Source organism: Pezoporus flaviventris, unplaced genomic scaffold (assembly GCF_033815535.1).
Source record: "Pezoporus flaviventris isolate CSIRO_AGI_PZ_B2104156 unplaced genomic scaffold, CSIRO_AGI_Pfla_v1 ptg000037l, whole genome shotgun sequence".
NCBI classification, from domain to species: domain Eukaryota; kingdom Metazoa; phylum Chordata; class Aves; order Psittaciformes; family Psittacidae; genus Pezoporus; species Pezoporus flaviventris.
Window position 1 is genome coordinate 24,082,900 of NW_026892585.1, and position 119,085 is coordinate 24,201,984.

The window sequence follows — 119,085 nt, forward strand, 5'->3', positions numbered from 1 at the left end:
GAAAGACAGGAAGGTTACGCCAACTTTTGAGGTAGAGCTGGTGTGTGTGGATGACATGGTAAGCCAAGCAGAGTGGTGGGGCATTACTCCCCATAAGGGTGAATATCCCCAAGCCTAACGACTACTACTAATGTAGAGTTATTGCTAAATTAAGTATGTCTGAACCACTTTTACTTACATGTTTGCACTTGTGCAAGCAGCCCTTTTGCCATAGGAGGAATTGTAGCAATACTAGAAACCTTGGGAAAGAAACCCAACACAAGTGTAGACTGAGAGGCACCTAACCCTTAGGCAGACAGGGACAGATGAGGAGATTGGAGACAGCACTCATCCTGCACCTATTTTTACAGCCCAAACCATTCTCCCTGGGAAAAGCACAGTGTGTCTTGGAGATTATTTACATGGGACTAACCTTAATATCCAGCCCTTCTCCCTTGTGTGTTCAGAGAAAGAGGAGAGCAAGAGTGAATCACAGCAGCAGTGACTCAAGAGTGCAGGAGTTACCCTTCACCTCTGATTCACCCTCTAGATGTGCCTCTTCCTCCATCAGCCAGTCTGTGTTGGCCTCCCAGCTAGAATATCTCAGGATAAGGCTGAGGAGATGCCCCTTTTCCTCTCCCACGTGGAGCTGGGACAACAACCCACCTCTTAATTTCAACACTTGTCTCTCAGCATTTAACAGAACTAATGGGATAGGTGGGTGGCTGGGAGGAGACCAGCCTAGGCGTTATATATAACTACAGAGCCTGTAGCTAGCCAAAATCATCCCTTTGGAACTTCCTTTTATTACATCTATTAGCTAGTTGTGAGGGCAGGGATGATTTTCTCCCCTTCCCTCAGTACAGCCCTGCCAACACACACAATTACAGTAAGAGAACTTGCTTTTCTTGAGATTACTGGGGATTATATGAGATATACCAGTGCTGGTGGCTTTGTACCACCCCAAGTATGAATCACAGCTCTGCTGGTATAATTCCTTTTAAATCAAAGTGGTTTGTCCATCTAGCACAGGTTGCTGTTATTTCTACATCTGTAAATCACTCTTAACATAAAACTTAATGATCTGCATCCCCCTTTTTCATGAACCTGAGCCAAACAAGAACGCAATGCTGCAGCTGTAGCTATTAAGCTATGGTGGCAGCAAAGCACTCCATTAATACCTCATGCTCAGCAGTTTGTGATGCATGACAGATGAATAATTATGTCCTTGTTACCCTCAAGTAAGAGGCACAATTGCTAGAAACAAGCATTTACAATTAAAAAAAAAAAAAGTACCTGCATCAAGTAAAGGACAACAAATGTTCATTCATAAAACAAGCCATTCTGAGCAAGAGGACTTTGAGGCAGAAAACAGGCTTATGTGAACGAGACAGTTGTTTCTAGAGCTGTATTGTACCCCCTAATATAGACCTTCATAGACACTTTATCCCAGATGTTGAAGAAACTAGCAGCAAGAGCTTCGGCTAAAGCTCTGTCTATGGATTGCACTGATAGGGAGGTTCAGTTTAGATTTGAAGGACAGGAATGGGAAGCGGAGCTTTAACAATGTAACAATAACCACTGCTCTGCACCCTTTGAAACAGAGCAGACAGGCACAGGAGAACGAAAATGGTGTTAACAATAGAACACAAGCGATGAGGGCCTGTCAGGGTGCCTTCTTGCTCACACCAGGGTAGCAGCTCCACCTCTTTAGTTAGTGGCGTGCAGAGACCATGGAACAATTAAGTGACTGTTCCTTCTTTACCCACAGCTCAACATGTACAGGGATTTTGAAATTGTGTCTGCACTGGTATTTTTGGTAGGGTGACAGCTGGTGCAAAGGAAGCTATTAAAAGGAGGCCGTAGTGCAGACAGCATTATTTTCAGCAACATTCTACCACTATCTATGCAAGGGTAGGGCATATGGCAGTCAAAAAGTTGCCATGGTTTTTGTCTTTCCAATATTATGCTTTCAGTATGTACAAATACAGACTAAAGAGAGAGTTCTGATGTACACCCCAGACTTGGAACTGCAGAAAATGACATGCTGTCATGCCACACATCTAGGAACAGACATCCGACAGGACAGTTGTTTTCACCAGGCAGCCCAGGAGTCAGAAGAATGTGCTTACGCTGTCACCTCCTTGCATAGCCCTGACTCTCACCTCAGGAGTTGCCAACTTCAAAACAGCCAAGTCTGGTTTATTTTCCCAGTGCTGTTCTAATATTCAGACATAATGGATTGTGAGAAACAAACTGTGTGAGTGATCAGGACACACAGTCTGGTCAAAGCACGTTTCACTGGGGTGCCTGCAAAGGACGGGAATGGCAAGAAGCCCTGTGGGGCATGCTTTACAGCTATCCCTGCCAGCAGTGCTGCTTGTGGACCCTAATTTTTTTTCCAGCATGCATAATCTGCATTTTTGAATAATAAACTTCTCTCAGTTATGTTCCTGAGAGTCCAGGAAATGCTGAGGCACTCCCTATTCCTCTGTTCTCCCACACATGATCCATAGACCTTTCACTGAAAACCACAGCACAGCAGACCACAGACACCTCCAAAGCTGCAGTGCAATGTTATAGGTGGAGGTGCAGTCATGCAGCTGAAGCTTGACGTGAATTCTTAAAAACATCCCTTGACAGGTTACAGAACAAAAGGAATAAACCCCTTTCAAATTGACCAAAGTATCTCCTTGAGACAATATTCATCTAACTGTATTACCAAAACCTCTCAGATTACATTTTCAGAAATAATCTAAGACTGGAAACAGTATCACTAAAATGCACAGTTTAATTTATAGACACATTGACAAAAAAGGGCAAGGGGGCTTCAGCTCCGCTGAAAATGCAGGGAGGAAGAGTGTGAAGTCCCCTAGGCCGAGTAATTTCAATCACAGGACCATCTTTGCCCTCTTGTGGGCAAACTTCTCTCCTGCAGCTTCTCAGCATATTTCTGTTCAGAGCGCACTGTGTGAAGGGTGGGAAAAGAACGAAAAGCCATCGTTGGCCTTTCCTGTGCTTCCCTTAGCACACAAAGAATAGCTATTCTGAATCCAAAGAGAGGTCAAGCACCAAACCCCGCCAAGTAGTCAACATTGCTCGGTTCCTACGGGACAGCACGGTGGCTGGTAAGGAGAAAACCCCCCTGAAAACAAGGAAACACAGACGTGTGGTGAACAACAGATGCACAGACAGCAGCAACCACGTGGTGCCTGTGCATTCACAAAGGAAAGCTGCAGTCCACCAGCCTACCTTCTGCCCTGCTGCACTGTTCTGATCAGTTACAGTATGCTAACTTAGGTTATGCTCCTGAGGAAGAAGTTGTCACAACCTGAGCAGTAACACACCTTGAACTGTGTGGTCATACTCTGAATTAGTAAATTGTTACTAATCTTTCTTAGGACTTCTGAGTTTATTTCTCATGCTGTGAGCATCCCCTTTTTCCCTTAGGAATCCTTATGGTTATACTCATCTCTGGCAACTTCAAAGAGACAATTTTGCAATAAAGAAAAACATACAGTGGCACTCCAATTTCAGTGCCAATAATGAAGGAAGTGCTGCTTCTCCTCCTGTTTACAAGATGAGCACCAGGTAATAAGCAATGTGTAGGACTACGAAACAAAAAAGCTACCCTACCAGAAAGCAAGCAGGTTTTTCTTTTCCTCTCCCCCTACCACTGACACACAAACACTTTATGAAGTATCAGCAGCTCCCCCTCAACCAAGTAACCTGGTCACCTGAATTTTTCTACACCAGCAGAAATGGTTTGCCTTTCACATCTTTTCCTAGTTTGTGCTCCTTCCTTTAACAAGTCTGCCACTTTATTTTTTTTTCAGTTCCATGTAACCAAGACAATAGGATAGCAGCACTCAAATAATGCTTCCAGAGTCACCTACAGACCATGACAGGTGTAAAGGCTATTGCAAACTAGTTTGGTTGGACCCTGTGGTAAAAGGGAATACTGACCTTATCAGATCTTTCCTCCTGGAAATTTCCAGTGAGAATATCCACCTTTGCAAGTCCGACCCTCTTCCCCAGTAACAGGCAAACACAATGCAAGCTCCTTCCTCCAAACCAGGAACAAAGAATGATGTTATTTCCTATGGCTCTGGGAGAACTACAAAGTAACACCAAATCACAGCAGCAGAAATGAGGAACAGAAGTTATTTACTAATATTTTATTAAAAAAAAAATACTAAAATATTTTAGAAAGTTCTGAAGATCACAAAAAGTGCAACACATTTAAAAAGGTTTAGAATGGAAAAATACACATTTTGAAGTTATTTTTTTATGGAAATTCAAGACAACAAGACTGTATAAAATTTTTATTTTATATATATAAACCCACTATATTATCATCCTGATTTCATCATCATTAAAAAGTCACTTAAATTCGCTAAGGTAATAAAAGTGATAGTTCTGAACAGCATAAAATTTAATATCTAGAGAACTGCTTACGTTTACAGCAATAAACTAAAACAAAGATGAATTTCTATCTTAAAGGCACTTCCAATACCTTGATTCATTACAATTTGATATAACCTCTCAAAAAATAATACTTTTTTCCCTTCAGCTTAGAAAGCTTGGTATTTTTATTGCACAAATGTGAACAAGGATCACCATGGTGGCCATTATGCAAAAACATCTTGTGCACAGCTCTGAGAAATGTTTGAGAGAACTCATGGCTTTTTCAAGTTAGCGGGTACAAAGGTAAAACTCAATTGTAACAGACCACAGCCCTTCCCTGCTATTTTTAGGCATGGAGTGCAAGCACTAAGGCACAATTCCTTCACATGTTCAGAACTCAAAGGACACTGGTAGAATTGTGATTTTCATGTGGGCTAAATGCCACGCACAAAATTTAACATTCACAATCTGTACAATACCTGTACAGATTTTCAGAGCAGAAACTCACAGTCCAGCCACTTAACAAGTCCTCACGTGTCCTGGAGAAACTTCTTCACCGATTTTCAAGGCACTGAAAACAAAGCCTGAAAGTGGCTACAGAGCCTTTGAATACTTTTGTATGGGCTCAGCTGGAAAAGAAGAAAGCTCTTAATGCGACTGAGCAAGCTCACAACACCAGTGCCAGGCACAGTGTTGTAGAAGACAATCACCACACAGATGTACTGGCCCAGTTGCTTCTTCCCACAGGTTTTACTACCAGTTAAGATTGTGCAGAGATGTTTACTTTGCAAATAGAAGAAAAAAATTGGACAGCTGCTTGTAATAGCACTTCTGCCAGAGCTCCCACCACTCTACTGAGCAACCCCTAATCCACTTTGGCCAAAACCAGCTACCTTACCATAAGCAATTAAAATAAAACAGGCTGATTTCATCAGAAGCAGGCTTGGAAACCAACTGACCACTTCGCTGACAGAGCACAGGAGAGGTAAGAGCCATCCACAGTGCAACATGCATAGAGCTCCTGATGTTTAATCCAGCTCCAACACCATTCTCTGGTATCAGGCCAATTACAAGATATGCTCAAAGCCTGGATCTGACGCCAGATGCATCAAAGGGGACATGGCAATACTGCAGGAGACCCATCTGCTCAGCCACTACAGCAAGGAAGTCTCTCCCCCACCTAGCTGGGAGGGCAGAGAAGCCAGGAAAGACACACACTTGCCGCTTTATCTTAGGAAGCTGATAATGCAGTTAAAAAAATGACCTCACATGAAGCAGAGAGCAGCATACACATTGGCAAATCTGCCTCACAACTATTTTGAAACAGATCATGAAGAATTTAAGAATCACTTTGTACTTAAAAGCCTAAAATTAATAGTACCACTGTGCAGAAACTAGTTAACCAACTAGTTTGTAAACCACAATATTGCAATTTCCTTAAAACCTGTAACCAATATATGACTTCCTTGTAGTATTTAACTACTATGTGACAGGCTGTATCTGGAGTGGAGCAATATGTATTGGTGTAAAGAACAGCAGGGCTCTTCCTGTCTGTAAGCTCCTGTGCCATAAGGAAAAACAACTAATCAGTTTCTCAAAGACTGCTGTTTGTTGTTTTCATTAGACAATAGCAACACTTACATCCTTTCAGTCAGAGAAGGACTCTAATCCTCAAATCTCATGGATCAGCCAGTTGGTGAGAGAATGTGTATAGACTACCTGCTTGAACAGCTGAAAATGAAAACAAAACACATGCCAAACTCCCCTCATTCTAAAAACATGCCATGGATGCCAGCATACATGTAGCAGAAGAATCCATCAAACCATTCTGCAAAGGTTGGCAGTATTTGTTTCAAAAGGCCTAATAGTCAGATTACAGGGGTCAGGAGATCTGAGAGTCACTTCTGACACCAGCTCCTTGTGGCACCTTTTAATAAAAATAACTTGCTTTGTATTTCAGTTTCTCCTTGAAGTATCAGCAGAGATATCATAGACAGGGAGGCCAAGGCAGAAAGGTGACTCTACAGATCCCTTACGGTACCAGTATCTCCAATTCAGGAACAGATACAGGTAACAAAGGTGACCTGAGGTAACAAAGCACTCAGGAGGGGAAGAGTCCACAGAAAGGCAACCACAACCCAGAGCTCTATTCACAGCCTTTCAAACTGAGAAAAAACATGGGAAAAATTATCTCAAAAGTCCTGTCATTGTGCTGTACTGCTTAATAAACGTCAGCAGCACAGTATTATTAATACTGTATTTACAGCTTTTAATTACAGATCAAGATTTAGAGACTCCAGACATTTTGATGTGGAAACAAATTCAGTAGAAACCTGGTCAGTAACAAAAAAAAAAAGGAAAAACACCACCATCTTAGAATGTTAATTGTAGATATGGACACAGTCCACAGAGTAAGACACTGCAAATCACAGCACAGACATCATGGCAAGTTTCGTATCACCAGTAACACTGCTTGCAAAAGTCTCTAATCTACCCAGTTTACTCAGGTGAGGCTGCGCCTCAAATCCTGTGTTCAGTTCTGGGCCCCTCACTACAAGAGAGACACTGAGGTGCTGAAGTGGAGCCAGAGAAGGGCAATGGAGCTGGTGAAGGGCCTGGAGCACAAGTGTGATGAGGAATGGCTGAGGGAACTGCAGGGTTTAGTCTGGAGAAGAGAAGGCTCAGGGGAACCTTACTGCTCCCTACAACTAACTGACAGGAGGTTGCAGTGAGGTGGGGTCCATCTCTTCTCCCAGGTAACAAGCACTAGGACAAGAGGGAATGGCCTCAAGTTGCACCAGGGGAGGTTTACGTTGGCTATTAGGAAAAATTTCTTCACAGAGAGGGTGCTCAGGCATTGGAACAGGTTGCCCAGGGCAGCAGTGGAATCACCGTCCCTGGAAGTGTTCAAACACCGTGTAGATGAGGCCCTCAGTGACATGGGTTAGTGGTGGTCTTGGCAGCCCTGGGGTAATGGTTGAACTTGATGATCTTAAAGGTCTTTTCCAACCCAGTTGATTCTATGATTCAGAGGCAGCTACAGCAAGCTCTGTACACCCAGAATGAGATCACGCTTTAGGGCAAATGGACAACAAAATAAAAATAAATTAAAAGGCCTGCCAAAAGAATTTTTCTTCACAAAGCAAGAAATTCTATGAAGTAAAGTCTGTCTTTTATGCACGGCTCTGAAACCAAACTACAGCTAAAACTTGATGCTTCACACCACTTGCTAAAATTTTACATCCTCCAAGCAAAGTGCAGTGTTAGGTTTAAGTCTCAGACCATAGAGAGAGAACATCACAAATTCACGTGCATCAGAAAGTGGCAGCACTGGAAAAAAACTCTGACCTTCTTCTGCAGTCCTTTGTCTTACAACAGCTTCCTCAACCTTTTCCAAATACAGCTTGCTCAGACAATTTCTGGAGGGCTTAGTCTCAATCCTGCCACAGTAGGTTACAGGAGAATAAATTTGTCAGACTAGGGTATTGATGAAATGGAGTTACTGCCTGGAAGACATGGCAAATGTTACAAGCACTCAAACAAGAATTGTTTTTGCATAATTGCCCTTTTCTCAGTTACTTTGGTATTTTAGAACATCTCCTGGCTTACAGAAACTTGCTCAACTTTTGAAGAGCTTTCCTCTTAAGTGAAGTCTAGCAGTCTTGCTTCTATCTTACATGTGAGAAATACCTTTTCATCACTGCATTTCCTTTGCAGCCATCAACATGTGGCCCAACACGTCCGTCACTTGCCTGACACGTTGTATCAGTAGTGTTTTCTTGCAGTCACTTTTAAGACAAATCAAAGGTACAATGCTTATTTCCTTGTTTACCACCTGAGCTTATCAGTAGCAAAAAGTCTCAAGCTAGTGCCATATTTATAACCTAAGAAAATGATGGGGTCCATAGCCATCCTGGCAGAACTTACCATTATCTATGCATGAAAAAGGTGCATATGGTATTAACCTGGGAAGTAATAGTCACCACTATCAATGTACAACAATATTCCCACTGATGTTCAGATCGTTGCTTTGGGGTTAGTTTGTGAAAATACTTATTCTTCACCTTTTCCTCTCACAGCTGACTTTTCAAGCTTCTTCCTGCAACTTATATAGCTTTTGAAAGAATCTGAAAGAAGATTCTGGCACACAAGTGCAAACTTTGACAATAATAGGGTGCAAAATTGCCTCCTTAATACACCATTACATTTCCCTCCCCATAAAAACCCTATAGTTGCTGTTCCATTGAACTGATCTCCACAGACTTAACTAAGATGTAGGAATAGTATAAACAAAAGCCCTCATTTAAGGACAAGCATTGCTATAAGGCTCCAGTCAGGTATCTGTTTTCTTTCACAGTTTGACCAGTAAGTATAAAAATTAATTCTGCCATACTAATTTATAACTCTCAACAGAAATATCTGGTCCATTTATAGAGAAAAATATCTTTAGGATATAACTCAGAATTTACGCATCACACATTAACACACATTAGTCTCCTCTGTCAAAACCAGATTAGCAAATCGTCCTTAAGCTACTCTATTTAGACATGAGTGGTTTTAGTCTATGTCACCTGCACAGGCAGCAGGACCAGTTACCTTAGAACATGATGCTCAGGATGCCATTACTTGACCTAAAGATCTATCAAGATTTGTGATGACCAATGCATACAAAATAGACTGGAATGAAGACAGAGAAGTTGTTACCTACAGCACACTGAAAGTTCATTTTAGTTTGCCCCAGTCCAAAAAAAAAAAACAACAACAAACAAAACCAGAAAAGAATGAATTCCAGAAAGTTAGCTTTGCTGATTTAATGGCTGATTTTCTGTGGCACCCGGAGTGTGGGCAGGATCTGCAGAGTGTCCATCGACGTGTTGTTTCCGACAGTGAAAGTAGTCTGTAATACTTTCAGCTAAAAATACAGTACTTGCAAGAAATCCAAATACCTGTGAAAGCAAAGGGAATAGATTATTCTAAAATATGTAAACATTAACAGTATTCTAACATTGTTCGGAGAGATTTGCTGGACTACTTCCGTACGTTCATAATGCTTATATAAGAAGATTACAGTCCTCCTTAAATCAGGAGTTTCAGATTAGAAATCATAATTCTAGCACACTTAATGCAAAAGCTTTTTAAGTTCTCATTTTCTTAATCAAGTGTGAAACTTACAATATGTTCTAAACAGCCCTTAATAGTAAAAGTATATTAATTTTATTGCAAAAAATTAGTTATTAAAGCAGCATGGCACTGGTGGTAGAGTTATCGCCAAGAGATTGCTGCTGATTAAAGGGATTATGTAAAGAAGAGTACCACATGGAAAGTGAGGGGCCATCAGATCTGCAGAGCCTAAGCAAATCCTTACTGGGTTAGCAAGGGGCGGATAGAATGACATTCTGTTAATGATATTTCATTATTAGACATGGCAAGATAGGGGTAAGGAGAAGGCTGGTTTTACCAGCTTCTTTCAAACAAGGAAAGAAACATATACATTATTCTAATTTTACATGCCTGGTTTGCCCAAAAGCAATTTGACACCAGTAAGTCTTAAATCACAATAGTCTTTGTTTTCCCAGCTCCAGAAAAAAAGTAACCACAAAACCAGAACACAATCCTAAAAGACTTTATACTCAAACCATTAGGGGCGAATGTATCAACATCACAGAAGATGACTGCACAAAAATGAGTATCTCTAATAGCTCCTTCTGCCTGTACACAGAATTATTCTGTATTATGCTTTCTTTTCTAACTCATTTTTTCTCATTCAAGAAGAATACTCAAAATTTGATCTTTTAATCTCACACATTCTCAATTCCAAGGTTATGCAACAGAAGTGCCAAATGAGTGAGGAACTGACATCCACAGCATCCCAAAGCCTCTTCAGTGCCTTGCCCTGAGCTTCTTCAGTGTTCCCTCGGAGATGCATGCCCTGTTGTTCTTCCATTTCTGGCACTGAGGAAACTGCTGCTCTTACTGCAGCCTTTGCATGTCAGCATTCTCCACATACACTTTATAACACCTGGCAAAAGACATGGTTTCTTGCTGACTTTGTGAGGGGTGGAATTATGAAGAACAATTGAGGGAAAAGTAGGCATTTCAGAAATGGGATGTGAGAACTGAGTAAGCTGTGAGAGATGCCAACATCAAAATACTGATGGAGCCAAGGCAGTGAGATCTGAGGAAGCCAGAAGCAAGCTGCAAATGCTGAGGACCTGCAAGTGGATGCAGAGCTTTCCAGAAATCCTGAGAAATGCCTGCTGTTTGGATTTCCTATGGTAAGTTTCTGGAAGGTCTGAAATAGCTAATTCCTCCTGAAAAATCATACTTTGCTGAGTTCTGTTCCCTGCCCAGTTTCTTCCCTGAAAATTGAGTAAAGTTTAGAGGGCAGAGAAATTCACATACAAGATAAATACAAGGTAAATCATGCAATTTGAAGACTTACACATGCAGCTTTTCCAGCAGCAGAATCAGAGCTGGTCACACTAAGTGCTGTTGCTGCTATCAGAAAACAGACACCTATGGCTGACACAAGCCAAATGTTCTGCAAATATAAAAAGATGAGTGTTACAGAATTGTTGATATTCTACCTGAAAAAAAGAACAAGCATCATAACAGCAGCTGAGTTAATCCCACCAGTGAATTTATGCTTTGAAACTCTCAAGCTTCAGAAAAATACATCTTACAACTACATCCCAAAAACCATTCAATATTAACAACTAATTAAAAGAGCCTGCATTAGATACGCCCCTGGTTTTGTCTTCTGCAAGAACTCCATTCATTTGATCTAACTTTTTTCACAATCAAACTCAAGCTCAGGTCAACCATTATTTCCCTATGTAAAACATCTGGGAAATCAGAAACCTGTAAATGTGCTCATTCAAATCTCTTACTACACTCCCTTATCTGTATCTTCACATAAAAAAGCCTACTGTTTGCTCTGAAGACAAATAGGAAGGGACACTCGTAGAACAGTACAATATTCTCACTGACATTACAATGCACCTTTGTGCCACTGTTGGGTCTTCTGAAATACAAAAGAGCATAAACTGTAATGAGTATGACTATTCTAAAAAGGAGCTAGGCTACACCAATTATGAAAATAGATAAACAGGCAAGTTACAAGTATCATGCTGGCAGTAAACTGTGCTCCATATACGTGCATAGATGTGACTACTATGCAGTAGTATTAGTCTGTGTGAGAAACTTCCACACGGGTCCTAAAATCCTGCAGTTAACCACCACGACAATTTGGAAAAGTCAATATAAAAGGGACTCTCAAAGTTGATTCAATCTTTAAAAATAATCTACTTTAATCTATCCTTTAAATAGAGAATAAAAGGAGATCCATTCTGCATAGCCTTTTTACTCCAGAGTAGTCTTTCAGCACTTATAAGATTTGTTAAAAAAAAATAAATTAAATCCTTACCACATTTCCTACTTTATCTTTCCCAAATACTTCATATGCATTAGTGCAATACACACACAGGATCAGAAGGCTCAAAAGAAAGGCAGCGCAGCTTATGAACTCAAAGAAGTAAAGTCCACCACAGTTGACACAATTCTCCACCATTTCTTCACAAATAACAGCCAGAAGAGAGAGAATCTGCAAATGAATAACATGCTTGACTTGGATCAAGTTTCCAATATCTTACACAAACATTAATATGATATGAATATCAATAAAGGCAGCTGTAAGGAAAATCCTCCATGTACAAAAGAACCCAGTAAAATTCTGCACTATTTTCTTACAGGCAGGAAATAATTATTTCATAGGATCATAGCATGGTTTGGGTTGGAAAGGACTTCAAGATCACACAGTTCCAAGCCCCCTGCCATTGGCAGGGACACCTCACACCACACCAGGTTGCCCAGGGCTCTGTGCAATCTCGCCTTGAACACTGCCAGGGATGGAGTATTTACCACTTCCTTGGCAACCTGTGCCTGTGCCTCACCACCCTTACAGTAAAGAACTTCTCCTGTTTAAGTTTAAACCAATTAACCCTTGTCCTATTGCTACAGTCCCTGATGAAGAGTCCCTCTCCGGCATCCTTACAGGCCCCCTTCAGATACTGGAAGGCTGCTATGAGGTCTCCATGCAGCTTCTCTTCTCCAGGCTGAACAGCCCCAACTTTCTCAGCCTGTCTGCATGGTTTATACTTGCTCTTAAAGTTGGTCAGTAAACTACATTCAGAGGAGCTGAGCACACATCACCTAATACAGGCTTTTTGATTAGACTGTCAAGATTCACGATTTGTGGGTTTGTGCAACTGTCAGTTGGAGGCAGATGAGGAAGGCAGTGTGAAGGCACACATCCTGCTCTGAACAGGCTCAAATGCTACTGCTCACTACTTACAACTGCATTTAATTTTAAATGCATTTGGGTCCAGGGCTGAGGGGGAAACTGGACAGTACTGACCCAGTCAGCTCCCTCCCCCGAGTTTACAGCTGAAGTTACCACCCTTGCTAACACTTCAAAGAAAGCATATGTACCTAATAACTCAGTAACAACAGCAGCTCAGCTGTACTTGCAGGAACCAAAACTTTATGTTTAAACTATGCTGGACAGTGTTTAAGCTATGCAGAAGCTTATGTTCACCTTCGTGCTACTGTGTGTTTTGAGGAAATAATGCAAGTTCATTCCTATACAGTCACCATTCATCTGCTGCTGAATTTTCTACTATTTTAGCATACAGGAATACTGCTTTATTTAAACGTTCTCTGATTTTGGCCACTTCTTGCTTTTCCTTGATCCCATAGAGTTGTCACAGCATTATAGTAAGGAGTTCACAAAATTAAAACAAGTAGTAGTAGTAGGAATCAGACTCTGTCATAAAATTGAGACTGATACAAGGATGATGATCATACTTTTAATAAAAGTATATTTTAATAAGAGTATAAGAACATATTTTTAGTAGGAGTATATAGGCAATGATGAAGCTGATGGGTTTTCTTAAATAATCAAATTCTAAAATTCAGAATTGTTCTTGAAAATAACCACCAGCCTTGGGTTTCAGTTTTCTGACAACAAAAATAACAACAGTTTAGCATGTGGGAATTGTAAACTTCCCCAGCTAAGCCAGACCATGCAAAACACTTCAAAGCATCATGTTTTCAAAATGCTGATCATAAAGTAAACAGGATCTCAGAAAGGGGAAGAACCTGAGCTGGGAAACTGCAATATTACTATCAGGCCTCCACATACTTCCCTTCTGTCCCACAGCAGCTGGCAAAGCAAACTCTTCAGCAGCTCTCACACCTAAGCCAGTGACTACAGTGGGTGAGGAATATGTTGAACTCTGAATTTTCAATCTTTAAGTGTTATTTTTATTTCAAAAGATTTGCTTTCAGCTGTGTCCAATGACTTTCCCTTTCACATTTTCCACAAGGTCAGCTGAAGTGAGAGATACGCTTTCAGGTATAGTTCTAGCTCTTTTTATTAACACTGAAAACTGAATGCCATTCCCTTCACCTAGGATGCAACAGTACAGAAAGGAAATAAACCTCCCCTTAAAAGAATTTATAAGCCCAGATAACCATAATATGAACTAAATAACTGAAAAAAAAACCTTCTCCACTGAGTGTACAAAGTAGAAAAAAAGACTCACTCAGAGAAAAGCTATAAAGGGTTCAGTATAAAATACATGAGATTTAGCAAGTGGAGTCCTATGTGGGACTTGTCCAAGTCAATATTCATTTTGTATTGATAAGCTGAATAACAAAAGAGAGTACATACTTAAAAAGCTTTGGCTTCAAGAAATTTGATTAAAGTAGTGTATCAGCAGTACATTTATAAGCTGCCAGAGAGCTCTGCTTGCATTTCTTAACTTGCTTCTTGATACCAGTATGAGAAACAAAAGGGATTACTGTTTTTCTACTACAACAAAAGAATAGTTTCAAATACCACTAAAAGAATAGTTCCTAACTTCAATTTATATGCTTACAGCTCTATAATATAGCAAGAAGTTTTTACTAGTATTAGCCAGAAGATTATGTCTCTAGTACTCATCTGCATTTTAGTTACATCCTGCTATTAGATATACTGCTGCTTTAACCAAGCCAGAAGTTTCCACATTTTATTCAGTTTCCCAAGAACTGTTCTGCCAGTGATCCAACTCTGTCCATCAGCATTAGTCCTGGGATGAGTGCAGGCCTCTACAGGCTTACATGAAGCAGCCAAAGCTCCTTCTGTTGTTTTTTTTTTTTATCTGCCTTCTCCACACCAATCCCATAGAGAAGCCCTAACAGGCAATGCCCAAATATCACTACTGCTTCTGCCAATAAAGAGTGAAAAGGGGCAGGTCAGCGACTCCTCATTTTCTTGAGAGCAAAACCTGGGCAGAGTTTCTTTCACCCTGAAGCCCAGGGCAAGACCTGAAGACAAGACCTGACAGCTGCCACCTTCCTTCCCTCTTGCCCAGAGCCCTGCACTACCAGCATTGGTGGGCAGGCAGAGCTTACCCAGCACATGGGTCAGGGCACAGTTCAGAGCCTGCCCAGGCTGCAGGGTGGAGACACAGTTTTTAGTCCTACCTGTCAATATGTATACCAGAAATCAACCATCTTTATCTGCCCCCTACCAGCAAGAAGTTATTCATTAATACTGACATTAATGTTGGAAGTTTCTACACAAGTGTCAAGTTTCTAAAGTAGATTTAGCAAGTGAAAGACTATAAATGAGTGCTATGGAAATAAAGCATATCAATGAACTTTCCAGCAGGCCTGTGAAAATGCTCAGCAGTGCTATTCCCAGTACAGAATCGTCTCATTCAGATGGGTGCACATACTAATCCTGTAAGTCTCCACAATCAGGACTTCCTACTATAGGAAGAGAATAACTTAGAAAAAGAGATGTTTAAGACTGAATTACAATTTTCCTTTCCAGTTAGGGCATTTTAGGTGAAGTCAAACAATAGTTGATGACAAGGATTTCTGCTTTAGGTAAGAGTTTGTTTCTACCTCAATCTTGGCACAATATGTGCTGTGCCATTTACCTTTATGCACAATCTGAACCAGACATGGATTAACAAAAACATTTCACCTATTTAAAAAAAAAAAAGAAGAAGAAAACAATATAGAAAACATGGGTTTGGTCACATCTATAACGAGGACCACTGATTTTCTGAGTGCAATGCCCTGTTCCACAGTCCACATGAGTGATTATGAGTGCATAATCACAATAACTGCCACTATTCTTGTGACACAAGGCTAATAGACGTTAATGACCAGCATCGTTGCTGGCATTTCCAAAAATTATCACTTTCCCAAAACAGTAACATTTTTCTGACTGCAGATACGGAGGCTTCCACCTTTAGGAATTTCTGAGGATGTTTAAAGTGTTTTGACCAAGAACTCCAAGATCTGTGCATTTTGATAGAGGGATACAAAAAAGGAGGGGGAAAATGTTGGAAATTAAGAGGTGAATGACTATAACTCCATTTTCATTTTCCTCTCATTGAAGCATAGGTATAGGCCATAAAGTGCTATTCCTAATTCTTTAGAAGCATTATCAAGCACCTATTCATCCTATTTAGGATAACCATATTTTTCCTTTTTTTCCTACCCAGAAAGCTTTTTAGGTAATGCCTCTGTTCAGGTAAACAGTTTAAGACTTTAGTACACCAGTACATTTGTGTAAGTGATAGTTTTAGTTGGTAAGCCTACTTACATAAATGCTCTGAGAGCAACAGATCTATCTAGCTGCAGATCTTACCTTATGGATCTCCAGTACCTGATGTAAAGTTTATGTCCTATTTTATTTACATATTTAAATCATTCTCAAATGTGATTTCTTTTTATTATCTCAGACAACATTTTCTTGGCAGTGTTACTGTTACTTTTACAAGGATTTAAGAATACTACGTTTCTGGTTGAGGCCTCTGACTGTGTGTGAGACAAAGTTTAAAAACCAAACATCCCCTTTTCTGCAATGCTGCAGTAATGAGAAAGGGTTGGAAATCACCTACGATTCCCCTAAACATGAGACATCTGACTAAAAAGCCACTTTGCTGCTTAAAAAATGTATCCTAACAGATAACTTAGGGTCAACTGCACTTTCTTTCCTGCTGTAGGTTTCACTGCCTCCCCCCCAGTACTCAAGAATGATGCTACTTGTGTTCCTATCAGCAGTCACACTGGCCCACCGCTGAGCACCGAACAGACAGCAGTCTGAATCATGCGCCCAGCTGCTGAATCCATTCAGGAATAACATTCCTGAGCAAAACGCAAGCAGGATGCAAGTCTTCTATTTCCTAGTGGGCACAGGACCATCCAACATGAAGTGAGGCACTGCAAAGTCTCATGCAATAGGCCACCATCAACATTGCACGTTTCTAGAGCAATTTTCTACCACGAATCATGGCAGAAATGGGTGCTCTGATTTTAGCAGGGCTAGCACAGCATGAAAAGCTTATAAATGGGGTGCTGGAGCAGCAAGAAAGGGAGGTTAGGATCTGACGACTCAGCAAGCTCTTCCTAGCTTTACTGTCCTACCCTGAGATTCAATCAAACGCTTCTGTCTCCTGTTTTGAATCCAACATGGCCCCAAGAAGAAAATACAAAGTTTCCTGAGAGGTTTCTCTCTCATTTAAACCATTATGACAGCAGGCAGCTGCACCGCAGCTTGTGCAAATAACCATCAAATGTCATGAACCTTAGTCAACCGACCATCAGATGTCAGCACCTGCTCTGGTAGCTAGAACATGAAACAGGAACAAGCCCATTACTTCACCACCATAACCTAATCTGAACCTGTAGAGATGACGGCACTGTAAGAGACCACATCTGCTTTCCATCTAAGTTACAAGTCTGTTCAGCTTTACTGACCAACAACAACGGCAGGCTTTGCTTCTGCAACGCCTGAAGTCAGGTTTCCTGGTGGAGCGAGCCCTTTCCTGACGGACACACATAACCAACTAACAACCTGAAGTTACGTCCACCTTTACCGGCCTGCACTTTGCCAGGGCAGAGTTTCACTTGTAAGCGGCGGGAGATTGCACTGAAGCCGGAGGTCTCCGCAACTCACTCGTTCCTGTCCCAGCGCTACCCTGTGGGCAAGCAGGGAGACCTGCAGAGCAGGCGGGTGGGAGCGATGATACGGCGGGAGCGAGCCCAGCCGGCAGAGCGGAACCGCGCCCTCTGCTCACCCCAACCGCACCCCGCCGCCGCCCAGCCCCGCGCACCCCTTTGAGGCTCTCGGCCTCTCCCCGCCTTCCCGGCAGCCATTCTGACAGTGGGTGCTCGCTGCGCGCAAGGTCCCGGCACGACCCCAGCCACCGCCTGTGGAAGCGCGCGGGCAGCCCGTCCGCAACCGCCACGCTGGCCTCGCTCCCTCCGGGCTGAGGAGAGCAGGGCAGCGGAGTGGAGCGGGGCGACTCACCGCTTGCAGCGCTTTGGCCGGCAGCCGCCATCCCCACAGGTGCTGCAGGGTACATCCGAAGCAACGGGAGGGCTTGGCCTGCGGCTCGGTGGTCTCGTTGTAGACGTTGCCATTGTCCATGGCCGCGCCGCCGCCGGCTGCCAGTTGCGGGAAAGAGAAAGCAAAAGAGCGGCGGCAGCAGAGGAGGAGGAGGAGGTGGTAGAGAAGGCGGTGTCCCGCGGGGCCAAAGGCGCTCTCGCGCCCCCCGGTGGCCGGTGGGAGCGAGGGCTGCGTGAGGCGGGCAAGCAGGGCCGGGCCAAGGGCAGCGGAGCAAGGTCCCCTCAAGCCTGAAGCTGCTCCCAGCTTCGTAAGGGAGCTTATTAAGAAATTTACAAGATTATACCCTCCTGTTGCCACACGAGATTAGGGTATGGGGAGGGTTTTTTAAACCAAAGCTTTCTCTGCTGTCAGTCAGATAAAGCAGTAGCATCCCTTAGTCTCTACTAATATTCTTCCATTACCTTGCCTAGATGAGTTTTTAAAAGAAGCTACAGCTTTTGGTGCCTGCAAAAGAGCAGATTGAGCCCACTCTATGCAAACAAAAGGTGTGTTAAGTTCTCTTTTATATTATTCATGTTTTATCCACAGAACTATTATGGTCCTCTATAGGCAAGTTCAGTTATACTTCACTTACTTAAATCCAGTCAGATACAATCTACTGACCAAAAAGATGGCAATTTGCTTTCTTAACCATAGCTGTATACACGCTGAGGTGACAGAGCAGGCTGTTCAGGCACTGTCTTCATTTCAGAACCACACAGTGAATGGAAGGATGTGTGACTTGTGAGGTAGGTGCTATTTTTAACTCCACCAAGGGCCACTGTTAACTGCACAGATGGGACAGTACGGGCCAGATAAAAGCAGTCAGGCCATGCTGTGTGCTGAACAAGTACCAGCAGGCTGTGTGCATCACCTCTCCCAGTAAGACGTGTAGGGTCTCCAGGCAGGATGGTGCAGAATTATCTATGCCATAAACAATGTTTGCCTGCAGGAACTGGCTTGAGAGGCAAATGGGCAGGGCAGGTTCTGTAATTCCCAAGGCATGGGAGTTTTCACTAAAATAAGTAAGGCATCACCATGGGTGTGCCCTACCTTCTGCCCATTGGGGTCCTGCAGGACCGAGCAGGTAGTCATTTACTGTTACCACCTATGAGTCCCCAGTGCCTTCAGTACCTTTTCTTTGTATTAGTACATTATAAATAAGATTACATTACATGGCTGGCATCTCTCTTCTGACAGAAATTACTTTTTTGCTTTGTTTTCTTCCTTGATAATATCTCAAAACTGGATGAATAGCTCTAATGCCAAAAAATGTGTGTTTAGGCTATGCAGTGGTTTGAGGGAGACAGCACTTAATGACAGGACAAGACAGGAGATAGAAGCAAGATAGTTCTTTTAAGGTGTTTGGTAGCATCTAAGGCTATTTAGTAGTTGTTTCCTTTTGAATCATTACCAGTGTCTTAATGCAAAATTGCTAGATCATGAACATAGATGTTAGTATTCAACACTGCTCTTCAAGGAGTCATAGAAGCACAATTGCTGAGGTGAGTAGCCCGAGAGAGGACGCCTTCAACACCGGAGCAGGGGGGGGGAGATCAGCGTCCAGGAGCCTCAACTCAGAGCGACAAGAGCCTCCCACCGAGGGAGCCTCAAGTCCTCGCCAGGCCCTGCCCAGGAGCCGGCAGCTCAGCTGACGAGAGCGAGCAGCTGACTCACAGGGAGCGGAGCCAGGAGCAGCGGCACCAGCCCTGAGTGGGTGAAAACCTGCCCCAGGGAGCGCGGCGAACAGAGCGGGCGAAGAGGGCGGGTTGGGGCCGTTCGCGCGGGCAGGCGGGCGGGACGGTGAGCACTCGGCGTATGAGCAGGGCTCGGTGCGGGAGCTCTGCTCTGGCTGCCCCGGCGGTGGCAGCGTAGGCACCCAGACAGAGCCGGTGAGAGGGGAGGCTGCAGCGCAGAGCTCGGGGTGTAGAGAGTGCCTGCACTGGTCTGGTGAGGGGAGGGGGCACAATGGGCAGGGCTGCACTCGGTGCGCCCTGGTGGAGGTCCTCCTGCAGCAGGGGTTGAGCTGCGGGATGCTGTTAATAGGCTGCGAGATGTCAGGGAAGCTGAGAGGAAGCAGCGCTGCTTGCTCCTGGCCCAAACTGTGCAGGGGCCTCGAGCTTCCCCTCTAGCTCATGGAGGAAAGAAGGAGGCCGTTGACCCGGGAAGCTGGGAAATAGTGACCCAAAAACAAAAAAAAGCCAACAAAAAAAAGGAGGAAAAGGACAATTAAAAGCAAGGGGCTTCCTCCTAAATCTGTTGTCCCCACGCAGAACTGCTTTGCTGTCCTGCAGGAGGCTAATGAGGAAACGCACTCGAGCCAGAAACAGCTGGCTGATGCCCTGGTAAAGAAGATCTCTACTGGTGCTGCCAGGAAAAAGCAGCGGGTCATAGTAGTAGGGGACTCTACTTCAAAAGGGACAGAAGCACTCGTCTGTGGGCCTGACCTGATCTCAAGGGAGGCGTGTTGCCTACCAGGGGCACGGATCAGGGATGTTGCAGAGAGGCTGCCTGCTCTAGTAAGTCCCACAGACTATTACCCGCTTCTAGTGATATATGTGGGTGCTAGGGATATAGATAGTAGTAGCCTGGGGAACATAAAGACTACAGAGCTCTGGGAGAGGTGGTTAGGGGCTCTGGAGCTCAGACTGTCTTTTCTTCAATTCTCCAGGATACAGGGGAGGACCTAAAAAAAGCTAGGAGGATTGGCCAGGTTAATAAATGGTTAAAAGGGTGGTGTCATAGTCAGGGGTTTGGGTGTCTTGAACATGGGACCCAAGTTTGTAGGCCAGGTCTAGTGGGGGCTGGTGGAGCTGGTCTAAAAGAAGGGGAAGAGCAGTTTTGGTAGGAGGCTTGCCAGGCTGGTCGAGGAGGCTTTAAACTAGATGTGCTGGGGGACGGGGGCATCATTCCACCTCAACACACCCAGTCAGTTGCCAGAACCTATAATAAATGCTTGGAGCAATGTAGAGATATCCCAGCCGCTCCAGCCAATGAGCCGGCTTCAGTTGGAGCTCGGCTCAGATGCCTCTATACAAATGCCCGTAGCATGGGGAACAAACAAGAGGAATTAGGGACGTGTGCACATACAGGGGTATGATATAATAGGCATCACAGAAACATGGTGGGATGGCTCCTATGACTGGAGTGTTGGAATGGAAGGTTACAGGCTCTTTAGAAAAGACAGGCCCGGCAGGCGGGGAGGGGGAGTTGCCCTTTATGTTAGGGATAGGCTGGAGAGTATGGAACTCTGTCTGGGGACAGGTGAGCAGTTAACAGAGAGTTTGTGGGTGAAGGTTAAAGGGAAAACAGCTATGGGAGACATTACTGTGGGGATCTGTTACAGACCGCCTGATCAAGAGGACTGTGCGGATGCACTCCATAGACAGATAGGAAAAGCCTCACGCGCACAGGCCCTTGTTCTCATGGGTGACTTCAACCACCCTGACATCTGTTGGAAGGACAGTACGGCCCGGCACAAGAAATCCAGGAGGTTCCTCGATTGTGTAGAAGACAACTTCCTTCTGCAAGTAATAGAGGAGCCGACAAGGAGAGGTGCCATGCTTGACCTCGTGCTCACCAACAGGGAAGGGCTCGTTGGAAATGTGACTCTCCAGGGCAGCCTTGGATGCAGCGATCAGGAGATGCTCGAATTTTAGATCCTCACGACAGTGAGAAGAGCGTGCAGCAAGCTCACTGCCCTGGACTTCAAGAGAGCAGACTTTGGCCTCTTCAGGAACCTGCTTAGTAAGGTTCCATGGGATACAGCCCTAGAGGGCAGAGGGGCCCAAGGCTGTTGGTTGATATTCAAGGATCACCTGCTACAAGCTCAGGAGTGTTGCATCCCAACCAGAAGGAAGTGCAGCAGGAGGGCCAGGAGACATCCTTGGATGGATAAGGAGCTCCTGAGGAAAATTCAATTGAAAAAAAAGGCATTATAATAAGTAGAAGCAAGGACAGGTGGCATGGGAAGAGTACAGGGATGTTGTTTGGGAAGCTAGGGACCAGGTTAGGAAAGCTAAGGCCCAGTTAGAATTAAACTTAGCTAGAGGTATTAAAGATAACAGGAAGGGATTCTACAAGTACATAGCAAATAAAAAACAGACTAGGGAGAATCTAGGCCCCCTCAGGAAGCCCTCAGGAGAACTGGCTACACAGGATTTGGAGAAGGCTGAGGTTCTGAATGACTTCTTTGCCTCAGTCTTCACTGCAAATGCTCTGACCAAACCACCCAAGTCTTGGAAGGCAGATGCAGGGACTGTGAGAATGAAGACCTTGGGCCCACTGTAGGAGAGGAACTGGTTCGAGACCATCTTAAACTGAATGTGCACAAGTCCATGGGTCCTGATGAGATCCATCTGCAGGTCCTGAAGGAGCTGGCAAATGAAGTTGCAAAGCCGCTGGCCATCATATTTGAGAAATTGTGGCAGTCAGGTGAAGTTCCTGATGACTGGAAAAAGGGAAATATAACCCCCATTTTCAAGAAGGGGAAAATGGATGACCTGGGGAATTACAGACCAGTCAGTCTCACCTCTGTGCCTGGCAAAATCTTGGAGCAGATTCTCCTGGAAGGCATGCTAAGGCACATGAAAATCAACAAGGTGCTTGGTGACAGCCAGCATGGCTTCACTAAGGGGAAATCCTGCCTGACCAATTTGGTGGCCTTCTATGATGGGGCTATAGGACTGATGGACAGGGGTAGAGCAGTTGATGTCATCTGCCTGGACTCGTCAAAAATGTTTGACACTGTCTCACATGACATCCTTGTCTCTAAATTGGAGAGACATCAATTTGATGGATGGACCACTTGGTGGATAAAGAACTGGCTGGATGGCCGCAAGCAAACAGTTGTGGTCAATGACTCAATGTCCAGCTGGAGACCAGTAACAAGTGGTGTCCCTCAGAGATCGGTGTTGGGACTGGTGTTGTTCAACATCTTTGTCGCTGACATGGACAGTGGGATTGAGTGCGCCCTCAGCAAGTTTGCCAATGACACCAAGCTGTGTGGTTCGGTTGATACACTGGAGAGAAGGAATGCCATCCAGAGGGACCTCGACACGCTTGTGAGGTGGGCTGATGCCAGCCTTATGAAGTTTAACCATGCCAAGTGCAAGGTCCTACACCTGGGTTGGAGCAATCCCAAGCACAGCTACAGGTTGGGCAAAGATGAGATTCAGAGCAGCCCTGCGGAGAAGGACTTGGAGGTGTTGGTTGATGAGAAAATGAACATGAGCCAAGAGTGTGCACTTGCAGCCCAGAAAGCCAACCGTATCCTGGGCTGCATCCAAAGGAGCGTGACCAGCAGGTCGAAGGAGGTGATCCTGCCCCTCTACTCTGCTCTTGTGAGACCTCACCTGGAGTATTGTGTGCAGTTCTGGTGTCCTCAACATAAAAAGGACATGGAACTCTTGGAACAAGTCCAGAGAAGAGCCACGAGGATGATCAGGGGACTGGAGCACCTCCCGTATGAAGATAGGCTGAGAAAGTTGGGGCTGTTCAGCCTGGAGAAGAGAAGGCTGCATGGAGACCTCATAGCAGCCTTCCAGTATCTGAAGGGGGCCTATAGGGATGCTGGAGAGGGACTCTTCATTAGGAACTGCAGTGATAGGACAAGAGGTAACGGGTTAAAACTTAAACAGGGGAAGTTTAGGTTGGATATAAGGAGGAAATTCTTTCCTGTGAGGGTGGTGAGGCACTGGAACGGGTTGCCCAGGGAGGTTGTGAAAGCTCCATCCCTGGCAGTGTTCAAGACCAGGTTGGACAAGGCCTTGGGTGATATGATTTAGCGTTAGGTGTCCCTGCCCACAGCAGGGGGGTTGGAACTAGATGATCTTAAGGTCCTTTCCAATTCTAACTATTCTATGATTCTAAGACCAGCCTACAAAAGATGAAATATATGGCAACATTTTCTAGTTACTGCTGTCTTTAAGAGTTGTTTTTTCCTGTTCAGGCCTTCTCCAGGAAATAAATATCAATGATGTATGAATTATAAAGGCCAGCTTGCCATTTCAAGCCTAACTTATTAGGTCATTTCATTTATTTATAAGGAGTCGGAGATTTTCCAAAAACAACAGCAAAGCTACAGGAAATGTAAGATCATGTGACAGAGAAGGAATGAAAATTGGACAGCAACACAGGACCTGGTAGCTTAAAAATACTTCAAGCATTATGTTAAAACATACAAATACTGCTATTCAAACAAACTGCAGTGGTTCTTCACCCTTTTCATCAGCCCTGCCTTGAAAGTGTAAAATTCTGTAAGGAGGAAATGCAAATCACAACATCAGTTGCGATAAATAACAAGCCTTCTTAATGCAAGTAACTGCAATTAGCTATCTGTGATGTAGTGGAAATCACATTCCAGATGTACATCTATGCATTTCCTTTTGTTTATGTGCTGCAATTCACAGAGTTTTCCAGAAATTTAGGTCTTTCTTACCCTTCCACAGCCTCTGCTGGAATGGCAGGATCAGAGCTAAAGACAAGACACAGTGGCAGGGAAGCAGGCCTGGAGTTAGATCATGAGCTACAGTAACATGCCCAGGCAGAGAGTGGGAGATCAGTGGAAGCAGGTTTATGACAGGTGACCTACTTTTCTAAGGCCCATCCAACCTGGCCTTGAACGCTGCCAAGGATGGATCAGCCACAAATTCTCTGGACAACCTATGCCAGTCTGTCACTACCCTGCTAGTGAACATTTTTTTTCCCTAATATCTAATCTAAATCTACCCTCTTTCAGTTTAAAGGCTGTAAGGTTTTCCAAGGCTAGTTTATAATGTGGATACAGGCTAGACTGCATCACTGTTTCCAACAAGCGATGCCCTGTTGGCTCGCTGGCACTAGCATGCTGTGGTACAGGATGACGCCAGAGCTTAAGTCCCTCACACTCAGAACTGGCAGCAGGGCTCCACTGACCTCATGAATGAACAGTCTCCTTTTCCCATGTTCCTAAATGCAGTTATGGGATTTTTTTGCTTGTTTTCTCAGAGGGCAAGTGAAGAATGAAGTAGAGGAATGGGAAAGCAACTGCAAAGCCCAAACCACTGAAGGAGCCAGACCCAGTTTCTTTAGAAGGGTGGCGAGGTTTTATGGTACTGCACAACCTGGGGAGCTCCACTGAAGTTAGCCAGTCAGAGGCGCAGCTTTCTCCCTGGCCTTGGGTCTGGTGCTCCCACACAGGCACTTCAAGAGCCTTTGTTCATGACTGTTGCCCTGTGTGTTACATGAAGTAAATACAGGATGACTAAATGGAATATTCCAAGTACTGTAACAACAGTTCAGAAAAAGACTTGAATGTGTTGCATCTGCTGAAGCATCTTCAACTCTGGAGGCTCTATTTTTGGGCTCAGTATTTTAACTAAACTTCGCAAGCCCCGATCACCATACTAACATGCTAGAATGTGTGATTTTTAAACAGCTGAAGATGAAGAACTGGCATTTTTAACAGCTATTTCCAAGTATCCCTTATGGCACAAGAGAAGAAAACCTCTTGATTCCCCACATTTCCCAAAAGCAGGGTTAGGCTCACTCTTGTCAATGGTTTGCTGCATATGTCTGCATGGCACGGAGCACAAAGCTGTGAGATTCAATAGGCAGCAGTTCTGCAGCTGCATGTGTCTTACTGCAAATTAAGTTTCCTCCCTAAGAAGAGACTTCAGCCCAACAGATACTTGCACTTCAGATGTATTGCTAGAAATTTAAGGTTAGTGTAGTATGGTGGTTAGTCCATTTAACCTAGAAGTCACCTGCACATTTTGGAGACTTCTATTTTCAAATGAAAAATATGAACTGTCTGGAAATGAAGTGGCCTTTTACTTGGAATTTTCCATCTTAAAATCCATAGAACAGCTTTATTACAATCAGTATACTCAAAGAACTGATACAGGAACATGTAAGAGAGAAGGAGGAAGAAGATATTTGTGAAATTCCCCTAAATCAGTTTAGTTTGAAGCGAATCAGCTTTGTCTACACAGAACTAGCTCTGAAAGTGTAAAGGAATTTATTTAGTTTATTCATGTTGCAGTGTTTTTGCAGTATTCACAATGCAAAGCACTTAAAAAGTGTTAATTGCTCTTTATCAAAAAATCATCCCCTGCAGTTCTTGTATTACCCCTTTGCTTTCTGCATCTTGTGTGGTAGACTGAAACTGTACCAAGTAACACCAAGTATTAAACGCACACGAGAGTGATCAGAAGGAAAATCATTTATACCATTACTCTTTTTAAAATTGCGGTCATCACAAACCTAACCCATACCCAGCTTGGGTGGTGAAATGACAGTAAGGATCCCTGACAAATTAGCTTTATTCAATTTATTTCTTACTTGCCTGACTTGTGAAGGAGGGAAACCGGGGAGAAGGATGGACTGGTACTTCACATCTTGTGAAAAGGGCCTCCTGTCACAGACACTCATTTTACATTATAGTTCTGGTAAAACCCCCCTTAGTTGCCTACTCTCATCAAAGCAGAAGGCAACTTAAGAGAGCAAAGCAACCAGCTCAGTAGTCTTGGTCTTACCAGAGAGAAACAAGCCAATGCCATCAAGTTACACAGAAACACATTCTCCGACGTTTCCCTTTTGTGATAAAGGTACCCTGAAGTCTTTTTTTTTTTCCTCCCAACAGCATGAGCAGGCTGCAGAGAGAGTAAGCAGTGGTAAGAGAATTTGAACTTGACATTTTGGAGGGAAGCAGGCTGCTTTAGTCTTGTAGAATGAAAAGGCATGTTAGGGACACAGCCTCTTTGTAGTGATAGGACAAGGGGTAATGGGTTAAAACTTAGGGGAAGTTTAGCTTGGATATAAGGAGGAAATTCTTTCCTGTTAGGGTGGTGAGGCACTGGAAATGGGTTGCCCAAGGAGGCTGTGAATGCTCCATCCCTGGCAGTGTTCAAGACCAGGTTGAATGAGGCCTTGGGTGACATGGTTTAGTGTGAGGTGTCCCTGCCCATGGCAGGGGGGTTGGAACTAGATGATCTTAAGGTCCTTTCTGACCCTAACTATTCTATGAAATAACAAAACAAAACCAAAAGGAACAAAAGAGCCATCAGGGTTTAGGTAAGACATAATCTTAGAAGCTTTAAATATGCAGAAGTAAAATTTTGCCAACCTTATTTTGAGAAGTGAAATTATGAGTCATAAGTAAGGCTTTCCCCTGTCCCAGCCTCCACAAAAAAAGGGCACACAATGCAATAATTCTTCAGATATTGCATGTCTAGTTTTCTAGCTTTGTTAAGGTGTTGTGCTTTGAGAGATGCTCAAATGAACTCAATAAAAGATTGCAGAAGCTAAAGTTTCCATTCAAAAACTTGGAGAGTACCAACTAGTTTAAGATGTTGCCCTCAAATCCAGTTTCACCCTACCACCAGATACCACTGCAGCTGTAGGGGGAAGGGTGGTGGTGATGATTCAGGCAGGACTCATTCTTTCAAGCACCTTTCAAATTCTGTATCAAGTTCCCATACAGAATCTAGAGAAGTGCTCTGATGCTGGTGTAGGCCATGCATCCATGATTGGAAGCTTTACTTTTTTTCCTTCAAGACATAATTTATCCTATACAGTTGTTCATCAGCAGGTCATGCATTGCCCCATGTGCTACCCTTACTGAATCGTTGCAAAGCAAAAGTTTATTAGGACTCCATTTTGAGTAACTGATCCATAGTTAATCTCTACTGAAACTTTTCAGTTCACAGTTCCATCCTCAGAGTCAATTTTAACAAGTATGTTTAAATTTAGAGAGTTCAGTGGACAAAAGAATGTGTTGTTCTTGAGTAAACTTAGGAAGAAAATATAGAAGTAATTCACTAAACCCACTACATAGTGCAGGAACTGGAGGAGAAGAGCACCACCATATGCAGGATAAAGACGATTTGCCCTCTCCTCTTCAGACTTTTCAGAAGTTTTCTAAATAATCAGAGAAATTAACGTAAGACTTGGCAATTTAAAAAACTAGAAAGCTGAGCTCATTAAACTCTCTTAGCTTGGTCACTTGGACAGGATAAGCTTTTCAGGCTTCCTATTCACTGGCTGTCAGTAAAAATCGACCACAAATTTCACACTGGACAGCAAAGTGATGCTTGACATTTGTGTACTGAAAGCTTAGATCAAGTCCTAACCTCAGTCGACTACCTCTCAGACAATATACTGGAGTCATCAGCAGGATCCTCGGTGGAAGTAGTGTGCTTCTAACACGCAGCACAGCAGAAACCACCGAACTTGGATAAGCCAGTTTTACATCACTTACTTACCTACTTCCTCCCAGAAACAATGTTTAAGGAAGTTTAAATATCTACCAGTGGTATTATTCACTGAGAGGTAAAATATAAAAAGCATGTTTTTATAAATATATTTATATTTATATATATATTTATATAATATTTATATAAATATAAATAAAATAAAAATATAAAAAGCATGGCATTTTATACCACATCCTTATGTTTCACTGTAAATAAGAAAAGGAACACCATGGCTTCAACAAAAGTTAGTTAAATTTGAATGCAGAGAATACTTTATTAACTGATTACAGTTTTGATGACCAATTTTTAACCATAACTAATGTGGGAGACATAGTGGGGGACATTAAGGCTGAGCCATATATATATATATAGACAAATCTGGATACTGATAATCTGTACATTTAACCTCTGCTTTTTCTTTATACATCTGTTATTCAGTGTTTGAAATTAATCAAAAAAAAAAAAAAGACTCCGGCCACTAATTTAGTCTTATATCTGAATCAGCTTTTGAATGCAGTATAAATCTCAGTTGAGATCACAGAGATTTTTTTAAGCCATACTCCAAATCGTGTTCAAGTATAACTGGAATGCGTTGTTACAGCTTCGTGCAGTTATTTTTCTCTTCCAAAACCCAGTAGTTGTTCTCTCATGTAGAGGTTAAGCTATTTAAGGTAGTCTTAAACTTGCCTAAGAGTTTGGGAAATGAACATAAATTAAAGTGTCTGTGGTGTGCATGGGTTTTCCTGCTCTAAGCAGACCCTATCACTTAGGTGGAGATACTTGCAATTTTACAGAATTACGCTTACTTTTCAACAAAACCCAGAAGAAAATCATGTTGCTATTCTTGCCCTGTGGACAGTACTCCTACATGATGTCATAACCGTTTCCCAGCTGTACAGCTCCCTTTTGTAAAGTTGGGCAACACGTATGAAAGACAGACAGACATCAGCTGTGTTTAGAAAGATATTTCAGTTCCTTAGTTCCAGTCACTGAAGGAAGAGGCAGAGGCAAGTTTGAATTATCCCAGAAAACTCAACAATTGGTTTTATTAGGTGTCTTCAAGATGTTTCACCTTCTGTGGGAGACGTAGGTGTTGTAGGAGAGACCATTTCAGGTTTTCGTGAAATTCTGTCCAATTCTGCCTGAACATCTGTTAAAACTGGCTTCTGACCTACAGGATAAATGCACATCATCCAGTCATGTTTATGAAACAGTTCTGGGAAAGCCTATAGTATCTTTAATTGTCAAATTGGGCAAATCCTAATTATTGTTACTGCATATTTTCAGTGCAGAGTAAAGGCATAAGGCCAAAACCCAAAAGAAATAAAGGAAACAGTAGAGAGAAAGTCTCACCCTTTTGTATTTTCGATTTCTCAAAGAAACTTCCACAATTATATATTAATTATCAGTATATGAAGAGTTAAAGTATAAAATACAGAAGAATACTAAGGTGAGCACTCCTACACAATTTTCTGCACCATATGCGTTTTAAATAATTCTGAATGTAAATCAGGATTTCACCACAGACCAGTGAAATCAGTTCAGCACATGCGGTCAGTACAGACCTGACACTGCTGCTCATAGGTGCACACAGACCTGCAGGTGGCAAATCCCTTTCTCTCCCCACCCACTTCCTTCCCCCCTAACTTGGAATGGCACAGACATCTCTGCAGTCACACTTAGACCTGATCCAAACTTAACACACACCATTTCCCCCTCGCCCCCCACCATTTTAACTCTTATTCTCCAGTTTAGGTTTTTATCCTGCCAGGTTCTACCACAAGAATGAAGAAGAAAATATGGAAAAAGGCAGTGCAGAATATTAAGAGTCTAATGCCATAATGTGTGCTCAAGCTGTGCATATCTCAAGCTGTGAAGGAAAATTCTGACCCACATGGAGTTTCAGCAGGGTCCCAGCATACTTTCTGAAGATGCAAATTAGCAGAAACTGTTAATGTACTATGCTGCTCTTCAAATCCTTTAATGAAAGCTAATACTGTATCAGAATAAAAGCAGCTAATATTCCAGCAGAGGATTTTCCCATAGCTGCTGAGGGGAAAAGTAATTCTCAAATCCCAAACTACTGTCTTAACAGCCAGTTTCCAGATTTGAAGAGTGAGTGGCATGGATGACACTAATCACAAGACAGCACATACTACGGCAGGCAAAGAGGCTACATCTAAGCCAAACTTACAGCAATTCCTTGAAAACCTAATCCTTTGTGACATAAACTGGCTATACCCTAACCCTTAATTTGCTGCATGTTAGGAAATGTCTGAGAACGTTTGCTCCTTAACAGTTTAATTCTGCTCCTGAAGTTCCTGCCAAGGCTCTGAACACAGTATGTTTCTGGAGTGCTGCCTCCACCTGCACTGACTCTGCAGTGGAGCTCTCTGCGTCAGCAGCACTTGTGTGAACAATCTCCATGTGCGGTTCAGACCAGCACTGTGGACTTGGCCTGCAGCAGGCTCAGGAGTGCTCAAACTTTACCCAGCCAACTTAACTTCACGTTTAAAAAAGGGAAGTGCACACACGTAAACAAAATAATCAGTCTACACAAAATGTTAGTGGGAAGTGTTTTCTCTTACTACATCAAAGTAAGCACTAACGCCAAGTACCAATGGAACACCAGTGTTCTCACCTAGGTGCTGCACTGCTACCCTCTGGGGAAGTCAGTAGGGAAGGTGTCAGTATAGGTATGTTCTTAAGTAATACAGAAACATTTTAATCTGGAATAGCAAGAAGCACCAGAGTAGTCTTGCATCTAGCGTTGGAGCACTCACCATTAGGCATTTTTTGATTAATTCAAATCAATAATCACATCATGTAAAAAAGGCTCCAATGAGCCAAAAGGCTCTTTAAAAATACGTATTTTTAAAGACTATCAACAAACTGAAAGCCTTCATCACATCAGAGCTAGATCACTCCATGAAAATTTAAAATTATTTTAATGCTTACTGTGTTGTTAACAAAAATCAACTTGAATTTCAGTTGCAGTATATCTGAATAATATTAAAAGTGGCTTATAGCATAACCCATACAATTGGAATAGTAGGGATCAAAGGCAAAATGAAGAACTTGTGTGGACTCAATTCATGCTTAAAGAGCCATATGAAGTTCTTCCTGACTCTCAAGAGTGCCATAAAAAGGCAACACCAAACTGCTGTGAAATCAAAACCAAATCCTATAGCCCGTAAAACATTCAGTTAAATAGTGTTTATACTTCTGAGAAACTATACTAATAGGGATGATCCACCACTCTCAATTTAGATTGAGTTAATCTTCTATCATCAATCATACCTGACTTTTTTGCTGATGGTGTCAAGTTGCTGCCAGCGCCTCCAGTACCACCTCCTCCTGGACTGCCACTAACACCACCAGGGCCACCAGGGGAACCAGTTTTCTTGCTTAGGAGACTATTGAAGAAGTTGGCCAGGACTCCTTCACTAGTAGCTCCAGCTACAAGGGGAGGGAGGAAAAAACCAAACACAAGACAAAACAGATTTTCTAAGCAAACACTGATTTAGCGTATTAATCTAAATGAGCACATTAAAGAGCAGGCAAAGCACCTATTTTACTTCCCCACTACATTTATGCCCTCATAAGAAAAGGTACCTTTCATATTAGGATCAATTTTTTTTGACCCAGTAGGGATAGGTGTAACACTGGCAACGTTTGATGTTACAGATCTGTTTGGTGTCCTAGGAGATCCACCAGGGACTCTTGGAGAGGCATCCTATGCAAAAAAATAAACATTTCCAAAGGTCAATCTGCTACAGAATTAAACCATGCAGTGTAAGTGTACATTAAATGAAGTCTTCGGTTATTTCTCAGTTCCTAATCTTTTTTGTTTTAATAATATAGTATCTCATGCACCTGGAAGGACACAGGATTCCATTTTGCTGATTGTGTATGAGCTTTCACGCTTGTGTAACATTCTTAAAAATATTAACTTCAGTGCAACTAAAGCACTAGTGAAGCTTTTTATTTTATCCCAATGAGAAACTTGAACCCCTATCTGTTACTCAGTAGTGCCTCTGATCATAATGACAATGGCACTAATTAGATCATAGATGAACTACACCAAATTTCTTGGGACGTCACCACATACCACCAATACTCTGGGAAGGACTAAACGCAGCCCAGGAGAAAAATCATTACTTCAAGGACAACAAGTCATGTTTGCAGTTCAGCTAAAAAAATGAAGCTACTTTTGTAAGATCACATGCTCCCCATTAAACTTGTCTTGCTTTTTAGTTATTTTGCTTGTATTTTAAATGTAGATGATATAGTTTTCATTTGACCTTAATATTTATGCTAGAGTCTTAATATTCCTAGAGAGACAGTGGGAGTTAACTAACTGCTTAGATGCATTCTAACATGAAAAGTAAAGCCACGACATGTCAATACAAGCTGTCATGACTAGCTGTGAAGCATTATTTTAGAGCAGTATACAATGTAGACTTTAAATACCAAGTAGTTAAAAAAAATTAGACTGAAGAATATTTGACAGTGCAATTAAAACAAGCAACCCTCTGTATATATGAAAGTGATTCATGTTCATGTGATAATATTTAAGTTTTGTTACTAACCACTGGCCTTCCTGCAGCAGTAGGTGGTTGTTTCGCCAACTGTGACTGCAAAAAACCAAGCAAAGCCATGTAGTGTTAGGCATTATCGTGACTAAAAATACAACCCAAAATTTCTATTGAGAACATTGTTAAGTGACACACTGCATACTTGTTTTATAGACAAAAAGTTACCTGCTGCTTCATAAGAAACACTTGGTCATCTTCAGCTACAATTTCTTTTTCATGAACAAACTGCAATACAAAAACATTAACATCATTTTGACTGAAAGAAAGACAATTATTTCCTTTGATACCCCTTGCTGAATACAATCAAGGCCTTCAATAACGAAGTGTGTGAAATACATTTACTGCAGACCACATTTTCTGTACTTAAGACTGCTACCTCATGATTTCATTTAAGCTCAGTTAACTAGGAGCAAATAGAAGTATCATTAACAACTCTGACCTGGCAGGCTTAAGTCTCCAGGTGTACTTGTAGAAAGGACCATTAAAAAGTTCATTAAATTGTTCAGTGAAAGAAGAACAAAGTGGTTACAAGGCACATTCAAGGGTCTTGGGATCAATAAGAAACACTGACAGATCCCACTCTTCATATACCAGTCTAATGCAATGCAGGTAAATTGGACAAAGACATCTCAGATCCCATTTGTAAGCATCAAATCACAAGCACTCTCCCTACAAATAAGCTCACCACAAAACAAGCACAGGAAATATCAATATCAAAGTTTATAATCCAGGCCCGAAGTGTATAAACATTCAAAGAAACCTTGTCGGTTATATTTTCCTTGGACACTTCTTTAACACAATACTATGTATGTCCTGACTCTTCCCCTGAAGATTGCAGAAAATACACAGTATTTTTTTTTTTCTCAGCTAAAATAATTCACACTTGGAAATATGACTAGTCCCAAATCCTTAGCTTTGTTAGAAAAAGCACAGAAATAGTTGCCTTCAGTAACTTTTGTATGCCTGAGGTCCACTTCTGCTGGCATTTTATTCAACCACCTCACATGTGTTTTCAGGTAGTTCTGCCAAAGCCTTTTGTTAAATAGTATGAGACAGAAAATATACTGAACAGGTAGAACCTGTTTTCTCATGTTTATTTTTCATTTTACACTGCCTCAAGATTTTTTATTTTAAATACTCCAACAGAAAGCATTATGAAGTTATGGGCAATTTGGAGCAAAATGTAGTGTACTTAAAAAATACTAACTCAACCTGACCAAGTTAAATGACACTGTTCAATACAAAATATGTATTAAAAGCAAAACAGACATATTTGTAGTCTTGAACAATGGAACAGTGGCAGAAAAAAACAAAACCAACACAACAGTGTAAGGTGGAGAAGAGCTATACAGAACAAGAATAAAGGATTTTTTGATGATGAAAGAAAATTAAGAAATAAAGACAAAATAAGGACCCCCCTCATTTCACACACACACACACCAGTTCATCACACTCTTATGATAAACTGGAAGCAAAATCCCAGAGAAACAGTCAAAAAACTGACAGGTAAATAAACAGACAAGAAGTTGAATGCCAAAACATTTCAATTTACCTTTCTGACCGGTGGTTTTGTTATGATATCCTCAAAATTGTCGTCTGCTTTTAGTGTCTGAAAGTTCTCGTGCAATATTCCTATCTTCTTGTCATTATCCCAACCTGAAGGACTAGATGAAGGATTATTCAGCTTTAAATTCTGTTACTTCAGGTTGATCTTGGATGCAATCCTGAAGTGTACAGAATTCAAAGCCAGAGAAGTTCTCATAGCTCCTGCTCTCCTGTGAGGACTAATATTCGTCTGTACAGATAGTCAGGGACTGGTTCACCATAACAGATAGGAGCAAACTCTCTGGGTTAACATTTCTCTCTGGGGCAGCAAATATTTGTAACCTCAATCCACTGGTGCTCACCAAACTCCAGTTCATGAGAATGTTACAGAACTTTAGAAAGCAGAAAGAGTTCTAAATGGTTCTAAATTACAAAAATACATTCCATACTCATATAAACATAATAATGCAGGTAACTTACATAAATACCGCATCTTTTTCCACAACAACAGCTGGAACATTGAAAGGAAATCCATACAGCTTCTGGACTATGTATTTATACACTAAATCAATGTTTTTGTTCTCCTTTACAGAAGTGTAAATAAGTGCTGCCCCATCTGAATAAACTTGTTAAAGAAAACTCAGTTTAGTGGCTAATAAGAGATACTAAAGTGACTTTCTTTCTGCTAGTTTAAAGGTTATTTACTTTGTAGAATTTAGAGGGGGAATACAAGATCAAATAAGTCAAACAACTCCTGACACTTAGATTTTTTTACATAGGCAACTTAGTAATTTAAATCTTTTGCATTTGTTCTAGGTCAACTCAGCCATCACTTTTAGAGTAAAGCACAGGCTCTTCTCAAAGCCCATAATACCAACAGTTTCACTACAATACTTTCAAAACTGTCTTCTGCTTTTAGTGAAGAAAGATGTTCATGCCATAGCCTTATATCTTGTCATTAGCCCACCCTGCAACGGGGACACTACAGCATTAATGAAGCATTAATACAGCTTCAGAAATGCCAAAGATCTTCCACTTCCCCACCTGGGTTTTTAAATTAGGGGAGGACCTGCTTTCAAACAAAATGAAGGCAAACAAATTGTAATGTATATCAATTACTAAAAGACCAAAGGAGTGCTTATATTCCAACATGGTTCAGTGTCAAATTAACACAGTTTGTGCACAGGATTAATAAAAGCAGCCAGGGAAGTTTTGAGTTATTTTTACTTTGGGATTATAAAAATGCCACCCCCCCTAATGTATTTCTACATGCATTTAATTCAAATTCTAGAATAAAGTTATATAGTGGGATCTGATTCCCATTCAGTGACATTTAGAATAGAACTCCCAAGTTCTACATGGTATATACCATTACAGAGACTAATTCCTACTAGCATTCTGCATTCTTCATATACAAGACCTATCACAATTATCCCTAATACCAGTTTGAAAAATTAGGTCTTTGAAGCCCATTGAAGGAAGTGCTATCTTAGTGCTCAACTGAGTCCTCAGGTTCTTGAACTAATGTGTCCATCTATTAAGTGTGGTTTAAGCATTTAAACTTCCCTTTACCACAGCACAAATTATTATGACACGATGTATGTGTGTTCCCGGCATCTACAAATCTAGATCTCAGCATGTCTTGCTGACTAAACACTCAACAGAATTTTCTAAATTTTGTTTAAAGAAGTTTAAAAGCCATTGTGGTGCTATTACTGTTTATGTACATTGTCTCTGTAGCAACACAGAGAAGCCAGTGGATCTTTCCTACAGCAATCCACACTTCTTCCCTTCCCTTATCACCTTATCTTGTGCAATTACTGAACCCTGAAGAGACTGCATATTTAGGTTGAAAAGAATAACATGCCTTATTTGCATCTGAAGCAAGATCATACTTAAATTAATTATCTTTTGTTATTTGAGGGAACTTGGCAGCAAGATGTGGTGATTTGCAAACTGACTCCCAAACATGAAAAGTAAACATGGCAAGTAAAGAAATTCCTGGTAAGGGGACACACCAGACTCTTGCAGCTCTTTAAAAAAAACCACCAAACCAACATTAAAAAAAAAAACAGAAAAGTTGAATTCAACATTGCTTGCAGGTGTAACTAAAGCAGACTGCCATCTACAGTAAAGAAGTTGCATTCTACTTTGGTCCAGGTGCAAATATTCTTTTAAGCTTGTCATAATTAACTCATTATCATCTTTAAGATGTGATAAAGGATACACTGTAAGCAAAACCGTCTGATATGTGACTGAATGAAGTCGAAGTGTTCATCTCTGTAGTCATGTTCTTTTTCCAGAACGCTGATGGCATCACACTATCAAAACACACAACATGAACACACCACTTCCATTTACCTGTGGAAATAGCAGTGCTACTACACATCCAAGTTCACAGCTGGACAAGGGGGATGGACTGGGGTGGGTGGTGCAGAAAACCCAGAACCTGCTAAGATAGTTTAAAAGCATAATTTAAAACTTTTTTTTTTTAAATAATATATAATATATATGTGATCAGCCCTAACTTGGGAGTTCAAGGGATTGCCATTTTTCATTCACTCCCTCATAAAGCAGCAACTCAAAAGTCTCTGTTGAAAGACTGACCCACTGAGTGATACCATCATTTTCTTCCAAATGTATTTTTTACACACTGTGGTAGTACAGGACATAGCGGTTTTTTTTATCCAGTTACTAATCAGCCCTTTGGCAAAGGGAGGCAAAAATCAAGAAATGTGGAAGCACAAAAAAAAAAAAAAGTAAATGAACTAGCAGATGAGAAAAAGACAAATGAGAAGGTTTGCATTCCAGTGAAGGAACAATATATTCCTCAAAAGGTTTATTCTCTCACTGTGGGCCAGCAGAGGCTGCAGATGCAGTATGCTTAATGCCAGTGAGAACTGGGGTGGGAAAAACAACAAACCAACAAACAATCTAAAGGTATGGCTAAGAATATAGTTACATATCTAACAAAAAGCAAAAGAGATCACAGAAACATCCCAAGAACTGAGGAAAGTTAACAGAGCAGCACTTAACTAACTAGAGCCCTCAAATATATTAATCTTCAGAAAAAGATCTGAAATATTAAAAAAAAAAACTACCAAACCACTATCTGCAGAATCACAAGGACTGTGGAGATGAAGGGGAATCCTAGCTGTTGACTGACCAGCTCACTTCTGTGAGCAAAACTAGATCTGATGTGTTTCTCAATTCCTTTAAAACTGGTAAACGAAAAAGTAATCCCAAAATGACACGCAATGGGGGCTTCCTGAAGATAACCACCCTTCAGCATTACACATTTTTAAATAATTCTTATGCAAGGTATTCAGAGTGAAAAATAACCAAGCGCTTTCCACCCATAATTGGCAAAGTTGCTTAAATAAAATACGCAAAAACACTGAAATGTGGAACAAACCTTTGTACAAACTACTACTACTGGAATGCCTAAGTTACATGTTAGTGTGTCTGCACCAAGGGGTAAAATCACACTGTCATCTTTGTCTTCCTGTAATGAAGTATTTCTTCTCTGTGGAGAAGCTGGAAAATCCTCGCCTGGTTCTATATATTCCTGGAAGTCTCTTACCACTGAAAGTAAAAAAAGTTATATTAACAGATCAGCTACTTGATTATTCAACAATGATTTTCACTGCCATTGAGCTCTAGCACTGTTGATCGTATAATACTCCTGCTTCTTTATGTTAAAAGGTTGAGCATGCACCAAGTACTATTTGTTTACTCTGTGCAGCACAAGAGAGCACAAGACTAGTAAGTCTGAAATCTGCTTGACGGGCAGCTAGAGGAACACGACCAGGTAAGACCACCCATAAGGACAGCATTGAACCATTTTTATTTTACCACTGTGGAACCACTTGGCAGTTGCTATTAACTATTACTGCTTGATATATTTCGTTCCATTTTTCTTGGCAAAATTAATGGAATGGTTTGTTAGAACTAACAGAATTAAGAGTTACACAGCAGCTTAGCTGCTTCTCTATGAGATTTTACCTAAAATCCCTTCACTTCCCTCTCTCTGTACAGAGAGCCTACAGTAGTAATAAGTAAAAAGAATAGAATACACAAACATGAATTATTAACTAGCTTTAGAATTACTTACTACCATATGAAATATTTTGTATGCTTTTACAATAGATCAGACACTACTTAAAATTTAGCAAGGAGGGCAAGTCAGAGTATAACAAGAATTAGAAAAAACAAGATGAAGTTAACAAGTGTGGCTAACTTTTTCCTGTCAGGTTCCAGTACATACATCCAAAACACTATAATCACATGGTCACTTTCTATTCCTATAGTCAGGGATGCAGTATTAGGCATAGAACATCTGTGCGTTTCACACCAACTGTCCTGTTTCACCTAACAGAAACAGCATTCTACCAAACCCCACTACTGATTACTTTTTCCACAAGTAGCACATCCCAATTCAGCCAAAAAAAAAAAAAAAAAATCAGGCATTAAGACAATTCAGCTGCATTGTGCCCACTAGCAGCTAAGTACTCCAGTACATTCTCACTGCTTTCCTCTGATTTACATTATCCACTGCTACACCTTCACTAAACTGATTGAAACCCTCCAAGTTCATACCTAGCAAAGCGTTAGTTGAATTACCACAGCAAGACTTACTTCAGCACCTTAGAGAAAAAGATGTATTACGCCGAGATTATTCAAGTTTTCCACAGATTTTCTTTGAGTTTACAATAACAAAAAGTGCATGCACTGATGATCATTTCTACTTGAACAGACAACTTAGGCTCTTATTCAGGGAATGCTGCTACTTCAGTCTGGCCTCAGAGTTCCAAGAGGCTCCCAAATTAACCCTGTTTTAAATGCAGAGCTCTTACCATGATACGCCAGCCACTCTAGGGAGCCTTTCCTACACAGCATCCTGTCTGCTTTGGGAAAACTACATGCCTAAGATAAAAGTCACACTACTGCAGTGCTAGAAGCTTTCTTCACAATTAAAGTGAACAGGCTACAAGGCGTCGTTAGGCTCCAAAGAATTTCGTAACAGGAAGAGCTATTCCAATCCTTCACACACAGCTGGTATGTATCCCCTAATGCCTTCTCATACCAGTCCTGGTCCTCACAGGGTCTGTTTATAAGTGGAATGAAGTTGCTAGAACAGGAAAACAGCAGTACACCTCCAGAAAACTACACACACAAACCCTCAGTAGATTTCAGTCCTGTCAGCATGTTAAGTCAGTTCACAGGAGCTTCTCAGGAGCACTGAGCCTGGCACAAGAATTAAGTAGGACCATACAGCCAGAAGTCAGGCAAGCAAGATTCCTCCCTCCTCCTCTTGGCAACATCAGGCTGCTGCCCACCTAGCAATGCATGAAGCCACATTACAAGAGTTCAAAACAAAAGCAGCTTCCAGTCATATCTGGATTGTGTTCAGGGCTTCTGCTACACCCAAGTCGCATACTATCAGTATCTGCAAGAATTAGAGCAGATGACAGAAGAACAACAGAGCAGACAAAACTTTCAGTGAGTAGCTGTTTTTCTTGACTCAATCACATTTTCTGGATTTTATAGAGTTTCACTGTTCTGCTCACTCCATGAGTAAAGAAGCAAAACTCTCAGCTACACATTTTTGATAACAGATGCTGCATCCTTACTACTTTCATCCAATAAAATCCTATCCTGAAACTGCGTGGGAGGTGTTCAATATGCACACACTTACACCACCCCCAGAAAACACATCCAGAATTTCTCAGCTCTTCCCTCCTACACAAGTTCTTCTTGCAGAAAATATGATTCTCAAGGATGATACTTCCCTTAGAAGAATCTCTCTCTCAAAAGAATAAACAAACTCCCCCCAGAGTATCTACAACTGCCACCTCATGGACTACTTTATCACAGCAGAGCTACAACTTCCACTGCTGAAAAAGCTGTTCAGCAAACTGACAGTCAACTGCTTAAGAACACAGAGTTCCAGAGAGCAACTTCAGACTTACACACAAAGTTTATCATGCTATTTGATCTTAACACATGGCTGTCTCAAACACTCATCCTTGTAGTGATTCACCGAGAGATGAACAGCAAGGACTCATGGTTTAGTACCCTCAGGGAAACACAGAGGCTGCCCAGAAGTAATATGGAATTATGATAGTGAATTCAGTCACATAGCTTAAGGAATCCTGCAAAATCTTTGTGTTCTGCATGTTTAAAACTAGAGGACAAAGAGTTATATCGTATCCATGCCAAAACAAAATTACAGCTGCATTACTGTCAATAATAATGATGATAAAACTCTTCAAATAGAAAGGGCCCAGACATTATGGTAATGTCATGAATCCTCCCAACAATTACACTTTTGGTAGGCAGAGAACAGGTCTCAGTTTCTCTAGACTGACTAATTACAGGAACAATTAAGAAGCTGATGCAGTGATTTGCCTTTAAAATAAATACATAAATAATTGAAAGCTAAGAAGCTTTTTTTTTCCTTCGAGAATCTTACCTAGAAAAAGCTGTAAGATGCAAGAATGTACAATCAGCTGTGTTCATTCTGAAAGCTTCCACCCCTAAATTCCACCCCTACTTCTGTTAGAAAGAAATATCAGTATCATTCACGTATTGAGACTTATCTGAAGCTTGACTTGCTTGATAACTCCTAATTTTAAGTAACATTTCCAAAGCATGAAAACTGTACAACTGTAATGGAGAGATTAAATGCTGCAGAAAGCATTAAGCATATTTGATTAAATGGATTCCTACATATTTGCAGAATACTCACACTTCTGTTCCATTTCTTTCATTTCTTCAGGAGGAATTTTTAACTTGTCAATATGTTCTCTTATAACACTCGCCCATTTTTGTAAAGAATCCAGTGCAGTCCAAGGCCTAGACATGTCTACTACCAACATAATTAGAGTGTCCTTTAGAGAGCTTGCTTCCATTGCAAATTTAAGAAGACCTTTGTGATACAAGTCACCATCTAAAATCCATACATTACATCTTGTTTGGTCTACAAAGGAAAAACATTTTATGAGACTTACTGGAAACAGTCCACTACATAACAGAGCTATTAAATCTTCTTCAGACATATAAGGACGAAAGCAGCTGACTTGTTTTATCAGTCAATTAAAATGCATAGCAACAGAGCAAACTACAGCTTTTGGGGACAAGCTCCTTGTCTTCCAGACCCTGATGTTTAACGGCTGGTAACTGAAGATCTTAAATTCATTATTTGTAAGTGAGAATTCAGAGACAGCATTCAGCATTTCCAAAATTCATGTTCAGTTTTAGAGAGGGAAAAAGTTTTCTTCAAGATGCAACTTAGAAGGGGAGAATTGGGTGAATTAAGCCACCCTTTCTCAGCCCTTGGCCTGATCAGTTCAAGGACTGCCATCTCCCCTTCAAAACTCCAATGTGATATGCCTATAGATTTTTTGAAGTACACAATGTACCTTGGCCCTTCGGAAAACTGGAGCAGAACTGCAAATTTTTCATTATTTAGATGGACTTTATGGATAAAGTTATTTTTTTCAGATTTGCAAAAGGCCAATCACCATACAGTCAGACCATCCCACTGCTTTTTTCTCTCCAAACAGCAAACAATATTCAGAAACACTTCTGCAGTAAATGAGGAGCTGCTGATTCAAAATTGGAGAGCTTAATATAATTACATTTTGACTTCAGGTAAGTTTTTGGTACTGGTTACAGAAGTTCTGAGGAAAACATTTAGATCAAACACCAAATCCTCTTAACCCTGGTCAAATCATCTTGGAGACCAACAGCCAGACATGGGAATCAGGAAAGGTCCAACTTCTTTTGGTTCTGCTTCTCCTTCTATCTGTATTTGGTCATAGAGTTTAGACATTTTTCCCCACAGCTCCCAGTATGTCCTTATGCACAGCCCACTAAGTATTGCCATCTAGATAATTCACTGTACCTCTACAGAACCTGGTCATACTCCTTCCCTTATTTCCCCATATATAAGCAGTAAATATCCATCCCATAACTGCAGGTATATTGGGGCTGGATCTTAAACATCTTTTTTACCTTCTAGCCATAAGCAAACTCAAGCCAGTTGAAATACATCTTTTACTTATTTCTCCTTCCTCCAAATGTTTGTGTTGGTGGTTTGGGGGTCTTTTGTTGTTTGTTTTTTAAATCTCCTTTAGCACTGTGCATATTTTCCTACCTATCAATTTATGATACATAATCTTGCAGATTCTCATACCACCAAGACAAAACCTTCTCTGTATATTCAAAAACAGAAAAATACTTGCTACAGTATTTGAGATGCAAGGTAAGAGCACCTTTTCCTCTAGGGCTGAGGAATACGTATCTATCCAGAACACTGCAGCTAAGACTGCTTCCCTGCTCTTATTTTTTTCCCCAGCCTTTTCTTTTGACTGCTTCATGGCATATACTAAAGGAATTACACTAAGAAACTTCCTCAGGATACAAATTACTTGTGACCTAAGATGGACTCCTGCAACTTATAAAGAAAGAAAAACATCCCACTGTCATTCCAAGTATTACACTCCTGATTTTTCTTTCAAATTGGTTTAAGATATTATTAGAAATAAAAACTTACCATCTCGATCTTCATCATGCACATTTAAGTACAAATACTCCATTCCTCTTCCTTTTTTGTATTCCTCTATTCCTTGAATTTTTCCTATTAAGCTAGTTTTACCTGCTCCATCTTCACCTGGAGAGACAGAAGTTAGATACCACTCAATCTTTACTCACAGTTACATATTGAAAACCACCTCGGGCAAGAAGGAAACCATATACTAAGAGGGTAACTGAGCTCATTAAAGCTTTGAAATATGGCTTTGCCCAACTCAGCTATCTGCTCAGAGCACATGACTAAGCTTCAAATCTTCTAAATACAATTTTATCACTAACTATCGTACCTGAATTAGGCTCTTATACGTATATTTAAACAGATACCTTAAGGAGTAGTTAAATACCACAAACAATCACAGTCTTTCAATTGCAACCAAAGTGGTAACAAAGTCTTTCTAAAGTAGAGTTGATGCCACAGTAAGCTCATCTTGCAATCAGAAAAGTATTATTTGGAACTCCCTCCTATCAAACAGGACATACCATCAGGCTCAGCAAGGCAAATCTGTTTCCTTAGCTTTTATGGGTTGATTTCTTTGAATCTTTTCCCTGTTACAGGTCTAAAGAAATCTTACAAAGTAGTGACAAACAGTAAGCCTCTTGCCTTACAGTACATGTGTGATTAGGTCCACACATAGTGACAAGCCTGCAATCTGAGTCCATTCACTCCTCCAATGGGAACTGGGATAACCATTAAACCTTACAGCACGTGCATAGTGTGAACACCTCAGCTACTGCCAGAGACTCTTCTTGAAAAACTTCTATTTCTAACTTTGCATGCAGTTTTTACAGTTTGAAAGAGTAACCAAGCTGAATTTGGACATTAAGAGGGGCACTGCTACTTGAATTTGGCAGTATGATGGGTACATAACAGTTAGACATTAGAAAATCCTTGGAACTCATACCCAAGTTAGAAGCACCTTATCAGTTTTATGCCAAACAGAATATTTTTTCCTCAAGTCTCTCCTGCCCAGGGGAGTATAAACACTTGCTTTTAACTACATAACAAAGAGAAGAGTTCAAGGACAGTAATTTCTACTGCTAACTGTAATGAAGGTTTCCCTTTAAAGAAAACTGATCGTGATCTTGTAGACAACATTATGTCTATGTTAAAAAGACTACAGACAAAAGCCCAGAAGAGAGCAGAATAATGATACGGTCATGGACTGATTTTGAATTTACTCAACATATCATTCCCAAGATTACCACGTGAAGTCTTCAGTTTAGAGTTCAGCCTTATTTGCAGATTTCACTAATAGTGTAGAAGCTGCCAGAAAGTATAAGACCATTTACTGTGTAGCCCAGAGAATTTTACTCAATGGAATGAAAAGGGGCTTTTTGCCCCTCCCATTTTTTTAAAAATTAATAAATAAATTAAAAATAATAAAAAAGAGAAAGAAAAACAAGACCAGAACTGAAGGTTACAATCTGGTTAAGTATAGAGAACTTAAGTGAAAAATGAAGTTGTATCAGTCTACCTTTTTCAACATTTAAGAGTTTGTTTGGTAGTTCCTTAACTATACTAAATCAACACGCACTTAAGTAAACAGCTATAGCTATTTTAAAATAAGCTTTGGAAAGCACAGCTATTTTCTACTTGTACATCAAACTCTTCTTCTTGTGATAATATTCTCTTAAATAACAATTCTCCCCAAGCAGTGAAGAGTTCAAGCTTCATCACATGAGATGAATTACAATTCTTCCTCTGCCCTCACCCCAGTACTTATTCAAGCTTCTTAAATTTGCCATCTATGAGTAACTGGGAGACCTTATTAAGAGCTGCTACACTGACAGGTTGTGCTGCTGAAGCTGCCATTACTTTTGCCAACAATTTCTGTGCGATTCATTGTGTTATTTTACCTCTTTAAGCAGACAGCTTCAGTTAATTTATGCCAGCAGAAAGCTCAAAAGGTAAGACAAAACTAAATTTGTTACTCCTTTTAAAGAGGGACTGCACTTAACAGCTTTCCTAGTTTCTCAGAACAGCTGACTTCTTTTGCATATCAGTCTGTTTCACATAGGTGGCAATAAAGATTACAACTGTTTGTGATGGGAAAGGTTAGCATCTTCTGTGAAGTACATCTGCCAGTTCTTTACAAAAGTGGTACAACTTGGGGGTTTAAGAAACATCTGTGGCTATGAAAAGTCACAAACATGACAAAAGATACACTTCAGCAGTCTAAATCAAACTTAATCATACTTAAAATAATGCTAATATATATGAAACTTGATTGTTTGGAAGTGTTCATGCTAAGATCCCATAAGGCCCTTACTTATCATGCTTGTGTAGTGTGATTTCCTCCCCAGCCCAGCATTTCTAAATGCCTGAAGTGAACTGAAGTTCAATACTGTTAAGTTAATGTCTTATGGTAAATTGAGAGCTGGAATTTTATTTTCCCTCCTCAAGTTTTCAAGTAATTATGTTCAGACCCTACAAAGAAAGAAGTTATCAATACGGCGTAAGACAAGTTGATATGACATAGAATTAGTACCTTTGGACACATGCACACACAGTAGTCGTTTCAGACACACATCACAGAATTACTTACATTTCATCTGTTCTGTGAAGATTTGTTTCTGCCTTCTCCTTAGCAAATATCCACCCATTTCAATACCCACCAAGAACAGGTAGGTGGATCACTGACAGACATAACTGTCAGTTAATACAAGTTACTGCATGTCAAAAACAATACTCATCATTCACTAGAAAGCCAGAATGACACATCACTGATGTTCAAAAGGATTGGTACTACTTTCATTAATTAGTCAGGTATAGGAGAATAATAGTGTGGCTTGTAGACGATGTAAGATAAACCAAGAGATCTGTGGAGAAAAGGGTCAGAAGCAATACCAACAAGTGGTCCAAAACAAATTAGCAATACATAAATCAGCTAATATACAAATAGAACAGCTCACTTTCACCGGTGCAAGACAGCTGCCTAACCAAACATGCCCCGTTCCACAGATCCAGAGTTCTCAACAAATGTAAGCCATGTTAGAGTCAATATTCTGGAAAAAACTGTCAGAAAGTAAAACCAGGACCATCCTACACAACATAAGGATTTCCTCCTTTTTGCCCACACAATTCTCAAAATATTAGGAAAAGATGACTGCCTTGGCAGAGAGAACTTGCAAAGACTTGAGGTTCCATCCACCTCTACTTTCCATTTTTAGTGTATTGCAGATAGCATTTGAAATTGTGATAGCTGCAGATGTACTGTTATCCTTGTTACAGCTAATACACCTGAAGGCTGTGCCATTCAGGAGGACATTGATAGGCTGGAGAACTGGGCAGAGAGAAACCTAATGAGATTCAACAAGGGCGAGTGTAGGGTACTGCACCTAGGGACGACAGAACCCCAAGTACCAGTACAGGTTAGGGGCTGACCTACTAGAGAGCAGTTCAGCTGAGAAGGAGCTGGGAGTATTGGTTAATGGCAAGTTGACTATGAGTTGGCAGTGTGCCCCTGCTCTGGGTGGCCCTGCCTTGGCAGGGGGGTTGGACTAGATGATCTCCAGAGATCTCTTCTAACCCTAACGATTCTGTGATTCATATTCCCCAGATTTGAACATCATTGCATGTTAAAATTATGGAATAGATTTTTTTTTAAGTGCTACTGAAGCAATATGTAACAGAGCCTCATGCACCTTCAGAAAGAGTCATCCTCCTCCTCTTTCCTCCAAAACTAAGATGGAAAATCCTTTATCTGCTTCTTTATTTCTAACTGTGTGACAATCACATTAACAACTGACTTCTGTACATAAGCTTACAGAGCAAACCATTTCTTACACATGGTTTTAAATATAGAATAGCAAAGTAGAATAAAAATCAAGTAGATTGATGCACAATTAAGATCCTGAATACTTCCTTTGCAAGTAACATACAAGGTTCTCCTCTTCAAGAGTAAATCCTAAAGAACTAAAATTCCTCATTACATTAAATTGCACTCACAAATTAATACTACAGCGAGGAAGCAGATGTGTAGCACTGCTTGCTACAAGTATCACAACAAAGCTGAAGACAAGTAAAAGAGGGACAACAGATTAAATTTTGCAGAAAAGCCAGGCTAGGAACCAGCTGAAACAAAGCCAAACCAATCTGCTTACACACAGTATTTCACCATCTTGTTAACAAAATGGAAAGTCTTATACTTGACTGAAAAAAAGCTGTTTCATTGTTATCCTCATGCTGCTACACTTCACCTCCCTGAGGAGGTCAAGTTTGGGGCAGTGGTTGGCAAAGCTTCTCTGTCCAAGGTGCTGCTCTGCCTACAAAACAGAGTTTGATGACATCCTTCTTGTTGCTGCCCTCAAAGATATCTGAAGCCATAATACAAAAGCCTGCCCAGCCTCTTCCCTTCTCACTACTCCAGGCAAAAAAAGTATGTTTATTGAGCCAGAAAATGGAGTATCACTGAATGTTCTGCTACAATACCGAATCTAGCAAAACAGGCGCCCATAGATGGGAAGGTGCAATGAGGCAAGCAGGCCCTTATCTGTGAACTGCTACTTGAACTGTTCAACCATAAATTATTACATTAGAGAGAAGTTAGGCTCTCTGTTACAGAAATTTGCTAAACTTCCAACTGAACATTTTAAAATTAAGAATATTTACCACTCATGCTATTTCCATATTTCTTTCAGTTTAGAAAATGAAAACAAGTAGATTTTCACTTGTCTTAAACCAAGACATTTCTTACTTCTCAGAGAAGTCTGTATATGAAAGTACTCATTGTGTTACCTCCAGGACAGACATGATTCTGCCTTCTCAGAATCACAGAGCAGTCTCTATTCTGCACCATGTGGAATGCCTGAATCCTAACGCAGTAGAGTGGAAATGTAACAGCCTTCTTCCTACCAGAACCAAATGCATATGTACTACAGTTATTTTCAATATAAAATACTTCTTAAAAGTTAATAACTCTGATTAATAAGAAGTTAATAACTTGTGAGAAGTTAATAACCCTCTACTCAGCCACACGTTAGTGGAAGAGACTTGTTTACACATACTATACTAATTGAAGACTGCCTTTTGCAGAACAAAGCCCAAATAATCAGGGTAAGCCAAATTAAGTTTGCTTTCAGAGAATTGAAGAATAAAATTAACTATGCTGATGTGATCCTTCTCCAGAATCCCTCCAAACAACATGGAAGTTCACAACGAGGAGGTCATATTAAATCCTCAAATAACTTGTCATTAAATTATGATTTACTCATTGGACAAAAAAACTTCTCCTCTAAGTTTGTTTTACTCCACCAGATTAGTCTTTGCCCTCACATGTGATTTATCTGGTATCTTTGTGGCACTGAAAGATGAAATAACATTTCCGAAGAGCACCTTAATGCCCTTCTGCATTACAACATGATAGAAAGCAGACTGAAAACAACTGTTCCAGCATGCCTTTTGTCAAGTCCTGCACCACAAGAATACACAGTCTGACTGTGAAAACAGGTACAGGAGTAACAGTGTTACTTATGCTTGGAGAAACCCACAGACAGTGAAAACCAAATGTTGCAGTGAATATGAACAGCATACATCTCTTTCCTTTCACACAGCAGTAAATGATCCACTGTATTTTGTCCATGTTTGCTACCAAAACAGAATAGTCCTGTGTTGCTATTAAAGGGACATCCTTATCGGTACTTCTGCCAATAACCTGACTGGAAAACACAGAAGCATAATTCCTTTCACTACTCCTCACCTTTGGAGATATTTCAGAGAAATACCCAGTAATCGGCAGCACCTCTGTCAAAGCAGAGGCAAATTAAAGTAACTGCAATTCAATAACTGTTCTAAGTAAGTTTTACTAGACAACATCCATGCAACTCTGGCTTTTTGGAAAGGTATTCCAGCAGGAAGGATATTATGAAAAAGCACTAGTTAGTTCTAAACAAACATAACTGCAAAACAAGCAATTAGAATTTTATCTAGGTCAATGCATCAAAACAATTGAGTTTCGCAGCATAACTCTGCTGACTGAAACAGAATTTGGCTATATTTGGAAGCCTTTCTTAGCCTGTAAAAGGTGAAGAAGTAGCAAGAAGAGGAAAAGAATCCATCTGACCAACTTCTGCAGCACTAGAGAATTAAGGAACATTTGGGATGAACAATATGGACAGTATCAACAGACTGTAATTTGGGATGAACAATATGGACACTATCATCAGCTGTAATGACTAAATGATCACAGCAAAACTTTCAGCTATATGAATTGGAAAAAATAAAGAGGAAAATTACTTTTCCTAGTGTTGAGTACAAATTTTAGCAAGCAGCTTTTATATTGATTGTATATACTCTCATGATGTATCAGAACTTAATTTTGAAGTTCACTATATTGCATGTATCCACTAAAAGAAAGCAGCAAGCTAAAACTGCTCTTCAAGATGAACCATTTTCTACAGTAACAACCATTCCCAATACATGTACACATAGAAAAGTGTGTCTGTAAATTAGCTGTAGATTGTGGAAACTTCTTCTCAGGCATCCTAACAGTCACTGGACAGGAGCAGAGCGCAAAGATACAAACAAACAGGCCTGGCCCTGAAGACTGAGATGTCTGGGGTAAAGAGAAAACACGGACACAAGGCAGTTGAATGCTCACTGCCCTCTAAACTCAAAGCCTTTGTCATCAAGTGTGGTAAAATGCATGAATAAAACCAAAATGGTGGTGATTCAGTAGAAGCGTAAGTGTGCAATACAGTCACTTGCAGTCAGGTATACATGTGTCACCATGTTTAACATCATTAGAACTGCAGGCCAAGAATCTACTGTGCTTCAGAGAGCGGAGTGGATGAAATACAGAGCCAGACAGAAAGCAACTCTCAGTTCACATGCACGCTGGGAACCTGTTTTCTTGTGCAGCCTGGAATGACTTCGACCATCACTGCTTGAACGCATGCTGCAGTTTACTGCATAAATGACTAGCTTGAAGCTCTGCATCCAAGCCTCCAAACATGATGGATTCCATCCATAACCTGCAATGATGACTTTTTATCTGCTCCCTCTATTCTACTTGCTGGTTCAGATACATCAGCAAGGAAATGAACAAGAAAGGTTCCTGTTACAAGCATCAGTTTTCTCATGAAGCTCAGCAAAAAGCATCTCCTCTGCTCAGCTACCTTTGTTACACAAGTGAGAAGGGGAGACAGTCCAGGAGAGAAAAAAAGAGAAAACCAAACCCCACCCAGCAACAAGAAGAAAGCCACACTCCTCTGGCTATCTGTAAAAAACAGCTAGAAATGTTACTGAGAGCACCTAATTTCCTTAAGAAAGTGGGGACATCTTACATTTTCTGCTGGAATAGCTTACTAAATGAGGTAGCTATGGTCACTATGAAGAGCTACCCAGGAATCAGAGCATCCCTGCCTTACAGAAAAGTTAGGAAAGCTTGCATTTCTATTATCTGTTCATACAAGAACAGAAAAATCCTTTTATGCTACACATGGTGCCAAAGTTTAAAGTCTTCATACGAAAATAGTATTGAAGAAATATCTATAAGTGAAACAATTTGGAGAAGTAGAACTGTAAGTTAATTAATTTGGGGAGGCTGATTTTGAGCAGAGAATTGCCATTAGACATTAACCTTCACTTCACAAAACTATGTGCCATATCTAGAGATTAACATTTGGCATTCCAGTTTCCTTCAGTTATTTCTGTGATGCCTTGAATTGCTTTCCAGGTATCCTGGGTTCAGCTCTCTGGGGAGTGGGGGGAGGGGAGTGAGCGAGGAGCTGCGTGGTTCTGAGTTACGGGCTGGGCTTAAACCACAACACCAGGTTCTTAAAAATGCGATGTTAACATAGCTAAAAAATAAAGACTGAATTAGCATGCCAGACACAGCCAGGTTCCCGAACAACTGGGCATACGAGTACATGAAGGGTTTGAAAAATATAAATTCTGTAGGCAAATTAGAAAACTTGTCCTAGCAAACAAAAGAACTACAAGTGATGGGTTTTTCTGGTCTTTCTGTGGGGTTTGATTTTGGGCAGGGCCTGTGGTGAGGTGTGTTGAAGGCCTAGATGATTTTCTTTGTTTAATGCAGTTTATATTGAAAATAAGCACTCATTTATCACTACATCTCATGTTTCAGCTGGGAAGTTTGACCAATATAACTGTTTATATTGCAAATGTTTGCCTACCACAAAACCAGTGAAAACCATCAAGACCCTGGCCAGCTTTACACCTCCTGCTTAAAAGTATTCCAAGAACAACAAAACTAAAAATAGTCATGGCAAGAAGTGATCTATGTTAACAACAAAAGCCAGCACAAAACTAAAGGAATAGGGCTTAGAAACAGCAGAAACGTGAGGTAACAAAAGTTGCAAACACACAGCTCAAGAGCCTGAAGAGACAGAACTTCACATACTGAATCTGTCCAACACAGAACACGTAAGAGCTCTCATCTTCCTGTCCCAGTGTGCTTCAGGAGCAGCACCAGGATTTGCAAGTGAGCAGCAAAGTGTAACACATGGATTAGGTATCTTCACAAAGAACATGGCCATGGTCCTTACTGGCCAGTCCTCATATCTGATGATTTCTCCCTTGGAGACAAACTTTTTTCTCCCTTGGACTGTGGCCTTCTAAAAAACATGATTTCTGAGAAAGAAACAGAATTTCTTCTACAAATCTGCCAGTCTTTTTAAAAAATGCATCAGTCAAAAAAGAAAACAAAAAGCATTAAAGGAAATAATTCTATAAGCTGTTTATATAAACAGGTAAAAAGAATTTTTCTATAGAACAAATTAAACATCACAAACTAAATAAGCATTTAGAAGTATTCTATGGTCTGTGCCCCCTCTAGTTCTGAAGGAAGCATGGTCTTAAGTTACTGAGTACTAAGGACTGCCTGACTACAGAGAGAGAAAGAAAAAAGAGTGTAATCTTCTTGTCAAGGTTCGCAGTTTTAAGAATCTTCCAACTTCAACAAGGACAATCATCCAAGTTAATTTCAAAACATCACATAAAAGCTGTCAATGATTATGACATCTTTCCTTTCTTTAACACCAACAGAACTTCCAATCTCAATATCCTACTTAATCATGTAACATAAAGGCCAACAAATTAAAGGCTAGCAAGTCCTGTAACAGATTCACTAAACCATCCCACCACCCTTGTACAGTCTTCTTCATCATGGTCAGTTTTAAGTCACTCAGCTTATCAAAACTGGATGAAAAGAGTCACAGTGATTGCTTTAGGATTATGGAGGAAAAACTTCAACTTGAAAAACCTCAAAAGGGTATAAACCACATGACTACACAGAATCATAGTCTGCATAGTGCCCACATGAATATCTTTACTGGGTTTTAACCAGGTTTCCAAATACTAACAATTCATAACTCTTGCTGGGGACAGGGAGGTTGTCAAAGGAGGGAAGATGCAGCTAGCTGACAAATTCACTTGGATTCATTGAATTGTCTACTGGTAGTATTGTTTACTAGTCTTTCAGACATATATATATCATAGTAATTAACACACATACACTTGGGAGCATCCATTTCTCCCCTTTCTCCACAAAGTTTTTGATTTTGCTTGACATAATCATTTCTTCTCTTTCCCTCTCAACACTGAAAAATAGCTGTGTCTCTCATTATTGCCATATCAAAGTCCCATTCTGTTACTCCTAACTCTGCCAAACGCGAGGTCGCACTAACGCACTGGGTGGAAATAAGAGAACACAATAAAAGCCAGCAGCCAAACGCTGCTGCTGCCGTCGCACAACTTGCTGATGATATTGCTGCTGACAAGCTCGGTGCGTGTGGGCAGGACACAGCCAACACGCCCATATACAGCCTACTCCGCCCTCCGGCCAACAGGCAGCATCCGTCATTGACACCGCTGGGGCCACGGAAGCGATTTTTGTGTCTGCATGACACACCATAAGGACCAGCAGGCAGCACTGGCTGCACGAAGGGGGGAGGTCTCGTAACAGGTCCCCGAACTCAACACTCATCAGGGGAGAAAGACAATAGAAACCAGCCTTCCAAGCCATGTCTACCTAAGGAGCTAGGGTGGGGGAGGACAGTAAGGGTATTATGGCGAGGCACCTACGACGAAGGTGCTAAAGCATCTCTGGATGCTGGATATTCAAAATGAAGGAAAATACAAGGGAAGAAGCGAGAGGGTTAAGCCAGCACCTTTCCCACCATCACAGCCCCGACACCACCCTCCTTCGAGCACTAAAAAGGAGAAGCCCCAGACGCTCAAGAGCGGGTGAAGGAGCAAGCCAGCGTGCGGCAGGGAAGGGATCAGGATGCTTTCCTCACCAAGCAGGAGGACGTTCTTCCCCGAAGGTAGCTTAGAGCGGGACCGCGTGGACACCTCACTGAGGATGCACGACCTGGCGCAGAAAGAAGACAACGCTTAGGAGGGCGCTGCCGGGGGTTCCCATCCCACCACCTGCGGGGTGGGCACAGGAGAAGGGGGGGGGGGGGGGCACAGCAGGAGCTGCCACCACCAAGGGGAGGAGCCCCTCCTGCCCCTCAGCTCAGAGACTGAGAGGGGCCGAGCGCCAGCAGGGGGGATTAACCACCCCACCTCCCACCTCCCCCGGAGGGCAAGGAGTCGCGCCGACGGCGGTAAAGCCAGCTGCCCAACCACGGGGCGGGCGGTTACCAGAGGTTCTGCCCATCGTCCTCATCGCAGCCTGCCCGCAGCTCCGCGTTGTTGTTGTTGGTCGTGGCCGTAGTGGCTGACGAAGAGGCAGAAAAACCGGCAACTGAACCGAGCCCGGAGGAAGAGGAGCCGAAAGAACCAGCTCTCCCCACCGTCGCCGCCATCTTCGCTGGCTCCTCCCCGCCCCTCTGCCTCCCTGAGACACGGAGCGAGGGACGGCGCCGCGGCGGCTGACAGGAACCCGGATGTTGGGAGGGCGAGGGGCGGAGTCCCATGCTCGAGCGATTCCGCTTACACCATCCCCTCTGAGAGCTTTGCGGTTGAGTTAGGGGTTCGTTCTTGCCAGCCGCCCCGGGAGAGGGGGAGCAGGAGCGAAAGGGGGTGCGTGCTTGTGCTTCCGGTTGTCTGCAGTGCGAGTCCCAGGCCCTGCAGGAAGGGCCGTCCCGTCCCGTCCCGTCCTGTCCTGGTGGAGCGAGGGGAGAAGCGGTCGTTGTCCGCCTTTGCGCCGGTTGCCGCGGTGAGGTGGTGTGGGTAGAGTGCCCTCCGTTCCCTAGGCAGCCGCAGCCCTAGAGGAGGCACCTCGCATCCAGGGCAGTAAGTGCGGCTGGGGGCGAGATGTGCATTTTGGGGAGGACAGGGGTGTCCTCTCTTCTCCGGGAGGCCTTCTATTACTTGTTCTCTCACAAGTGTAGTTTTAGAGCTGGGAGAAGATGGGTCAAATGGCTATCGTTTTCACAACTCGATTCCTGCTAGAAGTCCAAAAGAAGCAAGCAAGCAAGCATGTCAACTCTTTTTCCTTAATTTACAGAGGTAACATGTTTGCTAGGGTAGCACATGAGCACCTTTAAATGCTTTAAAAACTCCATGGGCGAGTTTACCCCTTCGGTTCAGGAAAAAGCTAACACAATGGGTGCTTCCTTGTGTACATCCTTTCTAACAAAGGAGGAACGTTCCCAGAGTCCCTGGATATACAGAAAGGTAGTGTCAGTATTAACAGTTTCTGTATGTCAGCAGTTCCTACTTGCAGGTTTTTTCTTGCTCCTGCATTTATTTATTTATTCAGAAAAGACTGCTTTTAAAGTAGTATTTTAAAGCAGGATTTTTTTTAATTATTATTTTTAAATCTACGTGTTTCTCTCAATGGCTTTCTGTTGCTTTGCAGCCCAAACCAAAGACGTTCCTTTCATGTGTTGTTTTAGGTAGAGATCAGTTGTTGGAATTTGTAGGTCGCCAGTCATGAAAGTAAATTTTGGTGCCATGTACTGAATTACAGATACTTGTCATAACAGAGGCACAGGTCCATAACAGAGTTATTGGACCAAAGTATTTTGTTTTGGACAGACAGCAGCTGCAGAAAACTGTCAAAGTTTTGGTGGAGATGTGTCATCCAGTAAACAGTTTTAACTAGATAGAGGAATGTTGCTGAAAAGCCACCAGGAAAAAAGCATTTGCTGCATGCTTCTGCAAGGCCTTCTTGTGGCCTGCTGTGAACTCCCTTCTTCTGTTATCTCTGGGTTTTATCACTCTCAGATCAACTGATTTAAATCACTCTAATAGCAGAAAATTGATTACTGGCATGGTAGAAGATCTCTTCCAGTTTAGTGAGTTGAATCAGCTTGTGGAAAAGGGTTCGATGAATGGCAGAGCCGGAACACAGGGTGTGGAACAGAACTGACCAGAGAGTAAGGAGAGAAGGAAGAGCAGGAGGAATTTGAATTTGGAAAGCAACGAGATGGGAATGCCATTTCAGTGACAGTAAACAGTTAGGTCAGCTCAGTTGCAGGTCAAGTTGAAGTTCTCAGAGAAAGGAAAAACTGAACTTAAAGCCCCAGCAGATTCTATAGTACATTTTCTAACTGAAACAAGTTTGAAGAGTCTACACTTTAGCAACCTTCTTCAGTCAAAAAGGATTACATTGGTTTTAACACAATCATAGAAATAGATTGCTATTTATCCTGATGTGTGGTCTTGAGATTTTTTGTGAAGCCTTTCTAAAAATCTCTAAAATTCAGTGAATTAGCTTTTAGCACCTCACTCCAGAGGCACTAAAAATAACAAGAGTGTTGAACTATTTCATGTTACTTATTATTTTAATACTCCATATCGTATTGTTGGCACGTGAGTTATATAAACTTGAGGTATGTAAATTATATTCCCTTACATATTTTTTGAAACCAGAATGTGTATATGATAATTATAAATTATTATAATAATTTATATATAATTAAGTAAATAATAATGTGAAAGTTGTAGAAAATAAAAGGCTACCTGGAAAAACAATAACAGCATGTTGCTTTGTGCTTAATAGGGAACATGCTGATTTTGAGAAAAATGGTGCAGTTTTCCTGCTTTTCTGCTTTTATAGAGGCTAATGCCGAGTTGGGAAAAAAAAAAAATCATATATATATATGGTGATTGTAAGTCTACCGAAGATTATTCACAATGAGAGACAGACCACCTCTTTTCTTTCTCCCCTCCTTCTTTCCCTGACATCCATTCACTCTGTAGTCTTTTTAAGGTGGCTTTCGCTGTCTCATGCTCTTGTAATGGAGGATTTTGCTGTGTCCCTTTGAAAGAGGTGTGCACAGTCAAAATTCTCTGAGGATTCACTTACCAGCTTGTCACTTCTAATGATGCTTGTGTAGTATATTTGCTACCTTTACCAGAAGCAATCCCTCCCTCCTGTTCTGCCTCCTCTCTATTTCATTTCTGTCTCGGGAGCTGCAGAGGAGAAGGTGAAAATGGAAATGCTTGGTAGTCATACTCTCGGATTAGGTTAAAGAATCAAAATGGAAACAAAAATGTTGAGAAAATCAAGTCTTCATCAACTTCAGTATGCTGCTACAGTATCTCGATTGAATTATTTATAGAGTTAGCTGTGCAGCATTATAGGAAGAGGAAATTAAGGAAAAGCCTGTAATGAAGATGAAGTAAATCTAAAAAAGGGGAGAGGGAATCAATAAGACATGCTTTCCTTTCCTGTGAAATAATTTTCTGTCTGGCAAAGTGATCTTGTGAATATATGGGAACAACATTCCACACAGCTTTTTCCGAAAGGTAGCTGAGGACAGGAACTGATGTTAACGGTACCTAGCAAACATAAAAGCCTCATTTTCTCCTACCTCATTCAACTTTTAGCTGTTTATCCAGACTATCAAATTGTAAGTTTTGAAGTTATAAGTTTGAACTGTGTTTTCTTACCTAAAATTACCATTTTGATTTTATAGTATCTTGCAACAAGTCACTGTTACCCTTGCAGAGTAGGTATGACTATAAAAAACAAATGAAGATAATGAAAAATCAGGTCCATCAACTATGATGTTTCAGCTGTTGATTGTTAGCAAGTTTTAACTTGAAAAAGTATTGCCAGTGGCTTAACTATGCATAAATAATGGCAACCTATGACGTGTCATTGGTAAAATAATGTCATTTACTAATACAAGCAAGATTCACATCCTTCTGTGAGCTGCCGCGGGGTGATGGCAAAGTGCAGACCCCAAGAGGGAGTTGGTTTTGTAGCTGTGAGCTTGCTATGCCATGCTGACCAAGAAAGGACCAGCACCTCCTGTGCACAGCGGGCTAGTGATTGTAGGAATGGACTCTTGGTTTCTCTCATATTCTGTGCCTTTTCAGTTTCTGATGTGCTTTGATTATTCCGTACCCCCTCTGCTTGTTCTTAACAGGAGGCTCCTTGTTGGCTGTCTCTTTTCACATAAAAACTTTTGTCTGAATTAGCATTGTATGAAATCCAAAAAGTAATGGGCCAGCTTCTCTGCATTTATTGTCAATGGCTAAATACTGTAAAATTGGTTATGAATTTAGAATGCATTTTTGTCATAAGCCTATGGAAATGATTTGTTATATTCAATTACATTTAAAAGATCCATTTTGGATTGTTAGAGAAGTTTTGCCTTAGCAGTGTTGACCTTCTGTTGAAACCAAAATCATAAAGGTCACAGTGCTCAATACACAGCAGTAGTTCACGGTGCAGAAAGCATCTCTTTGAAAAGGCAGAAATGAAAAAGTAGAATACCTAAAATTTCCGACAGGATGTTTTGTTGCCTTTGGCTGTAGTTTATAAAAAGTACAAAAATAAACCTTAGAAAGAGAAAAAGTGATTTGTCATTATTTGAATTTATTTGCAATCAATATCGAGAAAGCATTCCTGAAGACGGGAATGACTTTTGGAAGTGTTTTTAATAATATCAACAGCTACAACACTTCTATCAACAACACTTCTACGTTTATTTTCTACATACTGTGCTGTAAATTTTTAAGAATGTGCAGGGCTAACTGATTTTATGAAGCAGAGTATTATGGCTTGCTGCAAAAAAGATAAAGACTGTTTCATTTCAGATACAATGTTTTATTTCTTCAAACTAAATTTGTTACCATTCTGCAGCAGAACACCATAACGTGTGTAAGTACACCCTGAAATTTACTTGGAAGCAATAGAATTTAAGATGTTCTTTACCTGTCTGGCTGATGATTAAAAGTATGTGCTTGCTGTGCATTTATAGAGATAAGGATGTTGTGTGGGACAGTGTCAAATGCTTTGCACAAGTCCAGGTATATGATGTCAGTTGCTCTTCTCTTATCTACCAATGCTGTGGCCCTACTGGGACCAAACTGGTCAGGCACAATTTGCCCTTTGTGAATGCATGTTGGCTGTCACCAGTCACCCCTCTTATTGTGCTTGTGACTTAGCATAGTTTCCAGGAGTATCTGCTCCGTGATCTTGCTGGGTACTGGGGTGAGACTGACTGGGTCTTCCTTGTTTCCCTTTTTAAAAATGAGGGTTATATTTCCCCTTTTCCAGTCAGGAAAATGAGAGTATTCATAGAGGCAGTTAATGAGTATCTACAAAAGTGCAAATGTGTACTCAGGCTACCTTGCAATAATTAATGTAAATGTGAAACATGCTCTTCTAAGATGGGGCTGCCACACCATCACCTAACTACTCTGTTGTGTGGTCTGAGAATCTTATCTGCAGGACATGGTTTCTAATTGGTCATTTCCCTCAGGCCTAGTCATTGGGTGGTATTTCCAAACCTATAAAATCCTTGAAAGGGGGTAGTGTTTCAAAGTTTGGAGTCCTCCTTTGACACAAAGCATTTTTAGCTGCCAATTAAGTAAACATTCTAGAGGGCTTAACTTGGAAAAAACTATTCTAATTATGTGAGTATTGTATTAAATATATTGGGTTTAGGTTTCTATCTTCTCAGTGATTTAATGATCTTAAGACCTACTCCCATTCTATCCTAGCTGTTCATGGGAGACATTTTGTTACAGGTTTTGCTACTTGCCAAAAGACATCTCTACTTTCGGCTTGCTATCTGTTAAAAATTAAAAACTTTGGAGTATGTTTTAGTTATTAACACAAGCTAGTGTGATTCCCTCCATCTTTCTCTTCAAACTCCAGTCATTGAAGGTCTACAGAGTTCAGATACGTGTGTGTGTGTGTATATATATATATATATATATGCACGCTTCCTTAAACTAGTAGGTTAGAAACTGATATTTTAACTAAGTAATATGTGGTTTTGTATGTTGGAGGAGGATATTCTCTTCCATATTTCTCTTTCTGTGAATTGTGAATAGTATTTCTGGAAAATATGATGTCCTTTTCAATAAAACTGCCTGTTAAAATCATCCGCATCTTCACAACTGCGTAAGTGGATGAATTTGGTTAGTATAATCAAGTAATGTACCTGCATTCTACTCTACAAATTGATAAAAAAATATAGCCCAAACAGAAGATAAACAAAAATTTGCAATACTGAGAATTGTTTTAAATAGCCTCACAGTGTCTTAGGATGTTTGGGAAACAAGTTATTAATGTGATGAGAGGGGAAATACTGGCAGTAAGAGTTCCTACTTGAAAGCAAACCTTAAAGAAATAATATGTTGAGTAAGCAGAATTCTTTAGGTTCTTTAGAGTGGAAAGAGGCCTGTTTGTTTGGGGGGGGTGGGGGTGGCTTTTCTGTAAGTGCTGATGAAATCTATCCTTGTGTTGTACTGAGGTGTTATGTGCAAAACCAGTTAGCAGAACTGCACCTAGAGTGACATATTGTCCAGGCACATTTTTAACCTGTAAGGCAATATTTAAAAAGTAGTGAGTGGACAAAATTGGATCTCAGCACCAGGTGTTTGTTGCTGTCCTTGAGATAAACTTAGTAATGGGACAGGGCCATGGCCCATTGCCTGGTTGGCTAAATATAAACGCTGTACATGCTTCATATGCATCGCTGTCTTTAACGTGTGGGAGGAGAGAAAAATCCGCAGAGCAACAGATGCTTCATTTTTGTCCCTCTCATAGCACCCTCTCAGGTTCCTCCCTGACCTTCGCTCACTGAAGCTGCAGTCAGTAGTCAATAGGCCTCTGTTTAATTCTTAATCCCTATATGTTGGGAGCAAGTCTATGGATATACCTGAGAGTTAACTGGTCTTTTAAAATAATGTTAAATTTATTTGCATTTGTGATTCAGACTTTTATATAAAAATAAAAAAAAGCCCCAGATTTTTAATAGTTTTTTTTAATATATATTTATTTACTCATAATAAAGGAAAAAAATCTTGCACCACATGGCTGATATTTCTCATTACTTTGGTAAGAATCTTGTCAAAGTAAAGGTTCAAATCTTACTTCAGGGGGGTATTGTGCTATGAAACTGATTCACAGCAAGAACACCTGAGGTTTTTAAAGTACCAAGGAAAATAAAGAGAGATTCTCATTTCATCCATTATGCATGTTTTATAAGAAGTTACAGATTGGGTTGTTTGTGGGGGTTTTGGTTAAAAAAGTGTTTATTGATAGCTGTGCAGCATTCTGTTTCTCATTGGGGGTTGCTGGGTTTGGTTGAATTTTTTTCCTCCCAGTTCTTTGCATGTGCAAATGCAATGTAGCATCTGTCTTTAAGATGATGATTTATAGTGGAAGCTTGCTGAGCTTTGATTGTAGGAATATGGTGGAAGTGTTTTAGTGAGGTACTTTAAGGCTTTGAAATGAGTATTGGTGTTTATTAATGCAATATTCCCTGGTTTGGAAAGAAGTTGACAGTGGCTCTTCAGTTGAAGAATCTCTCTGGTTCACATCACATTACAGTCAGATTGCATCTGAAATCTCAAATTGCTTTGTTTTGCCTTCAGACAGACACTTAAAATGCTGGTCAGGAGCGCTAAGGGCTTGTTGCATAGATGTATGGTTCACTGGTGGTGAAGCACATCATGGGGCTGATTCTTCTCTTAATTTGAACTAAATTATGTGAAATGTCTCTTAAACGAGACATATTGCAGCAACACAAAGTGAGTGTGAAAGGATAGTCAAGCATGGAAACTTTCTGCAGGCTGTTCCTTCTTACTTGCTCATTTCTTCAGCATGTGAGGTGCACAGAAGCCAGGCACAGTGCCAACAGGACATGTATCATGATGACAGAAAGGGAATGAGGAAGAACCGCTGCCCTGCTTCCTCTGCTAAGCAAATACAGATCTCTTTCTACAGTCTGATTTCAGATGTTATATATTTTCAAAATATATCTTGAAGTATAAATTGCTTTAAACTCTGTGGTTTCATATTGTGGTAAATACATATAGTCTGCATATTTGACTTTAATATTTTGCCTTGCTTCCATAAGAATATGCGTTATCAGCTTTTTTAGTGTGTCCTTTCTCCTAATCCACTGTGTCTTTCACAGCCCTTTTCCTCTCTGCATTTTATTAAACTCTAAAAATATGAAAGCCCCTCATTCTTTTATCCACCAAGCCACTCTGGGCCGTTAGGGTCCTGGAGCTTCTTGTATTTTCTTTGCTTTGTAAGAAAACTTTTCCTATGTCCTTGTGTTACCTTTTCTGTCCTCAGATCCTTTTGTTAAGATTTATATTGATCTTTCTGTGGGTCTTTCCTTCATTCTTGTGTCAGGACAAAGCCTGCTGTCCAAGCAATTGCTCACATTCCCATTCCTAGACTCTTGCCTTTCCTCAATTCAAAACAAGTGCTAACCAATATGTCAGTGAACATCCAGTCATATAAATGGTAGACTTCCTGAGACTGTTTTCTGTGCAGTGTCTGTTAGTGACTTGCAGGAACAGATCTGCAGTGTGGAACAGAGCCAGAGAAGCCATGAAGAATGGAAAATGTCCAGGCTGGCTAAGCAAATTGGATTGTATAGAGCAAAGATTGGAATGTGTGAGAAATTAAAATAGGCTGTCCTTAAAAAAGGACCAAAAAAAGGGCAGAACCATTGTTAGGTGTTCTGTCCATCTTCATTTCCTACTGTTATGTCCTGGGTTCAGCAGTAGCAGTCATTTTTCTCCTTCTTGGTAGCCCATGCAGTGCTGTGTTTTGACTTCCGGCCTGGGAACAGTGCTGATAACAATGATGTTTTGGTTTGGCCAAGGACTTTGTGAGGCTCATGCTCTGCCAGGGAGGAGGGAAGCTGGGAGGAAGCAGAGACAGGACACCTGACCCAAACTGACCAAAGAGGTATTCCATACCACAGCACGTCATGCCCAGGAGGTAACTGAGGGTTACCCGGAAGGACTGGGAGACTGCAGGGTTGGAGGAGGTATCTGGCAGTGCTTGGTTGGGCTGGGGGGGGGGGGGGGGGGGGGGCGAGTTATCGGTTGGCTGGTGGTGAGGTGTTGTATTCTCTTCCCTTGTTATTTCCTTTATCATTGTTATTATTGGTGGTAGCAGTAGTGATTTGTGTTATACCTTAGTTACTAAACTGTTCTTATCTCAACCCATGGGAGTTGCATTCTTTTTGATTCTTATCTCAACCCATGGGAGTTGCATTCTTTTTGATTCTCCTTCCCATCCCTCCAGGGGGAGGCCAAGAAAAAGGGGGGGGAGTGAGAGAGCGACTGCTTGATTTGTGGCTGACTTTGTTTAAATCACGTGTTATAACTGCATTTCTTCCCTTCTTGGGCATCTCTTAGGAACTTGGTGATGATGATACCAGTTATCTGCCACTACGATATTAAGGAGATGTTTCTTCCAAAATGATGAGGGATGTCATTATAATGGAGTTGTCACTAAGCTTCAGTCATGTGGTGGCTTGTAGGGCTGAGCATTCAAGCAAAGCTGTCAGTGCAAACCCTGAAAATCTTTTCAGTTTGCATGTCAAAGATTATCATAGACTTTGATACTATGAAAAAATTGGAGCCTGCTTCATGGAAATTCTGCTTTCCAGAAAGGCAAATCAGTACAGAGTCAGTGAGGAGAAGAGTATGGTAATCTATGGGATTAGAAGTGTACGGTGTGAGATTAGGATCATAATTACACTACACAGTAAAGTATGGTATAGAAATAATCGATCTAACCATCACTAAACTATTTCCAGAAGTGAATTAGTACAGCCATGTTAGTTTGGCATTGAATACATGTAGAGGAAAATTGGCTGTCTTGGTGGTAGGGCACATCGGCTCAAAAGGAATGCGCTAACAGATTTTATACAGCTCTTGTATACAGGTCTAGAGTACCTGTAGTGTACTGCAGAGACTGGCGTGGGTTCCCAAGTCAGCTTGAACCTCTTCAAGTTGCATACCATGTTGTAAAATAGAAGTGCTAAAAGGATCTTAACTTTAGCCAGGCAAAATGAGTATTAACAGAAAGTATTATTTCTTTCTCTGAATGTACCACCAGAGAGAGAAAGCTCTGTTTAAATTGAGGGACAGTGTTAGTAGAAGAGCGTAAGTCATTGACTGGCTAGGGATACACTGAGTCTAAAAATCAAAAAGAATTTCCTGTCAGGGCAGAGATGCCTTGAGATTGCCATCTGATTGAGTAGTTTAAGAGGGAATTTGGTCAACTTCTGAAAAGTATTAAATGATATGACTGTAAGTGAAGGAGTGGATCATTTGCAGTGTTCAGATCATTCAGGAGTTCCCTTCTATTCCTGTGTTCCTGTGACTCGCAGTTCTGTTCAAGTGTCAGAGTCAACAATAAATTCTACTATTGAATAATCTCAGAAGAGCAGAGTCCTAATTATAACCTTGTGGAGTAATAACCTGCTCATATCTTTGTACATATATTTCAACTATTGTGTGTATATATATATGTATTTCAGTTAACAGAGTTGAAGGGTGAAAGGAGTGGCTTCTCTGGAAGTCAGACACCTTAAAAATGCATAGGGAATTGGGCTTCTTCAGCTGTACAGTTAATGAAACAATTTTATTCAATGTTGTTTCTTTTTAGATAACAGTGATAGAACCAGAGAGGTCCTGGTCACACACATTTCTTGTCTATTGTTTGGCTTTTTTTTCCTTTTATTTTTTTTTTTTTTTACACATTTCAGTCATTCTAATCATAAGGACTTGAGAACTGCTAAATTCAGCCAGAAAAGTCCACCTGACCTAGTAACCTGTCTTAGTAAGTAGATACTTCCAGAAAAAATGCAGGGAGGCAGTCATGCTTAGGTGATTTTTTTTTTTTTTTTTTTTTTCCCCCCCATGTTCTTGTAGCCTTCAGTGGCTAGGAGACTCTTGTTTAATAGTTACCACTGACCTGCTGAACAGAATGCTGGATTCATAAAGTCATGATTTTTTGATCCATGTGCAGTTTGAGCCTTGCAATGTCTGATGGAAATTAGTTTATTATTACCAATAAAGTGCATGCCTTCCAATATTTGTACTATGAAAACTAGTGATGTCACCAGCTTCCCTTTTTCATAAACTTTATGGCTTAATACAGCTCTACCATGTCCTCCTTCAGATATTTTTTCTAATTCTACCATAACCATTTTTGATAATGGAATGACTGACTGCATATGATATTCATAATGTATCTGGGGCTTGAATGTATATAAATGTGGACCTTTTGTGCTTATTCTCTGTTAATTTTTATATAATTCCTAGATTTCTGTTTGCTTTTTCAAGCACCAGGTGTATTCAGATTTCTTTCCTGGTGATACTGACTAACACCCTATGTATATACGTATATGTGTATTTTCCCTTCCTCTCTTGATGTGTAGTACACTTGCTGATGCTAAATAGCCTCTGGCATTTTATTACCCACTCATCATTGAACCATCCTCTGAAGCTTTTCATAGCCAGCTTTAGATTTCCTCAGCCTAATAGTTTTGTGTCATCTGTTGTGGTTTGGTGGTTTTGTGTGGTTTGTTGGGTTGTGTTTTTTTTTCCGGTTGTTTTTTTTTTTTTCTATTATGTGTACTTTTCTACATCATGTATGAATATACTGAAGGACCCAAATCTCTCAATTGGGCCTATGTCTGTGAATCCTGAGAGTTTCGTAGTGTGAATATTTCATTCTGAAGAATAAAAGCCATATAAAGCCTGACTTATAAAAGGCACTCATCCTTTTTTTCCCTTCTTCCTAAAATGCAATATTACCATTTTAGTTTAATTGTTTACTTATTGCATAAGTAGATGCATTTTTAATTCATCTTCGTGATGTAGTTCTGCTATTCCAAAGGTTTGTTGGGCAATGGGCAAATGACAACGAACATTCACTGCTGTTTGATGATTTAATTATCACATATATTGAGTTTCATGGCTTTAACATTTTTATTTTATCAGCGTAGGGGATTCTGGCACATACAGACAATTGAGAGTGATTGTCAGGAAAAAGTATATGAAATAAACTGTTCTTTTTATTTGTTGAATTACAGCATATATAAAGGTTATCTTTGACTCTCTACAATCTTCTATTGGCTTAATCCACTATGCTTACTTATTAAGCTATGAATACCTGCAAATCCTTTAAAGGATTAACTGTATCTGCCTGCTAAGCTTTCCAAGGCAGTTAAAAATAACTGCAGTCTGATTCTACTGACACACTAAAAATTGGATCTACTCTACATTTTGTTGTATTTGCTGCTGCTTTGACAGATGTAACATAGTCTGGAGGTACTTTAACCTTCTATGAGGACTGATTGACCAAGTGTTCTTGAAACCCCTGTTATAACTAGCAGCTGTTTTCCTTTACAGACCATAGAGAATCAGCATTTGTTTTGTCTCATGAAAAATGCCTGTGACCAAGGACATGTAAGATGGAAAAAGAAATTCAGCTTAATACCAGTGCATGAAATAAAAGATCTTTCTCTGTAGAAAAGGCTGTGACTTACACAAGGTGATCTGCAGTATATAGTCCTTTATGGATTGTATGGCTTTTGCTAGCTGCAGTCATTGACTTCAGCAAATATGGGTCTTTTCCACATTTACAGAGTTATTATATTCTAGTGCAATATGAGCATCAATGCTGGATGCTGCTAGATGTGATTAGGAAGGGAGCCAAACAGAGATTCGCCAAAGTGGAAGCCTTACAAGGAATGCGCAAGTTTCTCTTGGTGCTCCAAGAGCATGTGAGACAGCAGTGCACTAAAATGTGTACTGACTGCCTGCTGGATATCAGGGGAGAAGAGTTGGCCTTCACCTTCTTCCTTGGTCAAACAAATTAAATTGTGGAACATATAAAATGGAGACTTTGAGGCAAGGTTTTTCACTGTCTTTTGCAAGCTATTTTTTTTCTGAAATCTTGTACTGGTACAACAGCAAAAAAAGCAGAAGTTTCGGTATACAAAACAGCAGAAACTGATTCTAGCAGTTTTAAGAGCTGAAAGAACATGACATGGCATAAAGCTATTCTGCTCCCAAGTGATAGGCCTCAAGCTAAGTAATACTAAAGTGGATACATTTGCTCTGAGATGGCAGAGGAATGTTGAAAACCAAATGCAGTGAGATGTAGGTACTCACAGGGGACAACTCTGTCAGCATTCCTTACCATGAACTCCTGACTGTAAAGCACTATGTACTTGTGTCGTGACTTGCCAGCCACCATGTCAGATTGTAAAGCACTGACAAAAGTGTGAAGGAAAATTGGATTCAACCTTCAGTCCCAAAATAATGTTTTACACAGGCTACTAAACTTTTTTTGAGATTGCCTACACCAAGAGCTAAGTAGTTGTTACTTAATTACTTCGTTAATATGCTGTTTAGCAGTGGAAGGGCTATAAGTTTTCCTGCCCTTTTAAATATGTAAGCAAACTCCGCAAAACCCAAGCTGAAGGTTCTAGCTGGATACAATAAGCAGTGTAACTCCATTAACATTAATATGTGCTACTTTGTCTAAAATACTTCTGGAGACTGATAAAGTTTGTTGAGGCAACTTCATGCTGAGCTAAATCAAGAGATCACATTATCCTTTTTACTAGTTCTAGCTAAGGGAAGCCAACAAAAACTTCGAAGAGTGGTAACATTTGAAACTTCTTTTTTTTTTTAAAGTCAATGTCTGGCCATGTGTGGCCATAGCCTCCTTGAGGAAGTGCCACAGTTAAGCAGATACATTGCTTGAGATATTTCAGCAGTGTCTCTTAGAAAGTTGCAGAATTTCTAGAATGCACCGAAATGCACTATGCAGGCAATAGATGGCATGGACTTACCAGGCAGATTATATGGATCTACTTACTTCAGTGTGAATTTGTTTATTTTAATTAGACATATATTGTGTGACTTTTTGTTTTTAGCTGAACTTCATGAAAAACTGGCTAAATTCTATTCAGTGTGTATTTTGGAGGGATAAAATGGAGTTTTACAAAAAGCACTCTCTAATGTAAGCTATTTAGTGCATTGGTATGAATAGCAATCATAATGTTTAGTTTTAAATGGAAAATCTTGTGGAACCCAAGCTTGTCAGGCTTTTGCCAGAAACTTGCTGGTTCTATGCCAACTCATATACCCATCCATGTGGCAGGTTGCCCAGTCTTCCAAAAGCTGCAGCTCCCCCTACATGAGGGATAGCGGCACTTCCAGGGCTGCAGGCTCCAGAGCAGGTGGCCAGGTGGACTTCATCCCAGCTATCACTCAAAGAGTCCCCATGGTGATGGGGTGACGTGCTGTGCAGACTGCTACCCAGCAAGGTGGTAGCTTCAGGTCTGGAGATGTTTTATCTTGTGCCAGCTTTTAGTAATTTTCTAAGAAATTGGTTTACAAGTGGAGATCCTATTCCTGTCACTAAGGAAGAGCTTGTATCCGTAAAGAGGGCCTTATGCATTCAGCATGTCACCTTGTGGCAGTCCTGCTTTCCAAGGTTCATGTAGAAACGACACAAAACGAAACAGCATGTTTAGGGGAATGTTGCTTTTTAAGTTGGAATTTGGCTTCTGACAGAGCACTATGTTTTGCTGGGATTTTGGCTTTTCTTTTTATCTTAACATTGTTTTTGTTTCTCCTACAGATATCTAATTTTAGATTCAACCAGACCTCAGCAACATGTTTTGGACTAACAGGCAATTTTTTAATCAGTTATGTGTTTATTGTAGTTAATACACCCTTGGAATTAATAGTGTATTATAAAGTACTAACCACTACTCAGCAGGCTAATGAATAAGAAAAGCATACAAAGCAATTTTGCTTTCTTTTCCTGATTATTTTTTAATAGTTCACTGCATTTTAAATAGCTTGTTAGAAACCTTATCTTTCCTAATGGAGCTCTACCCCAAAAATAAATCAATTCCACAACAGCAGGCATGGTTAGAGAAGAACTTTTCATGCTCCAGCTATTGCTTGTGGATTGCTCCTAGATGCCACGTAAATAAATCTCTCTTTTACTGAAGTGAAATAATGATGCTGAAAGAGATATGTTAATGAAGCAACTGTGATACACCAAATATTTTATGGGCTATTGCCTGGAGATTATATATTTTTATATATAATTACCCTCAATGAAATTAATGAAGAATATTTAATTAACATAATACACTGTGTATTATTTTTGCACTAGTTGATATGAAAGTATTGTTAACTGGGTTTACAACACTTACAGATTAAAATGAGTTGCCTAACTCCATTTCTGCTGACAAACTTAATAACAACATGCTTATATAAAGTAGACTATGATGATCATATAATCAGCTACATACTGACATAGCTCCAACTGCATAGCTATAAACTTTGCAAGGATTTAGATACAAGCTTAAAGTCCATGCTTAACTGCTTTGTCGGTCTGTCTCTCCTCTTGTTGCTCTTAACACCATACAAAAGTTATGAAATTTAGCTTATGCTGATATATGAATGTTCAGCTATTTCTGTATGTACCCCAACCTGTGGTTTTTTACTCTTGTTTCAAGCCCAAATAGGAGACTACATCCACTGTGACCTCTATAGTGGTATGCCATGGGTGTGAGCGTGCATATGTGTTTATGTGTTCTCAAAGGCTATGGATATGCCTCATCTAACCAAAACTCCTGTAATCAGGTAGACACATTTAAGAATAAATCCTTTTCCAGTGAATCTGTCCCCAAACTCATGTTTTTGCAGTAGGTGTAAATGGAGTTGTCTTATGGCTTTTGTTTTAAATCACTTACTGCTTATCACAGTTATTGATACCTGGTTTTCATTGTATTTTAAAATGTTTACAGCAAAATATCACATTAGTAATAGTAGCAAAGGTTTAGAAAGCGAATTGCACAAGAGCTGTTTTATAGCCTGAGACTGTCATCTCGTACAAAATATAAGCTCACACACAAAAGAAGGGATGATAAAATCATGGCTTTGGGCAGTGGCTTTAATAAACAGTATAGTTTTTTTTAATACTTAAAAAAGCTAAGATTTTACTAGAAATGTAACCTCATGTTTGTCTTTTATGTGCATTCTTCCCCAAAATATCATTCATCTTCAATAAGATTTAGTTGGGCTTATATGCTTGACCAAACTAATGAGGGAGATATTAGATTGTCTAGAGAGCTATGGATATATTTAAATAAATAGATTTGTTAAGTGCTCCAATTGTCTTAAAAATCAGGAGCCAAGTGATAATATTGGCATAGGTTAGAATAATAATAAAAGGTATTTTAAATACACATTTCCTTAAATTTAGTTCCTAAAACTTGACAGTGTCCATGTGTCTCTTCAGGTTTTTAGTATTCGCTATATGTACTCTAGCTTCCCCTGGCATATGTGTCCTGTAAGGCAAGGGACAACAAGAATCAAGAAGTAAACGCCTGACTATGTCACAAATCCAGTTAACTCTGACAAGGGCAGTAAAGCCAAGTGAGTAACAAGGCAGTGCTGTCTGGAAGCAGCTTTGTATTTCAGATCTTACTGGAGATGGTAAGACACCAGCTGGACAAAAAAAAAAAAATACTGAGAGCATCTGAATTTTCTGCATCCACTAAGATCATCTTATACCCTGATGAGGTCACAACTCACTATAGCGTTTTCAAGTGTCAGATCTCATCTGTTCACTGTTTCTAAGCAGCAGAGAGGAGGAGGGAAGCATTCCCCTCACAGAATGTAAAATATGCGCTAATGTCATGACAAGGTAATGCAGTGAAGCAGAAACTGCAGTTAAGATCACACAGCCTCTCCTCAGCCACCACCACTGTGTTTGGTTATGATAATAACCTTCAGTAGATTTCAGTGCTGTCATCCTCAGGCAGAAATTCTGGTGATTGTCTAATCCTAGGACTTAAGCATGTTAAAAGTAGCTTTCCTCTTTCTAGCTCTTGACACGTGTAGTTATCCCATGTCCCAGTTAATGAAACTGAATAATTAAATAATTGCTTTACTGGTCTGCTGCATTCACTCATGTTTGAGACTCAAAAATGTGCATGAATTTCTCAAGTATAGCAGTGTCAATCTCATGATACTCCTTTGGCAAAATCATTTTGTATTTATCTTGAGAAGAGAATCCATTCCTCGGCCTTCTGACTAGAAATATAAAGTCTCCCCTGCATGTTTCTGTGTAGAAGGGAAATACATACTCTGTTTACTTTATCTATGTAACTCAAACAACACTCTTACACTTGCAAGTTGCACAGCTTTCTCTCCTCACTCAAAACTATTTCACAATCATGCAGTACCCTCAAGTAAAATGCTCACTTTCCGTTTAATTTTGAGTAATGGAAGAAATTTTTAGGCCCCTAAAGGATTACAAAATATTCAACATTATTGCTGTTAATTGTCGACATTATTTGCAACTCATAATAATTTACTTTTCTAGTTGCCAGAACAGTCAAACATACTGTTTATTAGCTCTAATATGGGCCCTAAAATTGAAGAAAGCAGCTATCCTCAATTTTGAGATAGAGGAAGGAATGTTTATATGGGAAAAAGCATGGGAATTGGGCTTAGCTCATATCTCACAGCAAATTGGTTGGAAATTTCCCAGCACTTTTCTAATCTCTCTATTTCATTGAAACTGAAGTTATAAAAATTATATTAACTTCAGCAAAATTTTCCAAAGGGAGATTTCTCAGCGTTAGAATGGGATTTCTGGTCTAGAAACCAGAAACAAATACAATGACACAGCGGTTAGGGTATTGAATTATCAGCTTTAGAGTAGGGAGCTGAAAGTTTCCCCTCTCCTAATTCCATGTTTGTATGCACTGCATCTCTTAAATCTTTTCCCTGCAACTTGAAGAGGCCCAAGTTTTGTTCTCATATAGAGGCCAAAAAAAGTAAAAGCTTCAGAAAGTCTGTAGTGCCAGTTTTCTAGTTTACCTCAGTGTTAGTCCTATTTCCTGACTCTGAGAATTTAAAGTGGGGTGAGATGGATAAATTTAACTGTGCAGATAGTCTCTAAGGTCAGGGAAAGGAGCAACCAAAGAATAAATAACGTTCAAGATTGGTTCTAGAGAAAATTAAAAATTAAACATATCATCATGCTTCTGTATTTTTCTGACTGCATTTAAACTTGATCTTCTTGCTACAACTTTGAACACAAATAGACTTTGGCAAATGGATATATGCTGTAGATGCAGCACATGCATATGCTGACATACAGTTACCATATGTCAGTCCACAGTGATTCTCTAGCTCCTGAGACATGTAAATAATTCTGTGAATAGCACTCCATCTTTTCAACATCTTGGAACATGTGACTATTTTCATTATGTTGCTCTTCTCCTTCCTTTGAGGCCATACGCATTTACAACTGACTTAGATTAGGCAGAAAGGACTGATAAAAAGAAAGTAAAATAGCTTTGAAAGATTTCTACTACAGTCAAATATATTTGGAACTTGAAGAACCAACATGAACCTTTGAAACAAAATAAAATCTGTATCTATCTGTATAAGCCAAGAAAACACTATAGGGATTGGAATTTTTGTCCTGGATTCATCCAGGGTCATATACAATATTTATTTCATTCCTAGTATGTTACACAGCAAATTAAAGTTTAATTAAAAAAAAACAACAAACAAATTCCAAAACAATGTCTTTAATCATATAACATTAAATACCGACGTTTCAGCTTGAACTGGAGACTGCTGAGTCAGAGCCTTACAGTCTCACACAGAGAACAATGATAGCTGCCAATGGAGTATTTCCTGTTGGTTTTATACAGCAAACAAAATAAATAGGGTATCTTCATATGCTCTGCAGATGTGCAGTATGAAAGCATTTAGATCAAGTTTTTATAAAGGCCTACTTTGTTTTAAGCAAATAATAGATAAACAAACCTCCTATCCCTTAAAATAATCTGTCAGATTAATCTGTCAGAATAATCTTAATGTCTTTCAGCAATTGCATGACATAAAATACACTCTTGTGTTCTTAATTTACTAACAGTTTTGAAGGAAAAAATAGTTTAAATTTACTTGAATGCCTATAAGAACTTCTTTAAAAAAGGAAGCATGATGAGAACATACACAAAGATTCTACTGCACTGTGTGAAGGTAGAAAAACTGTACTGAATACTTTTAGTGGCTTTTGCACCACCTCATCTAGGCTTTTGCATCAGCTTACCTAGGCTCATCTAGGCTTCATCAGTTAAATACTTCATTTGTATCTTTAGAGAAAAAGAATTGCTTTATACTTCTCAAAAGACAAATGGTATTTTTCTGAATGTCTGGAGAAATGCTGAGAATAAAAACTACCATAAACAAGTAATTAATAAGAATTTACTTATCTTTTCTGATTTATAGATTATTCCTGCCTGGAGACATAATTTCTGAGTAAACTCCAGCTTCCTAACTGTTGCAGTACCAACGAAAGCAAGCATTAGACTTCCTTACAAAGTGTATGTCAGCTTAGGCCAGCACAACAGGAAGAATTCTTTTGACTGGGCTGAAAGAACCAGCATTTACTCAAAGCCTCTCATTCAACACAGGTACATTCACTTTCTGTTTCTGCATCTCCAAAATGGTCAAAGTGCTCTGCAATGTAGGAGGGCATGAAGTAGTGCTTGACATGTTGGACATAAACATGTATGTCATGCAGACATCTCACTGTTACGAATACATCAGTTCCTGCTTGTGCTAAAAGGCACTGATGTGATCACAAAATGGGTTAGAGATCCGTTTGCTCTTAATTGTGTAACACTGGACATTTTGGCCCTCTGCAAATTAAGGATTGGGTCTTAAAAAAGTCTTTTCTGTCAATTTGAGTGTTTAAAGTGGAAACCAAAGTTCCATAAGCTTTAGGCTAGCCACCTCTACAGGAAGGCAAACAACCCAAAATGTATGGTCATGTATATATGCTTTTCCTTCCACAACTACCTTGATAACCAGATTAATTGTAATTGGAAACACAATTTTCTTCTGGATGACACTGGAAGGGAAAAATGACAAAGATGATATAAAACCTTTTTTTGTTTGTTTCTTACCCAAAGAAAGCCTTTCATGGCACAATTTGGGTGATCCTGGACTTAAACCCACTAACAGAAAAAGATAATGGTGCTATTATGGGAGCTAAATGGAGGGAAAATATGTAACAGTACTGTGTACAAGCAATATCAGATGAGATCTAGAATAAGGGGGAGGTAAGTGATGCCATGAAGGACTTATTTGTCAGGTACTGTAATTTGAGGAAAAGATGAGCACCTCTTTTCAAAGGATAATAATAGAAATTTATGGAGTCTGTTGTGGCATCATTCCTCTAAATCCGTTATGCTCCGTTGCTCATTGTGTTTGTCAGCTCTCACAAGCTTTTTACCTGCTTGTTCTCTTTCCACACCTGAGTGTTAATGGGGTCCTGCTTGCCAAGCTTGTCTCCCAGGCTCAGCATCTCTATTTGATTGTGAACAAAGCTGTCACAGGGGTAAGCGCTGTCAGAAAGATGTTCTGCCCCTCTTTTTCACTTGTGAAAGCAAGGTGTAAGAAGGTATTTTCCTTGCACTTGGTGGCACTCCCTTGTGCCACCAAGCAATGCGTGTTCTAGCATCAGATGGAAGAACAGAATCTGAAACAAGTGTCAGTGTCACTTAGAAACTGCAGACATGAGAAAAATCAGGGGGCTTCCTTTGCCTGTGAAGTTTTTATGTAGTCAGCAGAGGTCGGTGTGAAATGTATCTGCATGAGACAGGGGAAAGTAGAACTTGCTGCTTCTTAGAAGTCCTGTGGTTGAGGAAGTTTTGTGAGATAGCTTTACTGCAGGGAGTTTCCAGATGTGTAAAGGAGGTCTGTGGTGCCCAGCCGGTTCCCACCTCATGCAGAGTAATTTCTGTGTGAGAATATACCAGAGAGTGAGAAACCTCAGCACCAGCAGTTTATGGCCAATCTACTGCTGCGGCTCCAAGTGAATTGATAAAGTAAACACAGCCTATGGTGGCTTAGTCACTGCTCACAAACTGAACGAAAACTGAAATGGTTTGTGATGCATTATAATATTCCAGGAAAATATATTCTGTAGCGCTCTGAAAGAAAAAACACTCTATTTAAATGAGCTTCACAGAAGTGTATTTTATTGAATTTGAAAGGCAGATTCAGAAAAGAGGATTAGCAAGCTGAGACTAATAGCTGCATTTGACATACTCGAATTTACAGTAATTCGCTTTAGGTAAGAACTCCATCTGTAAGGGGAGAAATAATACTTAAACACTCCTTACTTCATGGTGTAGTGCCACCTAAGGGTTAAGAGCTTTTAAACCTGAGAGTGGCTTCCTATGGACAGGGCTTTGACCCAACCTGGTCTGCCCCTGGTCTGAAGGTGTCTGCCCGTGGCAGGGGATTGGAAGTAGATGAACTTTAAGGTCTCTTCCAACCTTAACAATTCTATAATTCTGTTAGTAGCAGAGAAAGTCTTTCTCACATTATTAAATTGTTTGTATTTTGGAACTTACTTGGCAACAGGCTGCTAAGATTTCCATGTTGTTACATCTGGCAGAATTGTAACTTTCCCAGTTCCCGATGGAGCTGGCCATGCTCTTCTGTCTCTTCAGTAGTCTGTCAGATTTGGGATGTTGCAAATCCTGATTTTCTCCCCTGCTAACCAGGTCTTCTGTGATCAGTGAAGAGGTTATCTACATCTACTGCTGCAAGGCAGGGTAGGAGATTGCTGCCTTGCTGGCACCGAGTCTGCAAGAACTTAAAACAGAGCCAGGAAAAGTTTGCTTTGTGAGGCCAAAATAGAGAGGAAACCCTGGCCTGCTTCTACTTAGTTTACTAAAGGAAGGTACTTTAGGGATGAGATGAGGGAGGGATGAGATGCTGGGATTACCCTCTGCCTGTGGGCAGATGTGCTTTATTCCTCCTCAAAATTCCCCACCCCTCAGCTTGCACATCACAAATTACAGTTGGCTCCTTTGGGCTTCTTCTGATTTAGCCTAGAAATGGGCAAAAGAAAAACATAGAAAACCTGCCCATCTCTGTACCATGTTTGTTTCTTCAAACTGAGTTTGGGGCTGAAAGCCTGAATTGTGGTCACTTCTTTTTTTTTTTTTTCCTGACAAACCCAAAACTCCAAGAGAGGTAATACTTTAGAAGTAGGGTTTTTCCACACTTTTTTATTCTCAAATCGTATTTCATTTTATACTGTATCTTCCACAGCAGATGGCATACCTACCTTGCTGAAACTAGAGATGCTTTCTGTGATCTGCTCAGTTGGCAAGATCTGCTGTATCTCAGGCAGAATGCACATGATACAGACATGGTCAGGCAACTGTCTCACCTGTCCTAGGAGGAAGCTAATGATGGATTCACAGTATTTTTGAAGGAAAAATGTTAACATTTTTGATTGCATGACTGTATGCTTCAACTGTCATAAAGAGCAGGTGTTTCTTTCCTTCCTTCTGTACCCTACACACACACAAGCAATTAAGTTTTAAGTATTAATATGAGGAAAGACCTGATTTTATTTGTGTTAAGTCCTTTTTTGAAATCACCACACTGAAAAAAAAAAAAAAAAGCCAGCTGACAAGTATTGTTTTGTCTGTCCCTTCGAAATGGGGGGAAAAGTATTTTGAAATGGCAAGACACAAACTTGGCAAAATGATGCTGGAAGAAATACCAAGCATTGCTGTAAGTGCCCCTCAGGTAAACAAGCCCTTTGGCAAAATCGTAGCACAATGGCCAAAGCAAACTCTTTAAGACTGTCCTCTTGATGTCATGATGTAGAAGAGGGGAGCAGCTGGATACCAGGGCTGCCACAATTAAAACTGAATGAACTTTGACAAGATTGTTAAAGAAAAGCTACGGTAGGGAATAGTAAATTCATGGTGGTGCAGCACACTGGAAAAAGCAGACTGCTGCTTAGATACTGGTGATAAACACTGTGACAAGCCCAAGAGAGCAGGAGACAGACATTCGCATCAGCTCCACGTTAGGCGCCTTTTGCTCAGGGTGGGTTTTTGGTGATTGTCTTGTTTTCATTAAGTCAGAGAGAATATGCAGTTACAGAAGTAGTACAGTGCTTTTATATATATATAGGTTCTATTGCTTACCAAAAGTTTTTACATATGTGTGCATATGTGTATATAAATACATATATAAATAAATAATTACCCTAGTAAATACATACACATGAGAAAACTTGCTATTGCAACTTTATGGGCAGTTATTTTCTAATACAGATACAGGCTAATGTCTGGGTCAGCAGATATTTATTACAAAACATAACAACAAATTCAGAGACTTGGAATAAGGATTATCTCGTGTGTATGTGTAAAAGAAATGCTGAAGATTGGAGTTAACGTGAAGAGGAATTGGAGAAGTGGTGATTAATGGAAGTCATTAGACATAATATGGAATGTTCAGAATTTAAATTACAAAATAAAAAGAATGATCCTGCTCTTGAAGTTCCTGAAATAATGTTTTTGGAATATGCATTTTATAGGGCCTGATTCATTGAAAAGCTCTGATGGTTTAGAGGCGATCAAAGCTGGTGTGTCTAAAAGTGTGTTTCTTTCTTTCCAACTGTATCCTTCTGCTAAACAAAGTATCCCCATTCCTTACAAACCTTGGCAGTTGACTGTCCCTGTCTCAGGAGCTTGACTCCAAGTGACAGAAACACAAAGCACCCTTTAGTGCCTGGGAGAGGAGAATCTGGGGCCGCTTTCCCCTCACCTCAGCCCCGCCCCCCCCCCCCCCCCCCCCCCCCCCGTGGTATGTGGGATCAGAATGGGGGATCAAAAGAGAAGGTGGCTCCCCCAGACTCGTCCAGAGTCTCTACCCAAGAGTTGTAACAATATGTGGCTGCTGGGCCTACAAAGACACATCTAAGCAAAGGTGAGCACTTAAATATTGTATATAATGTATCCAAAATACTATATATAGTATATCCAAAATACTGTATGTAGTATATCCAAGTAGTTATAAACACTTAAGAATCTTTACAACTCTACCAATGTAATTTATCCCATGCCTGGTACTTCAATGACAAAGATAATGGCAATAACATGCTAACTGTCATCTTCACTCTGGTGAGGGTTACTTTGCCCCTCAGCGCACAGAGCTGCAAGGACCTCTCGGACTGGCGGTATAAATGTGGGGTTCGCGGGGGCTGGACCAATGCTCAGCGCTCAGCCACTTCTCAGGCTGGAACTCGGGCTGCAGGCATAAGACCACCGACGGTGGTGGCGAGCACCTTAACGATACTTAACACAGTCCAGTTAGGCTGATAACCCACATTAAACTAGTATTTTGAAGGTTTCCCCGTCACCAGACGGTGACACCTGAAGCAGCCCCGGTTCACTGCTACCGACACAAGCTGCTCCTAAGGGGATCCCGGCACGTCAGAACCGGATGCATTCTTGAACAAAATACGTTCGAAACAGCGGCCGACACCTGCCCCTCAACCCAGTGTGGCGGAAGGACCGGAAAGCACCTACACAGAAGTGGCCATTGCCCTCCACAAACAACCCTGCCTTCCGGCATGCCACAGCAACCAACATGGCGCCTGGTGGCCCCCAGAACGGAACGCAGCGCGCATGCGCCCCCTCTCCCCCAGCGGGAAGCGTTGCGGCGTCCTGACGCCAGTTGCACGGTCCCCCGGCAACGGCCGTACGTCGCGCGGCGGCAGGGAACCCGGAAGCTGCGGGCGAATAGGAGCGAGCGGCGCAGGCAGCGGGGCGGGCTCGGCGCGCGGAGGGTGGTGGTGGCGGCGGCGGCAAAGTAGTCCCGCGGGGGATAGTGGCTGATTTGCGGTAGTGTGGTTGGTGCTCGGCACTGCGGTGTGCGGAAAGTACTCTCGGCGCTGTTCGGGCCGCACGGCTGCACCGCGCAGCGGGGGAGATGGCAGCCGACAAGACTGCGGGTGAGTGTCACGGAATCCACCGCGGCCCGCCGTCTCCGCCCCGGGCCTGGGCCGCCTGGTGCGGAAGGATACGTTCTCGCGGGGGGGGGGGGGCGGTTTGAGCTGCGCTGCGTCCTGGTCGGAAGGAGAAACGACTGCTCTCCGTGCGCTGCGCTGTTTCCTTCCGCCGAAGAAGTAGTGCCCCAGCGCGGCCGAGCTGCTGGTGGCTGGTACGAAGTGCTGGCGAGCCCCGCCACCCATAGGCCTGTGTTATGTCGGGTCCGTGTGGGGACGGAGCTCTCCGTGCCCTCCGCCTGGAAGGAGGCGAAGGGGAGGGAATAGTGGTGGGGGTGGGTTTCGGCGTCTCCCAGAGTTTAGTAACTGCTGCAGGGGTCGAGTTAATTTATTAAACTGGGGCATTTGGGAGGTGCTGGGGAGATGCGAATGCTTTGTGCTGCTACTTGATCTCTGGAGCTGACTCTGCTTCCCTCTGAGTTGATGCTTTGGTTTCAGGGGATGAGCGAGTCTTCCCTAAACTCAGGCCTGAAAAGACACCGTAGAGAGATCACCAGAATTAAAAAGAATAAATCATCTGGTAAATACCCTCAGTAAATCTTAAGAACAGTTGCTGTGTAACTCATTAGTGTTGATACTACTTACCCGTGTCCCATAAGACTGCCCTTCGTGCAGGAAGACCTCTTTGCGGGAAAGATTATTTAAAAATATCTTAAGTGTGGGGTTTTTTTCTTCTGGATGCTGAATACAGAACTCCTCAGTATCTGGAAAAGCTTGTGGGAAAAACTAGTGTACTGCACTGACTGATGCATACTAAACAATCCTATGTTTATTTGTAAGCACTGTATGCATCTCCAAAACTACAAGAGAAAGAAATTGACATTAGGTTTTTTATGTTTTGTTGTTGGCCTAGGAGTATTGAAGGAACTTTTCAGTTGTACGTTCTTAACAGAAAAGTATGTGCCCAAGTGAACCAAAGCTGTGAGCTATGGCAAGACTTTCTACATACTGAACTTGTTCATAGCAGTGAGTTACAAGGAACTTTTTGCTGAGAAGTGTTTGCTTTTTTGTTATACAGCACTGAAGAATTCTGTTACATTTATACTAATAGTACAGTGCTTCATAGAAAAATGTAGTTTTGGTGCCAGAAACTGTCATTATCTTATAGAGGCTGAACACTCTGGTTGGTCTTCGTACCCTTCAAAATGCTTTTGGAGCAAGAGTTATGAGATAGATTTCCCCGCTTCCAAGGAGATATTATCCCTCTGCCTGTAGAGTTTGGAAATAAAAGTAATTCCAGAAAAAGAATTCCAGAGGTATTCAACAGCACAGTTCATGTCAGATGTAATTTACAGGGCCTAGGAACAAGACAGCTCAGGAACAGCAGTCCTTGGAGATACGGAGAACAGGTATGAGAAGGATACTCATTGCAGTCACTCTCTGGGTATCTTTGGGTATGTTTTTGTGGGAGATGTGGCTTCTTGTAGCTTATGTGGTGTGTCAGCAAACTGATGAGCAATCTCTCTTTTCAGGCGGTAGTCTGATAATTTTCCATGTTCTTCTCTCATAGATACAGGTTTCCCAAAGTTCTGCTGTCCACCAGTAACTTCTCCAACAGGGACAACTCCCTGCTTGTGCAAAGCAAGCAAGCCTCCATGACATAGTGTTTCTACTGCTCTGCCCCAGGACTGCTCACTAGGAAGTTACTTTCCTGACTTGCTGCTTTAACTTCAAACTCAGTGCAGCAGTTCCCTCCAGATCAAAATCTGGGCATTTGATTCTTTTCCAGGTTGCCCCTTTTGCCCCTTATCACTTGCCTGACAAGTGTTAGATAAAGAGTTACCCTGTACTTGTGAAAGTGGGCAAAACAAAGTGTTAAACAAACAGGTCTGTGTGTAAATACAATTCACAGAGATAAACCAAGTCCTGTCATTTGTGGAGCAGAGAATCTGCACTGTTTCAGTTGTCTCACCTGATGGATAGGAGCATGTCGGTAGTGGGCGCTGTGCTGTGTTACTCACGCCACATGCTTCTGCAAGAATGCCAAAGATCACTAGGTCTGAGTGAACAAGCAGCATGCTGTATGTTTTCGCAGGGAACAATGTGCTTACCTGTTTCATTTTCAAATGCCTCAAGAAATCTGGAAACAATAGTTTTATTTGCAAGTGCTTCAGAGTCGTTTGCAGCCAAGGGAGGAAGAATGCTTTATTTTCTCCATTTAAGTGGAATCTTTTCAGTATCTTGCACCAGCCATCTTTTAGATGACTCCTGTCTGTGACATCTCTCAATAATAATAAAGATCAACTAAAGCAGCAAGTCCTGGTCTAAACAAGAGTGGCAGGATTACAATAGATTAGAAGCACCTTTAGCTCTTTAACAGGTTTCAAGTGTATTTGGGCAAAAATGGTAGAGACTAGCCAAAGTCTGGGGTTTTTTTTGTTTGTTTTGTTTTGGTTTGTTTGTTTGTTTTGTGTTTTTTTTTTTCTGACTTTTTTTCTCAAAGGAGAGAGCTATGCTGTGAACCAGCTGGACTTTCACTTCATTTTTTCTTGATAAATTTCCAGTGTTGCAAACCTGTTTCGTTTACTGAGTCATAGTAGGTGCAGTTGTTTGGATTACAGCCATAAAACTGGCTTTATAGGAGAAGGGACTTCTCTGGTTTGTTTAAAGTAGTCCCCTTTTTTCTTCCCTTTAACATTCCAGAAGACTTAGAAGCATAGTGAAATCTGTAGACATGTTCTGATTTTTTCCCTAGGAAATAAATTAAGCACCTAAAATAAGTGGTGCTTTTGTTATGAAACTTAGACAACAGTCTCTTCTTTCACTTAAGATATTTTAGTTCAGGATTGATACTTCCATAAGCCCATCTTCATTTGAGATGCTTGTTTTACCAACTTGCATACAATGGCAGTAATCAGTAATGCACTCTGTAGTCGATGGCACTGCTCTACTGGGTAAATCTGTATGTGAGGAACCTCTTGACCAGACTGACTATTATCAACTTCAAAAGTTTGAGTGGCAAGTCTCTGCACTGTGTTTACTTTTACTAGCATAATCTGAAAGGCATGCTGAGCAAGAAAAGCAGATAATGTAACTGGTAGCATGAAAACACAAGGGAAGATGTTTGCTTATTCGCTGCTGTTCTAGAGGTCCTTGGAGGGTGGTAACATTCTGTTAAACTCTACAACCACAAGGTTTAGAGCAGGAATCCAATTTATTCTGTATTTAGCTTGAAGGAGAGGTGCTTCTTGTTCCTTTTCTCTTTTGCTGCAGAAAACCTTGGCACATCAAACATTTTCTGAGCTTTTTTATGTTTTAATTTTCTCTCCTGTCCTTCCCTTTCAAGGAAAAGGCAGTGCAAGTGGTACTCATCAATGCCTTATACACAGATCTTATAGTATGTGTATGTATGCAGTTCTGTAGCCCCTTGGAGATCCTTCCTTACAGAGTACTGAAACTGCTGAATCTAGTCTAAATCACAGTGGGTTACTTTGTGAGTTGCAGATTTAAGATTGTTGAGTTTTTAAAATCTCAGTTTTGTTGGTGTCTTGAAGCAGGATTACATCCAAATATTTACAGTTTTTGCTCAAATGTGTTGTTATATATGGCAATGGAAGGGATGTCACTGTCTTCTCAGCAACAAGAACAAACTAGTAATACATTACTAAGTCTATGTTATACTTACTAAGGATGTTAATTGATGAATCCTCTCAGGATTGTTTGTCTTATATTTGCAAATTTCGTAGTCAGGAGCAGACAAATGGTTGGTTTTATGTTGTTTTTGAAGCAGAACTCATGGATAAGTGTCTTCATTTGTTCAAAGTGAAAGCAAAATTAGCAGAGTTTGCATTACATCTGTGAATGCTAGGGAAGAAAAAGAAGACACTGAATTTACAAAGCATACCTAGCCTATTAAGATAGCAAAAAGTAGGTTAGAGCAGTGCTTCCACTGTGAAATTGAAGAAATAGTTTTCTGCAAAAGCGGTTTATAAAGTCCTTGTTTCAAAATCATTAAATTACGTTTGTATGTTCTAGCACATGAGTTCATGGTTCCCGAAATAAGTGGTCCAGAGCGGTGATATGATGGTTTGGGTTGTTTTTTTCCCCTCCACTAGTTTGTGTTCAGTACAGGGAAGGGTTTAGTGTGGGAGGGTTTGATTTCTTTGACATGGAATGGCTGTACTATCTTTTTTTAATGCAGCTTCACTGCACTAAATTCTGAATTACATGGTTCAGCAGACTCCTTTCTGAAAAATATGCTCGATAGTGACTGAAAGTTAAAACACTAAGAATTCTATGTAAAAGAAATGGAAGACAGTTAAACCCTTATTATATTGCAGTATAAATGCTCAAAGGGGACACCATCATTAACTACTACACTCTGTTCTTGTTGCCTTAATCTGGAAAAAGATATAGTAGAACCGGAGAAGATTCTGGGGAAAAAACATGTGAGGAAGGTACAGAATAAACTGTGCCTGCTCATCCTGGAAGAGAATTGATTCAAAGAAAGATCTCCAAGACTGGAAGTGAGGTGGAAAAAGTGAATAGGCAGCATTTCCTCCTGTATTGCAATATAATCACTACATAGCATTTTGTGGGGTATAATTGAAGAATGCAAAAGTATGCAGAGATTGAAAAAATATATCAGGTCTGCCAGTGATTATTAACAATGATATTTTGATTGCAGCCTCTTACTTAGGGAGACTTATTCTTCCAAAACAGAGAGCTGGGTGAAAGTTCTAGTGTTTGCTGTTTTGTATGTTGTTCCCTGATGTGTCCCTCTCTTGTTGTTTAGGAAGCAACATACAGGATGCATGGGGTTTTCATCTAACCCAGTGTGGTACCCTTTATGTAAATAAAGGCTATCCTAGTATATGGTTGCAGCTTTGAAGAAAAATCTAAAATGTGTGCGTTGTCAGTTAACTTGCAGGACTTTGGTTAGTGCTTTAGCATGGTAATTTAGCTAGGATTATTACATTTACATTTTGTGGAGAGGAATTCACTGGGAGGATAGGATAATGAGATATTTCAGTGTAGTAGGGAGACAATAATGCAGTTATCTGGGAAGTAAGTTGTACTGGTGAGAAGATCATGAGAACTAGAAGAAACAAATTTTTTAAACTGAAGAGCTGTCATCACATTTGCAAACTTTCTTGTAACCTTCTGACCACTTTACAGATCAAGGTACTGAGAAACATGAAGGAGCTGGTACTTCTGGGATTACCGATCAGGAAAAGGAATTGTCAAGCAGTGCATTACAAGCTTTTCTGGTAAGACAGGGCCAAGCTCTGAGACTTCTGATTTATCACAACTGCTAAATGGGCTTTTATAATTATTCTTCCTGTTTTCTTATCACAGTTGCAAATGTTTTAACGGGATATTATATAAAAAGTAGCACAAGTTGTGTTCTCAAGACAGCACATGAGTTTTCTGTCTGCTGTGGTGTGAGATGTCTGAAGGGGATACTTGAATGAAGTGCACAAGATTGTGCTTAATCTTGATTCTCAAAATTTAGTAATCTTAAAAACTGAGTTAATTAGAAGCAGGTTGCTGTTCTGTGTCAGTGTTGAAAATGCATGATATGTCTGAAGAATTAATTGCTTCAAGTTAAAAATGTTGTGTTGAAGGATTTAAAGGAACTACATGTAGTTAAAAACCAGCAACCTAACAAACCTTTTTCATTTTAGTATCTTTCTCTATTCTTTCACAAAAACTGTTGTATACTGTTCAGTCACTTTACATTAAAACATATTCTTCAACACGTAACACCTACAGGCAGTATTTGCTACTTGTTTTGTGCTTCTTGGAAGATCTTTTTGAGTGTGTTAAAATTCAGGTACCACATCTTTCAGTTTACTTCTTTGTACTGTCTCCTAATTTTATTTAGTGTAGCAAGTGACAGGAAGTGTAATTGATTTTCCTTTCAATTGTTGTGGCTCTGTCTCTACAATGCCTTGCATAATTTCCCCTCAGCAAATTTGCCGACGACACCAAGCTGTGTGGTTCGGTTGATACGCTGGAGGGAAGGAATGCCATCCAGAGGGACCTTGACACGCTTGTGACGTGGGCTGATGCCAGCCTCATGAAGTTTAACCATGACAAGTGCAAGGTCCTACACCTGGGTCGGAGCAATCCCAAGCACAGCTACAAGTTGGGCAAAAATGAGATTCAGAGCAGCCCTGCAGAGAATGACTTGGAGGTGTTGGTCGATGAGAAAATGAACATGAGCCAAGAGTGTGCGCTCGCAGCCCAGAAAGCCAACCGTATCCTGGGCTGCATCCAAAGGAGCGTGACCAGCAGGTCGAAGGAGGTGATCCTGCCCCTCTACTCTGCTCTTGTGAGACCTCACCTGGAGTATTGTGTGCAGTTCTGGTGTCCTCAACATAAAAAGGACATGGAACTCTTGGAACAAGTCCAGAGAAGAGCCACGAGGATGATCAGGGGACTGGAGCACCTCCCGTATGAAGATAGGCTGAGAAAGTTGGGGCTGTTCAGCCTGGAGAAGAGAAGGCTGCTTGGAGACCTCATAGCAGCCTTCCAGTATCTGAAGGGGGCCTGTAGGGATGCTGGGGAGGGACTCTTCATTAGGAACTGCAGTGATAGGACAAGGGGTAATGGATTAAAACTTAAACAGGGGAAGTTTAGTTTGGATATAAGGAAGAAATTCTTTCCTGTTAGTGTGGTGAGGCACTGGAATGTGTTGCCCAGGGAGGTTGTGAAAGCTCCATCCCTGGCAGCGTTCAAGGCCAGGTTGGATGAAGCCTTGGGTGACATGGTTTAGTGTGCAGTGTCCCTGCCTGTGGCAGGGGGGTTGGAACTAGGTGATCTTAAGGCCCTTTCCAACCCGAACTATTCTGATTCTGTGAATTCGGTTTTGGATGTATTAAATAGATTGAGGGAAGAATTTAAATACTGTCTTATGAGGTTCCTTCTTGTGTGTTTCACTTGTTACATTTTTTTGCCTAGAATGTTGTTACATGTAGTTGGTCCTTAAACTGACTACAGTTGATGTTCACTGATGTCTTCTTGAGTGCTTTCTAGCTCAATGACTGTTTTTCAATAGCTCTTTGCTCATTGGCATCCTGAAAACTGAAGGCACATGAAAGATTTGTCTATTTTCCACCTTGCCCACAGATCTACAAGCTTAAAATACTTTTGATCTGTCAATGATTTCAGCAGATCAGACTTTTAGTTTTAATATTTGTCCAGTGTATCTTGTTTATTTCATACTTTTTTCCTTGCTTTAAGAACTCTCTAAGTTCATGGAGTTGTGAAGTAGCAGCAGATGTGAGCAGAATTAATCTGCTGCCATGTTTGCCAGTTTTGTTTGCTATTGAGTTGCTTTAAATAGCTTTGTGGGCTGCCTTATTATATTTCACTTCCAATACCAGCCTTGATAGAATTACTGCAGAATTCTATATCATATCCTAGATTTTGTCTGGTAGAGTCAAGTAAAGAACTGTTGTTGGCTGAGGGAAAAATAAGTTGACCATTTAAGGGTTCAAGATTTTTAGTCCAGCCATGGTTAGAAGCCTTGTTGCTCTGACCTGAAAGCTACTCCTGTTGAAGAGAAGCTCTGAGTGTGAACACATGAAGACGATCACTGGGAGATGAACTGTCTCAGTTAAAGAGCATGCCAGCAGTTGAATTACAAGTCCCTGTGGTTATGCACATGATCACTAGGCAATCCATGCTGTTGATATTTAGAGTTGTGGAAATACTGAGAATCAACATCCTGCTACATCTCTCTTTAAATTGTGTAACTGTGCTTTCATAGGAGACTGAAGGAACTGGGATGGTTCTTTTGAGAGTAGCCGCCTGTCCTGGGTTCAGCAGTAGCAGTCATGTTTCTCCTTCTTGGTAGCTGGTGCAGTGCAGTGTTTTGACTTTCGGCTTGGGAACAGAGCTGATAACAAGGATGTTTTGGTTTGGCCAAGGACTTTGTGAGGCTCATGCTCTGCCAGGGAGGAGGGGAAGCTGAGAGGAAGCAGAGACAGGACACCTGACCCAAGCTAGCCAAAGAGGTATTCCATACCATAGCACGTCATGCCCAGGATGTAACTGGGAGTTAGCCAGAAGGGCTGGTAGACTGCCGGGTTGGAGGAGGTATTGGTCAGAGCTTGGTCGGGCTGGGGGGGTGAGTTATCGGTCGGCTGGTGGTGAGATATTGTATTCTCTTCCCTTGTTATTTCCTTTATCATTGTTATTATTGGTGGTAGCAGTAGTGATTTGTGTTATACTTAGTTACTGAACTGTTCTTATCTCAACCCATGGGAGTTGCATTCGTTTCAATTCTCCTCTCCGTCCCTCCGGGAGTAGGGGGAGGGAAAGAAGGGGGGGAGTGAGTGAACGAGTTGCCTGACTGGGTTTAAACCATGACACCGCAGCATGGCAACTTTCTTGGGAAGAGCAGAAGCACCACAGAGCCTTTCTCTATTGTAATGCTTTCCTTAATAGAGGAAATTAGGCAGGAGCACTGGAGAAGCTCCATGGAACAGCACTTAAAAGGGAGGAGGAAGTGGTCATGGTGCTCAAGAGCATAGCTTTCGATTTTGAAGCGTTGACAGGGATGGAAACGAATCTGCTTATTTGGCTGACCAGATTGGAAGTAATCCTGATACAGAAGAGGTGAAAGTGATAATTCCTATATTGGAATTGAACAGTAGTCAGTGAAGGATCATTTAGGCTTAACATAGTTGAAAGAGTCTGGAGTTCTTTTTCATTCCTTGATACCACTAAATTCCTCCTGCACAAATGCAGACTAAAAATGAAAGCAGAAAGAGTTCTGCCATTCTGAAGTCCTTGCTCATTAGTGAGGTCAAAGAAGGGGATTTCTTGATTAAGTCACACCTCTGAGGAGCATCACGCTTGGGTCCTAGTTTCTGTTTAGGCATGCCTAAACTGGTGATAGAATACTTCATTCAGTAGCTAAAACTTGTAAAAATATTTACACCTGTACTGTGAAAGTGACACCCTCTTTTTTCCAACCTGTGTTAAGCTGACTTCCACAGACTAAATTATAACTTGGTCTCTCCAGATGAAGTGAAGAATGAACACAGAATGACAGGATGGGACTTAAGTAAGCAACTGCAGCTGCTCAATGTGCATGTGATGGGGAAAGATTATGAAAACTGAGGAAATAAAGAATCTTGAAACTCAAAATAGTATGATGAAGAGAAATCATAATAATGCTTCATGGAAACATCTGTTTGTAATAATCGACTACTCCATTTGGCCTTCCTCCACAAAATTCTTCTTCAAGTTTGAATATGACGTCAACTTTTAGACTTACTTCTCATACATTATAATCTGAATAAATAACAAAGGATGTGTGTAGATGTTTAGTTTGCTCCGCTTGCTGTTGATAAAGGAAATACTACTTTGCTCTTTAAACTTACAGAAAATACTTTCATCAAAACTTAGTAACCAGCTAATTCATACTTTGTATCTTCTAAATGCATGTTTCTGGTATGTGTGCAATTTCCAGGCTGGCAACTATGATGCTTGTTTACAACACCTGAATACCCTTCGAGACATAAACAAAGATGACTACAAAATAACTTTGAATACTGCTGTTGCAGAGTTCTGTAAAAGTAACCAGACTACAACAGACAATTTGAGACAAACCCTTAACCAGCTGAAGAACCAGGTAATGCAAATGTATTGACATAATACTTGATTGTGAGTACTGTTAATGGTGGTGAGATATTCCAGTGAAACAGGAATAAAATTTCTGCCCCTTATCCCTTAGATTTTAATAAAGGAATAAGAAAGTAACGTTACTTTTAAACCTCTGAGTCTGTTTAATCTTTTAAGAACACTGGTTTTATAGTTACGTTTTTAGTTATTGGTGAAATTGATCTGAAGCTGAAATGTTTCAGAGATTATAACCATAGAAACACGTGCTATGTTCTTTCAATTGACAGTTCCTTAACCTGAAATAGTTTGTGAAAAAATTAAAAAAGTGAAAATGTTACTTTACTACTCAGTGATGGCTTTCTACTTAATTGTAAATTTTTTTCTGGATTTATGTGGGCAACAATAAAGTTTCTTAGCCTATAGCTCTTGCTTACCTAGCTTTAGACAGATTCATACCTTCGGATTATTTTTTTTTTTTTGACACTTTAAAAAATCATAGGTATTAAAAGTTTTAAAAAAACTTTTATTAAAAAGTGGTTGTTTTTCTTTCAGGTTCACTCTGTTGTTGAAGAAATGGATGGTTTGGATGATGTTGAAAACAGTATGCTGTACTACAATCAAGCTGTTATTCTGTATCATCTGCGTCAGTATACTGAAGCTATATCAGTTGGGGAGAAGCTGTACCAGTTCATAGAGCCTTTCGGTATGTACATAGAAAGAAGAGTTTTAATTCAATAACTACAAAAGGATCACTACCAGACAAGTGATTTGTAATTTGCCTGATATGGCTCTAAAAAAAGTAGGTAGGCTTTGGAATGAAGCTTATGTTTTACTTGTATCGAAGACAGCAATTGAATTTGGGGGGAAGGCACTTCCAGGGCATTTAGCAGACAAGTATAATGAAACTGAAATGGATTTTTGACATCTCTAAAAGGTATTTATGTAAATGATATGAACAAGCTAATTAAATAAATTAAAATCTAGTATTTTGAGTCATCAGGCAACTTCATGGGTAGGTGTGTTTTTGTCAGGCACCCACATTTTTAAATACCTGCATTAGGCCATACATAATTGTATGTGCTCATATCTGAATATAAAGTCTCGAGCTCTAATGAGCTCTGGCACCCTGTGTAGTGTAATTGCCATACTTGTATTAAATAACTTCAAAATCCTCATTGAATTATAGAGGTAACAAGGCTGAAAGATGTATGTGTCTCCGTAAATTACATAAATACTACTATGTTTCTCCTTCAATTCCTCCTAGTTTTCAGTATGTCTGTTTAGTAGCTATCCTGAGAAGATAGCCCAGCAGAGATAAGTTTGTATGGAATCCTTTCAAGTTCTATGGGATTCTGCATATCTGCATGGTGGGGCTTTTTTATGTAATATATGTATTTTTCTCATAGTGTTGCATAGATGCACTTTATAGTCAGGTGGTTGGTTTTTGGTTTGGTTTTTGTTTTGTTTTTTTTTTTGTTGTGTTTGGAAGGATTGGTATTAGAGCTGTAAAATCAGTTTTACTTCTTTGCTTTCTACAGAAGAGAAGTTTGCCCAGGCTGTCTGCTTCTTGCTTATAGACCTATACCTTCTAACTTACCAAGCTGAGAAAGCCTTGCATTTGCTTGCTGTTCTGGAAAAAATGATTTCACAGGGCAACAGTAACAGCAAGAATGGAAAAAATGAGGTGAGCTTAAAATAAGATGAGTGCCACTAAGTCTTTACATGAAATATGCTTTAACACAGCCCAAAAATACTTTTATAAGACTTCTGAATTATAAAACTGTTAGATCGCCTGTAACTTCAGACAGCAACTTATACGTGTTAGTAACTGAGTTAGTTTTATACAGCAGCTGTTTATTCCCTCTGTTTCATCCTTGTCTCCTACTCCCAGGGAGCTAAGAAGTGTTTTAAGTCAGACGGTTGTGTTGGAAAGACAGTTGTTTTCATGGTCAAATATAATTAGTTTTCCTTATTTGTCTTGGATTATGACTATGAGACTCTGAATTTGAAAGGGAAATCGGTGTCAGAGGGGAATTGCAATTGCATGCCAAAGGATAAGAAATCAAGCATTTTTTTTACGCAGTATCTGAAAGTATGAGGAATACTTTCAAATGAAATCTTTTGTATGTGTCTTCTGAAAAAAATCAATGGAATGACTAGTGGCTTGAAAGTGAAAAAAGGACATTTCAGTCTTTTCCCATTGATGGATTGTCATACTTAAGATAAAATATTTTCTCTTTAAGTATATAGTAATTCTATTGATGAAAATATTAAAGAGAGACTAGAATGTACATATAATCCTTCTAGGTAAGAGAATTCTTAAAATGCTTCAACTGCAGAGCAACATAGTGTAACACTGATGTTAATATAGAATTCTGCTCTTCATAGGCTGTTGTGGCTGTTCATGGGTTCTGATTGTTAAGCTCGAGTTACAGTATTTGGTGGGATGTGTATTTTTTGACTGTTAAATAATTTTCTTCTTGTGCGATTGATAAAAATAGCTTATGAAAGAATCTGTAAACTGAATTTAAAAGGTGACTAATAGTAACACTTCCCTTTTTCTGTTTGACAGTCGGGTAATAATACAAATAAAGATTCCTCGAATCAAAAAGCTGAAAGCGGAGCTTTAATAGAAGTTGCTAAATCTAAGATACATCAGGTAAGTGTCTGCATATTACTTATACAAGTATATTAGTTCAAGTTTTTCTTAAAAACAAGTACCATCTGCTTCACATCCAGTTCAGCATGAATTGTGATATTCTGTCTTGAATTTCATGTGGGAAACCAAAAGAATTTATTTAACTCTTCATTTTTTAAGAGCCATGTAAAGGAAAAACTGACCCAACACCAAAAGAACCCCACGATTTCAGTCCTCACAGTTTGTCATAATTTTTTTTTAAACTACAGTTAGCTGCACTGACCTTATATCTGTCAGACCTCCAACAGTCTAAATCAGCAGAGTTTTTATTTCACTACTGTTCTGTAGAAAAATATTTGAAGGATCAAAATGCTTCTTTATCAGCATTCACTAATTGGTGTATTCGGTTTAGTAGGTGAATGTCTGGGATTAAGAAGTTAGGTTATTTTAATTAGTTTGTCATTTGAAGTGCTAGTATATGTTTGAATAGACACTAGCTGTTGACCATTGAACAGAATGTGCATCTGTTTACTGTGAATGCAAAATATATGCATTTATTGTTGAAGGTCTGAATATAATGTCTTTTTAGGAAGGCTTTTTGAACAGCTTTTTACTACCTGGCTTTAAGATGCACATGAAGTATTCTGTAATAAATCTCTAGAAATAGTTCATCTTGCAAACCTGCACAAGTTCTTGGGGTTGTTTTTTTTTTTTTTTGTTTAATAAATGTAATTTTTTAACAGTATAAGGTGAGAGCCTATATCCAGATGAAGTCACTAAAAGCATGCAAAAGGGAGATCAAGTCTGTAATGAATACAGCTGGGAATGTAAGTATTCTCAAAGCTAATGTTTTTCTAATGTAAATCTGTTCTCTATCTTAAAATTGAATTTTCTAACTTTCTTTACAAAGCAAGATCTTACTGCAAATGGGTGTCTGAAATAATGCTTTATGCAGTCAGTTGGGTTTGTAATCTCTTCACCACAAGTAAAATTAGTGTAGACTTTTCTTACTTGTGCTGTTTTCAGTTGCTCAGAAAATGCACTTTATGATTAATAATCCCAAATTAACAGTGAATCACTATATAGTGAACAGGTTCAGTTTGCTTTATAATGTAAGCAGCGCAAGACAAGTTTTAGTTTACTATGAATGTCACGGGTATTACAAAGGTCTGATGTCAGTGGTGATTTAAATCGATTCATAAAAGATTAATTCTGTGATACGCTTTTTTTGTTTTTGTTGAAATTTATTTGAGGCTTACCTCTTGCTAGAAAGCAGTTTCTTTTTTTACATAGGAGTTCTCAACTCAGAATTACGTCCACCATCCCAAATAAATTCAACATTAAATGAGGAGCAGGGAATGGGAGGAGAGCACTTCCCTTTTGTTGCCAGCCTCAACAGCTACTAGTTTGACAGAACTACAACAGTCTCTGTTGGCAGACCAGGAAGATCACAACCCAGGAGGAAGTTGTTGAACTCCGCAGGGAGGGAACTGTTGGGTAGAGTGTACTAGAAGACAGGTTGGAGGAAGATCCTCCTAAATAAAAAGGAGATCCTCTGCACTTAGCCATTGCCGGGACAGAGTTCTCTAGACTGGTGTTGGGTTTTAGAGCAGTAACAGTGTATGAATCATTTTGTAGTTCAGAGGAGGTGAGTGTAAATCATGTGCTCAAGAAAGAAATGCTACTTCTTGAAAGTATTAGGGCCTAGGCCCATTTATTTTTAAAATGGCAGTAGAGGCCAGCTGTGGAGTAATCTAACACTAGCAGTGTAAATCATAAACCAAGAGGTAATTAATTGTTGTTTTCTCCTTCACAGTCAGCTCCTTCTCTCTTTCTTAAGAGCAATTTTGAATATTTGAGGGGCAATTATCGTAAAGCAGTCAAACTTTTAAACAGTGCAAACATTGCTGAACATCCGGGCTTCATGAAAACAGGTAAAATAGAAAACCTTCATCCTGCGAGCACTTAAATGTGTAGTATAATAGGAGTACCCATAGATATTAATATAAAGCATATTAATGATTACTTAGGAAACTAGGCCCTGAATATCATGGGTTTATATGCTGTATATGTTTTAATCTTTCTTGTTGTGCTTCTTCATGTAACACTGTTGTGTTTTTCACTGAGTGTTCTTCTAGAAAATGCAGCAGTTGTCTATGAAAATGAATTTGTGAAAGTGTAACTGTAATATTTGCAAGGCTCATCTATGTGTCTAAATCATGACATGAAACAAGTAGCGATGTACTAGACCTAGAAATGGGATTTCAGATTGTACTCAAAGAAGAGAGAGACTATAGCAGTTATAATGATGATTGTGGGGAAAATGCTAATGTTCCATGAAGTGTTTGACTTCTATTGTATGCCATTTTACATTGCTTTTATATCTAGAAAGTATATATGTGTAGACATGTACAAAAATTTACCAGCACATCAGTGTGTATAATATTTAGATACAACAGTTATTCATATACTATAAATATATATTCTGTGTTTGCATACTGTGTATGGTATTATTTAAATATATTTGAGATTTTAGTTGACTGTTTAAAGCATCAGTTAAAAAATGCAGTGAGAAAGCTGTGTTTGGTGTTAGGATTTTAAAAAAATCACTTGTACTGTAAAACTACTGAATTCTAAATAATTTTTTTAAATTCTGTATTTACAGATAACTTTAATAGAAAGCATTCAAAATATTTCCATAATGCCTATTCTGGCATATTTTGACACTTCTTTTAGAATTTACTGTAACTTACCTTTCTGTCAGTTTTTATGTTTAAAGTTCTCTTTATAACTGAAATTTTTCTGGAAAGTTTTATTTTCATACACCTTTTTTGTACAGTAGAATGTTCACTTAATAGTCTTTCTAGGTTATGATTAAAACATTGGTTAAGTTGTTAATAGTGTATTTCCTGGTGGTTTGGATTTTTAAGCTGGGGTTTTGTGGGCTTTTTTTCTATCCATGAAAACCCTGTAATGCTTCAGTTACCAGCAGGTAAGAGTTTCATTTTCTGTCCTTTGTAATTTAGAAGGAACTTCTTACAGTGTTACCTAAACATGATATATTTAGGAAGGAGAGTGCATTTCCTGTTTGTTTTAGGTTGACATATTTGTTTATTTTATAAAATTTAGGCAGGTAATCTCACTTGAGAATTTCCTTTTCACAAGAGCCATCTGTCAGAAAACTTGAAGTACTTGCATGCTAAGCTGTATGAAAACCTCCAGGTGAACTTCTGTAGCTTGCAGTCTGTCATACTGGCTTTATACCTGGTTATCCTAAAATATGATGCTTGGTAGCTGTAAATCTGGCTGCTTCACATTTCAGGTCAATTGTGTACTAGAACTAGAGTGGTATACAGCAATGTAGGTTATTAAAGTGCTTGCAAGGCAGAGACATAACTGCATAACCTATGAACATCTCACTGAAGAACATGTTTAGTAGACTACCATAGCATGCTGACCCGTGAAAGAGTGATGGGAGCATTTTACAGGCTCAGTGGTATTTTTCAGTTTACAAAAATGCTCTTTTGTTCTCTCAGGTGAATGCTTAAGGTGTATGTTCTGGAACAACCTTGGCTGCATCCACTTTGCAATGGGAAAGCACAATTTAGGAATTTTTTACTTTAAAAAAGCCTTGCAAGAGAATGATAATGCATGTGCACAACTAGGAATGGGCAATTCAGATCCAGGTAAGGCTTTTAAGAGATAAAAACAGATGGTGAAAGAGGGGAAAGTGAATCAAGAAAGCAAATGATAGGAGCTTTCAGTAACTACCAGCAGAATTCCTGTTTCATCTCTTTGTAGGGGAGCAGGGTAAGGAGAGTGAGAATTTTGATTGTAACTTGACTTCAGAGTACAGTTGCTGTTGCCAGAAATAGATGATGATTAAATAGGTTCTTTTTTTTCTGTTTTCTTTGATGTGTCATGGGGCTGGGACAGTTACTTCTCCCTTGTTCATAGTCTTGGGCCATCAGTCAGGGGGATGTGACAAAATAAAGTTCCTGTTCTAAAGTTTCTTTAAAATCTAGTTACTATCACGCGTTACTGCTTTTCCCATTCCTCCCCTGGCCCCGTATCGAAGTGCAGTCTTAGGCAGCAATGTCAAGATAGAAAATGTTTCATGCTTTGTTACAGCAAAGAGGTTTTCTTCTGGAATTTATATGATTAACAAAAATGTGTATTCTCACAAATCTGGGAATCAGTATTTTTATATAATGTTTAGCTTGAGTGGTTGGCATTTAATGAGCTTCGACCTTTATTAAGAACACAGAAAAAGAATATTGAGCAACCTTGGTCTAGTGGAAGGTGTCCCTGCCCATGGCAGAGGATTGGAGCTAGATGGTTTTAAAATGCCCTTCCAAGCGAAACCAATCTATGATTCTAATACAATTAATTTGTCTTTGATGTGGAAGGAGTACACAGAGGGAGGCTAGTGGATTTTTGTGATGAAAGGGGTTTGGTTTGGGGTGTTTCCCACAGCTTCTCTCCTCCTCCCAGTGTTACGTTTCTGCTCTCCCAAGCTGCACATCCAATCTAATGTAATCTTTTCTGCAGGTAAAAAATTTTCAGGGAGACCCATGTGTACACTACTGACTAACAAACGGTATGAATTGCTCTACAACTGTGGAATTCAGCTCTTGCACATTGGGAGACCCTTAGCTGCCTTTGAATGCCTGATTGAGGCAGTCCAGGTTTATCACTCAAACCCTCGTCTTTGGCTAAGAATAGCAGAATGCTGCATTGCTGCCAATAAAGGGGTAAGTAGATTTGCAGATTCCTTATTTTGATTGTAGTTATGAGAGGCATGTGATCACAGAAAGGAAGAAATAGTACCTTGGGTTGGACTATACGTTTTAAAGGCCTAATGTTGCAACACCTCTATGTAAATCCATATTATATTTGTGTGTATGTGTGCATTTGCATTTTTAATCTGAAGCTGCAATAGGTGGAGGAAAGACACCACAGAAACTATGTCTTGAGACCCAGTGTTCAATTAACTTTTCTAAGATCAGAAGAATTTGAATAGGCTATATGAAAGATTGGCTTGAGATCAAACAAAAGCATGTAAGTGCCTGTTAGAGCTGCTCCTCTATAAAGTGACAAGTTTTTTGCTGGAGACACTGGTTAAGCTTGGTTTTGTTTTGGTAATTTACCATCACAGCCCTTTGACATTACAGCTCATAATCTGAATGGGTAGTCCTAAATTGGTTTGCAGCACATTGGATTTCCCAAAGTCATCTGATGGTTTACCTTCCTTGAGCAAAACTTGTGAAATAATTTTAGAAATACAAAGTTTTTTTTCCAAATAATATATTTATTATTCTCTAATAGACATCACTTTATAACAGGAAGCAATATGGTTAATGCTTTCTACTTAAAATGCAGATACTAACATTATTGGTTTGATTTACTATTTATGGGTATTTTATGATGCCTCATACTCATTTCATATTGGTTGCAAAATCTTGGGGTTTACATAAAACATTTATGTGGTAAGATATAATATATGGTACATATTTTTAATATATACCATATATGATTTTACATGCGATTTACATAAAATAATAATATATAAAATATATAATATCATTACCATAATGTAATACTAGATAATATATATATTATAATAATATAAAATAATAATATAAAATAATAATCCCCATGTAAAATCATATGTGGTATGTATTAAAAACAACAAAAATCCAGCCCCACAAGTTAATTCTTTTGTGTGTGTGTATGTGTGCGTGTGAATATAAGAATTGAACTTGCTCAAGATTTTTTCTCTGTGCTAATTTCTGTACTGCCAAGGATTTCTGTATCTGGATGGCAGAAATAACGAGGTGAGATTGGAGTCAGTGACCATTTGTGTATCCAAGGACAGAAAATTGTTGTGGCTGCTCTGAAGGTTTGATAACTCACTTCAAGGCTTGATGCACAGAAACAACTTTGATAACTTTTTTTGCTGATACTTTGAGGTGGAAGGGTTGTTTTTCTTCCTTTGTTTCAAAAATGTTTCACTGAAACATCTTAGTTTTTTATGTTTATACTCTGGGAGTTGCATTTACTGCTTTTGAAATGATGAGGTTCTAGCGTAAATCTTAGCTGGAGTAGTAGGAGAAAACATGCATCTACCTAGTAGAGAGTCTTTGTCTTTAAGGCTAGATGCTACAGTGTAAAAGGTATAACTGAAAGTATGTTGCTACTGTTTTAACAGACAGTAAGGTTGGGGGCTTATGTTTTAATAAATATGTTTATTGGATCAGATTGGTGAATAATACTGTTTTAAAAAAAGAAAATATATAGCATATGTCCTAGAACTTTATTGGAAGATGCAGACTCTTGTAGAGGACAAGTATGTGGTTATAGAGAAGCTTCCTTCCTGGGATGTTCTTAATTAATTATTTACAGGTTTTTTGATGTACAAGTGATACAAACTCTTTAAAACTTATTTTCCCTTTTTTAAGGAATTAATTTGCATGAAACCTCTGCTGCTGATCTTTCCTTCTCTTCATGCAGCCAAAACTCTTCAAAGTTCATTTATTTCCTCACTCAGTTACTACTAGAGGTTGAGAAGCAATATTGTAGTGTGCTTAGCCTAAAACTGGCATAGACTGAGGAAGCAGAGATGAACCTTTTTCATCCTGAAGTAGTCCTGATCACAGCTGCTGGGGAACTGAATCCCTAGCTGCTGAGGTTTGTCATTTCTCTGCTGGCAAAGTTTGTGGAAACCTGCTGACAGCAGATGTATTGCATGTCATCTGGGACATACTGGTTTTAACCTGTTGATCCATGTCTATTTAGGATAAGCCTGTTTGTTAAAATTCAGAGGGATTGGGACAGGATTATTCATTCTTAGAGCAGGAAACTGCACCAAAATAGTATGTTTGTGAAATTAAAGAGATACTGTACTCGATTCCCTGTGAAACTGTCATTCACCCTTGTGTGTGTGTGATGATGTAATCTGTAACTGAATGATCCCATGCAGTTATTTCCAGACTGTGTCCATTTCACTCAGTGCACAGGGTGCATGGGATTAATTGAACAAATGGTTATACTGACTCTGTTCCCCCCCATCAGAATTCTCTCTTCCCTCTCTGAGTGGCCTGTGTGCCTTATTTACTGCACATTCCTCAAATCCTTCAAAATAAAAAATTCATAACTTTTCCATTGGGAATTTCAATGGTGCTCATTATTTTGGAATCTCTATTTCAGCAAATGTAAGGAAGATATTCACAGCTTTTTTATAGGAGAGGTTTGCTTATATCCCCATTTCACAGACACAGCATTGAAGTTTCAACTGTTGGGCCAGATGATGCCAGGCTTCTGAAGGGTAGCTTTCTCCCTGCTACTGATGTGATGTTGTGGTGTACCAGACAGCTTGAATTCATGTCGCAAAACCAGCTTGCTGCTTCCTAAATTTGTAATTGTACAAATTGTACCAAAAAAAATGACCTTTCATTAATGTTGATGTTTTCGTTAATGTTTTGTAATGTTAATGTGTTTGGTTTTCTAATGTTAATGGATGCCCTTAAAGTTAAAGGCAAAGGAAGTGTCTTTAATTTATAAGATAGATCTGCAACATGACAAGTGAGGCCCTAATATCAAAGGTGTGTTTAATTTAATCTTGTAACTCAATTTGCAATAATCCTTGATATCGAAGCATGGATTCACAATTATACTCTGGACACCATGCAGAAAGGAAATTTCACTGAAGCTAATCTTCACCTGCTTTAGTATTTTAGTTTATAAAATACCCATGGAAGATGATTCCCTTCTGCATTTTTTCAACACCTCTTCTAAAATGTGCTGCATATCCAAACTCATTGTATGTATCTTTTTATTTGACAGTAAATGCCATCATGATGTCAATAATTTTTCTTTACAATAGATTCTGATAAATTTTCTAAAAAGTGATAGCTATTTAAAATACAGTTTTTCTTTACAACTGTGACACTTCATCACTAATTTTACTTACCAACAAAGTTGTTAAGATGGTAAAACAACCAAACCTCAGTAGATGTAGTGTAGAGAGCTTTGAGTCCTGAGACTGACAATTAGAGTGATTTTAAGTTAGTCTTAAATGTCTGCATACTCAGAAATCTGTTAATTTAATGTAACTTTGCGTATGTTGTGTTTCAGCTTCATGCTCCCTGTGGAATGGTTGAGGAAGCTTTTTTAGAGGGTGTTTTGAATGCTGTGTAAGCAGGGAGAGAAGTTGGCAAGTTTTGCAGTGCCAATTCTGAATATTATTTGTCAGATCATGATTTCCTTTTTGATATCCCTGCAGTTCTTTTAATATGATTTAGTTCATTGCTCTTTTGCTTTCAAAACAGAGGAGAAACTAGGTCGGTAGGCCATCAGACAAACTGTCAGAACTAATCGGGGTTACGCTGTGTGCAGTAAAATGCCTTTGCAACACAAAGACAATAAAAGGTGCCTGATCCTTCATGGTACTCAAGATTTCAAACTGTACCCATATAAACTATTTATTCTTACATTTTAGCAGCTTCAAACTTGTCTTCCAGCTTTCACTCATTTTGTCAACCTTTCATTCAACAGCCTTGATATTTTAGTCCTTTTTTTTTTTCTTCCTTTCAGACATCAGAACAAGAGACTAAAGGTCTTCCAAGCAAAAAGGGAATTGTGCAATCTATAGTAGGTCAAGGCTACCACCGTAAGATAGTCCTAGCATCCCAGTCAATACAGAATGTTGTTTATAAGTAAGTAAGATTTCAGTGGGCTGTTTATTTTTGTTATCATAGCCTTGTTAAGGATACCTGTCTGTTTATCAGGCGTTTTCAAAACTGTAATGGAATAACTGTTCATTTTGTAATTATTAATAAATATAGGGAAGACAGAGGCATGCTAAAATGTTTGAGGAGTCCTAACATCATGTGCATGCCTCCTCTATGGTGGCCAGCAGAGGGCCCAACTGTGTATCTGTTGTAACTAAGAGGGATTAAAGCTTAAAACTGATTTACCTCAGATTCATATTTCTAGTTAGCTAAATCTTTCCCCTTTTTCTCACTAAAAAAATACATCTTTTTCACTAATCCACTTTTCTAAAGTTCATGGAGAATCTAGTTGCTCTGCCATAAAACTTCAGGAAGTGAAGTCAAGAAAACCAAGACAACTTGTAATTGTTTTTGAGTCTCCTCACTCTATTTGGGCATCATGGCATACTTTTGATAAATAAGAATAGCAAGATACATACACCTTCATAAGTTAAATTTGTTATATTAAAACATGATTTCATTTTTTTTTAGATAAAGTTTTCTCTGCATTCAGATCTTTCTGGAGCTCTGCTTTTACTGTTTTAGTAGGATTGCTATTTGTTGGCTAACTTCTGTGTCTCTTTAAGCGATGGGCAGTCCTCAGCAATACCTGTAGCAAGTATGGAATTTGCAGCAATCTGCCTAAGAAATGCCTTGCTGCTGCTCCCAGAAGATCAGCAGGAGCTAAAGCAAGAAAATGGATCTAAAACTAGTAATCAGCTGGGGGGAAATACAGAGAACAGTGAAAGCAGTGAAGCATGCAGGTAAACAGAATTGCATATAAACCTTTCTGTCTCTGGGCTGACAGTCTGTGTCTGCTATCTCTCCTGTTTGGCCAGCAGAAAAAAATAACGTGTAAATTCTCTCAGTAGTGTTGGGATATCCAAGGATATTGTTTAGCTGTTCATTGTTTCAATTGCTGGAATGCTAGTTTAAGACTACGAAACTGAGTTAATTCGTACCATTCGTAACAACTTTAATCAATGAGACAGTGGCATTCATTTTTTTTTCCCTGGCCATCTTTTTTTCTGTGGTGCAAATGTTATGTTTTCCAACACCCTTCCACTGTGCATAGTGGTATTTCTCTAATTGTAAGTGAACTTTCACATGTTACAGTGATTTTATGTGTGTGTGCACGTGCACCGTGTACTTCATTCAGTATGAAAATGTCTGGCAACTCAGCTGTAAACATTTCCCCATGATCTGATTTGACATTCATCAGCCCTAGTATGCTTTGTCAAGTTTGTTTTAGACTAGAAATGAGAAACTAGATTTAGAAGATAAGTAGGAAAGCAGCATGGAGCTATTGCTTAATAAATCGCTATTTACAAAAAAGAGTTTTTTCTTAAGCTCTTTTTCTCCTTAAAGATTCAGAAAAAGTAACTTGTAGGCAATATCTGTCAAATGTAAACATTAAATAGCAGGAAGGTAGTTTTGGTTTGTGTTTGCTTGTTTTGTTTTTTTTGTTTGTTTGTTTTTTGTTGTTGGGTTTTTTGGGTTTTTTTTTTGTTTGTTTGTTTTTTTTTTGTGTGTGTTTATCCTGGTGCATCCAAAACTTCTTTCTGAAGAGTAACTTTTCTAGCCATGGCCTGTGCTTTCACTAATGACCATTTTGAGAAGGGAAGAGTTACAATAACTAATCTGTGAAAAGTGGCTATGTTAGAACTTGAACTACTTAGTAATAAAATACCCACGATGTTTTTGTCAGACTCAAGTACAGATAAATTTTAAGAAGATAGGATCCATTTGTCACCTGCCAAGGATTTACTGCACATATGCTGTGTTGCATAGGCACAGCACAGCATACGTGCAGCGTGCGAGAGACACAGCCTCTCTATTCTGAGGTTGCCTGGAGGCAGGCTATGGCTAGGGGCTGGTGGCTGTTACTGCTGCAACCATATTTAAAGTCTATTTACTGTTCTCTGTAACCTTCTTGTCCCAATGACAGTCTTTCCTGACAAGTTACTAAATGACTTATAAAACTCTGGGGGTTTCTGTGGTTGATGTTTTGGGGTTTTTTTGTTTGTTTGCTTTCTTCTTCTTTCCTTACTGAGATTGGCGGTTGTGAACTAACTTTCTCTGGCAAGCTGTATGCGGCCCATTGAGATGAAGCTTCTCAGGTTTAAATGAGAGGTCAATTTGAAGCTTATGGGGCCCACTAAGGGGCAGTGATGAAAACAAAATGGTGACCCTTACTCAGACAAGACCTCCTTTTTTGTTTTGGTTGTGAGGTGGTGGTGTTTGGTTTTGTAGGAGTGAGGAAAGGAAAACATGTGCTATATGGGAAGATACTTTACTACCTTTGCTTTTAAAACCAGATGCTTCTTCATCTTAAAAAACAACACAACAGCAACAACAGAAAAGCCTCCCTCATATCTTTCAGTTCTCATTGCCAATTTCAAAATATCCAGCAACAAAGCTGGCTGTTCTTGAATGTGTGTCACGTTCTGAAAGATTCCCTAGGAATTTTTTACTTCTGACAGAGGAACCTCCATGAGAAAAGAGTAAAATGCATAAGGCATTTGAAGAAAATCACACTAATTGAGCAGGATGCTTTTGGAGCAAATGCCACCAATTGAGCAGGCTGATTCTGAGGCAGATTCTTGCTTATCCACAAAAAACAGTAAACACTTTGAACGGTTAAGGGTACTTTTTAATCTAATTTTTGGCAAAGCCATGAAGTATCTACACTACAACAGCATTGAGTACAGTTTTCCTTGGTGTCTGTTGCTTTCCGTTTTGAAGGTCTAAGTTGGAAGTTACCTGTTTGTAATAAGTAGATATGAAGCTGCATCAGTTTAAAAGTTCGTGTTCAGTGGACAGACTCTTCTGAAATAATTGTAAAAATTAAGTGCAGCTAGAAGTCTAAAGTAAGGTGCAGAACTTTGTGTGTTATTTTCTAGATTCTTTATGTAAGTAGTTTTTAAGATATCTGAGGAGAGAACTAGTTTACTGCTTTTCTTACAGGCTGAAACAAAAGAGGCTACCAATGCAGCAAGTTCTGTGTCTCTCCAGTTTAAAGTTCTTGTCCTATTGAGAAATAACTCAAGGCTGTGGAGAATGGTGTGGGTCGTTTGGTCTGTCAGTCAAATCCTTCCCAGCAAATGTCTTTCGTCTTCCTTCTCACACAGGATGGTTTGGATAAGAGCATGTGTCTCAATTTCTGCATAGTTTCATTTCCCTGCTTTTTAGGCTATAGAATTTTTGCTGTCCTTTAAATGGAGTGAATAAATATTGATGCTTATTGCACTAAGTTTTTTTTAATTGATTATTATTTAGTCACTCTTTAATACACTGTTTTTATTCTAGCAATAAAAGTCATGAAGGGGATAAATTCATTGCAGCTCCACCTTCTTCGCCTTTGAAGAAACAAGAATTAGAAAATTTAAGGCAAGTAAATAATATAAAATTATTATAAAATATGAAGCTGTGCTATGATTCTGGAGTCATTCCTAGCTTTTTGTTTGTTTGTTTAAGCACTTGCAACACTGAATTGTAGCTGTTAATCTAAGGATGCCTCTTTTCAAATGTGTGTGCTTCCTTTCTTCTGGGCTTTCAGTTCAAACAAATAGAAACCATCCAGAATTTCAATTCAGAAAGTGGATTTGTCTGTTTGATCCCACGGTTATAAGCTTAGCATTATATGTTGTGCAAAAATAAAAGACTGAGTCCCATAATGACAAAGCTGAAAACATGACCATGGCTACTATTCTGGTAGGTGGAATAGGTGGAATTACTGTGTGGTAGCTTTTCTCTTTAAGGTCTTGATAAAACTAGTTTGGAATTCAGCCCCCACAACATTGTATACTTGTTTGATGGGGGAAAAAAAGGAAGTGGTGGAAGCAGCTACGCTGCTTTTAGATGAGAATGATGCTCCTTTCAGCAGCAGTGAATCAATAGTTTGCATTTAAGAGAAAGAAGAGTTGCTGGTGTCCAGGCATTTGACTTCCTCACCATGGGAGAACATAGGTAAAATTTGACTGTAGATTTTTTTTTCATGTTCTCAAAGGTATTTAAGTTACTTGTTCAGTAGTCTGAGGGCTCTCCAAACAGAGTAACTCCCATGTGTCTAAATAAGTATCGTGTTATCTGGAAACCCTTTACTTTTCCCCAACAAGATTATCATTCCCTGCCAATGTTAACTATTGCAGGTGGCTGCCAGCCTGCTGAAAATCTCTCTTACTATAAAGCATCCACCTGTTTAGGAAAAAGAAATCTGTTTTAAGTTTCCATTATGGACAAAGCATACAGTAATTTCCTACTTAAACTCTTGGGTAAACACTCTGTTCCAGCCTAAAACCCAGGTAACCTGTCTTTTATAATGACCAGCTTAACCTTTGCTTTGCTCCACTCATTTAAAAGCAATTTAGCAGGAATCTGTAAGGAGACTTTAGTGAGACCCTGATTATTTATTCTGAAGTGGTACAAGAGCGTGCAACTCCAAATAGAAAGCACTGGATTAAAAACAGTGGTTGTGGTTTTGGTTTGGGATTTTTTTTTTTTCTCTCCTGACTGTTGAAAATGTGGTTGCGGCATGTCAAAATTACATGGTGTCACTTGATGGTTTTCTTTTTTAATACATAGTTTTTTCTTTCACAATCAGCTGTTGTATCTACTGATGAAACCTGACAACATGTCAGGAGAAACTTAATCAGTTTAGCAAGAATTACACACTTCTGGTAAGGAACATCATATAAGGAAAGGAAAAGCATTGGTTTGCTATTTTGCCATGCTAGCTTTGGTGGCTAAACCCAGAGGACCAGACATCCCTAGAATGCTTCTGCTAAAACTACTTCTAAGTTTCTGTAGACGCCTGTGAAAAGCAAAATACGTTATGCTCAAATGTTAGTGTATTCGTGTAGACTTGTTCACTAAGGAGCTAAGTGAAAAAATGAAAATTCTTGTCTAGTCAGGGAATATTAAGAAAAAATACTGAATGGTGGCAAGGATTATCCTGAGGAATAGGTGTCTATTCAATTCAGTTCTTTTCTGTGAAGTCACTGGATTATAAAAAACTCTTGCTTCTAGAACTGAAACAAGCAACTCAAATGCTTTGTTTTGCATCATTTTGTACAGGTGCACATCCTCCTAAGAGTTTAAAGTGATTGACTTTGCCCCTAAATAGTTCTTAAAAATTAAAAATACCATGTAGAAAAGGCTTGTGTGTCATATGTATTGTTTGGTAGTTGAGCAGACCGTTCTCACATTAAGCAATAATTGCAAGGTTTTAAAAGCACTAAGCAGAAGTCTGAGGACACCAAGCATTGCTAAGAATTGATGCATAGGCAGTAGAAACTCCAGGTTTTTCTTCTGAGTTTCTTCTAAACAGTTCTGCTCCTTGCTGCTTCTCATCCTCTGAGATGCCAGTTCCTCTGCTCTGCTCTCAGCCTGTGGTATGTTTCACCACACTGGAACAACCCAACACTGTTGGGATATATCAAGAGTAAAGGAGGTCTGGTAGACCACAGTGCTACTAAATTTGAAATTTTGTAGATTGTATTGTGAAAGTTGAGATGGCTAGCAACAGCCCTGGTTATAGCCCTTTTCTCCCTGCATTGAACAACTTTGTGTGAGAATGTTGATTTTCCCCTACCGAGCAGCTAGAGATGAAGGAATAGTTTGATCACCTGCTTTGTCCTGAAGAGAGATGGACTGCAAACCCTTGATGTAAGCCATATGATCCAATTGTACCTTCCCCCACCTTTCTTTTGACTCTTCAGCCCATCATTATGCTTTATTTTATTTTCTTGCATATTGTTGAAGTGTGCATACCCTAGTATTGTATATGGTATTCCAGGACAGTCACTGACATTGCTGATAATTTCACAGGTAATACTGTAAGGCCCACGATTACCCACTGATATACCTTGTCTCTTCTCCCCCCAGCTGCCCAGTTTTGCCTCTTTTATCCACTTAAAAGGTTGCAGTGGGATGTTTGGCCCTGTCACAATACTGAAAGCTCAGAATGCTAATCGTCCCATGGCTGTTTATCTCTCTTCTTCCTCACTCTCAGCCACTTTATAGTTCTTCCCCATCTCCCCTTTGCTGGTGCTGAATTTCCCCATTTGACTAAGCACCTTCTGCATTCTGTATTTCTTAAAATTTTGGATAGTATTGTCTGTGTTGAAAGGTAAAAAGCAGAGAGGTTATAGCCACTGTTGTGCTCAGCTAGTAGAAATTATCTCACGTTAATGATGCTTTCTGAAGAGTTTAGAAGTGCAGTTTTTGATGTCTTCATAGTAAATTTTGAAGAACTAGATTTGCTCTGGCTTGCCCTTTGCCTGAGAAATAAGCCAAGTCAGACGGGGAATTTGGGTTCTGTAAGCTTTCAGTCTGTGTGGGCTGACAAATCCTGTTGCCTAGACCTACACAAGAGGCTGTTTGACATAATCTGGCAGTTTAAAAAAAAAAAACAGTTTTTCTTTTTCCTAGTGCAAAGGCAGTCTTATTTTGGGCATGCAGAGGCTCACTGATGCTGGAAGAGTGCCACGCTCAAAGGCGACCTGTGGCGTTTTGTCAGAATCCTGACCAGGGTGAAAAACTAGTTTGTCTTTTCCCTTGTGCAATTCTTCTGCTCTGGTTAGCTGTCAGGTCTCCTGGAATCTCCTGATTCCAACAATGGATCCAAGTGTGCAAGAACAGTACTGCAGGGAAGAAAGCCTGAATGTTTTCCTCTTCTTTAGATGGCTATAGCTGAAGAATCTTGCTCAGCTCCTACAAGGCTTAAACAGTGATGGGTCTTTAGAGCAGAGGAGTAGGTTTCAGTTTTGCTGGGCTAACTGTTGTGTGATTGGAGTGTGTCTTGTGTTTGAGTTCATGCATTCAGATGTACAAAAAGGCTTTTAAAATGATGTGGGAAATAGAAGATACCTATTGGTATAAAGGCCAGTAGAAACCAACTCTGCACACCTTGACTTGTATTTAGCTGGTGATGCTTTGCATCTCTGCTGGTTTAAAAGCTGTGCTTCCTTGGGGCAGAGATGAAAAGAGGCTGTTTAGGAACAGACTTATTACAGAAAATTAAAAAGAAAAGAAGTTCCCTTTCCCCTCCCCGGTCATAATCTTTCAGAAATATTTTAGGTTTGAGATTTGAGCTGGGGAAGCTTTCCTCTCCCTCTCTCAAGCTTTTGTATGTGTTCAGATTTAATGTGACATCTGGGCACAGTGCAGAGGAAGTGGGGGGTAGGGAGAAATACTGGAGAAGCTTCTTATCCTGCTTGTGTGTAATTAAGGAGCATGCCTCCTGGGAAAGGGGAATAAAGGCACCCCAGGTCCTGCCACGAATTACATGACTTATTGCTAGACCGAAAATGGGCTTGACAGTTGCCAGAAGGTTGGCACAGTAATAGCCCACCTACCAGCGGGAGAGTCAAGGGCTTTCCTCCCATTGCTCCCAACATGAGACCCCACTAAGAGGATCTGCTCTTCCTCCCTGGAGAAAGACAGTCTGCTCACAGCAAGGTGTCTCAGGCAGAGGCTTGTGCCTTTAGGACAAGGCAGCCTGCATTGAATAATGTCTTACCAAGTGGAAAATAACCCCAAGTGCCGTGTTTGGGAAGGGAGAGGGCAGTTATTACAAAGTGTGAAGCTTGGCCTAATAATGGCATCCTGGCATAGAGATATTGTTTGGAGATGGAAAATGCAAGTAGTTCCGATTTTATTACAGAAACTGCCAGAGATTTGGGGGTTTTGGAAAGATAAGAAAAGTTTGTGATGGCAATAAAAAGCCACAGATCAGTCGGAGTCTTGGCAGCAGGTTACAGCTCTCAAAACTGGAAATACCAAATTCTCCAGTGTTTGTTGTCTGCCTGTGTGCAAACGTTGTAGAATACAAGAGTGAAATGTGCTACAACTTCATTGATTCCTGTTATGTGTCTAGAGATTTTACCTTGCTGAAATCTACAAATCTGCAACCTTTTGCTGCAGCGGGGGGGGGGGGGGGGGGGCGCATACAAATCTGAGTCCAAACAAATAAAAAGAGGGTGAGAAAGAGAAACCATTCCTGAGAAAAATTATAAAAATATGTGGTGAGGTCCATCTTTCTTTAATCTGTTACTTATGGTCCAAATTGCAAAATCTTACTGAGCAGACTGTGGTGATCCTTGGTTTATAGACCACAACGTATGTATCTCTAATTCAGAGAATGCGATTGAGGCCATAGATAATGGAACACTAGCTCCTTCATAGATTGATGCAAAGGCATTATTGCAAGTTCATGATTTATTTTTTCACCAAGACATTTAACAGCTGCATTTGGAATTGCAGAATTCTCCATTTAACATATTGGCTTCCCCCCCTTTTTTTTTCTTTTTGTTTTTTCTTTTTCCTTCCAGGTGCTCAATACTTGCGTGTAGTGCTTACGTGGCTCTGGCTTTGGGTGATAACCTTATGGCATTGAATCACGCAGATAAACTTCTTCAGCAACCAAAGCTGTCAGGGTCTCTTAAGTAAGTCTGATGTGGTCGTTTCTTCTTTCTTAGCCCTGCTTTTTGCTGGAGAGTTCAGAGTTGAAGCTTCCAATGTCTGTAGCTGCTTGCCAATTCTGTATCTGATGCAAAGAATTGCTTGGCCCGCTCCTGTTCTTGTTGAAGCCCTGACTAAATGTTCATTGACACGCAGGAACGTGAGTCCCCTCCTTTGTGTATGAATTCCATGTAATTCAGAATCTATCGCTGCTTTTGTTGCTATTTGTTAATCTCCAGCAGTGGCAGGACCATCTGGTCTCTGTCCTTATTCACTGTGGGGCTGCACGTGCTGGCGCTGGCACAGCACAAGGGGTAGGAATGAGCAGCTGGGGGTAGACAACATCAGCCCAAACCGGCGTTCTGCTGAAAAGCTCCCTTACGAAACTATGGCCTCAGATGGTAAGGTTTGCTCAATAGGGTACCAGATCTTGGGTGTGTAGGACTTTCACTTCGCTGCTACTGTTGTGCTTATAGTTTCCATTCTTCACTTTCTCAGTTCTCATTTGACACTGTATTTTTGGGAGGATATTCAAAGCTCATTCTGTTTCTACCCACCAGTTCTCATATATCTCTTTAAGCAGCTTTAGCTCCATCCTTCTGACCTTGTATGTACATTTAATTCCTATATCATACACAGAATAAAATATATTAGAGGTTTTTATTGTAGTACTACTTTTCAAAACTGATAACGTATTTACAGAAAGCAAGCTAACTTGCGCTTATTTTGGTATGCAGGCAGCATACTCTAAAATGGTCCACACCAATAAAAGTATTTGGCTCCTATGCTCCAAACTATTGCTGGAGCTCATCTTTTTGCACAGTCATTGTACGAGCAAGATTTTAGAGGAGTTTGCAAGGCACATACTTTCAGGAAGGCAGTGTTACCACTATGTAATGCAAGAAATGCTAGCTGACAGTTGCTTCGGGAAAAACAGAGACATGTCTCTTGGTCCCAGGAAGCAAAGCTTTTGTGCATACTGGGAATATTAAACTGTTCCTGTTTTCTTAGATGAAATAATTTGCATGTAGAATGTTATGTTTTCTATATCAGTTCCAAGTTGCAGAATTTATTTGGGACAACTGACTGATATTCTACCTGATTATTTTGTAATTCATTACAACCAACTGTGCAGTCAGTTTGAAGTGTACTGTTTATAGCTGCATAGAACAAGCATGAACGTTTTTTGCTCAACTTTTGTTTCAGATTAAATATTTGCAAACTATGCTCTTGATTGACAGGATTTCTTCTGATCCAAAATTGAAAGAGAAAGCTACTGAGTAGCTGAGCTGACCTACAAGTGTCAAACATTAGACTTGCTTAAATAATTTGCAAAACCTGCAGTTGGAAAGGTGTTTGTGCCCTGTGGACAGGCCTGTATAGTTGCTGTTCTTAGAAATGTAGCTATTATCAGAGACTTTATTTGATTTTTATTGAATGGAAGGTCACTTAACACCTTAAATTATACAAGTATCCATATCCTGGGGTGTTTTTATAAGGATTCATTTTTTAATTCTCTGAGATAAAGCCATACCAAGGCACTGTCTTGCTGGACTGGCAATTCCTGGGCAAGAATGGTCGTAACTCAGGTGCAGATGTTTTTAACAACATTAACACCTAAAAGCAGTAACTGGCAGAACTGGGTATTGTGACAATACTTTCTAAGCAAGCTAACTTCCGCTCAGGTGTTTCAAGTAATAGTTTTCATGTACTCACATTAAAATCTGCGTTCAGTTTGTCCTACATAACAAACTGGGGCTTGTTAAACTGATATTTGTACCTAACCCTTTGCTGTTGCAGGTTTCTTGGGCATTTGTATGCAGCAGAAGCTCTCATCTCTTTAGACAGAATATCTGATGCCATCACTCATTTGAACCCGGAGAATGTCACTGATGTTTCCCTTGGGATCTCTTCAAATGAGCAGGATCAAGGTTAATGAACCCACACTTCGTTAGAACTAGTTATGCTTTCCGTTGCTTTCCTGCTGTTAACTTCGTATATGCAAATACAGTGATGATTGCGACATCTTAAGTGACATGAATTCTTGAGCAAACTGATATAATTTCCGTCTTTAATGCCAGACTGTGAAGAAAGAATTAAATTTGTATCTTTGTGTTCTTTTTGTAATAAGCTTTAAAAAACCTCACAGAACATGATGGGGTTTGTGTTTCTTTTTTCTTTGCAGGGTCAGACAAAGGAGAAAATGAGACAATGGAATCTTGTAAGTACCAGACACTGCATAGTGTACAGGAAGTTACTTGGCCAGTTTGGAATAAAAATGTAGTTTCTTTTTCTTTAATTGCAGCTAGCAAGCAGACCCCACAGTGTTACCCCAGTTCAATCACATCTGCACGAACAATGATGTTATTTAACCTTGGAAGTGCTTACTGCTTGAGGAGTGAATATGACAAAGCTCGAAAGTGTCTTCATCAGGTATGAAAAACAAATCTCAAGATAGCTTTGGGGACAAATGTGCTTTTTTCAAAGTGCCATTTAGATCACAGCAAATCCTGGTGATTCCATAGCCTAGGCCTATTTGCAGACTTTGCTGAGATGGTGGTTCTCTTCTGTCTTTATGAACCGATCTCTATTAGTAACGTAAAATTAAGGAATCCAAATTTCTTCATGTGTAAATAGTTCAGTACCACTATGGGAAGCACTTTTTCTTCTAGGCTGTATCAAAAGAGTGGAATATGACTAGGAAGCCGTTTCACTTTTTCCAAGTTTGTTTGTGTGTCTGTGTGTTGTTCTTTCTTTTTAATGGCTTACTAGTGATTGTTATATTTCAGAGGAGGAAGTTCTTGAGGGCCTTGAGTTTACTTCTCTCTTATCAGTTATAACTCACCATCTAAGGTATTAACTTTAGGACTGTGAGAACATACTGCAGTGCACTGGAGATATGTTCCTTGCCTGCCTTTTGTCCAAAGAGTTCTCAAGCACTGCTTTTGAAACTCTGTCTTCACTTAGCCTGGCTCATTTGGTCTTTCTTATGGCTGGGACCATCTTTTTCAGTGATGATGTTTGTTTGTCTCTTTTTGTAGCCATTCCTGTCTGTCAGGAAAGACTACTCAAATGATTTGTTGAGATACAAGAGTCTTCCAAATTACTTCACAGTAGTTGTGTAGTGAACAGATTCAAATTCATTGAGGTTCTCAACTGTTTAAGGGAGTTGTCTTCGTTTTTTTTTCTCCCAAGACTTCTTAGGATTGGGCAGGTGTCTGTGTTTGGCCTCTGCAGCATGTGTAAAGCCCAAAGGAGTGTAAGGCCACCTGTGGATGTAGAGTATAGCAGGTGTCTGCATCTGCAATAAATTAATGAATTTGACTTTGTAGCCAAAAATATTTATATATGGAAAGCTAATGATTAATCCCTGTTAACTTTGTATTCTGAACTTTGGAGAAGTGGAGGTTACTTTCTTCACCTGTCATCTCACCAGGAAACCACAATAGATTGGCCTAGGAATTTGTCCTGGGTTCAGCAGTAGCAGTCATTTTTCTCCTTCTTAGTAGCTGGTGCAGTGCTGTGGTTTTGACTTTTTGCCTGTGAACAACACTGATAACACCAACGTTTTTAGTTACTGCTCAAATGTTTACTCTGACCAAGGACTTTCTGAGGCTCATGCTCGGGGGGGGGGGGGGGGGGAAGCTGGGAGGAAGCAGAGACAGGACACCTGACCCAAACTGACCAGAGAGGTATTCCATAGCACAATACATCATGCCCAGTATATAAACTGGGGGCAGTTACCCAGAAAGGCTAGATCACTGCTCGGTCAGACTGGGTAGCGGTTGGTGGGTGGTGAGCGGTTGGAGCGGTTGTGTTCTCTTCCCTTGTTATTTTCCCTTATCATTATTATTATTGGTGGTAGCAGTAGTGATTTGTGTTACACCTTAGTTACTGAACTGTTCTTATCTCAAGTCATGGGAGTTACATTCTTTCGATTCTCCTCCCCATCCCTCTAGGAGCGACTGAGCTTAAACCATGACAGAATTACAGATTCGTATTAACATGAACATATAGCAGATGGTCCTGCTAACTAGTGTAAAACAATATTTTCTTCTCTCCTTGCATGCGTAAATGTGCTGGAGTGTATTAGTTTGAAAAAGTCTTTAGTTTAGGATTTGTTACGTGTTTTTGTTAGCTCAGATGGTGGTAAACAATCTTGTCAAGGGGCACTTTCTTTAAGCTGGATGTTTCTCAAGCACTTTTTCTCCCCATCCTTTTCTTTTTCAATAAGGCTGCTTCTCTGATCCACCCCAAAGAGATCCCTCCGGAGGCTATTCTGCTGGCTGTGTATCTTGAATTGCAGAACGGTAAGTAAGTTTGGGAATGTTCTACCAACCTGGACATAGGATACAAGGGAAGGTGGGCAGTAATGGTCATTCCTAGTCTTTATAGAGCTGTGACATTTTGAATGACACCCTTTAGGTCCTATCATCTTCATTTTACACTGCTATGGATCCCTGTATCCACACCCTCAATTCCATAGTTTATTGCCATCCTGGTCTTGACTTCCTAAACATTCATCTTCAGAGCTGAAAGCTTCTATGCTTTTTGCAGGAATCCTTGTGCAGGAATCAGCCATCTTGGATAGTCTCTGTAAACCTGTGATGAGGTTTATACTATAAAGAGGGTTTGAAAGGCTTTTCATTAAGACAACTGCAAACCAGGTTTCCCAAGGAAGCCATGCCAAAGCCTGTGTAGGAAGTACTGCAGTGAAGCTTGCAATATTCATAACTCTCTCTTCTGGAACCCTTCCTTCTTTTTGAAGGTTCACTGTGTTTGCATGGAAGAAAAACCCAAACTATATAATGGGGAACTGGAAAGACTGCACTTCAGTTCTGCAGCATGAGCAGACTAGTGCAGCTGTGCTACACTGTCATGGTTGTGGACCTGTGCCCCTTGGTGCTTAATGTCCTCATGCTATGAAATGTTCAGTGTGCTTGTTTCCCTTCAGTTGTCTCGCATTGCAGGCAAGCAGTGCACTCGAGCATTTGTAATCAGAATTGAGACTTCTACAACGCCTTTCTTACAGAGGTATTTCCAAGTCGGAATTTTGGAAACCTTTGTTTCTGCAACAAAGTAGTACAGAGCAGAAGAGAGCAGAAAGTGGGATTTACATCTCTCCTTTGAAAATATATAATCAAACAGAGCTACAGGCATTCTTTTTTGTTCTATAAATGGCAACAGAACACTGTATCTCTTCTGAAACAAAAACTTTAGTGAAAGGAAGTACTTGATAAGAGGGAGAAATGTTCTTTCTTTTCAGACTAACAGGTTTTCCCTTAGAGTTTTAAGGTTTAACAAAAAGTAAGTTTTCTATTTACATTGGTGTTTATTTGATGGGCTGTGCATACAATTGAAAATCAGATTATTTTAAAAGCATGTTGTAGAAACCCTCTTGACATTTGCATTACTGTCTATAACATCACATTGTGGGGGCATTTTGTGTGAGATCTAGAGTCTTGCTGTGTGAATGGGAGAGGTGCCCTTCAGGAATTTAGAAGGTGCTCTGGCATCTTCCAGATGTGAGGTGATGTCTTCACTAAGAGTAGGCAGAACCAAGCAATACTATCTTTTCAAATTAAATGTCTAATGCTTTTCATGTCCATGTCACCATTTCACTGAATAGGAAGACTACCACTGTATGTGGCCTGGGCCAAGGGCTCTGTTCTGAAAACAGTGATTTATGGGTCATACAAACGCACTCGGCTTTGTTGGGGCTTTCTTTAATCAGCAGTTGTCTTGTAGGTAACACACAGCTGGCACTGCAGATCATCAAGAGAAACCAGCTTCTCCCTTCTGTGAAGACACTCTCGGACATGCGGAAGAAGCCTGTTTTTCAGCTGGTGCACTCCATCCAGCCTATTCAGATGCCAGCCTTTACCACTGTTCAAAGGAAATGAGGTTTCAACCTCCAGCTGCCCTGCCCACCAGGACTTGGGATTTTGTATAGTTTTTTAACCTATGACACCTGCATACCCCAATTGGTGGAGTGTGTTCATTTATGTAAATTTTTAATAAAACATGGAAACAAAAAGGCAGGCTTGGAGGTGTTTCCTTAAAGGAAGGTTGGTATCGGTTTTGAATGTGAGTGGCAGTTTACTTACCAATACAAAGCAGCTAACCAAGCATGTAATTCAGCACTTTTCAAAGAGACTGGAAGGAAGTGACAGGAAGGAGTACCATTTACCTAGTCGTGTTGGCTGCTGTGTTTTGACACACATGAGCTATGAGTTTGTATTCCTCAAAGAGGCTCTAAGTTAACAGAGCTATGCTCCACTTCCCTGACGCATGTAGGAGTATGGTCCTTGTTGTGGCTTAATCATAGGTGCAGGAGAGCATGCTGGTGTAAGCATCGGGCCAGGTTTCCTTCTATTGTCTTCTAAAGTGGTGAGTGGGGCTAGTGAGCTGGTTGGTAAGTGACCCCTTCTGCTGCTTATAGGCTGCAGGCCATGGACTGCTCCCACAAAGCCCAGGGGCTCTGCCTGCTTCTGCCTCTTCAGCTCAATGGAAAGAACCAAAATGCAGGTTCCCAAAAAGGGAAAGGTGCAAGAGGTGACTGGTCAGCAAGGACAAAACTCAGTGCAGCTGCTCAGCCTTTGCCAGCAGAGCAAGGCCATAGGGGTGAAGGACAACAGGCAGCAGGCAGTACGTGCTCCTAAGCGACCAGTGCTGGGAAACACTGTTGCTTCAGCAACATGAGGGTTATCAGTTTTGTGTTGGGTTTTATTTTTTAATTCTCCTGGGGTTTCCTTTGCCCTGAAGGAAGGTGTAATGGTGCAGGTACAACAGCTGTAAGAAACAGGATTTGCGTTTAGGTCTGGTTGGTTTTTTTTTCTTTTTCAATGCGGTTTTTACTTTAGAATAATACCTCTTCCAAAAGCATTTTCTTCCTTTTGCTTGAACCAAGAGGCTCCAACATAGGAGCATAACCAAGGCCCTGCTAATTGCTTATGGTGAATGAGCATAGGAAAAGAGAGAAGTGATCGTGCCTTGAGACATAGTCCAGCTAACCTGAGCCCAGCATGGAGGGTAGCATCTCTCCTCACTTCCTCTCCCCAGATAGTTTGTACCATTTCAGCTACTCTTTGACTTTGCCCAGATAACCTCCAGGGTAGAGCTGGGGTAATACCTTATCTCCCTGTGCTGCTGGCAGTGTACTTTGCCTCCAGCCATCACCAGGAAGGGCACTTTTCCAAGCAGCCGTTTAGGCTGCAGGGCCCTAAGTCTACTCACAGTAACTTGAGCATTAGGTAGTGCAGCTTTGCTCAGGAGAGGAAGCCTGTGGGACAGTCCTGGATTTGTCCCCAGGAGCTTGACCAAACAAGCCACAAGTGACAGAAAAGTGTATTAAACAATGTACAAGTGGGTGTCCTTTCAGCAAGAAGCTCGAGACCTGCTACTATCTTCTCCTCTGTTAGTTTCTCTGCTTTTGAAGGCTTTCAGAGTAATGCCCATGTAGCTTTTTCAATAGCTTTTCCAATAGCTTTTCTCTCACTGCAAGAGGTAGCACTGACTCTGGCCTCATGTAGAGGCAGTTTAGAAATAGTAAGAATTTAAAAGAAATATGGAAAAAAAGTACATAGAGATCACCTTTCTGAAGGGGAAGAATAGAGCCAATACATCCCTCAAGCCAGAGTAGATTGACTGATTAAACACAAAAAGGTTAAAGATGCTCCCTGTGTGATCAGGCCCTGAATAGAGAAAATTCCTCTCTACCCTCCCCCCCTGTCCCGGAATGCAGGGCATTCACATGCAGAAATTACTGAGTCCCAGCAATGCTCAGCTCCCCTCAGGGCTCCAGGAAGGATGGATGCAGGTGTTGTTCCCCAGATATCCCACATCTCATGGCAACTGTATTTGCATGGGAATAGGAGCACTCAGCCCAGCTCCCTCATGACAAAGCCTGTTGCACTGACCACAGCATCACTGTAGTTTCCTTTCTTTCTCACCCTCGGGCTGCAGCACTTCTAGAGAGGAGTGAGCAGTGGTGCTGACATTCAGCTGCGGGGTGCATAACAGAAGCAGGGTGTGTGTGTGTGTGTGTGTGTGTGTGTGTGATGTCAGAACACATCCAGAAAGGAAGCAGTTAAGGGCCAGCCTGTCTCCTCTCACAGTCCACTTTGCCTTTTCCCTCAGTTGCTACCCATGGTGGAAATTCAGTCAGTAACCTTCATTCTCTCAAGCCATCTTCTTACCCTGCTCACCATGTCTTCTCACCTTTTCCAAAGTAGCAGCTTTTTAGCTCAGCAAGATATCACATAAGCCTAGAAAAACTGCATGGAGTACAAGTGGTGAGCTCAGTATCAAATCCATTTCCCCCAGTTGTGACAGTGAGGCTGGGTTTTTAATAGACCAGACACTCAGAGCTTGACCAAATCATCAAAACACTGTGTGTTGATTTTTCTATTTCATACATCACCATTTCTCCTCCTTTCTCCTCTCAAAGCAGGTGCCTCTGTTAAGTTTCCAGTAGCCCTCATCCAGAGGAAGCCAGTTTCAGGTTGAGACAAGTGTTTTCTTTAGTGCATCCCGACAGAAAGGTTAGCCTGGGCAATACAGAAACACACACACACACACACACACACAGAGGTTTGCCAGGAAAAAAACTCCTCACATTTATTTGATTAAACAAAAATAAAATAAACTGCATAGGAACATTTTAAAGTCCAGAGAGACACTGACTTTGTTTTAAGGCTGCCAGTAGCTGATACATCATCTCCTTGCTACATCCTTCAGCCTTCCCTATGGACCACAAAGATACATTCAGAAGCCTCCATTAACACAAGGGTTCTAACATTTTTGCTTACTCTATGTAAAAGTTTGCACATAACCTGTCATGCTCAGCATCTGAAAATCATGTCGCTTTTTATCCAAGTAGTAATGTCATTGATGCCTTTTTTGGAGCATGTAAGTTCTTGTCACTGCCAGTCTCATTATCAATTATGATAAAAAAGCTCTGAGCAGCTCATTAAAAGCAGAACGCTACCTGTGCTGCTGAGACATTATCATTAGGAGAGCAACAGCATCAATCACTACAGTAGGAAAGAAACAACTGCAACAGAAGAGGGAACTACAAAACCAAATCGGCTCCAGATGCCAAACATCTACGGACTGATCAAGTCCTTTCAGGTCCTGATGCAAACCTGCACTGAGGCAACACTGCTCAGAGAGTGGTAATGAAGCTTTGTAAGATAAGGCCATACATCCACAATTACATGGTAAGAGGAACATGCAATAACACTGGTTGCGTGTAGATGACCCCAGTTTTGTTGGAGGCTGCCAATCTGTTTGACTGAAACTTCACCCTCACTACTCCAATGAATTGTGCACGAACCAGGCAGCACATGACAGGTAATGCACAGTACAAACAAGAGTCACAGTAAGAAACCCCCACCAACTCAGGTGACTACACACACCTTACGAACTATTTAAAAACTCTTTAGTCATTTTAACAAAGGAACTAAAAACAAAACCCAGAAACAGACATCTCTCCCTGTGAAGGAAAAACTACTACATTGGCTGAAGAGTACTCTACAAACCTATAAAAGGACTTATTTTTCTTTTTTAATCTAGTCTGGTAGTTCAAAAGGAGAAGTTACTTAACTACATCACTACACAGACACTTAACATTCAGTCAGTAAGGCTCTATGAAAAGAGCTTAAAAAAATTATCTACCTGAGTTTGTAAGTTGATACAATCATTAATAGAAGGTCTAAGACCATGCAGGTACACAAAGCATTTTTAGAACCATTATTGGTTAAAAAATGATGGAACAAGATGCCAGTCTGGCTCGTTCACCCGTAAGATCACTTAGAGACATCAACGTACATTTTCCACCAGAACATTTACCAAAACCAACGCAGCCTATCATTACTAGGGGTCTCCTGTACCCACTGCTGTCACCCCCCAGTATGAGCAGGGGAGGAAAAAAAAGTTTTGTCAACATAGTAATCTGAAAATGTGCTTCTGCAACTTCACAGGTAAAACAAGGGGCACATCGCATGTCACTATTCAAGTTGCATAAAACCCCACCATACTGGTTTTAAACTGCCTTCCTGAGAATGAACCTGAACTGCCCTCCAGGAACAGGAACCTGGTTGCTTTGTCATGGTGGAAAAAATCACATTGAGTCAAGAAAGCTGCTAATACAATCACCAGGTCAAAATAAAATAAAAATAAAATAATTAGGATCTTATTCCCTTCAAGCATTTGGTATCGCATTTGTGTTTACAGCGCTCAGAATGTTCGTCTTTCCGAACAGGACATAGTTGTAGGCATGCAAAGTTTTTCTCTTGTAGAGAGAAGACCTAAAGGCCTTATGGACATTAGAACACTGCAAATGACCATGAAGTGTGCATCACATCAGCCAGTAGTGTCATAATACTGAAAAAGTTTACATTTCCATACTTTGTAGTGAAAACAGAACAAACTCAAAGTGTTTTGGTATCTCACTCTAGTTCACCTGGGTTTATTTACAGATCATCTCTAGCAAGGACAGCTTAAAGTTTCCATGGGCAGGCAGCAAAAACAAAAGCAAACAAAAGCAGTTACCACATTGTACACACTTAGTATCTCTGTTTAAACTGAAATGCTTGTCCAACAGGCAGGATGAATCCTTCCCCCAGGCAGATTCTCCATAATTTCTCAAATCTGTCTGATGCTAAATTGAGGTAGATGATTTACTTCTGCAAAGTGAGGTAGAACTTCAAGAAAATAGTGGCATCTCTAGTTGTGCATTTTGTACCAAACTAGGTTTCAAACTCCCAAGGACTCAAAGACCAAAGGTACAATATTTGTCTAACACAAGTACCAGTGTTCGTTTTTTTATACAGCTCCAAACTGTTTGTCTAAATATCTCTACTTCTAAATACCCTATTACCTTTTGGCACCATTTGGCTTACACTCCTTCAAAAATAATAAAACACTTTGGCACAATTTACTTCTTTTAAACCAGAACTGAACAAAGAAATCTTATGATCACAGTTGGGGCAAGATAAGCCAAGAAGCCTGCTCTCTTCAGAAATTAATACTGGTTTAACTGTAATGTAATAAACTGGACCCATTTACCTGCAATTCCAAGGGAATGCCACATCCACATGCCTTGTATTTTCTCCCAAGCTGATTACATCTGGCCCCAATATGCTAACTAATGACAGTTTTCAGGTGTTGCCTTCCTTCACTTTCTTTACAAGTTTAAGGCTTATGGGCTGACCTAAATCAGCTGTATTTAATAGATACTAAATGAAAAAAAGTGTATTATCTGAAGGACCTGCATTACCAAGTACTGAGTCTGCTTCAGTTGGCTACTGAAGTGCCTTCTCAAATAGTTCTGAGAAAGGACAAGATGGCTTCACAGGCTGAACCCAAAGCAGCTATCCTGACTGAGGAAGTTTACTGAGAGCTACTGGTTTAACCTGGCATAGTGAAATTCCTTTGGGAGTTCAGTAGGCAGCTCTGTCACTCAAATCTGTTGTTCCCCAGTGTCAGAGCTAAGGGAAAGAAGCACATGCTTACCTCTCCCTTCTCCAGGTCATTTCCACTATTAAGATTACTCTGAATGCTTGTTCAGTTTGAAATCCAGCCTCAAAGCCTTGCTTTTTCTCCCTGCATGTAAGTATATATGTTATGATACTGGGCTATGTATGTTATGATACTGGGCTATTAACCTGAGAACATGCATGGAAAAAAGAGCAAGGTTTGAATGTCATTTAAATAAGTATTACTTT

General features: G+C 40.2%; 3 protein-coding genes and 1 long non-coding RNA gene across 11 annotated transcripts; 2 read left to right on the forward strand and 2 right to left on the reverse strand.

Annotated features, from left to right (window-relative positions):
* Nucleotides 1–9,181: 9,181 nt before the first annotated feature.
* On the reverse strand, nucleotides 9,182–17,948 carry CMTM6 (CKLF like MARVEL transmembrane domain containing 6). The gene is made up of 4 exons (XM_061465010.1): nucleotides 17,762–17,948; nucleotides 11,813–11,989; nucleotides 10,829–10,927; nucleotides 9,182–9,332 (listed from the first exon to the last, which is right to left on the reverse strand). Exons 1-4 carry the CDS (start codon nucleotides 17,879–17,881, stop codon nucleotides 9,183–9,185), a joined length of 546 nt encoding a protein of 181 aa, XP_061320994.1. The 5' UTR covers nucleotides 17,882–17,948; the 3' UTR covers nucleotide 9,182.
* Nucleotides 17,949–28,323: 10,375 nt separating this feature from the next.
* DYNC1LI1 (dynein cytoplasmic 1 light intermediate chain 1) lies at nucleotides 28,324–53,699 on the reverse strand. Of its 3 annotated transcripts, XM_061465029.1 has the most exons (13): nucleotides 53,425–53,699; nucleotides 53,076–53,149; nucleotides 42,778–42,894; nucleotides 40,969–41,199; nucleotides 37,633–37,802; nucleotides 36,445–36,538; nucleotides 34,698–34,833; nucleotides 34,225–34,336; nucleotides 32,838–32,897; nucleotides 32,667–32,711; nucleotides 31,690–31,810; nucleotides 31,375–31,533; nucleotides 28,324–29,245 (listed from the first exon to the last, which is right to left on the reverse strand). In XM_061465029.1, the coding sequence occupies exons 1-13, from the start codon at nucleotides 53,697–53,699 to the stop codon at nucleotides 29,133–29,135; spliced, it is 1,707 nt and encodes a 568-aa protein (XP_061321013.1). In that variant the 3' UTR covers nucleotides 28,324–29,132. The 3 variants fall into 3 exon arrangements, with proteins under 3 accessions (XP_061321013.1, XP_061321015.1, XP_061321014.1); XM_061465031.1 differs by lacking the exon at nucleotides 40,969–41,199 and having other exon boundaries at nucleotides 53,425–53,638; XM_061465030.1 differs by lacking the exon at nucleotides 32,667–32,711 and having other exon boundaries at nucleotides 53,425–53,638.
* A 181-nt stretch (nucleotides 53,700–53,880) lies between these two features.
* Nucleotides 53,881–76,019, forward strand: LOC133275158 (uncharacterized). The gene is made up of 3 exons (XR_009745418.1): nucleotides 53,881–54,018; nucleotides 72,307–72,491; nucleotides 75,148–76,019. It is a non-coding gene; the product is annotated as an uncharacterized LOC133275158 (long non-coding RNA).
* Nucleotides 76,020–77,540: 1,521 nt separating this feature from the next.
* On the forward strand, nucleotides 77,541–113,393 carry CNOT10 (CCR4-NOT transcription complex subunit 10). Of its 6 annotated transcripts, XM_061465020.1 has the most exons (21): nucleotides 78,004–78,060; nucleotides 78,344–78,425; nucleotides 79,201–79,254; nucleotides 83,024–83,115; nucleotides 87,333–87,494; nucleotides 88,037–88,187; nucleotides 89,023–89,168; nucleotides 90,057–90,143; nucleotides 90,866–90,949; nucleotides 91,939–92,056; nucleotides 93,659–93,808; nucleotides 94,674–94,876; nucleotides 98,718–98,839; nucleotides 99,481–99,657; nucleotides 102,203–102,283; nucleotides 107,227–107,340; nucleotides 109,157–109,287; nucleotides 109,542–109,577; nucleotides 109,662–109,789; nucleotides 111,591–111,666; nucleotides 113,105–113,393. In XM_061465020.1, exons 2-21 carry the CDS (start codon nucleotides 78,347–78,349, stop codon nucleotides 113,257–113,259), a joined length of 2,346 nt encoding a protein of 781 aa, XP_061321004.1. In that variant the 5' UTR covers nucleotides 78,004–78,060; nucleotides 78,344–78,346; the 3' UTR covers nucleotides 113,260–113,393. The 6 variants fall into 6 exon arrangements, with proteins under 6 accessions (XP_061321006.1, XP_061321008.1, XP_061321004.1 ...); XM_061465022.1 differs by lacking the exons at nucleotides 78,004–78,060; nucleotides 78,344–78,425 and adding an exon at nucleotides 77,541–77,851; XM_061465023.1 differs by lacking the exons at nucleotides 78,004–78,060; nucleotides 113,105–113,393 and adding an exon at nucleotides 112,125–112,575 and having other exon boundaries at nucleotides 78,235–78,425.
* The last annotated feature ends 5,692 nt before the right edge of the window (nucleotides 113,394–119,085 follow it).

Excerpts from the sequence above, each read along its gene's own strand:
- CMTM6 (XM_061465010.1), bottom strand. The coding sequence starts at position 17,881 with ATGGACAATGGCAACGTCTACAACGAGACCACCGAGCCGCAGGCCAAG. Across the intron at positions 11,990-17,761 it reads CGGCCAAAGCGCTGCAAGCG|ATTCTCTCTCTTCTGGCTGT; the intron begins GTGAGTCGCCCC and ends ATTCATTTGCAG. Across the intron at positions 10,928-11,812 it reads AAGATAAAGTAGGAAATGTG|AACATTTGGCTTGTGTCAGC; the intron begins GTAAGGATTTAA and ends TTATATTTGCAG.
- DYNC1LI1 (XM_061465029.1), bottom strand. The coding sequence starts at position 53,699 with ATGGGACTCCGCCCCTCGCCCTCCCAACATCCGGGTTCCTGTCAGCCG. Across the intron at positions 34,834-36,444 it reads CAGACGGTTTTGCTTACAGT|ATGGGGCAGCACTTATTTAC; the intron begins GTATCCTTTATC and ends AAGTTTATTCAG. Across the intron at positions 29,246-31,374 it reads ACCATCAGCAAAAAAGTCAG|GTCAGAAGCCAGTTTTAACA; the intron begins GTATGATTGATG and ends TTTATCCTGTAG.
- CNOT10 (XM_061465019.1), top strand. The coding sequence starts at position 78,329 with ATGCTTTGGTTTCAGGGGATGAGCGAGTCTTCCCTAAACTCAGGCCTG. Across the intron at positions 79,255-83,023 it reads CTTGGAGATACGGAGAACAG|ATCAAGGTACTGAGAAACAT; the intron begins GTATGAGAAGGA and ends ACCACTTTACAG. Across the intron at positions 109,790-111,590 it reads CTCGAAAGTGTCTTCATCAG|GCTGCTTCTCTGATCCACCC; the intron begins GTATGAAAAACA and ends TTTTTCAATAAG.